The sequence below is a fragment of the Eschrichtius robustus genome, chromosome 1, assembly GCF_028021215.1.
Source record: "Eschrichtius robustus isolate mEscRob2 chromosome 1, mEscRob2.pri, whole genome shotgun sequence".
Classification (NCBI taxonomy): domain Eukaryota; kingdom Metazoa; phylum Chordata; class Mammalia; order Artiodactyla; family Eschrichtiidae; genus Eschrichtius; species Eschrichtius robustus.
In genome coordinates this window covers 41,648,490-41,792,668 of record NC_090824.1, presented here as the reverse complement: position 1 = coordinate 41,792,668, position 144,179 = coordinate 41,648,490, and the positions used below count along the sequence as shown (strand labels likewise).

General features: G+C 38.7%; 4 protein-coding genes across 7 annotated transcripts; 1 reads left to right on the top strand and 3 right to left on the bottom strand.

The window, feature by feature from the left end:
* Positions 1-31,168: 31,168 nt before the first annotated feature.
* On the bottom strand, positions 31,169-32,638 carry GPR135 (G protein-coupled receptor 135). Its single transcript, XM_068531405.1, is given in 3 exon segments — positions 31,169-31,225; positions 31,227-31,408; positions 31,411-32,638. Coding segments are annotated over 3 exon segments (1,467 nt in total).
* Positions 32,639-38,009: 5,371 nt separating this feature from the next.
* L3HYPDH (trans-L-3-hydroxyproline dehydratase) lies at positions 38,010-50,686 on the bottom strand. The gene is made up of 5 exons (XM_068525541.1): positions 50,083-50,686; positions 46,888-47,057; positions 44,264-44,386; positions 44,037-44,174; positions 38,010-38,990 (listed from the first exon to the last, which is right to left on the bottom strand). The coding sequence occupies exons 1-5, from the start codon at positions 50,588-50,590 to the stop codon at positions 38,865-38,867; spliced, it is 1,065 nt and encodes a 354-aa protein (XP_068381642.1). The 5' UTR covers positions 50,591-50,686; the 3' UTR covers positions 38,010-38,864.
* Positions 50,687-50,776: 90 nt separating this feature from the next.
* Positions 50,777-73,935, top strand: JKAMP (JNK1/MAPK8 associated membrane protein). Of its 4 annotated transcripts, none has more exons than XM_068544642.1 (7): positions 50,777-50,873; positions 52,871-52,944; positions 53,515-53,669; positions 59,138-59,344; positions 66,333-66,514; positions 70,018-70,094; positions 71,957-73,935. In XM_068544642.1, the coding sequence occupies exons 1-7, from the start codon at positions 50,870-50,872 to the stop codon at positions 72,173-72,175; spliced, it is 918 nt and encodes a 305-aa protein (XP_068400743.1). In that variant the 5' UTR covers positions 50,777-50,869; the 3' UTR covers positions 72,176-73,935. The 4 variants fall into 4 exon arrangements, with proteins under 4 accessions (XP_068400743.1, XP_068400735.1, XP_068400753.1 ...); XM_068544634.1 differs by having other exon boundaries at positions 52,853-52,944; XM_068544652.1 differs by having other exon boundaries at positions 50,802-50,873; positions 52,821-52,944.
* Positions 73,936-78,789: 4,854 nt separating this feature from the next.
* CCDC175 (coiled-coil domain containing 175) lies at positions 78,790-143,350 on the bottom strand. Its single transcript, XM_068530311.1, has 19 exons — positions 143,179-143,350; positions 141,356-141,441; positions 139,239-139,350; positions 135,616-135,751; positions 132,416-132,644; positions 125,815-125,937; positions 122,117-122,226; positions 118,534-118,615; positions 110,253-110,389; positions 107,983-108,093; positions 107,076-107,147; positions 99,980-100,115; positions 99,290-99,421; positions 93,245-93,383; positions 88,614-88,693; positions 86,971-87,123; positions 84,003-84,105; positions 80,604-80,647; positions 78,790-78,960 (listed from the first exon to the last, which is right to left on the bottom strand). Exons 1-19 carry the CDS (start codon positions 143,336-143,338, stop codon positions 78,790-78,792), a joined length of 2,316 nt encoding a protein of 771 aa, XP_068386412.1. The 5' UTR covers positions 143,339-143,350.
* Between the last annotated feature and the right edge of the window lie 829 nt (positions 143,351-144,179).

Here is a 144,179-nt window from a genome sequence, read left to right as displayed (position 1 = left end):
CAATACGTTACTAAATAACCAAGAGATCACTGAAGAAATCAAAGAGGAAATAAAAAAATACATAGAAACAAATGACAATGAAAACACGATGACCCAAAACCTATGGGATGCAGCAAAAGCAGTTCTAAGAGGGAAGTTTATAGCAATACAATCCTACCTCAAGAAACAAGGAACATCTCAAATAAACAACCTAACCTTACATCTAAAGCAAATAGAGAAAGAACAAAAATCCCCAAAGTTAGCAGAAGGAAAGAAATCATAAAGATCAGATCAGAAATAAATGAAAAAGAAATGAAGGAAACGATACCAAAGATCAATAAAACTAAAAGCTGGTTCTTTGAGATGATAAACAAAATTGATACACCATAAGCCAGACTCATCAAGAAAAAAAGGGAGAAGACTCAAATCAATAGAATTAGAAATGAAAAAGGAGAAGTAACAACTGACACTGAAGAAGTACAAAGGATCATGAGAGATTACTTTAAGCAACTATATGCCAATAATATGGACAGCCTGGAAGAAATGGACAAATTCTTAGAAAAGCACAACCTACCGAGTCTGAACCAGGAAGAAAGAGAAAATATTAACAGACCAATCACAAGCACTGAAAATAACACTGTAATAAAAATCTTCCAACAAACAAAATCCCAGGACCAGATGGATTCACAGGCGAATTCTATCAAACATTTAGAGTAGAGCTAACACCTATCCTTCTCTAACTCTTCCAAAATATAGCAGAGGGAGGAACACTCCCAAACTCATTCTACAAGGCCACCATCACCCTGATACCAAAACCAGACAAAGATGTCACAAAGAAAGAAAACTACAGGCCAATATCACTGATGAACAGAGATGCAAAAATCCTCAACAAAACACTAGCAAACAGAATCCAACAGCACATTAAAAGGATCATACACCATGATCAAATGGGGTTTATCCCAGGAATGGAAGGATTCTTCAATATACGTAAATCAATCAATGTGATACACCAAATTAACAAATTGAAGGATAAAAACCATGTGATCATCTCAAAAGATGCAGAAAAAGCTTTCAATGAAATTCAACACTGATTTATGATAAAAAATAAAAACCTCCAGAAAGTAGGCATAGAGGGAACTTACCTCAACATACTAAAGCCCATATATGACATTGTTCTCAATGGTGAAAAAATGAAACCATTTCCCCTAACATCAGGAACAAGACAAAGTTGTCCATTCTCACTACTGTTAGTCAACATAGTTTTGGAAATTCTAGCCACAGCAATCAGAGAAGAAAAAGAAATAAAAGGAATCCAAATCGGAAAAGAAGTAAAGCTGTCACTGTTTGCAGATGACATGATCCCATATATAGAGAACCCTAAAGATGTTACCAGAAGACTACTAGAGCTAATCAATGAATTTGGTAGAGTAGTGGGATACAAAATTAATGCACAGAAATCTCTTGCATTCCTATACATTAATGATGAAAAAACTGAAAGAGAAATTAAGGAAACACTCCCATTTACCATTGCAACAAAAATAATAAAATACCTAGGAATAAACCTACCTAAGGAGACAAAAGAGCTGTATGCAGAAAACTATAAGACACTGATGAAAGAATTAAAGATGATACAAACAGATGGAGAGATATACCATGCTCTTGGATTGGAAGAATCAACATTGTGAAAATGACTCTACTACCCAAAGCAATCTACAGATTCAGTGCAATCCCTATCAAAATACCAAGGGCATTTTTCACAGAATTAGGACAAAAAATTTCACAATTGTATGGAAACACAAAAGACCCCGAATAGCCAAAGCAATCTTGAGAAAGAAAAACAGAGCTGGGGGAATCGGGCTCCCTGAATTCAGACTATACTATAAAGCTATAGTAATCAACACAGTATGGCACTGGCACAAAGACAGAAATATAGGTCAATGGAATAGGATAGAAAGCCCAGAGATAAACCCACACACATATGGTCACCTTATCTTTGATAAAGGAGGCAAGAATATACAGTGGAGAAAAGACAGCCTCTTCAATAAGTGGTGCTGGGAAAACTGGACAGCTACATGTAAAAGAATGAAATTAGAACATTCCCTGACACCATACACAAAAATAAACTCAAAATGGATTAAAGACCTAAATATAAGGCTAGACACTATAAAACTCTTAGAGGAAAACATAGGCAGAACACTCTATGACATAAATCACAGCAAGATCCCTTTTGATCCACCTCTTAGAGAAATGGAAATAAAAACAAAAATAAACAAATGGGACCTAATGAAACTTAAAAGCTTTTGCACAGAAAAGGAAACCATAAACAAGATGAAAAGACAACCCTCAGAATGGGAGAAAATATTTGCAAATGAAGCAACTGACAAAGGATTATTCTCCAAAATTTACAAGCAGCTTATGCAGCTTAATATCCAAAAAACAAACAACGCAATCCAAAAATGGGCACAAGACCTAAAGAGACATTTCTCCAAAGAAGATATACAGATTGCTAACAAACATATGAAAGGAAGCTCAACAACACTAATCATTAGAGAAATGCAAATCAAAACTACAATGAGGTATCACCTCACACCAGTGAGAATGGCCATCATCAAAAAATCTACAAACAATAAATGCTGGAGAGGGCATGGAGAAAAGGGAACCCTCTTGCACTGTTGGTGGGAATGTAAATTGATACAGTCACTATGGAGAACAGTATAGAAGTTTCTTAAAAAACTAAAAATAGAACTACCATATGCCCCAGCAACCCCACTACTGGGCATATACCCTGAGAAAACCATAATTCAAAAAGAGTCATGTACCACAATGTTCATTGCAGCTCTATTTACAATAGCCAGGACATGGAAGCAACTTAAGTGTCCATTGACAGATGAATGGATAAAGAAGATGTGGCACATATATACAATGGAATATTACTCAGCCATAAAACGAAATGAAATTGAGTTATTTGTAGTGAGGTGGATGGACCTAGAGTCTGTCATACAGAGTGAAGTAAGTCAGAAAGAGAAAAACAAATACCGTATGCTAACACATAGATATGGAATCCAAAAAAAAAATGGTTCTGAACAACCTAGGGGCAGGACAGGAACAAAGATGCAGACGTAGAGAATGGACTTGAAGACACAGGGAGAGGGAAGGGTAAGCTGAGATGAAGTGAGAGTGGCATTGACATATATACACTACCGAATGTAAAATAGATAGCTAGTGGGAAGCAGCTGCATAGCACAGGGAGATCAGTTCTGTGCTTTGTGACCACCCAGAGGGGTGGGATAGGGAGGGAGGGTGGGACGGAGATGCAAGAGGGAAGAGATATGGGGATATATGTATACGTATAGCTGCTCACTTTGTTATACAGCAGCAACTAACACAACAATGTAAAGCAATTATACTCCAATAAAGATGTTAAAAAAACAAAACCTTTTAGAAATAAATAAATAAATAAAAATAACATCATGGCCCTAGGTGCTACCAAACAGGTAATATAAAGGGAAAGAATTTTAGCCAAAGGTTAATAATCTTTCTTATTTGACTTAGAAAGAGAAAGCTGAACCTTTGTGACAACTGCTGGATGAAATGTAATAACTGAAGCATGAGGAAATTGTTTTTAAATTTTTTATTATTACCACCCTTTAACTTTCTCTGTCCCACAAAAAGACTGTCTTATTCTATGCACTCACCTCAATTTAAATTATGGATCTAACACATGATACATTTGCCTTAAATTTGCATAGCACCAAGATGATACATTATTTTTATGAGAACCAAACCATAATCAACAAGAATGTTAAAGCATTTAAATGCACTGTGATGTGCCGCTTTTAAAATGGTTGATATTTTCCTCTTTGAAAATTGTTGTACTTAATAATGGAGCCTCCTTGTGGGGAGTTTATAGTACTTCAGTCTTTCAAATCACAGGTAAAATACTATTTTAATTTTTTCCTCACTCGTAGTGGAAGCATATACAGTAGTGCTCCCAAGAAAATATGCATTTGCCTGTGAACCCCTGACATGCAGAGATCCACAGGCACTGAATGACTACTAGGGAATGGTGAACTCTGCCATCTCTCCTTTGGTTTGTCTTGTCCTTGTAGCTAAAGGTAAAGCAGGGTTAACAGTATTTTTTTTTTAGTTAAATTGATTGTTAGGTTCTTTGGAGAGAAAACAACAAGGTGACTGACAATTGTTGACTTTTAAACTAGCCCACATAGTGGGATCCTTGAGAACGTACTAGATTAGTCAGGTGTGTGTTTTGCCTTAATCTAGTAGAGATATTTCTCTGCTTTTGACTAGACAGCATATTCCTCTGAAAGGAAAGGCAGCCTTATTTAACAAAGCCCAATGTTTTGGGAGAGAGATGCTAGCCACCTAGATCAGCCAGCTAAACTTCGTGAATAAACATGATAACAATTGTTAGATTCTGGTGGCTTCTGCTTTCTTGACCAATGATACAGGGATATCCAGCTGAAGGAGGAACACCCAGGGACAAGGGTGTAAAGATATACAATTATCCTCTATTCCTTTACTCATGTGGAGAGGATAAAACAGGGTATTGACATAAAAAAATTATCTGAATCCAAGTGAGTACTAACAGTATGATTAAAAGATAAGACTGGCTTACAGTTAAAAAAAAAAACTGGGAAAAATTCAGTTAAACTACTCAAACACACTATTTAGAAGTACTCCTATGGTGGTATATTTTCAGGAGCCCAGGCCTAACTCAGAGGCTACTGGGCAGAGAAGACAGTACTTCCAGCCAATAGTCCCAAAAACTCGAGGGTCCACTGCAATGAAAAATAGGTAAATGATTTTACTCCATCCAAGGCCAAGTGGAAGGACCTGCCCCCTCTCTTCGCAGACCAGTAAGAGTGCTCTTTTGTGTTTTTTTTTAATCATTTATTTAAAAAATACATTATAATAATTTATCCCATTATGTCTTTACCTGAAGACCACTATAATCATAGTTTGCTAAAAAATTTTAGTAGTATTATTTAATAAATATCTTTTCAGCTATCAATGCAAGTTCGTTTTCCAAAAATGAGATCACTTGAAGTATTTTTTATTATTTATTTATTTATTTATTTATTGTTTCTGGCTGCGTTGGGTCTTCATTGCTGCACGCGGGCTTTTCTCTGGTTGTGGCTAGTGGGGGCTACTCTTCATTGCAGTTCGCGGGCTTCTCATTGTGGTGGCTTCTCTTGTTGCAGAGCATGGGCTCTAGGCACGTGGGCTTCAGTAGTTGTGGCACGTGGGATCCGTAGTTGTGGCTCGTAGGCTCAGTAGTTGTGGCTCATGGGCTCTAGAGTACAGGATCAGTAGTTGTGGCGTATGGGCTTAGCTGCTCTGCAGCATGCAGGATCCTCGCAGATCAGGGATCGAAACCATGGCCCCTGCACTGGCAGGCAGATTCTCAACCATTGCACCACCAAGGAAGCCCTCAAAATATTTTAATAACAGATTTTTTCTAAAATGAAATTTGTAGCTATATTTTACTAAATATAGATTTCATAATAAAAATAGCATTTATTGACCGTTTTCTCTGGGCAGGCATCATGCTAAGTGCCCTATATGCATAGGTATTATATAAAGTATTCAGAGCAACAGTCAGCTCTACCCACCACCAGAGCCTCCCATCAAGCCTCTTAGATAGCCTCAACCACCAGAGGGCAGACAGCAGAAGCAAGAAAAACTACAATCCTGCAGCCTGTGGAACAAAAACCACATTCACAGAAAGATAGACAAGATGAAAAGGCAGAGGGCTATATACCAGATGAAGGAACAAGAAAAAACCCCAGAAAAACAACTAAATGAAGTGGAGACAGGCAACCTTCCAGAAAAAGAATTCAGAATAATGATAGTGAAGATGATCCAGGACCTCGGAATAAGAATGGAGGCAAAGATCGAGAAGATGCCAGAAATGTTTAACAAAGACCTAGAAGAATTAAAGAACAAACAAACAGAGATGACCAGTACAAATAACTGAAATGAAAACTACACTAGAAGGAATCAATAGCAGAATAACTGAGGCAGAAGAATGGATAAGTGACCTGGAAGACAGAATGGTGGAATTCACTGCTGTGGAACAGAATAAAGGAAAAAGAATGAAAAGAAATGAAGACAGCCTAAGAGACCTCTGGGACAACATTAAACGCAACAACATTCGCATTATAGGGGTCCCAGAAGGAGAAGAGAGAGAGAAAGGACCAGAGAAAATATTTGAAGAGATTATAGTCGAAAACTTCCCTAACATGGGAAAGGAAATAGCCACCCAAGTCCAGGAAGCGCAGAGAGTCCCATACAGAATAAACCCAAGGAGAAACACGCCGAGACACATAGTAATCAAAGTGGCAAAAATTAAAGACAAAGAAAAATTATTGAAAGCAGCAAGGGAAAAATGACAAATAACATACAAGGGAACTCCCATAAGGTTAACAGCTGATTTCTCAGCAGAAACTCTACAAGCCAGAAGGGAGTGGCATGATATACTTAAAGTGATGAAAGGGAAGAACCTACAACCAAGATTACTCTACCCGGCAAGGATCTCATTTAGATTTGCTGGAGAAATCAAAAGCTTTACAGACAAGCAAAAGCTAAGAGAATTCAGCACCACCAAACCAGCTCTACAACAAATGCTAAAGGAACTTCTCTAAGTGGGAAACACAAGAGAAGAAAAGGACCTACAAAAACAACCCAAAACAATTAAAATGGTCATAGGAACATACATATCGATAATTACCTTAAACGTAAATGGATTAAATGCTCCAACCAAAAGACACAGACTGGCTGAATGGATACAAAAACAAGACCCATATATATGCTGTCTACCAGAGACCCACTTTAGACCTAGTGACACATACAGACTGAAAGTGAGGGGATGGGAAAAGATATTCCATGCAAATGGAAATCAAAAGAAAGCTGGAGTAGCTATACTCATATCAGATAAAATAGACTTTAAAATAAAGAATGTTACAAGAGACAAGGAAGGACACTTCATAATGATCAAGGGATCGATCCAAGAAGATATAACAATTATAAATATATATGCACCCAACATAGGAGCACCTCAATACATAAGGCAAATGCTAACAGCTATAAAAGAGGAGATCGACAGTAACAAAATAATAGTGGGGGACTTTAACACCTCACTTACACCAATGGACAGATCATCCAAAATGAAAATAAATAAGGAAACAGAAGCATTAAATGACACAATAGACCAGATAGATTTAATTGATATTTATAGGACATTCCATCCAAAAACAGCAGATTACACTTTCTTCTCAAGTGCGCACGGAACATTCTCCAGGATAGATCACATCTAGGGTCACAAATCAAGCCTCAGTAAATTTAAGAAAATTGAAATCATATCAACCATCTTTTCTGACCACAACACTATGAGATTAGAAATCAATTACAGGGAAAAAAACATAAAAAACACAAACACATGGAGGCTAAACAATACGTTACTAAATAACCAAGAGATCACTGAAGAAATCAAAGAGGAAATCAAAAAATACCTAGAGACAAATGACAATGAAAACACGATGATCCAAAACCTATGGGATGCAGCAAAAGCAGTTCTAACAGGGAAGTTTATAGCTATACAAGCCTACCTCAAGAAAGAAGAAAAATCTCAAGTAAACAATCTAACCTTACACCTAAAGCAACTAGAGAAAGAAGAACAAACAAAACCCAAAGTTAGCAGAAGGAAAGAAATCATAAAGATCAGAGCGGAAATAAATGAAATAGAAACAAAGAAAACAATAGCAAAGATCAATAAAGCTAAAAGCTGGTTCTTTGAGAAGATAAACAAAGTTGATAAGCCATTAGCCAGACTCATCAAGAAAATGAGGGAGAGGACTCAAATCAATAATATCAGAAATGAAAAAGGAGAAGTTACAACAGACACCACAGAAATACAAAGCATCCTAAGAGACTACTACAAGCAACTCTATGCCAATAAAATGGACAACGTGGAAGAAATGGACAAATTCTTAGAAAGGTATAACCTTCCAAGACTGAACCAGGAAGAAACAGAAAATATGAACAGACCAATCACAAGTAATGAAATTGAAACTGTGATTAAAAATCTTCCAACAAACAAAAGTGCAGGACCAGATGGCTTCACAGGTGAATTCTAGCAAACATTCAGAGAAGAGCTAACACCCATCCTTCTCAAACTCTTCCAAAAAATTGCAGAGGAAGGAACACTCCCAAACTCATTCTATGAGGCCACCATCACCCTGATACCAAAACCAGACAAAGATACTACAAAAAAAGAAAATTACAGGCCAATATCACTGATGAATATAGATGCAAAAATCCTCAACAAAATACTAGCAAACAGAATCCAACAACACATTAAAAGGTCATACACCAGCCATCTTGAACTGCAGTGTCGGGCGCAGCCGTTTCGCAAGAGGAACTCTGGTCTGAACCGCTGGAGGCCAGGGCTCTGCACGTGGCACCCTATGAGCAAGTGAAACTAGACGAAGCATTAAGGAAAGAGAAAAAGGGTGATGGTGGCCTCATAGAATGAGTTTGGAAGTGTTCGTCCTCTGAAACTTTTTGGAATAGTTTCCGAAGGCTGCCCCCTGCCTCCCCAGGAGACTCTCCAAGACCAGCAGATACAGTAGAAATACATCTACACGTGGAACTGCTCCTATAGAACACCCACTGAACGCTGGCAGAAGACGTCAGACCTCCCAAAAGGCAAGAGACTCCCCACGTACTTGGGTAGGGCAAAAGAAAAAAGAAAAAACAGAGACAAAAGAATAGGGACAGGACCTGCACCAGTGGGAGGGAGCTGTGAAGGAGGAAAGGTTTCCACACACTAGGAAGCCCCTTCATGGGCAGAGACTGTGGGTGGCAGAGGGGGGAAGCTTCGGAGCCACGAAGGAGAGCGCAGCCACAAGGGTGCAGAGGGCAAAGCGGAGAGATTCCCGCACGGAGGATCGGTGCTGAGTGACACTCACCAGCCCGAGAGGCTTGTCTGCTCAGCCGCCGGGGCGGGCGGGGGCTGGGAGCTGAGGCTCGGGCTTCGGTGCTAGCCGGAAGGGAGTCCGGGAAAAAGTCTGCAGCTGCCGAAGAGGCAAGAGACTTTTTCTTGCCTCTTTGTTTCGCGGCGTGCAAGGAGAGGGGATTCAGAGCGCCGCCTAAACGAACTCCAGAGGCGGGCGCGAGCCGTGGCTATCAGCACAGATCCCACAGCAACAGGGGCGCAGAGGGAAAAACGGAGAGATTCCCGCACAGAGGCTCAGCGCCGAGGAGCGCTCACCAGACCGAGAGGCTTGTCTGCTCAGCCGCCGGGGCAGGCGGGGGCTGGGAGCTGAGGCTCGGACATCGGTGCTAGCCGGGAGGGAGTCCGGGAAAAAGTCTGCAGCTGCTGAAGAGGCAAGAGACTTTTTCTTGCCTCTTTGTTTCGCGGTGCGCAAGGAGAGGGGATTCAGAGCGCCGCCTAAACGAGCTCCAGAGACGGGCGCGAGCCGCGGCGATCAGCGCGGGCCCCAGAGACGGGCGCGAGCCACGGCTAACAGCGCGGATCACAGAGATGGGTGGGAGATGCTAAGGCTGCTGCTGCCTCCACCAAGAAGCCTGTGTGCGAGCACAGGTCACTCTCCACACCGCCCCTCCCGGGAGCCTGTGCAGCTCACCACTGCCAGGGTCCTGTGATCCAGGGACAACTTCGCCAGGAGAACGCACGGGCGCGCCTCAGGCTGGTGCAACATCACGCCGGCCTCTGCTGCTGCAGGCTCGCCCCGCCTCCTCCGTACCGCTCCCTCCCCCCGGCCTGAGTGAGCCAGAGCCCCCGAAGCAGCTGCTCCTTTAACCCCGTTCTGTCTGGGCGGGGAACAGACGCCCTCAGGCGACCTACACGCAGAGGCGGGTCCAAATCCAAAGCTGAACCCCAGGAGCTGTACGAACAAAGAAGAGAAAGGGAAATCTCTCCCAGCAGCCTCAGAAGCAGCGGATTAAAGCTCCACAAACAACTTGATGTGCCTGCATCTGTTGAATACCTGAATAGACAACGAATCATCCCAAATTCAAGAGGTGGACTTTGGGAGCAGAATATATTAATTTTTCCCCTTTTCCTTTTTTTGTGAGTGTATATGTGTATGCTTCTGGGTGAGATTTTGTCTGTATACCTCTGCTTTCACCATTAGTCCTAGGGTTAGGTATGTCCGTGTTTTTTTGTTTTGTTTTGTTTTGTTTTGTTTTGTTTTTTACTCAAAAAAATTTTTTTTCCTAATAAATGTTTTCTTAATTTTTTCCTTATTTTCTATTTTTAGAAATTAAAATTTTTAATAAGTTTTTTCATATTTTTTATTTTAAAAAATTAAACATTTTTTTCTTAATAAATTTTTTTCTTAATAATTTTTTTCTTATTTTTTACTACAAAAAATTAATAAATCTATTTTTAAAAATTAAAAAAAATTTTTTCTGAATATATTTATTCTTAATATTTTTTCTTATTTTTTATTATAATAGCTTTATTTTATTTTATTTTATCCTCTTTCTTTCTTTCTTTCTATTTTTTTCTCCCTTTTATTCTGAGCAGTGAGGACAAAAGGCTCTTGGTGCTCCAGCCAGGCATCAGGGCTGTGCCTCTGAGGTGGGAGAGCCAACTTCAGGACACTGGTCCACAAGAGACCTCCCAGCTCCACGTAACACCAAATGGCAAAAATCTCTCAGAGATCTCCATCTCAACATCAAGACCCAGCTTCACTCAACGACCAGCAAGCTACAGTGCTGGACACCCTATGCCAAACAACTAGCAAGACAGGAATACAGTCCCATCCATTAGCAGAGAGGCTGCCTAAAATCATAATAAGGCCACAGACACCCCAAAACACACCACCAGACGTGGACGTGCCCACCAGAAAGACAAGATCCAACCTCATCCACCAGAACACAGGCACTAGTCCCCTCCACCAGGAAGCCTACACAACCCACTGAACCAACCTTAGCCACTGGGGACAGATACCAAAAACAACGGGAACTACGAACCTGCAGCCTGTGAAAAGGAGACCCCCAAACACAGTAAGATAAGCAAAATTAGAAGACAAAAAACCACACAGCAGGTGAAGGAGCAGGGTCAAAACACACCAGACCTAACAAATGAAGAGGAAATAGGCAGTCTACCTGAAAAAGAATTCAGAATAATGATAGTAAAGATGATCCAAAATCTTGGAAATAGAATAGACAAAATGCAAGAAACATTTAACAAGGATGTAGAAGAACTAAAGAGGAACCAAGCAACGATGAAAAACACAATAAATGAAATTAAAAATACTCTAGGGGCTTCCCAGGTGGCACAGTGGTTGAGAGTCTGCCTGCCAATGCAGGGGACACGGGTTCGAGCCCTGGTCTGGGAAGATCCCACATGCCACGGAGCAACTGGGCCCGTGAGCCACAATTACTGAGCCTGCGCGTCTGGAGCTTGTGCTCCGCAGCAGGAGAGGCCGCGACAGTGAGAGGCCCGCGCACTGCGATGAAGATGAAGAGTGGCCCCCACTTGCCATAACTGGAGAAAGCCCTCGCACAGAAACGAAGACCCAACACAGCCATAAATAAACTAATTAATTAATTAAAAAAAAATACTCTAGACGGGATCAATAGCAGAATAACTGAGGCAGAAGAACGCATAAGTGACCTGGAAGATAAAATAGTGGAAATAACTACTGCAGAGCAGAATAAAGAAAAAAGAATGAAAAGAACTGAGGACAGTCTCAGAGACCTCTGGGACAACATTAAACGCACCAACATTCGAATTATAGGGGTCCCAGAAGAAGAAGAGAAAAAGAAAGGGACTGAGAAAATATTTGAAGAGATTATAGTTGAAAACTTCCCTAATATGGGAAAGGAAATAGTTAATCAAGTCCTGGAAGCACAGAGAGTCCCATACAGGAGAAATCCAAGGAGAAACACGCCAAGACACATATTAATCAAACTATCAAAAATTAAATATAAAGAAAACATATTAAAAGCAGCAAGGGAAAAACAACAAATAACACACAAGGGAATCCCCATAAGGTTAACAGCTGATCTTTCAGCAGAAACTCTGCAAGCCAGAAGGGAGTGGCAGGATATACTTAAAGTCATGAAGGAGAAAAACCTACAACCAAGGTTACTCTACCCAGCAATGATCTCATTCAGATTTGATGGAGAAATTAAAACCTTACAGACAAGCAAAAGCTGAGAGAGTTCAGCACCACCAAACCAGCTTTACAACAAATGCTAAAGGAACTTCTCTAGGCAAGAAACACAAGAGAAGGAAAACACCTACAATAACAAACATAAACTATTTAAGAAAATGGGAATAGGAACATACATATTGATAATTACCTTAAATGTAAATGGATTAAATGCTCCAACCAAAAGACATAGACTTGCTGAATGGATACAAAAGCAAGACCCGTATATATGCTGTCTACAAGAGACCCACTTCAGACCTAGAGACACATACAGACTGAAAGTGAGGGGATGGAAAAAGATATTCCATGCAAATGGAAATCAAAAGAAAGCTGGAGTAGCAATTCTCATATCAGACAAAATAGACTTTAAAATAAAGACTATTACAAGAGACAAAGAAGGACACTATATAATGATCAAGGGATCGATCCAAGAAGAAGATATAACAATTGTAAATATTTATGCACCCAACATAGGAGCACCTCAATACATAAGGCAAATACTAACAGCCATAAAAGGGGAAATCGAGAGTAACACAATCATAGTAGGGGACTTAAACACCCCACTTTCACCAATGGACAGATCATCCAAAATGAAAATAAATAAGGAAACACAAGCTTTAAATGATACATTAAACAAGATGGACTTAATTGATATTTATAGGACATTCCACCCAAAAACAACAGAATACACATTTTTCTCAAGTGCTCATGGAACATTCTCCAGGATAGATCATATCTTGGGTCACAAATCAAGCCTTGGTAAATTTAAGAAAATTGAAATCATATCAAGTATCTTTTCTGACCACAACGCTATGAGACTAGATATCAATTACAGGAAAAGGTCTGTAAAAAATACAAACACATGGAGGCTACACAATACACTACTTAATAACGAAGTGATCACTGAAGAAATCAAAGGGGAAATCAAAAAATACCTAGAAACAAATGACAATGGAGACACGACGACCCAAAACCTATGGGATGCAGCAAAAGCAGTTCTAACAGGGAAGTTTATAGCAATACAAGCCTACATCAAGAAACAGGAAACATCTCGAATAAACAACCTAACCTTGCACCTAAAGCAATTAGAGAAAGAAGAGCAAAAAAACCCCAAAGCTAGCAGAAGGAAAGAAATCATAAAGATCAGGTCAGAAATAAATGAAAAAGAAATGAAGGAAACAATAGCAAAAATCAATGAAACTAAAAGCTGGTTCTTCGAGAAGATAAACAAAATTGATAAACCATTAGCCAAACTCATCAAGAGAAAAAGGGAGAAGACTCAAATCAATAGAATTAGAAATGAAAAAGGAGAAGTAACCACTGACACTGCAGAAATACAAACGATCATGAGAGATTACTACAAGCAACTCTATGCCAATAAAATGGACAACCTGGATGAAATGGACAGATTCTTAGAAATGCACAACCTACCGAGTCTGAACCAGGAAGAAATAGAAAATATGAACAGACCAATCACAAGCACTGAAATTGAAACTGTGATTAAAAATCTTCCAACAAACAAAAGCCCAGGACCAGATGGCTTCACAGGCAAATTCTATCAAACATTTAGAGAAGAGCTAACACCTATCCTTCTCAAACTCTTCCAAAATATTGCAGAGGGAGGAACACTCCCAAACTCATTCTACAAGGCCACCATCACCCTGATACCAAAACCAGACAAAGATGTCACAAAGAAAGAAAACTACAGGCCAATATCACTGATGAACATAGATGCAAAAATCCTCAACAAAATACTAGCAAACAGAATCCAACAGCACATTAAAAGGATTATACACCATGATCAAGTGGGGTTTATTCCAGGAATGCAAGGATTCTTCAATATATGCAAATCAATCAACGTGATACATCATATTAACAAATTGAAGGAGAAAAACCATATGATCATCTCAATAGATGCAGAGAAAGCTTTTGACAAAATTCAACACCCATTTATGATAAAAGCCCTGCAGAAAGTAGGCATAGAGGGAACTTTCCTCAACATAATAAAGGCCATATATGACAAACCCACAGCCAACATTGTCCTCAATGGTGAAAAACTGAAACCATTTCCACTAAGATCAGGAACAAGACAAGGTTGCCCACTCTCATCACTATTATTCAACATAGTTTTGGAAGTGTTAGCCACAGCAATCAGAGAAGACAAAGAAATAAAAGGAATCCAAATCGGAAAAGAAGAAGTAAAGCTGTCACTGTTTTGCAGATGACATGATACTATACATAGAGAATCCTAAAACTGGCACCAGAAAACTACTAGAGCTAATCAATGAATTTGGTAAAGTAGCAGGATACAAAATTAATGCACAGAAATCTCTTGCATTCCTATATACTAATGATGAAAAATCTGAAAGTGAAATTAAGAGAACACTCCCGTTTACCATTGCAACAAAAAGAATAAAATATCTAGGAATACACCTACCTAAGGAGACAAAAGACCTGTATGCAGAAAATTATAGGACACTGATGAAAGAAATTAAAGATGATACAAATAGATGGAGAGATATACCATGTTCTTGGATTGGAAGAATCAACATTGTGAAAATGACTCTACTACCCAAAGCAATCTACAGATTCAATGCAATCCCTATCAAACTACCACTGGCATTTTTCACAGAACTAGAACAAAAAATTTCACAATTTGTATGGAGACACAAAAGACCCCGAATAGCCAAAGCAACCTTGAGAACGAAAAATGGAGCTGGAGGAATCAGGCTCCCTGACTTCAGACTATATTACAAAGCTACAGTAATCAAGACAGTTTGGTACTGGCACAAAAACAGAAATATAGATCAATGGAACAGGATAGAAAGCCCAGAGATAAACCCACGCACATATGGTCACCTTATCTTTGATAAAGGAGGCAAGCTTATACAGTGGAGAAAAGACAGCCTCTTTAATAAGTGGTGCTGGGAAAATTGGACAGATACATGTAAAAGTATGAAATTAGAACACTCCCTGACACCATACACAAAAATAAACTCAAAATGGATTAAAGACCTAAGTGTAAGGCCAGACACTATAAAACTCTTAGAGGAAAACATAGGCAGAACACTCTATGACATAAATCACAGCAAGATCCTTTTTGACCCAGCTCCTAGAGAAATGGAAATAAGAACACAAATAAACAAATGGGACCTAATGAAACTTAAAAGCTTTTGCACAGCAAAGGAAACCATAAACAAGACCAAAAGACAACCCTCAGAATGGGAGAAAATATTTGCAAATGAAGCAACTGACAAAGGATTAATCTCCAAGATTTACAAGCAGCTCATGCAGCTCAATAACAAAAAAACAAACAACCCAATCCAAAAATGGGCAGAAGACCTAAATAGACATTTCTCCAAAGAAGATATACAGATTCCCAACAGACACATGAAAGAATGCTCAACATCATTAATCATTAGAGAAATGCAAATCAAAACTACAATGAGGTATCATCTCACACCGGTCAGAATGGCCATCATCAAAAAATCTACAAACAATAAATGCTGGAGAGGGTGTGGAGAAAAGGGAACACTCTTGCACTGTCGGTGGGAATGTAAATTGATACAGCCACTATGGAGAACAGTATGGAGGTTCCTTAAAAAACTAAAAATAGAACTACCATACGACCCAGCAATCCCACTACTGGGCATATACCCTGAGAAAACCATAATTCAAAAAGAGTCATGTACCAAAATGTTCATTGCAGCTCTATTTACAATCGCCAGGACATGGAAGCAACCTAAGTGTCCATCATCGGATGAATGGATAAAGAAGATGTGGCACATATATACAATGGAATATTACTTAGCCATAAAAAGAAATGAAATGGAGGTATTTGTAATGAGGTGGATGGAGTTAGAGTCTGTCATACAGAGTGAAGTAAGTCAGAAAGAGAAAAACAAATACAGTATGCTAACACATATATATGGAATCTAAGGGAAAAAAAAAAAAGCCATGAAGAACCTAGTGGCAAGATGGGAATAAAGACACAGACCTACTAAAGAATGGACTTGAGGATATGGGGAGGGGGAGGGGTGAGATGTGACAGGATGAGAGAGTGTCATGGACATATACACACTACCAAATGTAAAATAGATAGCTAGTGGGAAGCAGCCGCATAGCACAGGGAGATCAGCACGGTGCTTTGTGACCGCCTGGGGGGGTGGGATGGGGAGGGTGGGAGGGAGGGATATGCGGGAGGGAGGAGATATGGGAACGTGTGTATATCTGTAGCTGATTCACTTTGTTATAAAGCAGAAACTAACACACCATTGTGAAGCAATTATACTTCAATAAAGATGTTTAAAAAAAAAAAAAAAAGGTCATACACCACTATCAAGTGGGATTTATCCCAGGGATGCAAGGATTCTTCAATACATGCAAATCAATCAATGTGATACACCATATTAACAAATTGAAGAATAAAAACCATATGATCATCTCAATAGATGCAGAAAAAGCTTTTGACAAAATTCAACACCCATTTATGATAAAAACTCTCCAGAAAGTGGGCATAGAGGGAACCTACCTCAACATAATAAAGGCCATATACGACAAACCCACAGCAAACATCATTCTCAACAGCGAAAAACTGAAAGCATTTCCTCTAAGATCAGGAATGAGACAAGGATGCCCACTCTCACCACTATTATTCAACACAGTTTTGGAAGTCCTAGCCACAGCAATCAGAGAAGAAAAAGAAATAAAAGGAATACAAATTGGAAAAGAAGAAGTAAAACTGTCACTGTTTGCAGATGACATGATACTATACATAGAGAATCCTAAAACTGCCACCAGAAAACTACTAGAGCTAATTAATGAATTTGGTAAAGTTGCAGGATACAAAATTAATGCACAGAAATCTCTTGCATTCCTATACACTGATGATGAAAAATCTGAAAGGGAAATTATGAAAACACTCCCATTTACCATTGCAACAAAAAGAATAAAATACCTAGGAATAAACCTACCTAGGGAGACAAAAGACCTGTATGCAGAAAACTATAAGACACTGATGAAAGAAATTAAAGATGATACCAACAGATGGAGAGATATTCCATGTTCTTCGATTGGAAGAATCAATATTGTGCAAATGACTATACTACCCAAAGCAATCTACAGATTCAATGCAATCCCTATCAAATTACCAATGGCATTTTTTACGGAACTAGAACAAATCATCTTAAAATTTGTATGGAGACACAAAAGACCCCAAATAGCCAAAGCAGTCTTGAGGGAAAGAAACGGAGCTGGAGGAATCAGACTCCCTGACTTCAGACTATACTACAAAGCTACAGTAATCAAGACAATATGGTACTGGCACAAAAACAGAAACATAGATCAATGGAACAAGATAGAAAGCCCAGAGATAAACCCACGCACCTATGGTCAACTAATCTATGACAAAGGAGGCAAAGATATACAATGGAGAAAAGACAGTCTCTTCAATAAGTGGTGCTGGGAAAACTGGACAGCTACATGTAAAAGAATGAAATTAGAATACTCCCTAACACCATACACAAAAATAAACTCAAAATGGATTAGAGACCTAAATGTAAGACTGGACACTATAAAACTCTTAGAGGAAAACATAGGTAGAACACTCTTTGACATAAATCACAGCAAGATCTTTTTTGATCCACCTCCTAGAGTAATGGAAATAAAAAAAAAAATAAACAAATGGGACCTAATGAAACTTAAAAGCTTTTGCACAGCAAAGGAAACCATAAACAAGATGAAAAGACAACCCTCAGAATGGGAGAAAATATTTGCAAACGAATCAATGGACAAAGGATTAATCTCCAAAATATATAAGCAGCTCATGCAGGTCAATATTAAAGAAACAAACAACCCAATCCAAAAATGGGCAGAAGACCTAAATAGACATTTCTCCAAAGAAGACATACAGATGGCCACGAAGCACATGAAAAGATGCTCAACATCACTAATTATTAGAGAAATGCAAATCAAAACTACAATGCGGTATCACCTCACACCAGTTAGAATGGGCATCATCAGAAAATCTACAAACAACAAATGCTGGAGAGGATGTGGAGAAAAGGGAACCCTCTTGCACTTTTGGTGGGAATGTAAATTGATACAGCCACTATGGAGAACAATATGGAGGTTCTTTAAAAAACTAAAAATAGATTTACCATATGACCCAGCAATCCCACTACTGGGCATATACCCAGAGAAAACCGTAATTCAAAAAGACACATGCACCCGAATGTTCATTGCAGCACTATTTACAATAGCCAGGTCATGGAAGCAACCTAAATGCCCATCAGCAGACGAATGGATAAAGAAGTTGTGGTACATATATACAATGGAATATTACTCAGCCATAAAAAGGAACGAAATTGAGTCACTTGTAGAGACGTGGATGGATCTAGAGACTGTCATACAGAGTGAAGTAAGTCAGAAAGAGAAAAACAAATATCGTATATTAACGCATGTATGTGGAACCTAGAAAAATGGTACAGATGAACCAGGTTGCAGGGCAGAAGTTGAGACACAGATGTAGAGAACAAACGTATGGACACCAAGGGGGGAAAACTGCGGTGGGGTGGGGATGGCGGTGTGCTGAATTGGGCGATTGGGATTGACATGTATACAGTGATGTGTATAAAATTGATGACTGATTTTAAAAAATAAATAAATAAAATAAAGTATTCAATCTTTCTGCCTAGGGCTATTTTTCAGACTTTAGCACTGGGACATGGAGCCCAGGTAGAGAATGGTGGTCTTCCCAAGCTGAGATAGTAGAGATCAGAGTTCAAGGCAGCTGAACAAACTGGAATTTGCAGGCCAGAGAACTAGAGAAAAAGGAGTTATGTGATGGAGGGAGACAGAAATCTGCCTGGGGGTTCTCCCATAGATCTTTGTTACAGAACTGGGATGTAAATATATAGAAAAAAAATTGCCATGAGCCCTAGGAGAGGGTGACTATGGTAAAACTGAGAGATGAATGAATACAGATACCTGAAATCATACTGGACTGGGTGATGGAGTTATAGTTCAACCAGAGTGGAGAGACTTCATGGAGAACATTGGGCATTCATTTAAGACAATAGAGAGACTATAACTTGGCAATGAAAATCATGCCCTCAAACAAGAGTCATATCCTGGCACTAAGGCCAAAACTAAAGTAGAGTGGCTCAAAGATTAAAAACCAAGTCTGAAAGGATCTAAAGGACCCACTGGTAATTTAAGTAAAATGTCCTTTAAAGGAAAACACAAAATCCATTGTCTACAATGCACTGTCTCAATGTAAAATATATAATCTAAGATAACTAGACCAGGAAAAAAAAAAAAGGAAATACCAACCATAATCCAGGAGAAGCAGTACTTTGTATAGCCCAGATGTTTGAAATACCAGATAAGAACTTTAAAAACACCTGTTATAAATATGATTCAGGGCTTAAAGGAAAAGGTGGACATAGTGAATGAACATGTGGGAACTCTCAGAACTAGAAATTCTATTTCTTTCTACTCTATATTTTTCCTATTTTAGAACTTCATATGGGGTCATATAGTATGTACCCTTTTGTACCAGATTTTTCTCTTGGCAAGTTGTCAAGCATTCATCTATTATTGTGTGGCAAGTAGTTTATTGCAAAGTAAACAGTGAAGTAGTTAGATGCTTACACCTAAATGTAGAATCAGTGATTACAATAGCTACAAGTATAGACAGATACGAAAGTGCTTTCTTCATGACCCATTATCTCAAGAAATGTAGCAAATTGTGATGAAACTTTTCAAAATGGTGAATACTGGTTAATAAAAATCTAAAACAAATACACATTTTTTTTAATTTATAAAAGAGTTGTATTTAAATAAACGTTTCAGGGTATATAAAACCATGTTTAAAAACTATTTCTATGAAGAATGGATTAAAGTTCTAAAATTACATAATGATTCATAGATGTCAGCTATTTCAATGTTTGGTGGGATATTTGATAATTGTATGGGATGTGGGACAACTCTGCTTCAGGCAGTATTCTTATATGTTTTGTAGGACATTTAGCATTCTTAGATACCACTCAATAAATGCCAGTGACATTATGACACCAAAAATCCCCCCACACAATTTCCAAAATGTCCCTTAGGGAAGGGTAATATTCCTAATGATAATAGCAACTCTGTCTTTTCATCATAGCCTTAAAACTGTTAGATTAATGCGTTTTTAAAATGTTGAAAAGATCAAGAGACGAACCACAAACTAGGAGAAAATATTTGCAAAGACACATCTGATTAAAGACTGTTATCCAAAATATATAAATAACTTTTAAAAATCAATAAGAAAATGAACAACTCATTTCAGAAAATGGGTCAAAGACCTGAACAGACACAAAGGAGATATCCAAATGGCAAATAAGCATATGAAAAGATGCTATTCATCATTGGTCATCAGGGAAAAGCAAATTAAAACAATGAGATATAAGTACCTACCTATTAGAACGGCCAAAACCCCAAACACTGACAACACCAAATGCTGACACTGACGAGGATGTGGAGCAACAGGAACTCTCGTTCATTGCTGGTGGGAATACAAAATGAAACATCCTTTTTGGAAGAGAGTTTGGCAGTTTGTCACTAAACTAAATGTACTCTAACCATACAATTCAGCAGTCATGCTCCTTGGTATTTACCCAAATGAGTTGGAAACTTATGTGCACATAAAAAAACTGCTCATGGATGTTTATAGCAGCTTTATTCATTATTTACAAAATATAGAAGCAACCAAGATGTCTTCCAGTAGGTGAATGGAAAAATAAACCATGGTACATCCAGACAATGGAATATTATTCAGTGCGAAAAATAAATGAGCATATAAAGCCATGAAAAGACGTGGAGGAACCCTAAACGCATATTGCTAAGTGAAAGAAGTTAATCTGAAAAAGCTACATACTGTATGATTCCAACTATATGACATTCTTGAAAAGACAAAAGCACAGGGACAGTAAAAAGGCACTGCTTGCCAGAGGTTGGTGGTTGGGGGATGAATAGGTGGAGCACAGGATTTTTAGGGCAGTGAAACTACTCTGTAGGATACTATAATGATGAATACATGTCAAGATATACTTGTCCAAACCCACAGAACGTACAACACCAAGAGTGAACCCTAATATAAACTGTGGACTTTGAATGACAATGATGTATGAATGTAGGTTCATCGATTGTAACAAATCTGGTGGAGGATACAGATAGATAATGGAGGAGGCTCCAAACATGTGGCGATAAGGGGTATACAGGAAATCTGTCTACCTGTCTCTCAATTTTACTGTGAACATAAAACTGCTCTAAAATAGTTAAATCTTTTTTTTTTAAGGGTGGTAAGCTTTCAAAGAGTTTAAAAAATGATAAGACAAAAATATGCCTTAAAAATCCTTAATAGATACTCAAATTTCTGGATAGTATATTACTTATATTTTCCAGAAGATTGACTACCTACCCCTCTCAATGCCTGACTTCAACTTTCACTGCTATTTTATCTTCATTTTCTCTTTATTCATATATTGGGTTGGCCACAAAGTGCCTTCAGTTTTTAAGTAAAAATAAAAGACATCTTTAACTTTGTTCAATAAAGTATTCACCATTTTGTTCCACTACCTTCTGCCATTTTTCAGGCAACTTCATCATAATTCCATCTTCCCAAAACTTTTTATCTTTTTGAGAAAAGAACTGTTCCAGGTACCTTTTACAGTCTTCCAGGGAATTAAATTTTTTCCATTAAGAGAATTTTGTAAAGACCGAAATAAATGGAAATCCAAAGGTGCAATGTCTGGTGAATACGGTGGATGAGTCGGAACTTCCCAGCCAAGCTGTAACAGCTTTTGCCTGGTCATCAAAGAAACATGCTGGTCTTGCGTTATCCTGATGGAAGATTATGCGTTTTCTGTTGACTAATTCTGGACACTTTTCATCAAGTGCTGCTTTCAGTTGGTCTAATTGGGAGCAGTATTTGTTGGAATTAATCATTTGGTTTTCCGGAAGGAGCTCATAATAGAGGATTTCCTTCCAATCCCACCATATACACAACATCACTTTCTTTGGATAAAGACCAGCCTTTGGTGTGGTTGCTGGTGGTTCATTTCGCTTGCCCCACAATCTCTTCCGTCCCACATTATTGTACAATATCCACTTTTCATCGCCCATCTCGATTTGTTTTAAAAACGGAACATTTTCATTACGTTTCAGTAGAGAATCGCATGCGGAAATACGGTCAAGGTTTTTTTTTCACTTAACTTATGTGGAACCCAAACATCAAAGCGATGAACATAACCAAGCTGGTGCAAATGATTTTCAATGCTTGATTTGGCTATTTTGAGTATGTCTGCTGTCTCCTGTGTGGTATAACGCTGATTGTTCTTAATTAATGTCTCGATTTGATCGCTATCAACTTCAACTGCTCTACCCGACCGTACAGCATTATCCAGCAAGAAATCTCCAGCACGAAATTTGGCAAACCACTTTTGACACATTCGATCAGTCAGCACCTTCTCCATACATTGCACAAATCTTTTTTTGCATTTCAGTTGCGTTTTTAACCTCTCTTGAAATAATAAAGCATAATGTGCCGAAAATGTTGCTTTTCTTCCATCTTCAATATTAAAACAGCTACACAAAAATTCACCAATTTTGGTAAGTTTTTTTTAATGCACACTGATATGACAGCTGTCACAACACAATCTAACAGAACTGTTTTGAATGAAGTTAAAGACAACTGAGGCTACTAGAGCCATCTACGGAAAAAAGACAAACAAACTTTTTGGCCAACCCCAATACTTCCCTTTATTTTAAAATACGTGCTAGTTATCCCTAGTGATATAAAACAAACTTAATTCCATTGTTTCCTCTAGTTGTCTTCCTCTGCTCTCTACAGCCCAAGTCTGTAAGAGACTGGCCTCTATTTGCTACCTTCAATTTCTCACTTCCTAACCACTAAGGTATCTGGTGTCTGTTACAGACTGGCTCCTAAAACAACTCATTACAGCCACTAATTACCTTCTAATTGCTTCTTTTCAATCTTCATTCTATTTCTCTCTGTGTAGCATTCGTCTATTATTTTTCTTTCAGCCATAATAGTAAATATTCACAGTAAATTCCTGGCTAAGGATGAGGCACAATGTTAAGTGCATCACATATACTATCCTCTAAGGTAGGTATTATTATTCTCCTTCTTTTACACATGGGGAAACGGAAATATTGTGAGGGTAACTTGCTCACTGTCAAACAGCTGTTAAGTGGTGGAGGTTAGCTTTACATCAGGTTAGTATGACCCCTAAGGTGGATCCCTTAGCTACTCCTGATAATGAGTATGTAATTATTGCAGAAGATTTGGAAAATGTAATACAGTACTGTTATGGGTTGAATTGTGTCCTCCTAAAAAGATGTGTTGAAGACCTAACCCTTGGTACCTGTAAACATCACCTTATTTGGAAACAGAGTCTTTTCAGATGTAATCATATTAAGATTAGGTCATTTGGGTGGGCACTAATGTAATACGATTGGTGTTCTTTTAAGAGGGTAGCTTGAGCACATAGATAAACACGGTGGGAAGATGATGTTATATCAGACATACAAGTAGAATGCCATTTGCAAATAGGATTAGAGTGATGCAGCTGCAAGCCAAAGAATGCCAGAGTGCCAGCAAACCACCAGAAGCTAGAAAGAGGCTCCTCTACAGGTGTCAGAGGGCACACAGCCCTGCCAACACCTTGGTTTCAGGCTTCTAGCTTCCAGGAACTAGGAGACAATAAGTCTCTGTTGTTTTAAGCCACCTAGCTTGTGGTACTTTGTTTAATGGCATCCCTATGAAACTAGTACAAGTATAACCAGAAACATGGAACAATGATATCACCACTGTTAACACTGATATATTTATGTCTAGTCTTTTTCTATGTGTGTGCATTCATTAAAAAAGGAGGTGTTACACTGAACATTCAGTTCAGAATTTTGCTTAAGTTAAAATTATGAGGATTTTGCCAACTTATTAAAATGTGTACAAAGCAATTCACAATGACTACATAAAATTTCTTTGTATAAACGTTTCATTTATTTAACCATTTATCATTGGGTGTTTTGATTATTCTCAGTGATAACACAGTGATAATCATCTCTAAATCTCTGCCCATATTTGGGAATATTTTTATAAACTAGTTTGGAAGAAGTGAAATTGCTCAACAAATGATATATTTTTTACATGTCTTTCCCTGATTCTCTCTGGTAAACTAGCTGACCTACGGTTTAGTTTGTATCTCTCAAGAAGATATCAGGCCCCCAAATTTTGTTTACACAAAAATGTACTGTTTCTAAGAATGCCCTTAGACTTGAAATTCCCCACACTCTGTTTCAAATATAGTTAGTTCCCTACGGAGAACCTTCAGGACTCTCTGTTTAAAGGCCTGTCCACACCACTGATCAAAACACCTGACCACTGCTCTGAAGCTGGGGGAAGAGAGTGGTCTTCTTCTTTGGGGTGCCTGCCTCTGTTGGAGTAATACCCCACTTTAGGAGCAAGGCAGTGGTGGGGACAGTAGCCTCTAATCTTCTCAGCTTCTTAGTCTTTCCTAGCATGGAGCCTCTGCCCTACAACAAGCTGGGTGAGGGCAATCACAGTCGCAGTATTCCCAGCATACTGCACTGAGGTTAAGCACCCACCCTGTGAATGGGGACCAGGCGGAAAAAGAGAACTCCCAATCTCTATGGCCGCAATCGCCTGGGATTTAGTCTCTGCAACTTGTAGCTCTAAAGATGAGAAGTTCTCGGTAGCTGCTCCTCCCAGGAAGCACCACAGTGCTGGACTGGGAACTGGGGAAAGAGGGAGCCCTGGGTTCTTGGCTGTACTCACCTGAAGTGGAGTTTCTGTCACAATGAGCTGGGAGAAGGAGCTGGTTATAATTCAGATTCTACACACTCTTGCTGTTCTTACTGAGTTATAGCAGACTTTCTTGCCTAACTATTTCTTCACTTGCTGTATGCTCTTGTTACTGAACCAGGTTCATCTTGCCCAGCGCACAGCAAGCGAAACGCTGAGACACTGAGCTCCGTAGCAAAGAGAGGGTTTATTCGCATGGCAGTCAAGCAAGGATACGGAAGAACAAATCCCAAACCCACCTCCCCAAAGGCAAGGGCACGAGTATTTATGGGATAACGAATAAAGAAGCAGGGCGGCCTGAGGCGTGGGGAGTGTAGGGAAAGGTGATTGGAAAAAGGTGCCGTAATTGTCCTTCTGCGCAGGTGTAACTAACTACAGGCCTCTGCAGTTCAAACGTGGAGGCGCTTAGCACCATCTGAGGGTGGAGTTTTCAGCCCTCTGACGTCAAAAGGTCACAGAGAGGACATTCATGCCTGCCCAGTTGGAGGGCTGGCGATACTATCCAGTCTTAATCAGCCCAGCTCAAACTAGATGCAGCTGACTGCAAGTGCTTGGAAAATAACTCAGGCAGACATCTTACTGTTTAGGCCATGTGCTGCTTGGAGGACCCGTAAGTCTTAAAATGACCTTGATTAGTGAAGACAGATGAAATGAATTTGACCAACCATTATGCATGGTTTTACTCTTACAATTTCCAGACACTTCAAATGGTTGCTTTTTAAATAATTTTCACCAGCTACACTTGTTTCACTGGGGAGCAGGTCACAGAGCTCCTCATTGCCATTCCATAAGTAGAACCCCCAACATATACTTTATGTATTATTTTGATTTACTGACCCAACAATACTAAAAATTTTCAAGTAATCAAAAATATTAAAAACTAATTTTAAAAAACAGCCTGAGACAGCATTATAGGGGTGCTGAGATGGAGTAATAATCTTTCTGTGTCCAAAGAAGGGCTCTAAAGCTGTCTAAGTTAGACCTGGGTCCTCTCAGACTGAGTGGGGATAATTCATACAGCCCGCTGTGGATGTGACCAGAGACAGAGCGATGGGTGCCTCAGTACAGACAGATGACTACTGAAGACTGACGCTCACCTGGGCCTTGGAGCTAAATAAGCCCATAGAGCCTGGGCTTATTTAAGCCCATCTTAAGTTTCTGCCATCTGGCAGAATAGGGGATTGGGAAAAAATTGAGTTGCATAAGTGACTTTCTTACACCATGAACATTATGGACCAGGATCTAGATCTGATAAAGTGTAGGCAATTCTTTTGACAAGTTTAGTGGAAGGGCGGGAGCTCAGGGAGAGAAAAGGGATGAATAAATCTGAGAGGTTTTGTTTTCTCCTTTTAAGTAAGAATGCTTAAGAGCTCATGGGAAGGATTTGGTTCAGCAGGAAAGGCTAAGGATACCACAGGAAGGAGATCATTGACAGCATGAGGGTCCTGAGGCTGGTGAGGGGACCAGCTTCTTTACTATTGAAAAGACAGAGCTGATAACTGGTATAAATTCAGTTTAGTTTGTTACATTTGATGGCTAAAATATGAGGGTATATGTATCTGATGGCTTCTATTTTCTTTGTGAAGTAGGAGCAAAAGTGATCTTCCAAAAGGGGAGAATTGGTTAAAAGTTTGAGCAGAGAAAGTTTGAAGGTTCACTAAAATGGGCAGAAAGAGTGAGCTGACAAGAGGTTCAGACTGCCGGGCAGGGTGGAAGGGTAGCGCGAGGCTACGGATTCCAGGTGTAGAGGCTACTAACTGATCTGACTCTCATTTTCTCCGGCTGTGCTCGGCCACCCTGGAGCAGGAACGGAGAAGGCCAATGATTGGAGTCATCCAGGGCTGGGATTTATATGAGAAAATAACTGCTCAAAATCTCTCTTCATATATTTTTAAAACACACATCTTATATAGCTGTTCTCCAAATTAAACAGATCCTTTCTTTTAAATTTTATGATGTCTATTTCCCATCCCTTTGATAGTTGTTTTTATCTTCCCAGGCTCTTTTCCAGGTTTCCCATTGTCTTTCACAAATTAGAGGAGCAGTACTGTGCAGTGGTTAAGATGAGACTTCTGGCACCAGTCTGCTAGGGACAAATCTTACATCTAGAACTTACTTCCTGTGTGATCTTAGACAAATCACATCGTCCCTGTGTGCTTCAGTTTTTTCATCTGTAAAATGGGTGGTGTGATAATAATAACATCCCCCCACCCACCCAGTACTTAGAGGGTTGCTTTGAGGATTAAATGAGCTAATGTATGTACTATGCTGAGTATGACTTGTTATTGTAATTTAAATGAAATACTCAAGCTGGGAGCAGAATGAGATATGAAGGATTACATTCTGGCCTTTATGTCTAAGCAATATTTAATACATCCCAATATTGCACAGCTTCTCTTTCTCCTTTTCCCACAAAGTCATGAGGAAAGGTCTAAGTCTTACATTTATTTGAGTCATTCTTTCACATCTTCTATTCAAGGCACTAATTTTTGTCTCTAAGTATTTACAACTGGACCAGATTGGTTCCTAGCCTTTATCTGCATGTCCTTTGCTTCCAAATCCATCTCTTCTTGGCTAACCGCTTCTGAAAATGCTGTACCTTTTCTTCCTTACAGGTAAACTAAACAGTCCTGATTATGGCCCATTTTTATAAAGCACAAAGTCTTCAATTAGTCTGTATGCCCTCTTAAGGCAGGTAATGTGATTTCTACCCGTTAGTAGCCTTAGCACCCAGGAAGTTGTTCTACATAAAGTATGAAATAAAACCAGTAGATGGTGATGATGTTGATGGTGGTGGTGATGATGATGATGATAGTACCACAACTTCTCATCCTTAGTTTCTCTATTCATTGATCTTTATGGCGGCAACAGAGGGTAGAGAAGGGAATATGGGGCTCTGAGGTTCAAGTCCTAGTTCTATCACTGACGGGTTGTATAGCCTCAAATTTAAAGACAAACACAACACTGTAAATTGTTCAGTAACTTATTAGCTACTTTCTCTCTCTCCCCTCACATTCTTACCCACCATTACTCTTAGAACCACTAACAGAACAATCTCCTTCCCAAGCCACCCCCTTCCTAAAACTTCCTACGCCTGCTTACCAAGAGTCAGGGTGGGGATACATTTTTCTGCCTACATTCCTTCATGCCACCACCTTGTCACTCCCAATCTCATGGATTTCCCCCTCATTCACGAAGCAGGTTTATTTCATGTTACGTTTATTTTTAAATGTCTTCCTTCAATTCTTCTTCTCAGGCAATACCCTATTTTGCAACATGCTTGCCTCCTTCCCCTAAGATCCCTAACTCTTTTTCTGCCTCTATTCACAGTTGCTGAATTTCTGTGCTATGATACCTTTCATAATTGGAAGACTTTATCATTTTCCCCTAAATATTAGACATGACTTCCATTTTCTCACAATGTGAAAAATACACAACTTTTTTGCCTTTAACAGGATATCTGTTCAACGTGAGTTCAGCTGCACTGTCTGTAAATGTTTTATAATAAGTGCTAAAGAGGAGAGATGATCTCATCTACTCAGTATAGGAAGATATATAAAGATAATTCATAAACTTCTGATTGTGTGATGCCTTGAGAAAGGGAAAAAATTAAAACATCTTTGGCTCTGACAAGAATCATATATATACAGATGGCCAAGAAGCACATGAAAAGCTGCTCAACATCACTAATTATTAGAGAAATGCAAATCAAAACTACAATGAGGTATCACCTCACACCAGTTAGAATGGGCATCATCAGAAAATCTACAAACAACAAATGCTGGAGAGGGTGTGGAGAAAAGGGAACCCTCTTGCACTGCTGGTGGGAATGTAAATTGATACAGCCACTATGGAGAACAGTATAGAGGTTCTTTTAAAAACTAAAAATAGAACTACCATATGACCCAGCAATCCCACTACTGGGCATATACCCAGAGAAAACCATAATTCAAAAAGACACAGGCACCCCAATGTTCATTGCAGCACTATTTACAATAGCCAGGACATGGAAGCAACCTAAATGCCCATTGACAGACGAATGGATAAGGAAGATGTGGTACATATATACAATGGACTATTACTCAGCCATAAAAAGGAACAAAACTGGGTCATTTGTTGAGATGTGGATGGATCTAGAGACTGTCATACAGAGTGAAGTAAGTCAGAAAGAGAAAAACAAATATCGTATATTAACACATATATGTGGAACCTAGAAAAATGGTACACATGGACCGGTTTGCAGGGCAGAAATTGAGACACAGATGTAGAGAACAAACGTATGGACACCAAAGCGGGGAAAGTGGGGGTGGTGGTGGTGTGATGAATTGGGAGATTGGGATTGACATGTACACACTGATGTGTATAAAATGGATGACTAATAAGAACCTGCAGTATAAAAAAAAAAAAGAATCATATATTTCCATCTTTGATTACAAAATAATGACATACACCCTTCTGTCACACACAAAATATTAAATACTAATGAAGATCTTTAAATACTTTACAAGAAAAAAAGGTGGCCATTTCACATTAAAATCTTTATATGAGAGCGGAGGTTTCATATCTAGTTTAAAGTACTTATTCAATTAAGGCTGTGAAATACTGAAGAAAAGAGGGGCGAGATGGAAGAAAGGAAAGAAAGAGGGAGAAAACACAAAAACATCTGGTAAATTCTGAGTAAATGATTCTATGTACAGTGGCATTTAATGTGAGAAATTTCACCCACACAAATCCCAAACTGTGCTTTCGAATATTTTTAAACAGCATCTTTGTTTTGCACCTTTCTCAAGGTATTTCCGGCTTGATTAAAGTACCTCTCTGACTTTACCCCTAAGTTATGAGTACTCTATTACATATAATAATCCCACAGCCATTCTCCTTTCAAATAAAGACCACATTATTTTAGATGTCATGTCCATTAAGCAACTATTTTTTTTAAACAAATGTACCCAAACTTCCAAATGTAGAAGAACATGATTTTCCTGGAGAGCTTTATGCTTATTCCAAGAATGCATCCATTTCTCAAAATATTGTTTGAATTCCTCTTTGGAATCACCTTCGGTTAGATGAAAGCTACCTAGGATAGCCAAGCTTATTACTTTTATAGAGCTCTCATATATGTATATATGCATTACTCACAAAATTCAATCAACTTGACTTCAAATTACATTTTTGGCTGCATCCAAAACTCAAATTTACCTCAAATGCAAAGATTTTCTACTATGAAAATTATTTTTTAAGAATGTGAAAGCTTTCTGAGAGCGGCACCCCTAAATCATTAGAAACAAAAGGAGCAGGTTAGAGTAAGGTTTAAGTCTCAAAGCTTCCAAGGCACATAATTTTGGGTGTTAGATGGGGGACATTAATTTCTAAGTATAATCTTGAAATACTTTAAAAAATAGTCACATTTCTTTATGTTCATACTTCTCTTTGCCGCTCAAATGGTTGGATTTTATAGTAATAAACCACTTTTAGTAATAAACCATTTTTTCAAAATCCTAAAATGGTTTTAAATGGAATATGAATTTAAAATTTCCCACAAAGATTATGGGGGTGGGGATGGGGAGGAAATGCACCAAAGTGTGTAAGGATAAAAATTTTCGACTCCTAACCTAAGCACCCAAGGCATGTGTCGGAGGTGCAAGTTCTAGAAATCTGAAGTTCTTTCTGTTGAATGCTGGTGATTTAGAGGGGCCTTTGAGCAATTCTTAAGGTCTTCATTCTTTCCTCAAAGTCTATGTATATGAACCAGTTGCATTCAATGAATTTTTTTGTTTGTTTCACAGTGTGATTCCTGTAATATGAGCTTTTCAGTAATTGTGAATTTTATTTTTGTCATTTTTGGCACTTACAGTTCACAATGCTTGGTTGTGTGGTTAAACATCGTTTTAATTTTTGCACTTTACATTCCTTTCAGCACTTCTGAAGGAAAGGACATTGTCTTGTATGTTGTTTGGGGGAAGTGGTAAGCCTCCCCCTCTGTCTCTTTTCTAAATGTTTGGCTTTATGAAACACACGATTCTCCCCGGAATCCTGTATTGTTCATCGAAGCGGGTGAAGATTTGCCTTCACAAGCTGTGCATCCCAACCCTTCTTAGAGGCTGGTATCCCCGGCTTCAGATTTAGGCTGTTTAGCTGCTGCTGTCACACACAGGATCTGGTGGCCCCTCCGGGCAGAAAAGCACAACTGGATTTTTGCGAGCCCACGTGGCCACGTCCGCTCCCACCACGCTGGTCGGGTTGGAAGAGGACATCTTGCTGCAGGCCCCCAGGCCGTTGCTATAGCGGTTTCGAAGGGGATTGCGGCTTCTAGCCGGCAGAGCCGGGCCCTGGTTGGCAGGAAAACGTCCATGTTCCTAGTCCGGTAGCCCTCTTCCCGGTTGCGCCCTAGGAGCATCGAAATGTTTGGGTTGCGAATGGCATAGATGACAGGGTTGATGACCCCACTGGCCCAGGTCAGCCAGACGGCCACCACGTTGAGGAGCGAGGGAGCCTGCGTGGCTTGGGCCTGCCGGGCCGCGGTCAGCAGCACCAGGAAGCAGTAGGGCCCCCAGCAGCAGATGACGAAGACAAGCATGATGAGCACTGCGGTGGCCGTGCGCACGCCGCTGAAGAAGCGCAGCACGCGCGCGTAGGTGGTCAGGGGCCGCACGTGCAAGTCCGACAGGCGCACGGTCCTGCAGACGTGGTAGTGGCAGAAGCACATGAGCAGGAAGGGCAGCAGGTAGCAGGCCACCACCAACCCCACGCTGTAGGCCGCTCCCAGTTGCGCGGGGTCCGGGGACGTCCGGTACAGGTAGCCGTTGAAGCTCTGCGCCGCCGGGGACTCCCAGGTAGCACGGAGCAGCTCCCAGGGCAAGGAGAAGCCCAGCGCCGCCAGCCAGGCGCCGGCCAGCAGCTGCAGCGCGCGGCGGCGCCCGATCTTCTCCCGCGGCGGCCGCACGATGGCGCAGTAGCGGTCCAGTGAGATGAGGGCCACGCTGAGCGTGGACACGATGCCGAAGCACGAGCTGAAGAAGCGGCTGGCGGCGCAAAAGCCGCGCCAGGGCCCCGGGGCGGCGGCGGGCGCCGGGCCCTCGGGCGGCGTGAAGAGGTCCAGGAAGGCGGCTGGCAGGCAGAGCAGCGCCGTGAGCAGATCCGACAGAGACAGGGACAGGATGAACGCGTTGGTGACGGTGCGGAGCTGCCGGTGCTTCACGATCACCCCCATCACCGCGCAGTTGCCCAGGCTAGACAACAGGAAGATGAGCAGGAGGACGAGCGCCTGGGACGCCACCGCCGTCCCCTGAGATAGCAGCGGCGCCGCCGCGGGGCCCGGCGGTGGCCTCCCCGCCGCGCCGCGCCCGCCGCCAGCCGAGGCGCCAGTGCTGTCGCCCCCGCTCCCGCCTCTCTGGTTCCCCAGCGCCGCGGCAGACGCGGTGCTGAAGGAGAGCACGGCCGCCGCCGTCGCCGCAGAGGAAGTCCCGCCAGGCGTGCCGGCCGCGGAGGGGGCGCCGGGGTGTGGGCTGCCCGACAAGGCTGTGTTCACTGGCGGGCGCACCGGCGGCGGCGGCTGCTTCTCCATGGGGGCCCGCGGCGGCCGCGGGTCTGCTCATCCCGCACCGGGGGAGGCGGCCGCAAGCCCGAGGTGGCTTGGGGCTGGGGTCAGGGGCCTCTGCCGGGAGTTGCGCTCGGCCGCAGGGTTGACCGTCGCCCGGGACCCGCGGAGCCTTTGACCTGCGTTCCAGGCGTTGCCAAGGGAACCGCGTGTTTACGCAGGAGCGCGGGGTGGGACGCCGGCCGAGTACCCTCAGAAGAGCCGGTCCAGGACATCACCTCTCCCCGAGGTTATGCGGCCAGGGAGGTGGGCTTCAGAGAGTGCCAGGTCGACCTCCTCAGGGACCACTGCCCAGCCAGATCAGATAAAGCGGGACTGGTCCTCACACAGACGGCCAAATTCAACAAGGGTTCACTCTCAAGCTCTCTTGTTGGATACACATGTCCTACAGAGAGGCGGGGGGGACGGGGAGGGGGTTGCTTTGCTTCCTGTGGGTGTTTCTGGCATCTACAGGTAGGAAAGGAATCTAGAACCTGAAGTGGAAAACAATCTAAATTCGGAAATCTTAAACCTGAGGGAGCAGAAAAACTTAAACCAGGTGTTCTCAAACTTGAGCATGCAACAGAATCACCTAGGGCTTGTTAAAACACAGTTGACTGGGCCCAACCCCAGATGTTCAGATTCAGTAGATCTGGGGTCTTGTCCGAGAATTTGCATTTCTAACAAGTTGCTGGGTGGTGATGATATTGCTGGTCCAAGGACCACACTTTGAGAACCACTGATGTAGTAAGCTTATTAAAATGCACATTGGCTGGCTGACTCCCAGGAGTACTGAGGATGGGCCCATGAATCTAAACCCCAAAGGTGATTCTGATACAGGTGCTTTGAGGAGCTAGGATATGGATCCTGGAGGCAGGATGTCACCTTGTTTTCAAGGACCTGGACCTCAGGACCATTACTCTCTCACACGTGTCAGGGAAGAGGGGAGAGTCACTGGTTCCTTGCCCTGCTGGCAGCCTTCATCAGTTCTCTGGAATGTGGTATGTTTTGAGTTTAAGGTGCTGCCAGCCAAGCAGTCGCCACAGATGCAGCTCCAGGTATCTGGCGGGAAGATACAGGAACAGGAAGGGCCTGCCTGCCCAGGGAAGCTGCATCTCAAGTTTCTCGGCATGGCCTCTAATGAGGGAAAGTGTGATAAACCCTTAGGTTCTCTAAAGCAGTGGTCTGCAAAGTGTGGACCCTGGACCAGCAGCATGAGCATGACCTGGGAACTTGTTAGAAATGCAGATTCTCAGGCCGCACCCCAAATCTACTGAATCTGAAACTCTGGGGATGGAGCCCAGCCACGAGCCCTGCAAGTGATTCTGATGCTCGTTTGAGAAACACTGATCTCAAGAATGACTAGTATACTTTCAGGTCTTAGAATCAACAATATTAGTGTTTTGGGCACTTATTTTAGTGAGGAAAAATATCCGACTGGAAACTTACAGTATAAGTAAAGTTCATTTAAGGTGGTAACATAAGACTGGGTTTCTCGGTCTCAGCATTATTGACATTTTGAGCCAGATAATTCTTTGTTGTGGAGGCTATCCTAGGCACTGTAGGATGTTTAACAGTAACCCTAGCCTGTACCCACGAGATGGCAGTAGTGACAACTAAAAAATGTCTTCAGACATTGCCAAATATTCAGGGGGAGAGGGGAGCCAACCTCAGCTGAAAACCACTGAACTAAGCCAAAAATATATAACAGATTAGTTTATTTAGGTTTTCAGAAACAACAAATAAGGATCCTAGCCCAAAGACCTTACAGTTTTAGGCAAACACAAATATATTACAATGTCATAAATGTTGTTTAAAAATATAAGGACTGTAGGAAGAGAATCTGGCAACTGGGAGACCAGTTAAGAAAAGGCATTGTGGGACTTCCCTGGTGGCGCAGTGGTTGGGAGTCCGCCTGCCAATGCAGGGGACACGGGTTCGAGCCCTCGTCCGGGAGGATCCCACATGCTGTGGAGCAACTAAGCCCGTGTACCACAACTACTGAGCCTGTGCTCTGGAGCCCGCGAGCCACAGCTGCTGAGCCCACGTGTCACAACTGCTGAGGCCCGTGCACCTAGAGGCCGTGCTCTGCAACGAGAAGCCACCGCAACGAGAAGCCTGCGCACCACAACGAAGAGTGGCCCCCCTCCTCGCAGTTAGAGAAAGCCCACGTGCAGCGGTGAAGACCCAACGCAGCCAAAAATAGATGAATAAAAATAAATGAATAAATTGATTTGGAAAAAAAAAAAAAAAGGCATTGTAATAGCCCAGGGCAGAAATGAAAGAGTCTGAACTAAGGCATTTACAGTGAAGAAGGAGGCAGTATATGGATTAGAGACTTTGGATATAAACAATACATTGAGGGCACTGTCTCATTTAAGCAAAAGCAGAATTTACTGGAAGGATAGGGTGAGTTCAAAAGGATAGTCTAACAGCCAACCCCAAGAACAAGAGAAGTCAGGGCAGCTCTACAGGTAGAGATAGCAGAAAGGAACTGAGGGTGATCTCTTTAGGGCTCTATAGGAATAAGTCTGCTTCAACCATTTTTCAGACCTTATGTCATTTCTCTCAAGATCCCAGGTCTTAGAGGAGAGAGTCTGATTGGAGTACCCCTTGTCTGGCAGCCCCATCAACGCTATGTGCAGGGGATGGATGGTTTCCCAAAGGAAAAGGAGAGTTTTGTTGATAAAAGAAGGGGAAAGGAATGATGCCGGCCAAATCCACGGACATCCACCTCACAGCATCAACAGACAGGACAAAAGGGCATGAAAAAGGAGCCAAGGATAGATCCCAAGTTCCTGGCTCGAGGGACTGTGGTACCATTGATCAAGTTAGGGAATACGGGAGGAGGGGCACATTCTAGGGGCAGATGAATCTGGTTTGTCCACCAAGTAGTGAATCTGCAGTATGGCTCTGGAGCTTAGGATTTAGAGACTTGGGAGATGTCAGCCTCTCTACAAGACAGAAAAACGCGGGCATGAATATGATGACTTAGGAACAGAGTATTGAGTGAAGAGAGAAAGGAACCATGGGTGGAATGCTAGGGAGTAGCAAAAATTAAGAAGCAGGTAAAGGGAGAAAAGCTAAGCAGGTGAGTGATGTATTTAATGAGGCATATTTGGCCAACTGAGAAATCAGCCGTCTTGTGTTTCGGGGTGCTTTGTTTTACTTTTGCTTTTCAGAAAAGAGGAGAATGTAAGTTTCTCAGCCTCTTCTCAGAAAAGTTGCTGTGATGATGAGGTCAGCTCTATTCTTTACCTCCAGGTAGGGAGGTAGCAGGCTTCTTATGTATTTCAGAGCTAAGAGAAGTTTCCAGGTAGGGGAGGCTCACCTGTAAAGCCTGGGCCCAAATAGGGAATTAAAATCGATTGGTTAAAACTGCAGTGCTCCTACCAGCAGCAGCAGCAGCAGCTGGGAGCTTGTCAGAAATGCCCCACCCCACGCCTAGGAAATGAGAATCTGCATTCTAAGATCCCTGGGTAATTCACACCTACACTGAAGTATGAGAGGCATTGTCCTAAGGAGGGATGGTATGGAAATTGTGGAATCTGAGGGACGAAGAGGAGGGTTCCCCAACTCTTACAGAGTCTAGAGGATCTGGAGCAAAAAGGATTTGCAAGTGCATGGTGAAGAAGAGATGGACCTGGGCCCACACAACTGCAGCACCCGATGGGTACTAATGGGGCCTGAGTACTAACCTATGGTCTTGAGAACCTCAGTGGATGGCTCTGTGTCCGAGCTCTGCACCAAGGGAGTAGAGGTTGCTGCTCTAAAATGTACCACACTTGCCTGCAAGAAGCAAGAAGCAGCATCCACCATGGATCGCATAAACCCCTGGGTGACCGTTAAATCTGGCCGTTAGATCAAGCATAGTTTCCAATGAGTAATGAGGTCGAAAGCAGATTGCAATAGTTGAGTAGCAAGTGGAAGATGAGAAAATGTACCCAATGAGAAGAGAGTAAGGAATCTAGGAGCTTGACTGCAAAGGGAAGGAAATAGGGGCGACAGACAGCAGGCTGAAGAGGGAAGGTGGACAAGGGGTGGTTGTTTCATTTTGTTTATGATGATACTCGATAAGACCTTAGAGGAAGGAACCAGTGAGGGGAAGGAGGTTGCTTGCAAGAGGTTAGTGATGAGACAAGACCCTTAGCAAGGACGGGAAGGGATAGATGTGAGCAGTATTCAGAAGGTAGAATCAACAGGGCTTTGTGACTGATTAGACACTTGGAGGTGAGAGGAACAGCAGTTGATTTCCCTAGTGGTTTTGACTCTGCAGGAGACATGGTGAAATACAGAAGGAATGAATATTATTGCAAGGGCTTGGCTCTGGTTTGGATTAGAATTTAGGAAGATTTAGGTAGTATTTATTTTTCAATGTTCAAGAAACATACATTTTTGTTAAAGTATTATCATAGAACAAGTTCTGGCTGTCCTGTCTTAGAGGCAGAGGAAGTGTAGCAGGAAAATACTGGACTTGGGGTCAGAAGCCCTAGACTGACAGCCTTAAATGTGACCTGAGGGAGTTAGTTGACATTTCTGGCTTGCATTTCTCTCAAATTCATGAATGAGATAAAAGCAGTGGCATACCATGGGTGGGCGGAGGGAGTGCCGGCCTGGGTGCAGTTGATCAGGGGGTGCACTGTCTGTGGAGAATTTTGAAACAATAATAAAACTGACTAAATGTCAGTCCGCATTTTTGTTATCACCACGTGCTAACAATTCTAAAGAAAGTCAGTGATAAAATACTCCCCACCCGCGGTAGCCATAGAATAATAAATTTCACAGTGTACCTCGTTAGATCAGGGGAGTTGTGTGTGCACATTACAAAATGCTATAAACTTCTAAACAATGTATGTGTCTTTTTTTCTTCAAATTAATGTGACTTGTGAAATTTAGAGAGCAAATAGTGGTTCTATTTCTATTAAAATAAAGTACAGCAAATCTCCCTGATCTGTAGAAAATTTCTTGGTAATATTTAGTGTTATTTTTTGGAAGTAAGTGAATTTTTTACCACAGATTTTAAGAGATAATGAATGGAAAACAGTAGTTTTTGTGTATTTAATAGGGAAATCAAGAACATTAACTTTATAGCCTTCCTTTTGGTCAGGTAATTCAATCAGAGACCTAATAACTGGGTCTACACAGACTTGCTGGATGACACAGCCAGTTGAAATGAATTAATTACTTCATTGTATGCTCAAAAAAAGAAATACTATTACTTACCTCAAAAAAGAGTCTACTGATTCAAGGCTGACAGAGTTCAGAGCACAAATTAAGGTCAAAACAATGAATCTAAAATAAACTGAGAAAATACCCCCCACCCACCAGAAAAAAAAGTCTACTGAATATTGAGAAAATCACATGGTGAATAATTTTTAATACTTCATTTTATAATGACTGATAATGATCAAATTTTATTTTCTAACAGGTTCACAATTAACTAGCAAGAATGCCAATAGTTAACATTTCCTTCATGTTTTAAATTACCTGGCATGTAGTTGGTAGAGTATGAGACTTGCCCCGCTGTAGGGATTTATTGATTGACTCCTACTGTGTACCTATACTTCAGTAATGCAATAAACAACCCCTTTTATAAGAGCCTTAAAGATATATCAAAAGCCTGTTTCTTGATCATCTCTCACGAGTTTACGGGTATAGGAGCTGGGCTCTGCAGCACAGAGGACATCCCTGCAGCAGCTACAACAACTCTCACCCAAAGAAGCTGACCACCCCATTCCTTCCCAGTTTATGACTGCTAAGTGTTGAGGACTTTATAATAAGCTGTCTCCCTTGCATGCTGCTTAGAGAGAGGGCATTATTTTACTCAAAAACTGGAAGACGAAAATAATGAACTTGTAAGACTCATTGCTGTGAGGGCTACAATTGAAGCTATTATTCAAAGAGCATTTAAAACAGAATATTATAGTAATTACCACAGAGGAATATTTAAAAGTAACAAGAACTAAGGTTTTAATTTTACCTGATATGTTAATAATTAGAAAAGTATTCTGCATTTTGTATTCTATAAGCAATATTTATACCAATACACATGTATAAATATGAGGAATAATGACTTTATATTTAACCACAGTGTATTATTTTAAGAAGAATGTTAGTTGGCTTACATGTACAATTTGGATACAGTTTTCCACGTAATTCAGAGAAAAATTACTTATGATAACAATTTAAAGAAAGCCCTTAAAAGTCATATAAGTCATTTGAGAAGAAATCCATCCCTCAGTGGGTCATCATCTTCTACTATAAAGCTTGCTGTACCTGTGTAATGGGCTTGTCCAGATACTTCCACTATAACAGCTTTAAAATCACCACATTTTACTTCCTGAAAAAAGAAGGTGAAAGGAGAATATCAAGATACTGCCCTCATAGTTTATCTAGCCTAAAAGTTGTATTCTCAATTTTTATCATTTTAAAGAGAACCCAAGAGCTAATCATATAGGCAATGGGAGGTTTTTAAGGTAAGTGACTGGATTTGTGTTTTTGATTTAGTTTAGCTGTAAAGTGGGGAACAAATTGGAGAGGAGAGAGACTAGAAACCCAGCAATCTGTTAAGACGTAACCTTAATTCATCAATTAAATCTAGAGACAGGAGGGCAGTTTTCAGAGAATGGAGAACAAAATATAGAGATACTTTGGAGGCAGAATTGATAGACCTGGGGACTGATGTACGTAGGAGGTGAGGAATAGAGATGAGTTAAATATGACCATATTTCTAGCTTGGAAGTGAAGCTGGCGCCACCATTAACTGAGATGGGGAATGAGACAGGAAGAACACATTTAGGAAGGAAGAACTTGTAAACAAGTTGAGTTTGCGATATCTCTAGGACAATCATCTTGAGATGAGTTTAGTGGACAGTGTCACACTCAGGAGAGAGGCACAGGTATGCATGGTAGGGATGAAGCTTTGGGAGTCATCATTAGTGGGTGGTTGAGAGTTGAGTTCACTCTCACGTGGGTGAAACTGCCCATCTGCATCAAACGTTTGCCTAAGAGCAAGAAAATATGGTGGTTAACAGTACAGGCTCTGCTCAGAGGGACCCACATGCATAGCCTGGCTCTGTTACCTGTCTGTTTGACCTCTGGCAAGTTATCTAAACTCTAATTCTCCATTTTATCACTTGTGAAAAAAGGATGATAACATCACTGACCTCAGAGGATTCTTGGGAGAATTAAAAGAGACGGTATATGTGAAGTGCTTAGCTTGGAAACTGACACATAGTGAAGCACCCAATAAATGTTGTCAATTATTATTTTGTCTTGAGTCTCAGACTTGAAGATAACGTATTCCAAGTTTTTGCATATAACATAAATGGTTTGGTATCCCATAAGTTCAGCGTATTATATACAAATCCCTAACTTAAAGCAAATTCCATATTCAGAAAAGAACAAACTTTAAAAACAGCTACATTAGGATATAAAAGTCTTTATTAGGATAAGTTATCTGCTATATTAAAGGACTCTTTGTGAGTAGATTCATTTATTAGATGCAATTTAATCATACTACAGTAGATTTTACTTACTACTATGAGTAAGTTCATTAATTAGCTGTTAGCTCACTTATAATTTGATTCCGTTACAAAAATAATACTTTCCACAACTTTTCAGGACTTTCACATCTTATTATATAAAATGGAACATTCCTATAGAATAAAAACAAAAAAAATCCAAACCCTAATTTAATGGTTCTCAAACATTTTGGTCTCAGGATCCCTTTATACCCTAAGATTTGAGGACCTCACCCACCATTACCCTGATACCAAAACCAGACAAAGACACTTAAAAAAGAAAATTACAGGCCAATATCTTTGATGAATATAGATGCAAAAATCCTCAACAAAATATTAGCAAACCAAATCCAAGAATACATAAAAAGGATCATACACCATGATCAAGCTGGATTTATACCAGGGTCACAAGGATGGTTCAACATATACAAATTGATCAATGTGATATACTACATTAACAAAAGGAAAGACAAAAACCACATAATCATCTCAACAGATGCAGAAAAAGCATTCAACAAAATTCAACATCCATTCATGATTAAAAACTCTCATCAAAGTGGGTATAGCAAGAACATATCTCAACATAATAAGGGCCATTTATGACAAACCCACAGCTAGTATAATACTCAATGGTGACAAGCTGAAAGCCTTCCCACTAAATTCAGGAACTAGACAAGGATGCCCACTTTCACCACTTCTATTTAACCTAGTATTGGAAATCCTAGCCATAGCAATCAGACAAGAAAAAGAAATAAAAGTTATCCATATTGGAAAGGAAGAGGTAAAACTGTCACTATTTGCAGATGACATGATACTCTATATAGTGAACCCTAAAGTCTCCACTCTAAAACTATTAGAACTAATAAATAAATTCACCAAGGTTGCAGGATACAAGATTAATATACAAAAATCGGTCACGTTTCCATACACCAATAATGAAATATCAGAAAGTAAAAAACAATCCCATTTAAAATCAGGTCAAAAAAATAATACCTAGGAATAAACTTAACCAAGGAGGTGAAAGACCTATATGCTGAAAACTATAAAACACTGATGAAGGAAACTGAAGATGATTTAAACAAATGAAAAGATATTCCATGCTCTTGGATTGGAAGAAATAATATTATTAAAATGGCCATACTACCCAAAGCAATCTACAGATTTAATGCAACCTCTATCAAAATACCCAGGCCATTTTTCACAGAACCAGAACAAAGAATCCTAAAATATATATGGAACCATAAAAGCCCCCAAATTGCCAAAGCAATCCTGAGAAAAAAGAATGAAGCTGGAGGTATAACCCTCCCAGACTTTGGATTATACTACAAAGCTATAGTAATCAAAACAGCATGGTATTGGTGCAAAAACAGACAAATAAATCAATGGAACAGAATAGAGAGCCCAGAAACAAAGCCACGCACCTATAGTCAATACACGACAAAGGAGGCAAGAATATACAATGGAGAAACGACAGTCTCTTCAATAAGTAGTGCTGTGAAATCTGGAAGAAGAGAACATAGGCACTCTTTGACATAAGTAGTAGCAATATTTTCTTGGATCTGTCTTCTAAGGCAAAAGAAATAAAAGCAAAAATAAACAAATGGGGCCTAATTAAACTTAGTCTTTTGCACAGCAAAGGAAACCATCAATAAAACAAATAGACAACCTATGGAATGGGAGAAAATACTTGCAAATGATGTGACCAACAAGGGCTTAATTTCCAAAATGTACAAATAGCTCATACAATTCAATATCAAGAAAACCAAACAATCCAATCAAAAAATGGGCAGAAGGGACTTCCCTGGTCATCCAGTGGTTAAGACTTTGCTTTCCAATGCAGGGGGTGTGGGTTTGATCCCTGGTTGGGGAGCTAAGATCCCACATGCCTCAGGGCCAAAAAACCAAAACATAAAACAGAAGCAATATTGTTACAAACTCAATAAAGACTTAAAAAATGATCCACATCAAAAAATCTTTAAAAAAAAATGGGCAGAAGACTTGAATAGACATTTTTCCAAAGAAGACATACAAATGGCTAACAGGCACATGAAATTGTTAGAGAATTGCAAATCTAAACCACAATGAGGTACCACCTCACACCAATCAAAATGGCTATCATCAAAAAGTCTACAAATAACAAATGTTGGTGAGGATGTGGAGAAAAGGGAACCCTCCTATACTGTTGGTAGGTATGTAAATTGGTGCAGCCACTATGGAAGACAATATGGAGGTTCCTCAAAAAATTAAAAATAGAACTACCATATGATCCAGCAATTCTACTTCTGGGTATATATCTGGAAAAAATGAAAACACTAGTGCAAAAACATGCATGCACCCCAATGTTCATAGCAGCACTATTTTTACAAGAGCCAAGATGGGAAAGCAACCCAAGTGTCCATCAACAGATGATTGGATTAAAAATATGTGGTACACACACACACACACACGCACACACAATGGAATATTACTCCGCCATAAAAAACAGTGAAATAATGCCATTATTATGGATGCCATTATTATTATTAACGTGGATGGAGAGAATATCGTGCTTAGTGAAAGTCAGAGAAACACAAATACTATATGATATCACTTATTTGTAGAATCTAAAAAATAATACAAATAAATGTATATGCGAAACAGAAACATACTCACAGATATAGAAAACAAACTTGTGCTTACCAAGGGGAAAGGAAAGAGGGTAGGGACAAATTAGGGGTATGGGATTAACAGATACAAACTACTACCTATAAAATAGATAAGCAACAAGGATATACTATATAGCACAGGGAATTATACCCAACATCTCATAATAACCTACCATGGAATATAATCTGCAAAAATACTGAATCACTATGTTGTATACCTGAAACTAACACAATATTGTAAATCAACTATACTTCAATTTAAAAAGATTTTAGGACCTCAAAGAGTTTTTGTTTATTTCAGTTATATCAATTAATATCTGCTATATTGGGAATTAAAGATATTTGTTAAGAACCTGCTGTATAAAAATAGTAAATAGGGCTTCCCTGGTGGCGCAGTGGTTGAGAATCTGCCTGCCAATGCAGGGCACACGGGTTCGAGCCCTGGTCTGGGAAGATCCTACATGCCGCGGAGCAACTGGGCCCGTGAGCCACAATTACTGAGCCTGCGCGCCTGGAGCCTGTGCTCCGCAACAAGAGAGGCCGCGATAGTGAGAGGCCCGCGCACCGCGATGAAGAGTGGCCCCCGCTTGCCACAACTAGAAGAAAGCCCTCGCACAGAAATGAAGACCCAACACAGCCATAAATAAATAAATAAATAAATAAAAATTTTAAAAAAAGTAAATAAAATTCTAAAATTCAAAAAAAAATTTGTTCATTAATGCATTTAAAAATAATAAACCGATTACATTTTGTCATAAACAACAAATTTTTGTGAAAATAACTGTATCTGCCAAAACAAAAAAAAATTAATGAGAAATATGGCATTTTTTACATTTTTGCAAATCTCTTTAATGTCTGGCTTAACAAAAGGCAGCTAGATTCTCGTATTTGTTTCTGAATTCAATCAGTTGGGATATCACCCATCATGTAGCTCCTGGAGAACTCCACTGTACATTTGTGAGAGAATGAAAGTGAAAAGGAAGCAACATCTCAGTATTATTATGAATATAACTTTGACTTTGTGGACCCATGGATAGGACCCCAAGGTCCTTTCCACACTTTGAAAACCAATATCCTAGCTGAACAGAAGTTTTTTAAGGCCTGTCTTAAAATTCTCTTCTAAGAGCTAAGTGAAGAAACTTATCTAACACCCAACTTAGGTCTCCACAGTCTCAAAAGTAACATGCTTACAAATGAGAAGCTAAGGGTGCCACTCACCCTCACAGCCTTCCCTGTGAATACTGAGCCGGTTGCACTGCTTTTAAAGGCTCTGGTCTGGTTCAGTTCTAGAAGCCCTTTGTGATACTGTAGGGCAATTCGGGCTGTCACTCCTGAGCCGGTAGGACTTCTGTCAACCTGTTGCAGAATAAATGAAGATGAGAGTGCTCACAGTGTTCCAGTTCCATATTACCTGGCTGTGTGCCTAAAAATTCCAGTTTTAATACCTGTTCATCTGCAAACACACAGATGTTGGTGGTTGGTTCCTCGCTATAAGCATCTTTTCCATCTGTTAATATAGTTCCATATAGAAAGGCAAGGTCTTCGCTGTCCGGATGATTAATTTTAAACTGTAAATAAAATAATTATCAACCACACATAAAATAAACATTTTCATTCAAACTTATCTTTTAAATAACATATATGGGGTATTCTTAGACACAATTTTTCCATCTTTATCATTTAAAAAGTATTTTTTGGGTCACAGCACTAAATATTAGAAATTACATCTTTCTCTAGATGAATAAAGATAGTTTTGTTGGAAGTTATGATTCTTATACTTTGAGCCCTTTCTAAGGAAGTTGGCCTGCACATAGCCTCTACTAAAGGAACAGTCCTATTTTATACACATACCTCCCAAAACACATATTCTTTGAAGCACTGACCCCAGCATTGACCCTAGGATGGTCAATTCACAGGCCAGCCATGGCTGCTCAAGCAGGAGGAGCTAAGGCAATCCTACTCTCACCCTCAGGAACTTGAAGGGGATAATGTAGAAAACTCAAGCAATGAGTATCTAGAGCTGAAATTAATACTGATAGATACAAGGACTGTCAGAGGCCATGAGCAAGCAAAATGTATAAGGATGCAGAAGCTGTTAGGTAAGAGAAACAACTGGATGGGTAAAAAAAGACTTATAAAGGATGAAGTCAGTATCATAAAAAGCAGCAGGTACACACAGAGAGAAGCAGGCACTGGCAGGGTAGCTAGGTCACGTCAGTGGTAAAGCTTGGTCAGGTCCAAATGTGCAATGCTTCCTGGACTTGGGAGGTCTGGTTGTTTAACTACTGGATTCCTGTAATGCCTGGTAGCTTGGCTGAGATTACTATAACCTTACTTCCATTGTATCCTTACAGTTAATATCTTCCACTACCACTTACCTGTCATTTAAAGCAGCTGAAGCGATCTGGATTCTTAAAATCCAAAGAGTCCATCTATAACCCAGTTAAAGAGGCCCGTATATTGGATCTTTGTTCTCTGACCTCTTAAAGCCCCTATGCCCCACCTCCACAATAGCACCAGTACATCACACTGCCCACAGGGATGCTTCCCCCACTAGACTGAGCTCCTTGAAGGTCGTGGGGTTTGTTCTTCCTCTGGGTCTCCAGCATCTAGCATGGTGTCCAACATACAATAAGCCCTTGGTAAATGTTTGCTAAAAGGACAAAGATGAATTTATTTTATATTTACTTTAGCTCCCTCCCCCTGGCAAATGGCCTTTGCCTAAATCTGCATTTGCAGTATGAATAATCAGCAATTCACAAAGTAGTCCTACTGCCTGCTTCATCACTGACAGAACTACTCATATTTTTTTCAGAATCCTTCCTCCCTCAAAGTCCACCCCTTGCCACCTTGGTGAGAAGTTCTAGCTTTGAGAACTTCAAAATCACTCCTTTTATTAAGAAAACGATGCCTTTTTCTCTTGATTTTATTAAAAATAAGGTAAAATTATTTTGTGTCAAATTGTTAACTCAAACTATTAGCTGTCTGCTTACTAGAACAGAAAATGGATATAAATTCAGAGTTTCAGAAGTTACTATGATAAAATAATTCTACCTATTGGTATTGACAGTCCTAGAAAAATGATAATTTAGAACAGGGATATGGTATATATTCATTTTGTTATTTAAGTTATAAAGTTATAAGTTATCGTGTTAAAATAAAGCCTCAGATATGTTAAATAGGCCCATAAATAATTAGAAGTATATTAGATTCTATCTTTCCTAAGTTATTTTTTACTTAGAATGATAAATTCTCATACACTAAAACATTTAAATGTGTATATGAGTTTTATATATAGATCCCAATTAGGTAAAATTGAGTTTTATATATAGGTCCCAATTAGGTAAAAAGGCACACTTGTGCTAGAAAGGAAAGAATATTCTGGAATTATTTATTATCTAAACTGATTTTATAACAATAGTTTTCCCAAGCCACACTAGAGTTACTTGAGTGGTTATTTAAGTAACTTCTTAGCAATATAGGAAAAATTCACTAACTAGGAATTAACGTTCTCTGTGCAATAAGAGAAAGTCTGATCAGATTTAATGAAATCTATTTTGTAAGCTATATTTTACATTCATTATTTTCAAGTTTTGCAGAATGACCACATACATCAAAGCATTTCAAATTAGTGGAATATTATATAATACATTTTCTATGTTTAAGTAACCACAAATTATATTATTATTATGTATTATTAAAGTTAGTAATAGTTATCATTTATTGAACATTTACTATGGCTAGGCACTATTCTAAGTCCTTTACACATATTGACTTATTCTTACAACTCCCTATGAAGCAGGTATTTCATAATTTCCATTTACAGCTAGGAAAACTGAGGCACATGGAAGTTACGTAACTTGTTCAAGGTTATAAAAGCTACAAGTAGCAAAACTACAACTCTCAGGTAGTCTTGCTCTAGAGTCTAAGATTATAACCAGTACCCTATTCTTAGTACTACTGATAATTTGAACTCAGAGACATTTAATTTTCTGTATAGACATGTCATTTATATTCCCTCCATGTCACAGAGGAGGGTATCTGCTATGATAGCAGCATCTGTACTGACCTGAGCTTTCACTGCTTCTGTCACAGCACTTGCTGCATCCATGAGGTCCCTTGTCTTTGTGGAACAAACATCAAGTCCTAACTTTTCAGCACTAACAAACGCATAAAACGCGCCACCATATGCAATGTCCACCATCACCTTTCCACGACCGGGAACATCCACTAGGAGATCTAAAAAAGATATGTTTGAAAATAAGTTTGTTTTAGTATTTCAGCAATAAAATTCACAGCATTTTAAATATATGTGTATTTCTGGGGTTTGGGATGGGGGTATTTTTTCCTATCATAAAAAGGAATGGAGCAAAAATCCATTTTCAAAATGAGTATGCATCACGTAATTAATAATAGACCTTTAGCTCAGTACATCTTTCTATTTTTAAGTTAATGAGGTTTGCATAAGTTTTAGAACATGGGGACTTCCCTGGTGGCACAGAGGTTAAGAATCTGCCTGCCAAGGCAGGGGACATGGGTTCGTGCCCCAGTCCGGGAAGATCCCACATGCCACGGAGCAACTAAGCCCGTGCGCCACAACTACTGAGCCTGCTCACCTAGAGCCCGTGCTCCGTAACAAGAGAAGCCACCGCAATGAGAAGCCTGCACACCAAAACGAAGAGTAGCCCCTGCTTGCCGCAACCAGAGAAAGCACGTGCGCAGCAACAAAGACCCAATGCAGCCAAAAATAAATAAATAAATAATTTAGAACATGAATGCCATGTTTTTCCTAAATCATACGTACATATTTTGTTAACTATTCTGAAGATCTTTTCTACAAAACATCATAGAGGCAGAGAGAGAGGAAATTCTGGTCCATGAATGTGTGAAAACTATGAAGGAAAATGTAGATGCCTCTCATGCAGATATCAGAAAAGGGGCCAGCCCGTGTAAGGATGAGGGCAGAGAGGGGTCTCAAATTCAGAAATTAAGTTGTGAAAAATAAAATAGTTCTTGTAGTCCTGAGTTTGCACAGTGAGTCATACAAAGATACCAGGGGGCTACCAGTTAGAGTAGAACCACAGGACCCTTTTAACACATGATGTGTCAAAACAGAGCAAGTTTATAATCAAAAGAATAAAACACACCTGTGCAACTTAAGAGCAAAAGTGAATCAAAAATGTCTTTATCTTGATGCTGATGCAACATGAAAAGCAGGTTTAATGAAAGGAGACTCAGGAAATAGATGGAAATGTGGGACTGCCAGAATGGGGAAAGCTAAGTGTGGCTTTCAAGTCCTCATGCGTAAAATGGAATTGCTGTTTCCCTCCTAAAGGGACTGTTTTGAGAATTCCATGTGATAATGTGTGGGGAACGGTGGGCACAGATTAGGAATACAATAAATGTTAATATTAAAGCCAAAAGTTTAACTTCCAACTGGAATAGGGCTCTTAAGAGGACAGATATTTACATTTGCCAATCAGCATATTCTTCTCTGAATTTCATTTATTTACACAACAAATATTCATTGACTGGGTACTGTTCTAGCACTTAAATACAGTGAATAAAACTAAACAGTCTTCATTTTAGCTGGGTGGAGTGGAGATGAACTCAGCAATCCTGAGGTAGGGACTGTTGTCATCCTCATTTTATAGATGACATTGAGGCATGGAATCCCTTCCACAAGGTCACAGAGATGGGGAGGGGCAGAGCCGTGATCTTGGACACTATCCATCTGCCTTTTATGCAATTTTCAAAGTAGAGAATTTAAGGATTTCGTTTTCTTAATGGCTCAAAGTGACCATTAATGCCCACTGATTATATTATGGTCACACAGTGATGTTTTCAGGAACTACTGTGCTCGTGGGGTTGGCTGCCCCTGCCCTAACCAACCCCAAACTATGATGTACATTGTTGGTGATCCTGCTGCCAGCTGTCATTTCCCACAAAATCTAGAGTGCTTCTAATCTGCTGCTGGGGTGGCCTAAGGGGAAATCAGGTAGCCAAGCTAGTTAACTGCTGAGGTTTTTAAAGATGCAATCCTAACATAAATTCCTGTCTCCCTCAAGTTCCCTCCCAATCCGGACGTGACACCATTCTTTCCGGGAAAGTGGCATCAGTCTGCCCAGTGGCATTCTTTAGCAACTTGTGTGTTTCAGCTGCCTGAGGTATTCTAAGACTCTTAAACACCTGGGCTATTACTGCATCATTCATAACATTTATAATCAGGCTAAACTGGAACCCAAATCCACGAGGAGGATCAAGATCAAATTAACAGAATGATTGGCACGGCTTGAAGACTTTGAAGAAAAGGAGTGATTAACCCTATTGCTGGATTGACTAAATTAGCTCCCAGCTCACTTCCAGTCAGACTACTAAAGCATCCTGATAGAATTCAGCCTCCGCTGATAGAATTTGTAGCAATCTCCCTCTTTGCAAGGATGAATAGTTACAGACACTGTTTTACATGACATACAGGCTCTGTACTAGAGAACCCACCAAAGCTTTTTAAAGGCTCTGCACACCTAGAGAACTATAACTAGCAACCCTATATATTCTGCAGTCTTTCTATATCTAGGAAGATTTTTTTTTTAACTCTAATACCTTGCATACTCTCATTAAATCCTCAAGAAAAACCTCAATGAGATAACAAATTAAGATACAATGGACACGGAGGGCGTCAGTAGTTTGACTAAGTTTCCATAGCTGTAAGGGGGTGTCAGGATTTGGACCCAGGCAATGTCTGTACCTGTTCTTAAAGAATTAGACCAGTAACATCTGTATCTTCTCGAAAATACTTAATTCTTCCCCCAAGAAGTGGGGAAGGCAATTTTTACAGATGACTTTTAGTAACGTGTTTACTAATAATGTGTCCAGCAATCATATTCTGAGCCAGCCTGGAGCTCCGGTTCTTTGCACTTTCCTTGACCCTAGTGGACCTTGCCTTATCCAACTGTGAAATCTCTAGGAATGCCTGACGAGTAGAGAACGAGGCGCTGAGTAAGGGAAACACGGAATTCTGTACCCCTCAAGACTCTCCCCAAACCACAGACAGATAGATCTGCGGGATAATCAAATTGCACACACTGAACAAATTCGCAAGGGCAAGGTGCTGCCACACACTTGCAGTTATTTAGAATTACGTTTTTACTGATTGTAAAGGCTTTGTGGGGTGGGTTAGTTGCGCTGCGTGGGTTCCAGCCCAGAGGGACAGTGTAATTAGTTGGGTCCTGGGCTGCAGGGCCGGAAGGGTCCCGCCGGTTACCTGTGGCCAGCGCGAAGGCCGGGACGCTGTGGAAGCGCACCGGGCCGCCACTGCGGCCGCCCTCGCACTCCACGAAGGCGGCCACCAGGCCGCACGGGCAGTGGATGTTGACCAGGGCCTCGCGGGCGCCGGCGGGGGGCGCTGGCACCAGCCCGAAGTCGAGCGCGAACCGGCCCAGAGCCAGCACCGCGTGGCCGCACATGGAACTGTAGCCCTCGTTGTGCAGGAACAGGACGCCCAGGTGCGCGTCAGGCAGCTCGCTCGGCACCAGCACAGCCCCGTACATGTCCCGGTGCCCCCGGGGCTCGAACATGAGCCGTCGCCGCACGTGGTCGAGGTGCTGGCGCATGTAGCGCCGCTTGGCCAGCAGCGTGGGGCCGACCACCTCCGGACACCCCACCAGCACGATGCGCAGGGGCTCGCCGCCCGTGTGCATGTCCACCACCGACAGAGCCGGCGTCCTCGGGTCGTGCGGAGGCAGCCGGGGCACAGCCGGCGGGCTCGCCATCGTCTGCGTCCAGATGGGAATCGACCACCGCACGGCCGCTAGCGCTTCCAGCCGCCTGTCGACCCGCCTCCTCCGCGCCAGAGGGCCAGGCCGCAGCGCCAGCTCAAGGGCGGGGCCTTCGAGCCGAGACCGGGGAGCGCGAGGCGAGGCGGGGCTTCGGAGCGGTTGCCCGGGTTACCAGGAGGCGGAGCCGTCGAGGCGGCTTTGGCCCGGATGTCCGGGCGCTGCGGCCGGGTCGGCTGATCCACGAACCTCTCCAAGGAAACCTACAAGCTGCCGATGGGTGAGTGGTTGCCGAGGTCCCGGGAAGCATTTATCCTAGTCTCTGCTTCTTCCCTACGCTCCCAGCTCTGGGCTCGGCCACAGCGGGTGGCCTCCGGATAGCGGCGAATCCTTGTCCCTTGCTCCCAGCCGCTCTTGGCCGGGCCGAGGTGGGATAGGGATAGTCTCTGCTCCAGACAAGCTGCAGCGGGGAGACCGACTGCAGAGGGGACGCCGGCTGCGTACTGGGGGAAAAGGCCAGGCCTTTGCTGTTTGTTCAAAATGTCACCTCAGTCCCTTTGCTTCGGTCCCTTTGTTTAACATTCCTGAGGGTTGACTTGACAATTTAAAGCGCGGGCGTAAGTGCAGGAAAACAGGAAAGGAAGCAGAAACTAATTGCAGCTTAACTGTTGTGTCCTGCTTCAGCATCAAACGTTAAGTTTGGGGGGCCCTTCACAAAGGGGCATGACGGTTGCAAAAAAGTAAAAAATCTAGACCTCCGTTACTAAAGGAAATGAAAGGGGAAAGTGAGCGTACAGTGGGAGCTAGGGTTATTTTGGTCGACGGTAAGCTGTTGCGTTCAGTTTATCATACCGGTTTTCAGGCCTTGGATTTTGAGAAATTTTAGATTATTTACACTCAAATGTATTTATTATGCATCTGCTAGATGCAAAACCGGTATAGAAGGTTTCCAATTCTTTACCTTCTGCCTTCTCAAAAAATCTGAAACAACTCGTTTCCATCTCTTAGTTTAGAACATTGTGATTACAACTGGTTTAAAAATAAGTGCCAAGTAAGGTAAAGAAGCCCATGGGTTTTTTTAAAAGTCAGAAATTTTATTAAAGTGAACATATTAAACTTGAGGCATTTTAGTCAGCGCCATTTCTATTTTTCTCTTCAGCACAAGGAGAAAGAAAAAAAGTCTACTTGAATTTGAAAGAAGAAAGTATTGTGGATCAGGCAGTCTCTAGATTGAATTCATGAAGAATTTGGGAAATGATTGTTCAAGAATAGCCATAAAATGCATAATTTCCCAAGTTAATTCACATCTGACCACAGTTGTTTTGGATTTATTCCACACTAGGCTGTAGGTTCTTTGAGGGTAGGGACGCTGTCATGTTCCTCTGTGGATCTTTAGGGGCCCTTCACCAGTGGAATCAGACACTTAATGCATGTTTACTGAATGAATGAGTCAATGATTGAAGGGAATCAGCTGTCACTGATGAAAAAAACTCCTTCAATAGTTTCTCCCTGTAGAGGAGGTCAAAGACAATCTGTAGGCCCTGAGTTTTTTGGTTAAACAAAGCTGCTTTTTATGTTGTCCAAGCCTTGAGATCAGAGGGTTGATTCTAATGCAGTGGTTCCTAAGTATTGGTCAGAGGCCCAGTGACAGCCTTGATGAAATCTTCACTTGTCCTCTACAAAAATGACCAAAGTTAGGATAATTTTACAAGCTTCTTGTAAGGTGAATGTATTTACTTTAAAGGCCTTCCCTTTATTCTGAACTTATGTCCTTTCTGCTTTTCTGGTATTAAAGGGTGTTCTGTCATGAAGGAAGGTGATAATAGATTTCGTGTGTATGCTCGCACTTAATGTCCTGACTGGGCAAAATAAAAAGTATCGATCCTCTTTTAGTCCTCTAGTTAAAAAAAAAAAAAAAAAAGGAAATTCAAAAGTCTAGACCATCTAATCAAGGGGAATGGCTGGCTGGAGCCATTGGAGATGTACCAAGTTAGGCTTTGAGTTGTGGGCATAAAGTCCGCTCTGCTGGTTGAGGACCTTAATCTTAAGGAACAGTATTAGCAATAAGGTTCCATGTAACCTTCAGTAGTGTCACAGTGTAAAAGGAAAACTTTAAATAAATGCATCAAGACTTTTGTCTAATACATATTTTTTAATTGAAAGTGTGTTGAGATATTTCTGCCAAACGTTTCAGCTCTTATTACCTTATTTTTTATAATCACAAAAGATGTTACTATACTGGCATTTGTTTTTAAAAAGCTGTCGATATTCAACCAGCATGCCTTGGACTTTATTGTGGGAAGACCCTGTTATTTAAAAATGGCTCAACTGAAATATATGGAGAATGTGGGGTAAGTCTTAACATTTGTATGTTATTTCATTTGTAAAATCTTTTTGCTTCTGAAATATTGTCACATGTAGAATAACTTTTTTCTTCAATGTATTCAACTTGTAAAAGAATATGGAGGCATTAATAAAATCCTTATTTGTGTTGTCATATTGATTATATACCTATAATACATCTTGACGGTCACAGTTATTAAGTTTTTTAATTTGATAGTTTTATAATTTCTAATTACTTTTTATTAATATAGAAAAGTGACTTGAACAATAATTTAGCATTACAACGCCAGAGCATTTCTCTGCAATTTTTATATGGTGTTAATAACTAGGTTTTTCATGTAATATTAGTCAACTATTTTAGTAACTTAATAAAGAGTCTTTTAATAACATTATACAGGTATAGCAAATACAGTGTAGATTGCTTTTTATTTTACTTATGCTTTCTCTTTTATTTTTAAAAGATGCACATGTAAACAGATGTTTAAACTGAAATGTGATGTCTTATTGAATGATTTTTGGGGGTTGTTAATGTTCTAGGATAATATATGTACATAAAATACTGTTCTTATATATCATAGGTGTGTCCAAGAGGACAGAGAACAAATGCACAGAAATATTGTCAGCCTTGCACAGAATCTCCAGAACTTTATGATTGGCTCTATCTTGGATTTATGGCTATGCTTCCTCTTGTTTTACATTGGTTCTTCATTGAATGGTACTCAGGGAAAAAGAGGTTAGTACTTTCTATGAATGTACCTGGGTGGACTGATGTTGGAATAGCTATCATTTAGAAGACCTTATCAAGTAATTATACTTATGTTTTTGTAAAAGTGGCAAACCTGTTTTTCCTTTATCTTCTGATTACTTTTGACTGTGGCAAGGAAACTTAATTCTAGGGCATGCCTCAGTAAATATTAAGGGAAATATCCTTTGTCTGTTTTACTCTGAGTGATGCTGAGGGAGTATTTTATTTATATTTTTATTTCTTAATTATCTTTATTGGTTTTCTACAAAGACTTGGCTATGATTACAAACTGTTTATTGTTCTAAAACAAATACTTTGCAACTTAATACTAGTAATCTAGTATAATGTAGTTAAAATGTTATAGCTGCAACCTAATTATGAAAATTCATACTAAAACAAATCCAAAAAATTTACTGAGCATTGTGTTTTATGTTGAAAAGATCAGGGAAGGAGATACAAAAATAACTGATGTGGTTTAAAGTCATACTCTTGTAGAGAAGACAAATGTATACATAACTAATTATAATACAAATCAGTCTTAAAAGTATATAAACAAAAAGTATATAAAAGCTTTATAAACAAAATGCTCTGGAATCACAAAGAATGGAAGAGATAAATTGTGCCTGGTGGCACCTGAAACACTTCAAAAAAGGAACATTTTAGGCAGAGACAACAGCATGAACACTGGCAGGGAGACATGAAACGTGATCTCTTGTGGGTGGGAATGGAAGTAGTTGGGTGTTCAAAGTGTGGATTGCATATGAGAGAAAGGTAGTAAAAAGGAGGGTGGGAAAGGGGGTTGAGGCCAGAATGTGAAAGTTCTTGGTGATGATGTGAACCTTATCCCACTGGGAATGAGGAACCAGATTCTACTGTAGTACATTTCAGCCATCCTGGCTGTTGGTTCCTCTGACATCTCAGCATCTTTCCTGCTTTAAGTCCTGTCCCTTTCCCCAAACTCTTCTCTGCCTGAAATACTCTCTTCTCCCTGCAACTTTTTGCCTAGCTGCCTTTTCTTCCTTCAGATCTCAGGTTAAATTACACCTACTCGGAGAGGCGTCCCCTGACCCAATCTAATGTAGGTCTGTCCCCGTTAATTTTCTTTTTCAATAGCACTCTCATTTTGTTGTTGTTTTTGCTTTGTATTTAGCAGTCAACACAATTTGTAGTTATGTTTGCCTCCTCATTTAATGTTCTTTCCCACCCCTGACCATAGGCTCCATGAGGGCAGTGGCCATCACTGGTGTTCTCTATGAAATCTCCAGAGACGAGCACAGCCGCTGGCGCATGGTAGATACTCACTTAGTATTTGCCGAGTGAATGATTTATTGGTGAAGGTTTTGGTTTAGAGAAACAGCATCTTGGATGTATGTTTTAGGAAGATAACTTATGTGGAGGGCAGATGAGTGGTGAGACATATTAGAAAGCTGTTGTCCAAGAAATAGTGATGGCCAGTGGTAGGAACGGAAGTGAAGAGAAGGTCAGGTGGAAGTAGAATCAGTACTTTTCTGGATCTACCTAATAAGTCCACAGTGATTATTTACATTGGAAGAGCATTCATTATTTTTCAGACGACTCTATTAAAAAAATTTTTTTAAAGCAGCTCTCATCCTGCTTTTAATTTCTGTTATAGAATGATGAGAGGTGAGGGCTAGAAAAGAGATGTGATTAACAGAGCTAAAATAGAATAATTGCTCATTTGGAACTTCTCAGCCCAGAGTGGAGAAGGGGTGGGTTTAATGGATGTACCTCACCAAATGCATTTGAACTAAAACATCAGATATGTTTTGAGACAGAATTTTAGAGCAGAGGGTAGAGCCTTGGTTTGGGGGTAAAGCAGAGGTGTGATCAGTGCTTAGGCAGGAAAGGAGGTAGGTTTAAAAAGGAGGTTGCATATCTATGCTTTGCCTAGGAAATTGGTAGCAAGAAAGACAAGGACTATCTCTTGCATTTTCCTGAGACATTGCACTTAAAATCAAGGAAGCAGGGGCCTAGCTGTCTGAGGCTAGACTCATGTTTCTCGACCTTTTTTTCATTCTTTCCTCCTTAAAGAAGCTTTTTAGATACCTTTTTTCCCCCAATTCCACCTACCCCGTAAAATTTTAATATCGCAGATATATTGTTTATTGGTTTATATAGTTTATGTATACATGTGCTTTATATATAAAAAGTGTAGTATTATTTTATACCCAAGGATCCATTCTTGTCCCCTTCGGAGTGCTGGTGCCCATTGAGAATGCATGGGCTAGACACTAATCAAAACTTCCCTTTCTGGCCTGCTTGCTTTCCCCAAAGTTTAGTATTAAATTTGTTTTTCTTTGAGGCCAGGGCAGAGATAGGCAGAAATTGCATGTTTTTATGTAATGAAGCCAGAAGCTGTGCCTCTTCTGTAATTTGTTTTTATGTAATTTATAGCTTTCCAAATGTACTCATGCAACAATCTTTAGGGACGTTTGCAATGTGCCAGGTGCTCTGCTAGGTTGTGGGATTCAGAGGTGATGAAAACGTGGATGCTCACAGTCGCGGTGGATGAGGCAGACAGACCATCACTGTGTACGTGAGGGGCGGTAGTAGAGGTATGCACAGAGTTTTCAGGCTAGCTTGAAGAGGGAAGAAGTCAATTCTGTCCTCTCAAAATAGGGTGGTGTCACAGGAGAAAACACTGACTTTAAGTTGAACTTTGAAAAATGAGTAGTTTTTGAGAGAGGAACTGAAGAAAGAGTCAGACAGTAGGAAAAAGATGTGCAGAAGTCAAGAGCCAAGGAAGAGCACAGCATAACCAAGAAGTGAGAGCTGAGGGTGCCATGAGAAATAGGGACTAAATGAGACCAAGACATAAAGAGGTTTGGGGCTGGGGGAGTCTTAGGAAATACTCCTAAGACCTGGGGACAACCCCAGAGCCGATCTTGAAGGATACACCATTTGCCAGATAGGTGACGTGTTTTGAGGTGGCGCATGAAGCATGCTGGGATGAAGGGAGCAGCGACGAAACAAAGTAATTTCGTAAGGGCAGGAGGTGTGGGAGATAAGGCTGGTAGGAAGTATTTTTCCTGAAAGGCAGATGGGATCCACTGAAGTCGTTTAATAAGGGGAGTTTTAAAAGCAGACTCCATTTTGTAAAGATTACATAGTTGACTGCAGATGGATTGAAAGGGAGCATTATGAGAAGAGGAAGCCAGTAAGAAGGTTGCGAAAGTCATGGCAAGAAATAATGAGGTGGGGATTTTGCCTCTAAAAATATGAATTCTGTAAGGAAGCAAAAGATTGGATTATATAATATGAAAGTGTACACGTTTACTTACATATTTAGTGTCTTCATCTGTGTAAAATGGCACAGGAGTTCTGCTTCCAACACCATGGGCTAATCAGGAGCTCCAGGTCACCCTTCTGCATGAAATAACTAACGTCTGGAAGAGACATACTGTTTAAGACATTGCTGGTCTCACAGGAATAAGGGGGGATCTCCGAGAACTCTTCTTTTTCAGAAAACAAGCAAACCCACCCTGAGCTGGGGCCAGAGTGACAAACCAGGCAGTAGGGTTGGGAGGGTAGCCGGAGGTTAACTGCCGATAGCAACTGGGTAGTCCTTTCTGTTCCACGTGATGTTGAGTTGGGATGCACCCATCTAGAGGCTGGACTGGGCTGTGGTGTTCAAAATGAGTAACTCATATGCTGGAGTAGGTGCTGGCTGTCAGCTGTGAGCACACGGGGGCTGCTGACCAGCTGCTCTTTTATCTTTGGTATTCTGCAGCTTAATTATAATGTGAATTTCTTTTTAATTTATTCTGCTTGGGATGTGTTTTGCTTCCTAGGAAGCAATTCGGTGAATTTGTTTTTCATTCTTTCAGATGAGCCCAGTCAAACCACAGAACAGTGAGAAATAATCAGTGGTGGTTGTTTCAAGCCACTGAGTTTTAGGGTAGTTTGCTGTGCAGTGATAGGTAACTGAAACATTGTTCAAATAGAAAACTCAAAAGCATCTATAGAGAAGCAATCATAAATAATGAGAGTTTAGTGAAGATGCTGGCTGTAAGCTAAGTATATAAAATCAATTACCTCCCTATATTTCATTTACAGAATCACAGTACTGTGAGGTAGCCAAGACCAAGGTAGCTAGCTACATTGGATTTATACTGTGGAACTTGACAAGCTAATTCTCTAATTTATATGGAAGTTCAAAGGCCCAAGAATGACCAAGACCACTGAAAAAGTAAAAGAATGTATGTAATATCAAGAATTATTGTCATATTCTGTTGTCTCAGGGATAGATAAATGGACCCCAGGAACAAAATAGAGAACCTAGAAACAGGCCGGTTATATAGGAGACTTTATATGGCAGAAGTGGCATGGCAGCTTAGTGGGGAGAACAGAGTAACTATTCAATAAAATGCTGCTGCTGGGACAGTTGGATATCCAAATGGGAAAAGCTGAAGTTATATCCTAACTTAGGCACAGAAATCTCTTCTGAGTTAAAGATTGAAACATGAAAAGCAAAACCTTAAAACTTTTAGAAGAAAATATAGGATAATATTTTTCTTAGAGTGAGAATCTGCTAACCAGAAATTTAAAAATTGATAAAGGCAACTATATTAAAATTTAGAACATCTGTTCATAAAAAGACATCAGAAAGAAAATGAAAATTCAACCCACAAACTGAGAGGAAGACATTTGCAACACATTTTACTAACAAAGCAGAATGGATAAATAATGGAAAGATCACACAATGGAATATTATACAGCAGTGAAAACGACTGAACTTCAGGTATAAGCAAAACCATGAATGAATCTTGGAAATGTAATTTTGAGTGGAAAGAAAAATCTCAGAAAGCTTACCTCACTTTATCATGTTGAAAAATAAGCAAAACTAAATAGTGGTTTTGAAGTATAAATACAGTTGGAATAAAAACTGTTTAGAAAAACTGATAAAGAACATTTAGTATAATGGTTATTTCTAGGGGAGAGACAGGAATGTGGAATGGGGAGGAACAGGTAGATGTAAGTGGTTAATGTTTTAGTTATTGGGTTAGGTGGTGAGCTTACAATGTTTATTATATTTTATAACTAATATGTATTACATATAATCTTTTATGTACTTTTAATGTTTAAGATAATTTAAAATGATGCATAGATAACTTTAAGACATTTTTAATAATTTGGCGAGTTACTGAAGATAAAGGTAGATCTAATTTCTGCTCTTCTACACATTTAGACAATATTGGCACAGTGTTACCTGGGATGAGTATTTATCTCTTTTTAGTAAACAAGGTTAAATCCTTCTCAAGTAGTTTTCATATGTGCTTGGCTTTTCTTACCTATTTAGAAGATTTTTTTGTTTCAGGATTTATCAGTTAAAACTCCTTTTTAGAATACATATTTTGAAGCATACACAGGTTTTATTAAAAGCCACTTAACATGCTGAGAATTTTCTGGTGATTGTGCCTCCTTTGTTTTACTAGTTCCAGTGCCCTTTTCCAACACATCACTGCATTATTTGAATGCACTATGGCAGCTATCATCACCTTACTTGTGACCGATCCAGTCGGTGTGCTTTATATCCATTCATGTCGAGTATTGATGCTTTCTGATTGGTACACCATGCTTTACAATCCAAGTCCAGATTATGTTACCACAGTGCACTGTACTCATGAAGCTGTCTACCCACTGTAAGTATTTATTTAGACGTAAGATCATTTTTTAAAAAATGATGATTATAGATTTCATTCATTTAAGCAGATTGAGCCTTGTGAAATGGCTCCTAGGCACTGGGGGAGATATACAGAAATGATTTTCTTCTTTTAAGTGATACATAGTCTGAGAAGAGGAAATAGAAATACATCTTAGTATAATAGAAGTGAAAGTATTTTTGTGTTGATGTTGACGTTATGTCTGAGCAGTTCTAAAATAAGCTATATCTGTTTCTTAAAAAGGGAATTATAAGGAAAACCTTTTTCTTATACAACAGAGAAGCAATATCTGACATACAGGAAGTAGTATAGGCTTTGGAGCTAAAAACAGGCTTGAGTTTCAATCCCGGGTCTGTCAGCTGTTAACTTGAACATGTTAAGAGCCTCTTATAACCTTGGCTTTCCTGTTGGTAAAAATGGGAATAATGATACCTTATAAGGTGACTTAAATAAATGCCTTACATACAGGAAGCACTTACAAGTAGCTGGCATTATTATTAGAGGGCTTGGCTTAATGTTCTTTCTTTTTGTTTTTGTTTTTTCCAAATAAATGTTTGTGATTTTCACCAGGATGTTTTGTTTTAAAAATATCAAATTCATAAGATTCTGTATAATATTACCCAGGCCTACATTTTTAGAATTTCTGTGAATTAGTGTTCATTCTGATGTGTTTTTCTCAGTAAATGTATAATAGAAGAGTCTGGTATTTATATTCTCATAGTTGTAGCAAGTTACCATTATGTAATATGCTCAACAAAATAGTACTTTTTGTGCATTTCTTAATAGTACTAAGTGTCAAAAACAAATATGCCTGTATGTAAAAAGATACTTTGCAAAAAACGAGATCCAAAAAAAAGTAGAAAAAAAAAGCAACAACAAAACAAAAAACGAGATCCAGATATAGAGCTATAAAAATCTTTTCCACCTGCCTACCTTTTAAGTCCTGCAAATTATTTATATATATATACAGAGACAACCAGACATATTTATATATATAAATTGTATCTAAAAGACTGATACTATCTTCTTTGTTGATTTCATAGAGCTATAACCCTCAGCTTTGATTATTCTCTTGTCACATACTGTCCTGGGGACTTGGCAGAACTTAACCTGGTCCTATTTAGAGAAGTTAATTACTGAATCAGATATTATATTTAAATAAGATGTATAACCATCTTATTTAGAACAAAATCAGACTCATTTACTGCTATTCACATCTATAGTGTTTTTTATAATATCTGTAAATCCTGTAGTAGGAGAGTCAAAAAATATGAGAACAGAGATGGCAAATAGGTACTCACAGCCCTCATTCTGCAGTCATAACAGCCACTTCTAATTTATCACAGCACTTGTCCTGCTGAGTTGGGTATGGCCTCAGAGCCTTGTCACAGCACTCAGTCAGACTCATCACACAACTTCATTGATTAGGACATTTTCCATCTGTTCACCATCTTTGAATTAAGTAGGTATTTTTTTTTTTTCCTAGCAGCTTCACCAATAGTCACTGTGGAATGGACTGTCTGCCTTGTTTTATTAATTATACAAAACAATGTTTTATTAAAAGTATGAGAAGATTTTATAATACTAGCATTTGAATTCATACATGTTACTTTACATAACCATTTAAACTTACATATATGGCTAGACTGGGGCTAAACATTTCTGCAAGCTGTAGGACTACCAAAGTCGTAATGATTTTTTTCTTTTGTAAGTCAACAAAAAGTAATGGCTCAGTATTAACAGAAACCTTTGGAACACTATTACATTGACTAGTGGAGGATATCTTCTCCATTGGTATATATAAATTCCTTACAAATTGAAAAATATCAGAATACTTTTACTGATAATGATAGTTTTGAGGGGAAATTAATTAGATAAGATATGGAAAAACATGCAAGCTTCTATCATTGGAAACTTACTGCAAAAGGTAATGTTTACTAAAACTTTGAGTTATTGACAATGAGCAGTAATTACTGTTGTAACAAAACTTAGCTTTAGCTTGTCAGATTTATCCTATGTGCATATGAGGGGCATGGATGGTGGGGGGAGGTAGAGGATGAGGTCTTCTGGTGGAGAGCAGGGGCGGGAAACAGGTATCTGCTTCCAAAAGCTAGTTTCCCAGGTCTTTAGGACAGGTAGCACATGATGGTTTCCTTCTGATTAAAATAATAGTCTTTTTGGAGCTCTTAAGGAACTACAAGCTGAAGAAATAGACAGCTATTATTTTGTTTTGATATTGGTAAGAGGTAGCCTAAGAAGACAAAACTCATCATCCAAGAAGTGAGGCTTGAAATAATGCAGTATGGTACAGGGCTGGACCTAAAAGCATCATGAGAGCACAGCGACCCGGTATCATTAAGCTGTGTGGAGAAGAGGCATGTGGTCAGTTATTTGAAACAACTCCCGTGCTTCCCTTGACTCTCCCCTGCAAGCGAGAGGGTTTGCGTATAAGATAGTAAAAAATAATTTGAAAATCCTCATGAAAAGGAAGTTAGAACTACGTGCATAGAAATGTAATTATTCAAAACAAGGAGCTAGAAACTGTAGTCTGCTGATACAGAGATCTTTTTGCAACTTTTTTTCTGATTGTAAAAATTACATTATAGAATATTTGGAAAACAGAAAAGGCATACCCCAAATAAAATAATCTGTAATTCCATTTCTTAAGATGATCACTGCTAAAAATGTCTTTCCAGCTGTACTTTTTATTTTTATTATTTTTAAGTTTTATTCTTTTTTAAAGAACATTAAGGTTATTCTATGCACATGCCATTTTGTAGCCTGTTCTTGTCATAATGTATGAGGCACAGTTGCTTTTGTTGTTAACATTTCTTTCATAACTGGATTTTTAATGTCTGCATAGTATTCCAGCATAAATATACTCTAAAATTTAACCAACTTCCTATTGTTGAATATTTATTTTCTTCCTGAGTTGTCTTTATTGTGTGATTCAGTAAAAATGCTTGTTCATCAGGTTTCTTGTGTATACCCGATTGTTTCCCTTTGATAAATTTCTACAAGTTAAATTTTTGAATTAAAGGATATAAACATTTTAGGATTTTTGATACACATTTCCAAACTGCCTACCGGAAAGGACTCAGCATCCACTGTGCAGTGGTATTATGAGAGTCCTTTTGGTGAACCCTCCACCAGTCTGAATGTTCGATGGATAGACTTCTTAAACCTTTTCCAGGATCTTTGATTTTAAAATGATTGATAGATGATAAAAATACATTTTAAAACATATCTTTGATGTTATAATTTTTTATTTCAGGATCTTTGATTTTAAAATGATAGATAGATGATAAAAATACATTTTAAAACATTTTTGATGTTATAATTTTTTATTTCAGGATCTTTGATTTTAAAATGATTGATAGATGATAAAAATACATTTTAAAATATATCTTTGATGTTACAATTTTTTATTTCAAGATCTTTGATTTTAAAATGATAGATGATAAAAATACATTTTAAAACATATCTTTGATGTTATAATTTTTTATTTCAGGATCTTTGATTTTAAAATGATTGATAGATGATAAAAATACATTTTAAAACATATTTTTGATGTTATAATTTTTTATTTCAGGATCTTTGATTTTAAAATGATAGATGATAAAAATACATTTTAAAACATATCTTTGATGTTATAATTTTTTATTTCAGGATCTTTGATTTTAAAATGATTGATAGATGATAAAAATACATTGTAAAACATATTTTTGATGTTATAATTTTTTATTTCAGGATCTTTGATTTTAAAATGATTGATAGATGATAAAAATACATTTTAAAACATATCTTTGATGTTACAATTTTTTATTTCAGGATCTTTGATTTTAAAATGATAGATGATAAAAATACATTTTAAAACATATCTTTGATGTTATAATTTTTTATTTCAGGATCTTTGATTTTAAAATGATTGATAGATGATAAAAATACATTGTAAAACATATCTTTGATGTTATAATTTTTTATTTCAGGATCTTTGATTTTAAAATGATAGATGATAAAAATACATTGTAAAACATATCTTTGATGTTATAATTTTTTATTTCAGGATCTTTGATTTTAAAATGATAGATGATAAAAATACATTTTAAAACATATCTTTGATGTTATAATTTTTTATTTCAGGATCTTTGATTTTAAAATGATAGATAGATGATAAAAATACATTTTAAAACATATCTTTGATGTTACAATTTTTTATTTCAGGATCTTTGATTTTAAAATGATTGATAGATGATAAAAATACATTTTAAAACATATCTTTGATGTTACAATTTTTTATTTCAGGATCTTTGATTTTAAAATGATTGATAGATGATAAAAATACATTTTAAAACATATCTTTGATGTTACAATTTTTTATTTCAGGATCTTTGATTTTAAAATGATTGATAGATGATAAAAATACATTTTAAAACATATCTTTGATGTTACAATTTTTTATTTCAGGATCTTTGATTTTAAAATGATAGATGATAAAAATACATTTTAAAACATTTTTGATGTTATAATTTTTTATTTCAGGATCTTTGATTTTAAAATGATTGATAGATGATAAAAATACATTTTAAAACATATCTTTGATGTTACAATTTTTTATTTCAGGATCTTTGATTTTAAAATGATTGATAGATGATAAAAATACATTTTAAAACATATCTTTGATGTTACAATTTTTTATTTCAGGATCTTTGATTTTAAAATGATAGATGATAAAAATACATTTTAAAACATTTTTGATGTTATAATTTTTTATTTCAGGATCTTTGATTTTAAAATGATTGATAGATGATAAAAATACATTTTAAAACATATCTTTGATGTTACAATTTTTTATTTCAGGATCTTTGATTTTAAAATGATAGATGATAAAAATACATTTTAAAACATTTTTGATGTTATAATTTTTTATTTCAGGATCTTTGATTTTAAAATGATAGATGATAAAAATACATTTTAAAACATATCTTTGATGTTATAATTTTTTATTTCAGGATCTTTGATTTTAAAATGATTGATAGATGATAAAAATACATTTTAAAACATATCTTTGATGTTACAATTTTTTATTTCAGGATCTTTGATTTTAAAATGATAGATGATAAAAATACATTTTAAAACATTTTTGATGTTATAATTTTTTATTTCAGGATCTTTGATTTTAAAAGGATTGATAGATGATAAAAATACATTTTAAAACATATCTTTGATGTTACAATTTTTTATTTCAGGATCTTTGATTTTAAAATGATTGATAGATGATAAAAATACATTTTAAAACATATCTTTGATGTTACAATTTTTTATTTCAGGATCTTTGATTTTAAAATGATAGATGATAAAAATACATTTTAAAACATTTTTGATGTTATAATTTTTTATTTCAGGATCTTTGATTTTAAAATGATAGATGATAAAAATACATTTTAAAACATATTTTTGATGTTATAATTTTTTATTTCAGGATCTTTGATTTTAAAATGATAGATGATAAAAATACATTTTGAAACATTTTTGATGTTATAATTTTTTATTTCAGGATCTTTGATTTTAAAATGATTGATAGATGATAAAAATACATTTTAAAACATATCTTTGATGTTACAATTTTTTATTTCAGGATCTTTGATTTTAAAATGATAGATGATAAAAATACATTTTAAAACATTTTTGATGTTATAATTTTTTATTTCAGGATCTTTGATTTTAAAATGATAGATGATAAAAATACATTTTAAAACATTTTTGATGTTATAATTTTTTATTTCAGGATCTTTGATTTTAAAAGGATTGATAGATGATAAAAATACATTTTAAAACATATCTTTGATGTTACAATTTTTTATTTCAGGATCTTTGATTTTAAAATGATAGATGATAAAAATACATTTTAAAACATTTTTGATGTTATAATTTTTTATTTCAGGATCTTTGATTTTAAAATGATTGATAGATGATAAAAATACATTTTAAAACATATCTTTGATGTTACAATTTTTTATTTCAGGATCTTTGATTTTAAAATGATTGATAGATGATAAAAATACATTTTAAAACATATCTTTGATGTTACAATTTTTTATTTCAGGATCTTTGATTTTAAAATGATAGATGATAAAAATACATTTTAAAACATTTTTGATGTTATAATTTTTTATTTCAGGATCTTTGATTTTAAAATGATTGATAGATGATAAAAATACATTTTAAAACATATCTTTGATGTTACAATTTTTTATTTCAGGATCTTTGATTTTAAAATGATAGATGATAAAAATACATTTTAAAACATTTTTGATGTTACAATTTTTTATTTCAGGATCTTTGATTTTAAAATGATTGATAGATGATAAAAATACATTTTAAAACATATCTTTGATGTTACAATTTTTTATTTCAGGATCTTTGATTTTAAAATGATAGATGATAAAAATACATTTTAAAACATTTTTGATGTTATAATTTTTTATTTCAGGATCTTTGATTTTAAAATGATAGATGATAAAAATACATTTTAAAACATATTTTTGATGTTATAATTTTTTATTTCAGGATCTTTGATTTTAAAATGATAGATGATAAAAATACATTTTAAAACATTTTTGATGTTATAATTTTTTATTTCAGGATCTTTGATTTTAAAATGATAGATGATAAAAATACATTTTAAAACATTTTTGATGTTATAATTTTTTATTTCAGGATCTTTGATTTTAAAATGATTGATAGATGATAAAAATACATTTTAAAACATATCTTTGATGTTACAATTTTTTATTTCAGGATCTTTGATTTTAAAATGATAGATGATAAAAATACATTTTAAAACATTTTTGATGTTACAATTTTTTATTTCAGGATCTTTGATTTTAAAATGATTGATAGATGATAAAAATACATTGTAAAACATATCTTTGATGTTATAATTATTTTTTATTTCATTTCCCAGATACACCATTGTATTTATCTACTACGCATTCTGCTTGGTATTAATGATGCTGCTGCGGCCTCTTCTGGTAAAGAAGATTGCCTGCGGGTTAGGGAAGTCTGATCGATTTAAAAGTATTTATGCTGCACTTTACTTCTTCCCAATTTTAACCGTGCTTCAGGCAGTTGGTGGAGGCCTTTTATGTAAGTTTGTTGGGTAAAGTCAATGGAATATATTTACTATATGTGATAAACAATATTTTCTCTGAGTATAATTTTGGACCTTCTTCTGTAGTCTGGTGTTTGTGTTTTATTCGTGAAAATAAACCATAGCATATATATTTGCTAAAACATATCATCATTCTTTATCAAAACTGATTTCTGTTTAGAGAATACTTTGCATTTGAAGCTCACAACGTCAATAGGAAGATTTTTAAAACCTGAGTATAAATTAAAAAACATGGAATAGATGGAAATTACTCTTGCTCTAATAGATGGTTTTTACATATAATAGATGGAAATTACTCGTGATAATATATACTGTTTTCCATTAAGTCTTAGTTTTCTAAATTCCTTTATGAAAGACTTTTAGGTATAGTAAAAAAAATCCTCAATATATTTTTTTAACATATCCATTCATCTATTCAGCAATCATTTAGACTGATCTGTGACTCGAAAGAAGAATGAGAGAAAGTTGGTGTTAAAGAGCTCATATACTACTAGGAAAGCTATAAGTAGCTGAGAGAACATAGTGAGGGACTTTTTGAACATGTGACGTTGAACATTGCAAGGATGTTGGATACCATCTTTGTATGGAGCCTGCCTGGGTACAGAGGGCAAGCTTCTGGCCTGAAGGAACTGGGCAAGATGGCATCACTGTGCAAATAGTGTAGCTTAGTAATGAATTTGATTCCAAGTTAGGAGGGTGGAGCTGAGGATAAGGCCACGGGAAGAAGAAATTGGAGACTAGTCAGGGGTCTGTTATCCCTCATATTCTGGTTTTACAGATGTATTGTTTCTTTTGGCCTGCATAGTGTTTGAAAATCTATAGTTTTTCCTAGCTCCTACCATTTCCTATTTTCTTGGATTTGGCCCACTTCAGTCATTCTCCTGGATGACCTCTGTAGGCATTTGAGGTTGCTATTCTTGCTCTAGGGACTAGAGACCTGCTCTTAACAGGATTTCAGGAGGAAGAGTGACATGACTAGATTTGCATTTTAGAAAGATAACTTGGTAGCAGTGTGGAAGATGGATTGGCAGGGAAGAGAACCTGGGGGATCAGTTAAGAGATGACTGCTGTAAGCCGGGCCTGACTGTCTGACCTAAAGCAGAGAAACACTGGGAAAGAAGAACTATTTCAAAGACAGAGTTAACTAAGCTAGGTAACTAATTAAATATAGGGGTTGAGGAAATGGGAGGAGAATACGATAAAGGAGCTTTCTGACTTAGTAACTAGTGAATGTATGAATAATGAATGTTAGAATAAGCAAATAGGTTGGTGAGAAGTGAATTCAGTTTTAGGTATTCATGGAATATTCAAAAGAGCACAGGTAGTCATTTATCCTAGACAAGCTTGGGAGAGCTGACTAGGCCTAAAGATTTAAGAATTGCCAGCCCTCAAATCCCTGTGTCCTAGACTGCCGCTGGTGCTATTATATAGAACCTCTTGGTTATGAAATGGAGAAAAGGGAAAAGCTGTGGAAAGCAGGGAAAGGTTTGGAAAGTTAACCTAAGGAGACTGCCAGACAGCATTGCTTCCTATGTTGTAGCTGCCTATATGGAAAATGCCTTTTCCCACACTGAACGTCTTTGGATCATTTTGTTAACAAGCCTCCACTCAAAGCACATTCATAGGAGGATCAAGGAGTTATTGTTTATTTGCACTAAGTATAAACTTGTGCAGTCTGCTGAGATTAGTCACAGAGGGTATCGTACCAACTCATAATTTTATGGTGTTGAAAAAAGGCACCAGCAGATTTGGAGTCTGGTGAGGACTCGTGTCTTGGTTCATTGATGGCTGTCTTCCTTCAGTGTCCTCACATAGCAGAAGAGGGAAGAGGTCTTTGAGGTCTCTTTTATAAGGACACGAATCCCATTCATGAGGGCTCCACCCTCATGACCTAATCACCCCAAAGGCCCCCCCCCCCCACCTACTAATAACATCACATTGGGGGTTAGGATTTCAACATAAGAATTTGGGGGGTGGGGTCGCAAACATTTAGTCCATGACAGGGGAATATAGCAAGTCTGAGCAAAGTAGAGCACCAAGAGGCTTCTGGTAGCTCAAGATACCAGGGTCTAGGGAGAGAGACACTGGGGTAATTAGGAAGATGTCAATGACAAACTTTTACTTGCTTGGAAGTATTACTGAAGCCAGTTTTTAAGTGTGATCTTCCTCTGAACCACCAGCAGAACTAAAATGAAGATTTCCAGGCACTACCCCCAGACCTAGTTGCTCAAAATATTACATTGTTTTAGACCCTAGAGTAAGAACCACTCTAAATCCTGCTTTGAGCCCAGAACCTCCCTCTACTCCCCACAAGTTTGGGGCTTGTTGGAAATTTCCTCTTTCTCCTTTTTACTACCAGCTCATTCTCTACCAGTTCTTACTATCATTAGCAACATTGTTTAGCTATTTATAAGTTAATTGGGATTCTTTTGAATGGCTGGTTAGGACCTAATCATTGTCAGTTATTTAGTAATTGGAATCAGGCCTGTATAGATAATTCAGAGATTCTGGCTGCCAGATCCTTAATTAACATTTGAAAATGTTCCAGATGGGTTCCACTGCATTGTATTGTAGAATGATTAATAGTTTTAGTAACTGAGGTTAATTGTTTTAAGATAATTGTATAAAAAATAATTCAAGGTATCTTTCTCAATTTGTCCATTTGTTTTAGTGAGCTATAAATTTAAAACATTTTAAGAGGTGGTATTTTTAAGAAAAAATTTCACAAAGTATTATTTTACTGTACTGTATTTGAAGTAGAACTGTCTAGAAATTTGACATTAAGAGACTGAATGATCCATTTAGCCTTTGAGGTTTATTGGTATATGACCTTTTAATTAAAGCTGAATTACTCTTATATATAGCCTTTCTCAACTGAAGTTCCCCATCTGGACCTCAAAACACAGAAAACTGAGTAATTATTTTCCCAATTCTCCCAAGTTTGATACATAACTAGTATCATGCCAGATGCATAGGAGATAAGTTAATTCTTTACAGCAGTGGAAGCCTTCAGGCAGGGGTCTTCAAAGCTGGGCCAATGATAGTTTTACATTTTTTAACTGTTGGGGAAAAAAATCAAAAGAAGAGTAGTATTTCTTGACATGTGACAATTATATGAAATTTAAATTTTATTGTCTGAATAACTTATAAATAAGTTATAACTTACAAACTTACAAAGTAAGTTTTACTGGAACACAGACACATCCATTTTCTGTATGATCTGGCTGCTTTCCCACTACAACTGTGGACTTAGGTGACCGAGACATAAACTGCGTGGCCCACGAAGCCAAAAGTATTCACTATCTGGCCCTTTACAGAAAAAGTTTGCTGACCCCTGCCTTAGAGCATTAGGGCTTCACTCTCTCCCAAGACTGGTTGAGAAGGTTTTTGTCTATGGAAAGAATTATACTGTTTGAATTTTTTGATGGTTTATTCAGAAAATTTAATTTTCAGCATAATCCCAATGTTTGTCTTTCAGACTATGCCTTCCCATACATTATATTAGTATTATCTTTGGTTACTCTGGCTGTGTACATGTCGGCTTCCGAAATAGAGGTAGGACATCTTTTTTCCTTTGTTAAAGACTTTTTTTTTTTATAGATTTGACAACTGAATAGGAGAATAGTGCATATGATATGATATGTTACAACTGATTGTTTTAGTAATCCTTGGCTAAACGATGCCACTCAGTAGCTTTTGGCTCATTAGTTAATGAAAAGTTGTATACTAGACAATATTTGCTTGGGAAATTAGTGAAGCAGTCAGGCTTAAACTCCAGCATGTTAGAGAAAAAACTCATTTCACATCATTTATCCACATAGAAAATGTATAATTATTGAAATGTTGAACCTTATTAACACTATTTTGAAGGAAACATAAAAATGCTTTATTTTATATAGAACTAATTCTAGGCTTTTTTTTTTTTGCAGTGAACACTAACAGTCATCAATAATTACAGTGTACATTCCATACCCTTCTATGTTTTGTCCCTAGTTTTATTTTCTTGATTACGGATGTCTACTTTTGCCCTCTAATATCTGTAATACTTTGGTGATTTGGAAATATCATTAACACTCACATTAGTTCCGATGCTGTTCCTATCTTGAGATATCCTTTTTGTGCGTGGAAGGCCACTGTTAGAACTCTTAGAGAGTGAACTCTAAAGGAATAAAAGTGTAACATGTCTTAGTACTCTTCCATCCTTTGCTTGCTAATCTAGTGCCTATGCACTGTTTTCAACCACCCACTACAGTTGATATGTGCTTTCTTATAATTCTTAATATAAAAAAGTTCACCCCAGAGAAAGTTGTTAACTATTTTGGAGTGGTTGCTCTTGAAGCTCCTGTTTCTATTACATTAGTGAAAAAGTGAGAGGGGGGAACAAACCACCTAGAAATCATAGTGACTTCTAGGTAGACTAGCAGTAGAGGAACTAGACAGTATTTTTATGGTGATTTTTCAGATGCTTCCGTTTGTATTCTACTCCCATTTCTCCTTGGTAATCTTTAATCAGCTTTGCAGTATGATTAAAGATAAGCAAATTCGTTTTGGCACTTTTATCAACTCTAGGGAAATGTGGGGGGGAAATGATTGGATATTTGAATAGAACGAAGTTTTTGAATTTTTGTTTATTATCCATAGTTACTATGGAAAGTTCGATTAGCTTGAATCATATTTGTTTTTCTGCTGCTGGGAATCCCCCATATATAAAACATTCATGTGCTTCAGTTAGCACTCTATACATGAATCAGAAATAGGGATTCAAGTCAGGAAAAGACAGTCAAGCTCTAGGTGAGCTGATGAGCCATTTAATGAGGGAAAGTTGTTTAGTAACCAGTTACAAATTACATTTTAGCGTGTTCATTAGCACATTTAGATATTACTTTTATAATAATTTGGTCCTTCCAATTTCTGTATATTGTAGAGCAGTATTAAAGATAAAAGGGAAATCAGAGTAGTCACATGTCATTTCTGCTCCCTTCTAAGTATCCAGGCAGCAGACTCTAGGAATGCTGGGGGTAAGGAAGTTGGGTGTATGTACCTCCTCCTTCCCACCAGTAGACTCAGCTGCTGTGGATCAGGGCAGGAAGAAGGCACATAATGCGGCGTTCCCCTTCCAGTTCCGATCTTTCAGAAGAAGCTGTAGTGTTTCCAGGGTCGAATGGTGGCATAGACCGGAACTGAGAGACGTGGGCTCCCGTCTTGGTGCTGCCGCTGAGTGCTGAATGTAGGAAGCCTCAGTTTCCTCATCTGTGAAGTGTAGTAGCAAGACTGGGTGATTTCTTAGGTCCCTATGATTCTGAGGTTATGATTTTGTGTGACAATAATATGTTTTAAAGTAACATGTAATAAAGTATCTAGCCAATTCAGCCCAATAATCTGTATTTCTCTTTTCTTTCTTTTATAAAATTATGTAGAACTGCTATGATCTTCTGGTCAGAAAGAAAAGACTCATTGTTCTCTTCAGCCACTGGTTACTTCATGCCTATGGAATAATCTCCATTTCCAGAGTGGATAAACTCGAGCAAGATTTACCCCTTTTGGCATTGGTACCCACACCGGCCCTTTTTTACTTGTTCACCGCAAAATTTACCGAACCTTCACGGATACTCTCAGAAGGAGCCAATGGACACTGAATGCAAAATTCCAAAAAAACCTAAGAAGTGTTCTTAATAAAAAGAAGTAAAGAAATAAAAAAATGTATTAGTACTCTTCTGTCATACATGGGAATATGATTGTCAGTACACCTAATGTTGTTATGGGGGGTTTGTTGTTTGTTTTCTTTTTTTGACTTAACAGATTTTGTGGTTTGATGGAAAATACAAAATACCATAATTCTCCATTACATAGTATATAACACACCATACACTTAGAGCACACGGTTATATTACACTAGAAGCCTATTAGGAAGCACTTGCCTCTTGCAACAATTTAGCTGTCCTTCTTTTGTGCAAAATCATGTTTCTGTGTACCTAGCAATGTGTTGTTCCCATTTTTATTAAGAAAAACTGTAACAAGTATAATCTGAAATCCTTAGCATTGGCATAATTGTGCATGCCTGTTGTGTTTCAGTTTGTTTTTCAAGTATACTGAATTATAAAGTCAAATGTATTTGTGGGGTCTGATAGCAAACATGGAAATCAAGTATGTTGTTTTTTGTTATCTATTTATTTTCACCAATACAGTATTTTGATCTATTACAAAAATAGAGCATAATTTATATAACAGGTCTTTTGTTTTAGGTAGTTTGGTTGAAGACATCTTCAGGTTATTCCTGTTCCTGTAAAGAAGAATGATAATAAAACGCTTAACTACATAAAAATCTCAAATATCTGGCATTTAATTGTATTTGCCACACTAATTGTGGAAATAATTCAAAATGTTAAGTAGTAAGATTAGTGTCTCTTTCCCAAATGAATAAATGTACTTCCTTCCCCCATATCTCATTTTTGAGGATATATGCATGTGCCATATTTTATGAATCCTGAGACATAGTTTTTGTCATATTGTGATATCTCAATTGATGGCTTCTTAGATTTAACAAAATACAGAATATATACAGTATATAAAGTTTTCCTGTGGTTGGTTGTTAATACTTGTGCTGTGATTTTTATGCTCTGAAGTCTTCAGGAGACTCATTATTGGGAGCAAAATAAGATTTTTGCACTTAATAATCTGACCCTGTTTATCCATTTGTATTTTTAGAAGGTTATTTCCCTTTTCTGCTCATTGGTGAGGGTTGCATGAGTTTGTTAAATCTCAAACCTTTAAGGCTTCCATTGACAGTTGCAAAATGTAAAAGAAAATGCACTCACTTTTTCTGTAGTTTTGTACCTTTTAAATTCACAGCAGTTGTATCCTTTATTTTGTTAGTTTTTCTTCGTTGATGTTTTTTTCATAGTACATTCAACCACTGGGAAACGGATTCTTTTGATAGGACTCTTGTTTCTTCTTATTTTCTGTAGGAATAAGTAAAATGTAAAAATTCTATATGTATCTTATATAGGTTTATGTAGTTACAATTTTAAATTGCCCCAAGAATCCTCAACTGGACAATTGTCTAATGGGCGGGGGTGGGGGGAGGATGGTGCTGAGGGATCATGCATCTGATTACCAGGACTATCTTTTTGTTGCAGTACATTTGGAGTCATTTTAATAGTTATTTTCCCCTCCAATGTCCTCTTCTAGCAGAAAAACATGTATGCAAAAGGAGAAATCGTGCAAGTAATATGATTACAAGTCCTCAAATGCAAGGAATTTCAGGAATACTTAATACATATTTGCATTTTTAATTTGCTTCCTTAAGAACAAGACTAGAACAATTCGTAGCAACTGTGGTTGCTAATGTTACTAAATAATTTGTTAAAATGGTCATTAAAAATACACAAAAACAACACGTTTTCTAGCTCGGCTTTGTTTTGTCTTAGATCCTTGTACTGTATTACTACTCTGGCTGCTACAGTGTATAGTAATTACTTTGCTAACTAGCACTGGATAGGTAATATAAAAGTTAAAATATTTTCTTAATTTGGGTCAATTGATAAATATAACAATCACATTGTTATATATTTGTCTAAAACATATAGTTTTCAAGACTTGGCTGCACAAGGGAGCCAGCTGGAGAGAGTTCTAAAAACACGCCAGGGTCTCACCCCCAGAGGTTCAGGGTGAATTGGTCGGGCTGAGCAGAGGTATTTTTAAAACTTCCTCCAGGTGACTCTAATGTTTGAAAACCGTGGTCTAAACTCTCTTCCTAGTTCAGATCTTAATTTTTCGAAGAGATCTTTTGAAAATTTCTGAGCAAATGATTTTTTAAAGTATTTCTTACTGAAATTTTTATTCTGCTTCAATAACTAGGTTCTTTTCCAGAATTAAATGATCAAAATAAATTATATCAAGTCCTTTTCATCACAATAACAAAAAGATAGCTTTAAAAGTGTTTTACACGAATTTTTTGATCTTTCTCTAAAAATATCTCTTGGCCTAAAAAAGTCTTCTGTAGAGCACATATCAAGTTAAAATATTTGATTAGCACACAAATTATCTGTAACCTAAGTTATAATACATGGTATAATAGGGATTTTTGGAATTTTAAAACAAAATTATTTTTAATACTTGTTTAAAAATAATCTGTACACAGTTACTATTTGGTTTAGGTATACACCAAGAATTAACTTATTTACCTTTAATTTACAAGAAAGAATGTTAAAGCAAAAAGTAACAATTTTAGTTTTCAGGATGAAGTCCGGCATTTCACATTCGGCCAAGCCTATCCCCCACTCTTGCCAACTGGTACCCCCAGCAGATCTCCACTCAGCCACGCTATTACTGTTCCTGGCCAGCTTATGTCAGCTGCTCCTTCAGGAAGATATCCCTATATATTCCCAACACCCCACAAGATTGAGAGGTGCCTCTTTACCCTCCATAGCCACTCACTAGAAGGAATCCACCATATTCTAATCATCTCTTCACTTGTCTGCTTCTCACAGTGTATGACCAGTTTCAGGGACTGGTCTTGTTCGACTCAGTAACTGGGCATGTGCTCTAGTACCGGGCTCAAAGGTATTCAATATGCTAATACAGCTAGTGCAGTGACCCTGAAGGAGAGCACCAGGACCTGCAGGGCCACAGTGACACATTGTGTCCACAAGAGGGCAGGAGAGGGCTGTTAAGCTGGAAGAGATCAAGGGCTTCTCTAGAAGTCCGTCAGTAACAGAAGACTTTCAACGCGAAATATCCAAGAGCTGAGAGGTGCCTCAGAGATGTTCAAGTAATTCAAAGGGCCAGGGTGACTATTATCTCCTCAGGAAGGCAGAAGATTTCAGGGATCTCAGTGCCTAATTTGTGTCTGAGGCATTATTTATTATTCCTGTTAGTTAGCATTCATATTTAACCAGGGCAACAGAAGAGTGGAAGTTAAATAACATGTAAGAAGCAGAGCTGAGATTTGACCCCAGGTCCACCTTCCTCCAAAGCCCATGTGGTGCCAGTGCTCCAGGAGCAGAAACAAGTGGAGTAAGGGAATCCAGAAATCCTCCCTTACATCTCAGCTCCATCTCCAGTTCTCCAGAGACCTCTCCCAGTTCCTTCACTAGCTCAAGTCTCTCTCCCTCTTAGGTTCTCTTATAGCTCTCATGCCCCACCTGTAAAATTCCTATGGCAAGAGGTTTTACATACATTTGCATAATACTTGGTTCTCCCACTGTGTCAGGGGTGGGCAAACTACAGGGGCAATTCTGCTACAATGGCAGACCTGAGTAGTTGCTACAGAGACCTTATGGGTGACAAAGCCAAAAAATATTATGGCCCTTTAACATTTGCCGGCTTCTGTACTAGACTGTGAATTCCATTTGGGCAGGGATTATATCTGTTTTCATTCACCACTGTAACCCCAGAGCCTAACATGATACTTGGCACAGACTAGGCATTCAGTTAATACTTGTGGAATTCAGTTTAGTGTTAATAGTGAAACATGGATGAAACCTTAAAAACAGGAGGAATTTCAAGTATCAGTATGTCCAATTAGGAACATTTCAGTGGCTGCAAACAGTACTGACTTTTTAAATTGAAATTCCTCCAATCAGTAATCTATTGACTGAAAATATTTTCAGTAGAAATATGTGTTTTTTCTTATAAAATTAAGTGATATTCTTTTCATTTCCAACAACAAAAAGAGAATATTTTAATTTTTTCCAGAATTGGTCACTGTGTAACAGAGCATGTTCATCATTGCATGGCCTAGAACAAAGAAATCATCCCTTCTCTTTATTTGTCTCAGCCTATGTGATCCTTAGCGTTTGCCACATTGCCAAAAAAAATCTCACCCACTCCATGAGTGATCAAAGGAGAAGATGCAATACTCTATCTCAGGGTTTGGCAAACCTTTTCCGTAATAGATAATTTCGGTGTGGCGAGCCACGTGGTCCCTGTCAGTGTCTGCCGTTGTAGCACAAAAGCAGCCGTATGTAACGTGTGACTGTATGAGCATGGCTGGGGTTCAATTAAACTTTATCTACAAATATAGGAATTTGAATTTCATATAATTTCCTGGCACCAGGAAATATTATCCTTTTGATTTTTTTCCAACTATTTGAAAATATAAAAACCATTCTTAGCTCTGAGCCCTATAAAAACAGGAGGGGGCAGCTTTACAGAAAAACCCGAATGAAATTTTTGGCCAACTCAATACTTTTCATACTGGCAATATTTCATAATAAATATTAACTGGAACTTGTTCCAGTTGTCTAGAATAAGAATGGTTTAATTAAGAGTCATATATACTGATTGCCTATCAAATGAACTTAAATTTTAATTCAATGATTGTACCATTTGGATGAAATAAAAATGAATGGCACATGCTGAATTGGCCTATTTTTTTATATTTTATTTGGGTTGGTTTTCACTCAAAGCAACTATTACTCTTTTCTGAACAGGATACTTTAAGTTGAAAATGGAAGTAAAAATTAAGATCCATGCTGAGACTGAATATACAAACCAACAATGGTCACACCATACATGACAATAGACCCATGCAATGACCATATATGTAATGAGCCCAGAACAGTCATAACTTGACCAATGACCACCAACTTCCCTCTTTTATGACCCTTCTTCTAACTTGGGACCAATTAGAGAAAAGCCAAGTATGCTTACTAATCAATCACATAGGCTGTCCTCCTTCCACTCAGCCTGTTACCAGCCTCCCCATCCTAACAACCTCCAATCAGAACACACCTGAGGCCTTCCTTTTTTTTTTTCCACACTAAACCTCTCTCACTCCTGCACCTGCCTCTGAATCTCTGGCAAAAACAAGTGACGGTGACTCTGACTCCCTTGTTCTACCAAGCTTTATGCCTCAGCTTGCTCTCGTTTGGGTGGCCTGCAATTTTTTCCATGCTGCAATCCTCCACTTTCCGTAGGTTATCAATAAGACAGTACTCAAAATACATGAAAAAGGGAATATGGTATTAGTTATTCCGTGGGTTTAGCTTTTCAATATAGTCTATGTTTTTGCTCCAATGCAAAGATTCCATCAGGTTTCAGACAAAACAGGAAGATCTGCTCGTGTGAAAACAGTGCAATCGACACCTAGAGATGATTTAGCTCTTAAAATTCTGCTTGCTCTACAGTTGCTAGGGATGGCCTGACCTAGCAAAGAAAATGCAGAGTTAAGCAACATTCACCAGGGACCCTTATGCACTAAGACATAATAAGTATCACCAACCTGGAGCAGGACCACCAAGACAGCTTTTAGGTTGATAAGAAGGTTCACCCACAAAATTCCTTATTGGCTGCTAAAACATTATTTCTTTTGTCGAGCAATACCCTCAGAATATTGGTTTTTACCAAATATTGAGATGTTTTTAATTGTACCACTCTCTCTCATTTTACTTTTATTTCATCTTAGTTTTAAATTTTCTACAACCCACCTATAATATTGCTTATCTAATGATGATGCTCTTAAACCTTAATAGCCTCTAATCATAGATCTGTACACTTGCCAGATGACATTATTTTCATTTCACCACTCCATCTCTCCCCTACGCTCTATTCTCCTTCCTTCTCACCAGCCCCTTCTACCTCCACCATCCCACCTTCCCAAGGGATTCCAGCCCTGGGACCTCTGGGCTGTACTGTGCGAGGATTCACCTTCACTTCTAGCTGCAGCCCTGATCTGGAAGGAGTTCTGTAGCCCTTGTGTCTAACATGACACTAGAGTAGGGATTGAGGATGAAGGTTGATATTCCTCTGGAGAGCCCAGGTTGCTTGCTCATGAGTCAATCGTGTTGCATAGGATGTGTTATCATCTCAGAAGCCCCAGAAGGCATCACTAGAAAACAGCAACTATTGCTGTCTTTAATGCTGTTGCTGTTTTTAATGCTAAACTCAGCTCAGGAAGAAAAGGGAAAATGATGTTCAATATCTTCTGTTTAAGAAGACAAGGAAGTATGTAAAAGAGTTTTAAAAGATTTTGGGAGGAAAATGTTTAAAAAAGTCAGAAAGAAGTTGAGATTCAGTTATTTAGGAGATTCACTCAGATGGAAGGGAGACTTGCCCAACACTGCTGCATTACCATATTCAACCCCACAAATGAGAATCAACATTCATTGAACATATGTGACATTATTGAGAATGGATTATTGGGGATAACTAAATTATTGGTTGGCATTCTTTTTTCTTTGCTATTTTAGATGTCACCAGCTACAGTAAAATAGCAGAAAGGTCTTTGTTACCCAAAGCTCTTGAGGTGTTACTTACTGACAAGGTCTGTCTGCGATTCTTGTTCCATAAGAAAACGCATCTCTTCAATGTCCTCTTGAAGCCAAATACTGATTTGCTCAATTTTTTCATCTCTTTCATACAGCTTCTCTATCAGATTTTTTATTTCTTGCAAGGTCTCATTACCACTCTCTACCAATTCCTTTAAAAAGTAGCATTTGGGGGTATGTGAATATAAATTGCAACAAAATAAATAAAAACATATTTTGTATGAGTGAGTCATGTACAAGACAAAAATACATAGGCAAAATTGGTACTAGTCATGTAAAATAAGTGTCTGTAGACAGCAAATTCACAAGGTTCTGTAAAGGATCTCAGAAAAGCGGATTAGCAAATGAGAAGATTTAGTGGAGTACTCACTGAACTCCAAATTTTAACTGGGTAGGGTAGTGGTGGTGGTATAAAAAAGCCAGCCCATCTTAAGAGCGGCACAGAATTGCAGGGGAGATTCAGCACGGCTTAAAGCTTAAGAGAAAGAACTTTGGAATCAGGCTGGATCTGAGCTTTAAATCCCCATAAGTTCATCAAGTGTTCGGTCTCAGGCAAGTCACTTAACTCTCTGAGCCTCAGCAGCTTCATCTAAAAAAGGCACTACTAACACTTCCCTTGTCCACTGTTTTAAGGGTTAAACAAGGATCACATGTAAACTTTATTTTTTATTTTATTTTTTTTTAAACATCTTTATTGAAGTATAATTGCCTTACAATGGTGTGTTAGCTTCTGCTTTATAACAAAGTGAATCAGTTATACATATACAATATGTTCCCATATCTCTTCCCTCTTGCATCTCCCTCCCTCCCACCCTCCTCATCCCATCCCTCTAGGTGGTCACAAAGCACCGAGCTGATCTCCCTGTGCTATGCGGCTGCTTCCCACTAGCTATCTATTTTACATTTGGTAGTGTATATATGTCCATGACACTCTCTTACCCTGTCACATCTCACCCCACCCCCTCCCCATATCCTCAAGTCCATGTAAACTTTAAATGCTTAGAAAGTAGCAGAACCAGGATTTTAAACTACAGCCTACCTCCCTCTAAAGGGGGGGAGGGTTGGAGATGGTGAATGGCTGGTAAAACATGGAGGAGAGATGGAGTTCAGAACTGACAACTTTGTCCTAAAATGATCTGTGTTCAGTTTGCGCTTGAAAAAAAAAATGTCATTTCCCCATTCCCACTTTAACTGAAGTGGTAGAGTGGGAAGACAGCTTCCCAAAGGATTAAGATTTCATAGTGATGTTTGGTACTCTTAAAAATAAGACAACAGGCCCAAAATGGAGTCACTTACACTAAACCCCATGTCACCAAACTGCGAGACTTAATTACAGTTTCAGCTCTCTCAGAAATGGAATCTTAAACCAGTCAATCAGGAATCTACCTGATCAGTACTAGTCAGGTAATTTGCCTAGCAGACCCCTGCCATCCCTGAGAGGAAAGTGACCTTGCAACAGCCAACCTGCCTTTTTTGCCTGGAATAACTTCCTTGTTCCTGCTCCCTTCTGACTATAAAAGTCTTTCATTTGTACAGCTCCTCAGAGCTCCTTCCCGTCTGCTAGCTGAAATGATGCCTGATTCACGAAGTGTTGAATAAAGCCAGTAAGATCTTTAAAATTTACTCAGTTGAAATTTGTTTTTTAACAGCACAAAGGATACATTTTAGGATATGATGATCACACCAGCTCTGTCACTCCCCGCAAATCCTGACCTCTTTCCTTATACACACACGTATTAGGTAGGTGAATATCTTAGAAATATGATACTTATGGAGGCAACACAAAAAAGCTCACCTTAAGTGTAGTCCAAAATTCAGTCCACAAATCCGAATATTGTGCTAAATTAAAGATTTTTAAAATGCAGAAGTTACTGAAATAATTTGAACATTTGTATTCAAGTAACGCTATTTGTTTTTCAAAAATTATTTTTATCTAAAAATACTCCCAAAATGTCAGAACAACACTTGCCTTCCCACTTTAAACAAGGAGAAAATGGGACTAAATGTATTAAACAAGTATATTTGTTTCAATATCCAGTTTTCAAATACTGGCGAGTGCACAGCACAGAACTGTGACACCTGAAAGAAGGGAGAGAAGCGTGAGCTCTATGCTCACTGGGCTCTCTGCTGGGGGTGTGAGCAGAGCAAGGCAGTCTCACACAGATACAAAAATCTGCTCAAAGATTAGCAAATCAAATCCAGCAATATATGAAAACAATAATAGCTTTTGAACAAGTGGGTTTTATCCCTGGAGGGGAAGATTGGTTTGACATTCCAAAATCAATCAATGCAATTTCCCATACTAACGTCGTAAAGGAGAAATACCACCTGAGCATCTCGGTAGCTGCTTGAGTCACTGAGGTCGTTCACACAGGCACTGCATGCCTACGTGACTGACCCCCTCCAATAAATACCCTGGACATCCAAGCCCCTGTGAGCTCCCCTGCCTAGCACCACTTTGCATGTGTCACACATCATTGCTGGGGGAATTAAATGCATCTTTGCAACTCCACTGGGAGAGGGTGCCTGCAAGTTTGTACCTGGTTTCCTCCAAGCCCTTTTGCCCTTTGCTGATTTTACTCAGTACCCTTCACTGTAATAGACAATAACCATAAAGTATAACAACTTCTGAGTCCTGTGAATCCTTCCAGCTAATCATCAAGAATGGGGACGGTCTTGAGGACCTCTAAAACAATACGAAGAGCTGCAGAATCTTGCTGAGAAAAATTAAAGAAGTTCTAAATAAATGGAAATATATACTGTGTTCTTGGATTGGCAGTCTTCATTTTGTTAAGATGTCAAATCTCCCCAAATTGATTTACAGATTCAACACAAACCCAATTAAGATCCCAGCAGGGGTATGTGTGTGGGGTGTGTATAGATTAACAAGCTGATTCTAAAACTTATATGGAAATCAAAAGATCTAAAATAGCCAAAATAATTCTAACAGAGAAGCACAAATGTGGAGAACTTGCATTACGTGATTTCCAGACTGAATATGAAGCTATAGTAACCAGGACAGTGCGACACTGGTGTAAAGTTAGATATTTAGAATAAAGGAACAGACTCATAAAACTGATTTTTTGAAAATGTCGTTTAAGTAATACAGCACTAAAAGGAGAGTCTTTTCAAAAATTGTGCTGGCACAACTGAATATGCATAAGAGAAAACCATGACATTTCAACCCTTACCTCATACCATATGAAAAAGTTAACTTGAAATGAATCAGGGATCTAGACATAAAAGCTAAACTAAAAACTCGTAGAGATAACATAGGAAAAAATCTTTGAGAACTTGGCTTAGACAAAAATGTATTAGACAGGACAGAAAATACTAACCCTAAAAGGCAAACTAGATAAAGCAGTCTTTGTTCAAAAGAAAATTTTTAACTTCTTTTCTAAGACACCATTAAGAAAATGAAAAGTCAAGCCTCAGACTGAAAAAGGACTCATTTCCAAACTATATAACGATTTTAACTCAAAAAGAAACACAAAGAGGGACTTCCCTGGTGGTGCAGTGGTTAAGAATCCGCCTGCCAATGCAGGGAACACGGGTTCGAGCCCTGGTCTGGGAAGATCCCACATGCTGCGGAGCAACTAAGTCCGTGTGCCACAACTACTGAGCCTGCGCTCTAGAGCCCACGAGCCACAACTACTGAGCCCACGTGCCACAACTACTGAAGCCCACGTGCCTAGAGCCTGTGCTCCGCAACAAGAGAAGCCACCGCAATGAGAAGCCCGCACACCGCAACGAAGACCCAACGCAGCCAAAAATAAATAAATATAAGACCTTAAAAAAAAAAGAAACACAAAGAACACAAAGCAATGTGCAAAAGATTTGGACAGACATGTGGCAGATTGTATTTTCCAGAGATGGCCCCACAATATATTTCATCTCCCATGCTCTTCCCCCAACATGATGCTGACACTCTTCCCATTAGTAGTGATGTCTCTGTCCCCTCCCCTTTTGCCTGGTGACTGCCTCAACCATTAGGATATTGTGGAAGTGGCACTCTGACTACCAAGGTCAAGTCACAACAATGCCGTGAACTTCCACTTTGTTTTCTTGGGATGCTAACTTTTGGAACACAGCAGGCCAAGCAGCTACATGCATGGAGTGGCCACGTGGAGGTGTTCTGGTTAACAGTCTCCCCTGGATTCATCTGAGAGCCAGCATCGACACCAGAAGTGTGAGTGGGTCTTCAGATGATTCCAGTCCCCAGCTGCTGAATTACCCCCCCAGCCGTCAAGTTGCCCCAACCGATGTCATGTAGAACAGACAGGAGTTGCCTCCACTAAGTTCTAACAAATTGACAATTTGTGAGCAAAGTAATTTGTAACGTCATGCTGTAATAGATAATTTGTTCACGACACTTCACAAAAAATGATATACAAGCGGCCAAAAAGCATATGAAAAGATACTTAACAACCTTAGTCAACAGGAAAACTTAGTCAAGAGGAAATACCATTACATGCCTAGTAAATGGCTAAAATGTTAACAATTTTAAGTGTTTTGACAATTTTAATTGTTGGTGAGGATGTGGAGTATCCCATTGAGAGTGGGATGATAAATTTGTACAACTACTTTGGCAAACTGGCCATTTCTTATAAAGTTAAACCTGTTACGCTAACGGTGTAACCCAGCGATTCCCCTCCTTTGTATTTACCCAAGAGAAATGAAAACAAATATTCTCAAAAACACTTATAAACAAATAGCAACCCCAAACTGGAAACAATCCAAATGTCCTTCATCTAGCGAATGGATAAACAAAATATGGTATATCCATTTAATGGAACACTACTAAACAGCTGTAAAAAAGAGCCAACGATGATACATGCAACAACATGGATGGATCTTAAAAAACAGTTTGCTGACCAAAAGGAGCCAGGTACAAAAGAGTGCATGCTCTATCACTCCATTTATATCTAATCCTTAGGGACAGAAGGCACATCAATGGTTTCTAGGGACTGGAGGTAGGGTGGGAAATCAACCACAAAGGGACACAAGGGACGTTTTTCAATGATGAAAATGTTCTATATCTTTCTTGTGGTACTAGTGGTTCTAGTGGTATGTACATTTGTCAAAACACATTGAACTTAAGATGGGTGCATTTTATTATATGCAAACCAGTAAAATTGATTTAAACAAAACTTTATTTTTTATATGTAAAGGTCATTCATGACACATTACTTACTCTGAAGAGCCGTCAGCTGAGACGACAGGTCACTTGAGGTGCACATGAGGTCTTCTCCTCCCTTTTTGTGTTGCTCTGTGCTGCTCTTTATGTATGCAATATGCTGGAAATTAAAGGCATGTGCTTGCTTTAAGCCGTTTAGTTATAGAAGGTTAATTACCCGTGCAGTCACTTAGCAAACATTTATTGATTCCTCCTCTGTGCGACCTACCATTCTAGGTGCAAGGGTAACAGTGGTGAACATAGCCCTTGTTAAGCTTACATTCTGGTGAGGGAGGTAAAGGACATTACTTCCTAGTAAGCATGTCAACACCCAAGTAAACACGGTATTCTGAATTTGCCACGAAAATGAATTAAAAGGTATTCTGCCTAAACACACTGTCTTCACAGGAAAAAAAATGATTTTTTTTTTGGCAAAATGTGTGTTCAGTACATGTTACAAGGCAGCACTGATGCCTCACTGGAGGCGTTCGTAAGACCTCACAGAGATCAAGCCAGGAGAGCCTATGGAATTGCTCACTCTAGTCGGATGTTTCATTGCGTTGGGTGGCAGTGGTAGCAGTGGTTTGCATGTTAAAGTCATGGCTTTCTGTTCTGACCACCCAATGCTCAGGACCCCTAAAGTCTCTGGGAACTCTGAAAGTATGGGCTTTGGGATATAATGTTGGCACTGGCCCAGTGTCAAGAGAGAAATAGTCAAATACTAGAAACTACCGATAAAAATCTTAGAAATAGTGTCTGGTACCGTAGGAGAAGTAGACATGGAACTGTTCCACAGGACTGTTTATAAGCATGTGTTAGAGGGTCTCTCACGCAGCCTTGATCTTGTGGCAGTCTTTGCATGGCTTGCTGGCAGGTTTTGCAGTAAACCAAAGTGAAAGTCACCTTAAGCCAAGTCCAAGTCATCATTCTTGCTCTCTTTGAACGTGGATCACTGTTCGTAGACTTGCCTAGTTCAGCTGGCCTCTCGTAACTCTCCAACTTTCCTCTCTTAGTCCCCCTTTTCGGTCTCCTCTTCTGTTTACTCTTTAAAAGTTGTCTTTCTCCAGAACTCTGTTCACACCTCACTGTTCTCATTCACTATCCCTGAGGAATTTCACCATCAGGTGTAAATCCTACCTCTATGCTAATGACACCCTGTCAGACTTTTCCCTGGAGCTCCTCACACGGTGTGATTAGGTGCTCTTGCTCTGGGTGACTCTGTATATGCGCCCTGGGTAGATTGTCACACTTAACAACCAAATTGTAATTATCCATTTGTATACCCATCTCCCCAGTTAGACTGTGAGCTTCCTAAGGGCTTGGGACAGCGTCTTACTCATATTTGTATTCACTGTGCCTTCCCTAGAGTTTGGGACTCACTGATGCTTAAAATGTTTGTTGAATGAAGGGATGCGATCATTAAAACAAAGAGTGGTAAGTGAATAAGATAAACGCATAGGGTCATCCAGGGGCTAGTAGGTGGACCTTGAATCCGAAAACAGAACTTTTAGAATCAGTCTTTAACATAGTCAGTCAAAGAGATTTTCCCCTTACTTAGAGTCTTACTGCTGTAGGACTGTTTTTATTTTTCCAGTTATTAAAAATTCAAAAAAAAATCCCAAAGAGACTCAGTTTCCTAATCTATAAAAGGGACATAATGTAATATCCACATATATTATCCAGGTTATTGTGAGCATCGAATGGGACTGAACTCCTCTTACATGTGAGGCATTGTGCAAAACTCTTGAAACACATTGATACAGATCCTGACCTTTGAGGTCAATAAGGTTTACCAGAAAAAAATATTTTTTAAATTGCATTTCTTTTGCACTTTCAGTTTACAAAGAAGTCACCTTCACGCTATGAATTTAGGAGTTATTCCCATTTTAAGGGGAGAAAAATGAAGCTCACAGTTAAGTGATCTGCCCAAAGTCACACAGGGTTACTAGTGAGTGACAGATTCAAATAAGTAACTCAAGTATAAATAAGTAAAATGTAATCATTTGAGATTGAGACCTTAATTTTAGGGGTTGGATGAACAAATTCCTTTGCTTTAAAAAAAAGCTGCAATCAATATGAAACAGACAACCCAACTTTTTAAATGGGCACAAGACCTGGACAGGTACTTCACAAAGAGGGTATCCAAGTGGCCAACAACCTATGAATAGGTGCTTCATTAATCATCAGGAAAATGCAAATTAAAACCACCAAGGGACACCTCTATACACCCTCCAGAATGATTAAATTGAAAAAGGCCGAGTTTCATAGAGAATGAGGAACAACTGTGCTCTCATACACTACTGGGGGAGTGGCAGTTAGTGCAACGTCTTTGGGAGACTGGCACTGAGCACTAAAGTGGACCATATGCCTCCCTATGGCTCCAGAATTACACTTGAGATGTTTACCCAAAAGAAATATGCAATTTTATTCACTAAAAAACATGTAGTAGAATGTTCATAGCAACACTCTTTGTAATAGTCCAAATTAGAAACTCTCTAAACCCCCATCAACAGTAGACTGTATAAATAAACTGTAGTATAGTCATACAATGGAATACAATACATACATACAATACAATACAGAACTAAGGAATGAATGAATCATACCTTCACTCAGTAATAAGAATGAACCTCAAAAACATAATGTTGGGCAAAAGAGGGCATATTGTATCATTTCATACATATAATGTTCAAAAACAGGCAAAACTCGTCTATGGTATTAGAAGTCAGTATAGCATTACCCTTGTTAGGAGGTTAGTGGCAGGAAGGCACAATAGAAGATATCTGGATTCTGTTGATGCTTTGTTTCTTGATCTAAGTGTTGGTTACCCAGTGTATTCATTAAGCTGTGCACTTATGATTTGGGCACTTTTCTGTGTACTTTAAGTTTCACTTAAAAAGTTTTAAGAGTTTTTCCTCTCGTAACTAGTGCAGGTGTAGACAATCAACTAAGACCATTGTACAAAGTGAAGTGCGCTTGAACTTACCTCTTTTAATCTTTTATTTTCCAGGAGCAAATCATCTGTTTTTAGATCATGTACATAGATTTCATTTTCTAAGTGCTTTAGAACTTCAAAATGAGCTTTGATTTTATGGCTTTCATGATCTCTTAATTGTTTTAATTCTTGCTTCTCTTTATTCTGCTCAAACATAAAACCCACAATTATTGCATAGAGTTCAACTAGCAGGGCCCCAGTGTATTAGTTTGCCTGGACCACATTCAGAGAGGGGTTCTAATTACAACTGACCCTTGAACAATGCAGGGGTGAGGGGTACAAACCCCCTCTACTCAAAAATCTGCGTGTAACTTTACAGTTGGTCCTCTGTATCCCCAGTTTCACATCCGCTGATTGAACCAACCACAGACTGCCTAGTACTGTAGTACTCATTCATTGAAAAAAAAATCCGCATATAAATGGACCCACAGAATTCAAACCTATGTTGTTAAGAGTGTCAACTGTAACTCCTTGACCATCAGCAGAGGTTATGGACACCTTCCCTTGAAAAACTTTATATAAACTCCAAAGCTAATGGACGCTGGGAAATGAGTCTATGGATCCCAAGTTAAGAGCCAAAGTTAAGTTGTTGAGACAATTTCACAAAATAGAATATACTTTGACATATGAACAACTACCTGGCAAAAATGGGGAAGCAGGGAGTGGAATTTATTGAGGCTCTTTCAGTGAGGACTTAATATTTCTCAAAAGAAGAAGAATATTACTTTATGGATTTTTCAGAGTTCTCTACACTTTTCCCTACTGAATTCTCTAGGCAGTTTTCTATTATTATACTGCTATAAATCACACAATCTTTGTACATTGTATAATCATCCCTAGCAGCATCTTATAAAGAATATGGAATTATATATATAATATACTTACTTGGAATTTTCCCCTTCATATGTTTCTATTTCCATAATGCACTGAAAGTTATTTTTGAGGTCAGTGACTCTCAAAGAATATGTTTTATTTTTAATTAACCAACTCTACATACATATGTTTATCATTAAGTATTGATTATAAAATTTGAAAAGGTATTAAGCATCTATTCACCTGCTCCCATTTCATTCACCCCCTCCACACCCACAACTTTGGCCCACTTATCCTTGTCTTCATAGGAATTTACCAGAATAACAGATCTGAAAAGAACCTTAGGAAGCATACTCCAATCTCTACCTTTTAAATAAGGAAACTGAATCCTCCCCAGTGATTTTCCAGTTTTTTGTTTTGTTTTGTTTTTTTAAATTTTGGCCACGTGGCACGGCATTGGGGATCTTATTCCCTGACCAGGGGTCAAACCTGCACCCCTGGCATTGGAAGGTGGATTCTTAACCACTGGACTACCGGGGAAGTCCCAGGTTACATGTTCATTGCTTCTGAAGTTGCTCTCTCTCTACATACACACACATACACACGCACACACACACAGACGTATATATATGTGTGTGTATATATATATCTATATACATATGTGTATGTTGTGATTAAAAATTTCAAAACATTGATATTAACAGGGTAAGTTTAAAAAAACGTGAATTTCTTGAAAACTCTAATGTGCTCGGTAAATATCACTGTCTGTATATACCAATATTCTAATAAAAGAAAAAAGAATGAATACAGTGACTCTTTACCGTGTTGTTAAGGTATCTTAAAAAGTCTCTTGACAATTGAGAAATGTGATCATTCAGTAAATTCTGCTCCTGCTTTTGTGCTATAAAAGAGAGAGAGAGAGAGAAAGAAATAACCACCTACAATGTTCTTTAATTAAAAGACAATAATCAAAATAAGACACATGCCTGGTTTTAGAAGCCAAACACTATTATAAGGCTTAAAACAAAAACTGGAAGTCAGGTGCTCCCCAATGCTGCATCCACCCCTATGTTTGACTCCTCAGAATCAACCATCTTTAACTCATCTTAACTTTTTCCTCTTACATTTTCTTAAAAATTTTTTTTCTTAAAATTTTTTAAGAAACTTTTTAATTTTCTTTCTTAACTACTTCTGCTCGCTTCCTAACATAGTAGAGGAGGACACAGCCCACTTACCCCCATCCCTACACCTCCCGCCCACACCCGCAGCCTCCATGTCCCCTCCCTCAACCTCCTCGTGAAGTTGTGGATTTTATTTAAATGAATTTTGTTTGGATCATTATGACAATGTAAATACTATTCACTGATGAGACAACCAGTGTAGTATGATTACACTTCCTTTCTTATATAGTTTCTTGTTTTTCCTGGAGGTAAAAATTACCTCACTTTTAAAAAAAATTGCTTAGTTTTCCATGTACATGTCATTAATTCATATCAAAATCTATAACAGAATTGTAAAATCTTTCTGAACATTACTTCCCATGTGGTCAAACACGTTAGGTAATCCATCAGTTCCCTTTCTCTGCCCTCTCCCACTACCTTCTGTACATTTTTCTTTAATCCTGCCGCAAAGCTGACCTCCTGGGACTTCCCTCTGCATCTCTCTCATGTTGGACCTCCTGCTTTCTGAATCTCATACCTTCTTCTTTCTCTTGATTTATTTCCTCTGTTTGTTGAAGCAAATTTTATGTAGCTTCCTGAGACAGAGTAAATGAGATCTTGTATATCTAAATATATCTCTATTCTAAATCTATACTTGACTGGTAGTTTGGATGGGTATCTAATGTTGGAAATTATTTTCTCTCAAAATTTTGAGGGCAATGTCTTCTAAATTCTATTATGATATTGATGTTAAGAAGTCTGAGACCTGGGGCAACAAATTCCCAGTTGGTTAGCTGAGGCTTTTTGCATCTACATCTCAGTCTACTTCTCCTTCTATTAATAATTCTATTAGCTATTATGAGATGGGCCAACATCTTTATGAGAATGGCCATAATAACCTACTCATAGAGTGATTCATCCTAACAATACTTGCTGAGCAATTCTGCTACTTTCCCCCTCCTTTTCCCACATGACAATTCCTAATAAATGTCTTATACTCTAAATTCCATCTCAATCTCTTTCTCTGGAGAACTCAACCTGCAGCAAATTTAATTGGAATAGTGCCAAACTTATCAATTTATTGTGAAAAACTGACTTTCTTTTAATTCAGTTTTCTCATTTAGGAATAGGAGATGTCTCTAAATTTATTCAAGTCTTCTTATATATTTCTTAGCAAACCTCTCTTCATATAGAGTTTACAGATTTCTTTTTAAGGTTTTTCATGGTTTTCTTATATTTGTGGCTATTATTGATTTCTCTATTGAATAAAGCTCTTTCATTATAAAAAAAAAAAAGAAGTCTGAGACCATTCTGATACTAATCTTTTGTGTGAGATCTGCTTTTTCTCTCTAGAAGCTTTTAGGATCTTCTCTTTTTTTTTTTCTCCTGAGATCCATTAGTGATGTAGCTTAATGTCTTTTCTTTCATATATTGTACTGGGGATTGACAGGCCCTTTAAGGCCCTTTCAGGCCCTTTAAAATAGGAAGTTCATATTCTCCAGTTCTGAGAAATATGTTTGTAATATTTCATTGATAACTTTATACTTCCCATTTTTTTTCTGGTCTCTTTTTCTGGCCTTCCTGTTAGTCAGATATTTGACACCTCAGAACAGTTTTATAATTTCCTTACCATTTTATCCTGTTATCTCCTTATTTTTTGTTCTATTTTTGGAGAGGTTTCCTTAACTTTTCTTATAATCCTCTTACTGAATTCTAAAATTTTAGTTGCTATATTTTTTATTTTTAAGAGCTCTTTTTTGTTCTTTGTTCTTTCTTTTAAGCATCTTGTTCTTTTTTCATAAATGCAATATCTTATTTTATTTCTCTAAGAATATACTTTAAGATATATTCTCTATAGTAGAGAGAACATATATTCTGAACAATATACAGAGAATATATACGTATTATATATAATAATATAGAGAGAATATATACTCCCTGAGAATTTATCTTTAAAAGTATTCTTATGTTATTTGTGTTTATGTTTCCACCAAGTTCTGTTTTTCTATCTGCTTTAGTTTATGTCATTCATGCTGGAGTTTTTCCTGAGATGTCTGGTGATCTTTGACTATCTAATCCTACTTAAGGGTGAGGGACTAAAAGGTTTGGTTCCTCGGTGGACTTCACTGTACAGTGATCAGGAAGTGATCACCCATTTTGTTGGGGGGCTCTCAAATGTTAGATTCTGTGGAGCTCTTTGAAACTGTTCAGTGTCCTTGGGGAAGAATCCAACCATCTTCAGGGTGGGGAAGGGATCACAGAAGAGTTATAACACAACTGGCTGGCAGCCTTCATCAAGCTGAGCAGTAGAAGGGGGTCTCAGAACAGCACCTGTCTTCTGCCCTCAGCCATATCTGATATCCTGAAGTTTAGAACCCTCTTGCCCAATTTCTCTTCTGGCATTGTGGAGGAGTAGTCAGTCAGTGGCATAGAAGAGGACATTTGACCTGGGGGTCCAACTGCTCACTATAAAGACTTTCAGCTAATCTTCAGCCCCATGACTCATCTCAGGCTTCACAGTATCCCTGTCCTCCAATGTCCAAGACTTCCCTGGTCCTAAGGAGAGAACTTCTTGTCCTCATGCTATGCTTCTCTGTGAGCACTTGCTAGTTAAACTTCATCTTCTGCTAATACCTCTATCCAATTACACCTTCCAACAATTTGCTGTTATTTATTATCTGTTGATGTCTTCTCTGCCAGTCTCTTTGTACTTGTGGGTTTATATCTTTAAATAAATCTTTTGCACATATTTTATGAAGTTCTATTAGGGAGCAAAGATAGATGCATGTGTTTTATCCATCATATTTAATCACAAGTCACAACATTATTCTTTATGTGTACTGAGCCTTTATATTCTACCCTCTGTAAGTCTCACTCCTGGCAGGTGAAGTATATTTTCCTACTCTCTGAAGTACATTGCTCTTATGTCCCCTTTCCTTCTTTTCTCCTGCCTTCCTCTCTTTTCTCTACTTTCTTCAGTATTTTATCCCTTTTCTTTGACTTAAGAGAATCAGTTCTTGCAATATACTGCAATATACTGCAATATATTTCTTATTTTTATACTCATAGTGTTTCTTATATCCTCCACCCAGTGCAAGAAGGGATGAAGGCAGGGTGGGGGAGTAGAAAATTGGGAACGGAGTACATATATGTTGCAAGTCTTGGTAAAAGTGGTAAAAAAAACAAGAAAACCTAACTGAGTTGACTAAATGAAAATGTGGCAAAAGTGGAAAATCAACTGAGGAATGGGAACCAGACCCAGGTACTTTTTCTTATAATATTCTTATATTCTTAAAAATCCACCTTCCTTGAAAATTATCACTATTCACTTTGAATATTTATTATCTGTTTATTTCACATTTGACCATATTGGGTTTCCATATGACTACCCTGTTTTGACACACTGCTTTAATTCCTATCCCCATATTCATCTTTACCAGCTGGTCAGTCCCACCACAGTGCACATTTTTTACTCCCATTCCAGTAAAAAATGTGCACATTTTCTGTAATTTTGGTCCTGGCCTGATTCCAATGGCACTTCTTCCATCATCTAGAAGACAGAAGTTCTAGAAGTTGTCCTGCTTAATAACCTAAATCCTTGGATAATGATCCTTTACTCCCCAAATTCAAAACAAGACTCACACCTCTAGGGATGGATCTGGATCTGTGAAATTTGGGGTTCAGGGTTAGATGACCACATCCAATTTTTGTGGAGAAAATAATTATTTTTTATATTAAACACACACATGGTGTGCCATGTAATGAAACACAAAATATGCATACTTTCAGACACATTTCATCTTCTCTATGAAGCCCCCAGATCTGAGACAAGCTGTTATTTATCCCTGCCTTAGGGGCAGATTAGTGAAAAAAATCTAAGGAGTACATACCTTATAAATGATTAAAGTCATAGCTGGAAAATGATTAAAGTCAAGCTGTAAATTCATGTTAAGAAACAAAAAATTTTTCACATGGCAGGAGATAAAGGAGTTGGTTCTACCTTTGCCAAGTACAGAGAGAAATGATATAATATAGTTGCTACTAATTCTTAATGTTAAACAGTTTTAAAAGAGAAAAGGAGAAATTTGACAAGAGTTAACAGTAAGATTGTGGTGCAGAGAAGAGGAAATTAGTAGAAGAGGCAAAGACTAGAGAATAGAGAGTTAAAGGTGATGGGAGAAGTTGGGAGAATTTCACCATTGGCTTGTGATGAATGATCCACTTTGTGTTAGCAGACAACAGTGAAATCCTTACCTGGGCTGGAGTTCAATTACTAAGTGCTTCATATGTACCTGTAAGAATATCAACGAGATTTTCAAATTGTCTGTTTTTGTCCATGTATTCTTCTTCTGCCACCTGAAGCTGTGGAAGACACTCGACTAGTTCACCTTCCTTTTCTTTGTTAATTTGTGTTTCCTCAGCGAATCTTTGCTTTAAAGACAGTAAAGCTGATTGTGAGGTATGATTTTGGAGAATTCACACAGCATTCTAGAGTAGAGGGTAAGTTCTTTGGTGGGGAAAGTTCTGTCTGTCTTGGACTCCTCTTATCCTAAGGTGCATAGCAAGGTATCTGGGGCTTCCCTGGTGGCGCAGTGGTTGAGAATCTGCCTGCCAATGCAGGGGACACGGGTTCGAGCCCTGGTCTGGGAAGATCCCACGTGCCGCGGAGCAACTAGGCCCGTGAGCCACAATTACTGAGCCTGCGCGTCTGGAGCCTGTGCTCCGCCAACAAGAGAGGCCGCGATAATGAGAGGCCCGCGCACCGCGATGGAGAGTGGCCCCCACTTGCCGCAACTAGAGAAAGCCCTCGCACAGAAACGAAGACCCAACACAGCCATAAATAAATAAATAAATAAACAAACAAACAAACAAACAAACAAACCCAAAAGTTAAAAAAAAAAAAGTTACTAATCGCTGCATATTACAGGGAAACAAAGACTGGCCAGATGTTTCAAACACAGGGTTTATTTAAAAAAAAAAAAAAAAAGAAAGGTATCTGGCACATACTAGATATTTAATAAATATTTGTTGGCTCACTCACTGACTCTCTGGCAATCTATACTGTTAGGAGATTAAATTCACTGGGCTCTCCAAAGATCCTTTCAGTTCTATAGCTGTACTGCTATGGTTCTATTACTGCTACCTAATGTGTACCCCAAAAACATATTTGAGAAACTTTCTCTTGATTGATATTTTATGAAAAAAACAAAACAAAACCAGGCAGCAAAATAAAATATACACCAGCTCTAAGAAATGTGGATGTAAGTAAGAAATGGGAAGGGGGTAGAAATAAATGGATATGATACTACAATAAATGGGTTAAAAGTGCCGAAAGCAAAACATGAAAATGCCTGCTTATTTATTCCAACTCAGGTTTTATTTAGTTTCAAGTGGAATATAGTTGAGTCTCTCTTGGAAAGTCAGGGTGGATTTAAAATAGTGACTAAGGCAAAGACAGCCAACTGACATTTACTATCCACTCTCCTGTCCTTCGATATCAGGACTCTTTGAGTTTTAGCTGAGCATATGGCTGCCAACTAGAGTGATGTCTCAGCTTCCCTTGCAGGTGGGTGTGACCAATGAGTTTGTGAGCGGAAGTGGGGTGTGCCATTTCTGGGTCCTGACCCTGCAACAGGAAGGGGTATGTGCCCCCTGGGTCCTTCCTCCTTCCCCTGGCTGGAAGAGGATGAGAATGGAAGCTGCCACTTGGACCCACAGATGTTAGTCTCATGCTGAGGGTGGCAGAGCTACCCTTCCAGCCCTCCACCCCTTCCCTTCAGCCTATACTGGGAAAGAGAAATCAACATCTCTCTTCTGTAATGACCATGTCAGAAGTATCTGAGTATCTGTCTTAAATAGATACTCAGACTCAAAGATTTAAACTGGCCATAATTGACCCAGTTTACTCTTAAAAACTTTTATTTTTATTTTTTATTTTTATCTAAGTTGCATACACACATAATTTAAAGGAAACCCTGAGGGCCAGCAGAGCAATGCCAGACATGCTTCCCCAGCGGGAGATGCCCTCACAACATAGCCTACCAGAGGCTAGTTTCCATTGACCCCACCAAAGCGGTAACTTAGTGCAAGAGAAGGAGATCCACAGCGGTAGATGTGAAGGACTCCCTGGCCTAGAAGCCCCATGTTTAAATTGGAACCAACATCTCTTGGGCATACCTTCTAGGTCCATACAAGGGACGTGCCCATTTAAAAGAGGCACCAAATCCAGGAAAGCCCAATGCTCTGGTTTCCCGCTAGTTATTCTCCTGGTCAAGATGCAGCATACTAATAAAGGGTTGTTCTATATAAGCAATGTTGCCTGATAATACAACTGATAATCCACCTTTATCAGGCTACTAGGGGAAGAGCCAGAAAGTTACGCCAAGGTCAATTTCCCAGTAAAAGATAGAGGATTGTTAACCCTTTAGTACACATCTTGCTTATGTTCACTGCATTTTGGCATCTCTTTGATGGAGCACCTTGCTCGCGCCCTAATTAATACAGTGATATGCTGTCCCATTCCAAATTACCATTAGAACCCTTATGAATAATACAGAAAGACAAAAACATATATAAAACACCGTAATATAAAAATATTACTGTGCAGAATCAGGAGTAAATTCTCCAGACTGCAGTATTAAGAAACCCATATCTATACTATATTCTGTTAAAAAAAAAAAAAAAAAGAATGGCCTGGGGGGATAAGGAGGCATGTGAATGCATTCATTCATTCCCATTGCCTGCACAAGGCTGAGGCTGCCAGCACCACCCTGACAAGAAACGACGCTCTTGTTTTATGCTTGGAGTGAGGGTTTGGGTATCAGATGCTGCTGCAGCTCAGGCAAGGTGGTGTTTGCTGGCTCAGCTTCTTGGAGTTGGGTGACCTGTCAGGCCCACAGCTTCCTCAGATCATTCAAATCTTCCCTCAGCTTCCCTGAGTCCTGAGCCACGTGCATACATAGCCCAGTGATGAAAGGCTCCGGCTTCTGCTGCAATTTCTGGGGGTTGAAGCCTTGGAAAGGAGAGAGGCCAATGCAGGTACCAGTCCAAGCTCACGAGTTCCGCTCATCCTGCGACTTCCAGTTTGACCTTGCTTTCTCCACTTCCTGCCCATCTTTCCTTCCCAACTGCCTACCCTGCTGCCTTTGGGCCCCGGCTCCAGATGTAAAGCTGAAGGACTCACTAGACTACATAACGAACTCCCACAATGGCAGAACGTCAACTCCTCTAATAAACCCCTTTCCTGGTAGCTCTGTTTCTCTGACTGAACCTTGCCAGATACGGGGCTGAAGGACCCAGCAGATCCAACTGTGATCAATGTGTCAGTGCTAGATCCGAGTGATGCAGAAGGCTTTGCAAGCTCTGATAGGAACATTGTAGCGGAGGCCCCTGGGTATCAGAGCCAAGTCTATAGAAGACTTAGTCACAGCACCGCCTAGAAGAAAACACCTCTCAAGATTTGGAAGTTTACATTCTGAACCAGTGACTAATATTCAGGGCTGTTTTCCCTGGGAATTTTGGGTCAGGGGCCCAAGTAGCAGTGGGCTTTCTCACTATTAAACCTAATGATTTTGCTTTCCCTCCCTGTGAATTTGGGCTCTGTCAGTCCGGAGATCTTACTACTGGTGAGAAGAATGATTCTATCAAGGGTACAATACTGGTTCCATAAACCAAAATCTGAGGGTGTTTCCTCTCCATTTTGGGCTCCTCATGCCACTGAACTAAAGGTAGAAATGGGATTCCAATGTGCCCAGGGTTGTTGATGATGATTTTCAAGGGGAAAAGGGATTTATAATAATGTCGCACAGGCTTCCATCTGTCCATGACTTTGTGTAAATGAGGCACAGGTGGACGGAGTCCTGCAGGGAGCACACAGCCTGGAACGCAGGCTGTCTGCAGAAATTTTCTCATCTGCAGTCTTATACTTCTAATTTACTTATTTTGCCTAATTTCATTGTACAAGCTTGAATGCAATGTTAAATGGTGTCCTTGTCTTATTCCTGACTCTTAAGAGGATTGCCCTCATTCGTTTACCATGAAGTACGACTGGTAAACTCCATCAGCTCTATTTCAAAAAACGTCTGAGATGCTGACTACTTCCAACCGCCTCCTCAGTTATCGTTCTGGTTCAAGCTACTTGAACCACTTGGCGTATTGCTCTAGCTTGCTAATTGGTCTTTCTGCATCCACCAGTGCTTTCCTAAATTCTGCTCAACATAGCAGCTAGAGTGATCCTATTTAAATGAAAATCAGATTATTTCAGAATAAATAATCTTCACTCAGAACCTTCTATTGGCTTCCCAGCCCATGCAGAGTGAAAGACAAAGTTCTCACAAGGTGTGGCAAGCCTGGGGATGCCCCTTTTAGATCTACCCTCAAGGAAGAATTCACTGTCCTGTGGCAAGGAGTGTGGTTAGCTGACAGCCTCCAGTGTGGTTGGCTCCTTCAGAGTGGCCTTGGCTATCTAGCCAAGACCATGCTCTTTCAGGGGCGGCCTCCAACTAACTATGTGAGCAAAGAGATGGTACAAGGGTAGAGCCCTTTCTGCCCAAGGCGGGCCTCTTCTAATGGACGATCCTTGCTCTGGAGTTTCCCAGAGAGTTTGCAGTTTACATAATGGTCCCTGCCCAGTCCTTTCATAGGCATTACACCCTAATAAACCTTTGCACTCCTAATTCCATGTCAGCATCTGCTTCTAGAAGATGAGTCCCTAGAACCTCCAGCACTCTCCCCCATCTCTGCTGCAGCCACACTGCCTCCTTGTCATTCCTCAAATAGGACAGTCCTGCCTCAGAACCTGCATGCTCAGCGTGTCCTCTGCCTGCAGCCACCTTCTCCAGATATCTGCATATCACACTTCCTCATAGCCTTTGGGGCTGTACCCTTCTCTGATTCCCTGTTTAAAATGGCACACAGACCACATTACATACACTCACCCTATCCCACTTCCCTGTTTTATTTTCTCTAGAGCATTTATCACCACTGAATATATTACATGTTCTACTGTTTATCTTGTTATTTTCAATCTCTCCCACCCCACTGGAATGTAAGCTTCATAAGGCTTCTGTTTCTTCCCCCCTTTTTAAAAATTTCTGTTTTTCAGCATCTAGAAAAATACTGGGTACCCACACATGCTACAACCAATGGAGAAATGCTTTCCGCCTTGCTTCTTCCTTCTATTCCTTCTAATTTTGTATAGGTTTGTGCAATGCTTTCTTTCCCTGGTTTGTTCCCTGAGTTGTGCCAGTTCCCATTTCCCCTCTTCCTATTTCTGGCCATCCCCTTCTGACGTCTCTTCCCTGAGTTCCTATATTTCCATATTGCTAATCTTCCTTGGCACTTCTACGAAATTATTTTTTTCTGAATTCATGGAGGGATGTTGAGTCACAGTTTTCATCTGTTCCAGCACCATTTTTCTGAGCGTTCTTCATTTGATGGAAAGTTTCATTGCCCCTTCACTGGTTTTTCTCATAGTATTTTTGTATGGAAGACATATCTGCTTCTTTTTTGCTATTTACATTAGAAAGAATTGGCTTTTTCTGGGACCAGTTATCTGCAGAGGGTTTCTGCAGGACGTGGCAGGGAGTGTGTGGTGGGAGGAAGAGTGGGCTTGGACCAGGGTAAGATCTAAACTTTGAAATGTAAGGACTCCCTACTCCCTTGCCTTCAAATAAAGCTTCTCTTTGGGGTAGTCAGGCCTTTTTTTCCCCTCTTCAAACTGAATCAAGTTCAGGAAGCCTTCTGCTACCATCTCTTTTCTCCTCAGCTACTCTTCCAATGGTGGTCTCCAAGAAACATGCCCTTGTCTATCAAGGTAACACCATCACCTTGAAAAGGTTTGTTTTCTGCTGTGTTTCCAGAGACCTAGCCACTCTGGGCCTCCTGGGTCCTTGCAGTGACTTTTCTCTCCACTTCCCCCATCATCCATGCTCTATTCTACCTCAGGTCAGCCCTTGGCAGTTCCCAGGTCAGTGCCATGCCCTGTCTTTAAGGAGGACTTCTGAGATTGGCCTTCTTGGTCTCCCTCACCCTTCATTACTCTCTCCAGCCTCTCCTGTTCCGGCTCTGCATGGTTTTACCCAACACTCCACCTGTCTCCATGGATTTTGCCAGCACTTCCACAAAACTTGGAGTGTGTGATTTTTTTTTTTAACTGAAAGCATATTTCTTGTTGTTCTATTTCTTTTTTAGAAAAAGAAGAAAGATTCAGAATTTAATTGTAGTCTTGTTTATACTAGAAGATTTACTTTACTTCTAACTGATTAAAATAGCATGAAATACACCCTCCCCTGCATATCACCATCTAAAATTATTCTTAGACGTAAAATAAAATTTACCTCATACTTGCTCAACTCTCGAATTAACTTTTTTTCTTTGGCAACAAATTCCTCTTCCTCTTGTTTTAATTCTAATGTAAGTTGTTCAATCTGTGCCAAAAACTCATTGATTTCATTTTCTCTGAAACTGGTCTAATTAGGGAAAATAAATGAGGATTTATCATTTGTTTTGTAGCAGTCAGTATTACATTTTCAAACAGCCAGGTAAATTAATATTTCTGTGCATGAGACTTGGCTCTGATTTCAGGTTATATTATTTCTCAGTAACCACTGAGGGGGATCTTTTTTTCCCTCCAGAGATTAATTTCTTCACCAAACAATAGCTATAAATGACATGAGGAAATGGGGAATGGGAGTAGTAGGGGATGGAGGGTAGGCAGAGGATAAATATAGGAGCTAAATAAATGATGTTTAGTCTCCTTATTTTTAGATAGTTTCCCTAAACACTATCTTCAAGTTTCAGTTACTTGCTTCAAAAGCATATTCTGGAGAGAATTGCTACTTTGCTAAATTCCTATAGTTAATACACAGCAATTGGTTACATTTCTCAAGAAAGTTACATAATTCACTCTAAACATGAAATCAGCAGAAAGCAAAATACCTTTTAATAAGGTAAGGTTTAATGAAATACTGAAGAATTACTGACATGCAATATAGGGAGTAAATACTAAGTTCCTTGAGTTCTTTTACCTCTTGTAATAATTCACTGCGTCTAAGTTCAGCATCCTGAATTTTATCTATAATTTCTTGTGTTTCAGCCCTTATCATGTTGGTCCAACGTGCATGTTTTTTTAGCAAACAAGCTATTTTCCACTGAATTATAATACTAGAGATTAGAACAAAAAAAAATTATCATCAAATTGACATCACAGTTTACTGAAAAGATGAAGGAATTCAAAACAAAACAAATCCTACTATGATTATATAAAATTGTTTGTGCCATTGACGATGTAGACTAGACATGTTAGCTGAAAAAATAAGACAAAACATTAACTGCCTCAATGCCATCTCTGCAAGTTGCTTCACATTAAGTTGTGTCAGTACATCCAACAGGACAGTGGACAAACCACACTTTACCTAGAGCTTGCCTCCTCTAGGTAAAGGAGAGAAATGGGGAAGGCTCAGGGGTGTTTGAAAAAGAAGAGTGCCAGACAGAAATAGTAAAAGAATTACCTAAACTACTCAAAGTGCTAGTAAGAAATTTCAAGCTTCTAGGTTCTCAAATTTTTCTCTCCACTACAACATAAAAAAGCTATATAACTAGAGAAGAGTAAAAATGTGCAATTGGAGTCTTAAAAATAATATTATAATAATGACAACAATAATAAAATATAGCTGTGTTTCTGCAAGTGCTTTCTAGGTGCCAGGCACTGAGCTACATACTGTACATTGATCATCTCATTTACCATTCACAGCAACCTTACGAGGTGGGTGCTACTATCATTCCTCACTTTATAGGGATGGGAGCGGAGAGATTATTAAATAACTTAGCCCTGGTCACAGAGCCAATAAGAGGCAGAGCAAACAAAGTAGTCCATCTGTAGAGCCTGTGTACTTAACCACTCTCCTCTGTCCCTGCACATCACCTTCCTTACTGGTACACATAGGAGCATGGATGAGCAAAGAGGCATTGCACATCTTGGCAATTTTACTCTTTGGTGACTTCACATGATTGGAATGAAAAACTTTGTTTCTGTTCAATGCCAAAAAAATCAAACTAACAAACACATCTAGAGCCAAGAAAACTCACACAATTTAATTTGGGAAAATAATTTCCTTGGACTCTAGCAAGCAACAAGCACTCTGACATCCTTCCAACTTTGGGGCACTGTTAATTAAGATAACATATACTGAGGTTGGTTCAAGATGGCAGAGTAGAAGGACATGCACTCACTCCCTCTTGTGAGAGCACCGGAATCACAATTAACTGCTAAACAATCATCAACAGGAAGACACTGGAACTCAACAAAAAAGATACCCCACATCAAAGACAAAGGAGAAGCCACAATGAGATGGTAGGAGGGGCGTAATCAAATAAAATCAAATCCCATAACCATTGGGTGGGTGACTCACAAACTGGAGAACAATTATACTACAGAAGTCCACCCACTGGAGTGAAGGTTCTGAGCCCCACATCAGGCTTCCCAACCTGGGGATATGGCAATGGGAGGAGGCATTCCCAGAGAATCCAACTTTGAAGGCTAGCAGGATTTGATTGCAGGACTTCAAAAGGACTGGGGGAAACAGAGACTCCACTGTTGAAGGGCACACACAAAGAAGTGTGCACATCAGGACTCAGGGGAAAGGAGCAGTGACCCCATAGGAGACTGAACCAGACCCACCTGCTAGTGTTGGAGGGTCTCCTCCAGATGTGGGGGGGGGATGTGGCTCACTGCAGGGACAAGGACAATGGCAGCAGAAGTTCTAGGAAGTACTCCTTGGTGTGAGCGCTCCCAGAGTCCACCATTAGCTCAACCAAAGAGCCTGCAGGCTCACGTGCTGGGTTACCTCAGGCCAAACAACCAACAGGGAGGGAACTCAGCCCCACCCATCAGCAGACAAGGGGATTAAAGTTTTTCTGAGCTCTGCCCATCAGAGCAACAACCAGCTCTACCCACCACCAGTCATTCCCATCAGGAAGTTTGCACAAGCCTCTTAGAAAGCCTCATCCACCAGACAGCAGAAACAAGAAGAACGACAATCTTGAAGCCTGTGGAACGAAAACCACATTCACAGAAAGATAGACAAAATGAAAAGGCAGAGGACAATGCACCAGATGAAGGAACAAGATAAAACCCCAGAAAAACAACTAAACAAAGTGGAGATAGGCAGCCTTCCAGAAAAAGAATTCAGAATAATGATAGTGAAGGTGATCCAGAACCTCAGAAAAAGAACGGAGGCAAAGATCGAGAAGATGCAAGAAATGTTTAACAAAGACTTATAAGAATTAAACAACAAACACCTAGAAGAATTAAAGAACAAACAAACAGAGATGAACAACACAATAACTGAAATGAAAAATACACTAAAAGGAATCAATAGCAGAATAACTGAGGCAGGAGAACAGATAAGTGACCTGGATGACAGAATGGTGGAATTCACTGCCACGGAACAGAATAGAGAAAAAAGAATGAAAAGAAATAAAGACAGCCTAAGAAACCTCTGGGACAACATTAAATGCAACATTCACATTACAGGGGTCCCAGAAAGAGAAGAGAGACAGAAAGGACCCAAGAAAATATGTGAAGAGATTATAGTCAAAAACTTCCCTAACGTGGGAAAGGAAATAGTCACCCAAGTCCAGGAAGCACAGAGTCCCAGGCAGGATAAACCCAAGGAGAAACACACTGAGACACATAGTAATCAAATTGACAGAAATTAAAGACAAAGAAAAACTATTAAAAGCAACAAGGGAAAAAGGACAAATAACATACAAGGGAAGTCCCATAAGGTTAACAGCTAATTTCTCAGCAGAAACTCTACAAGCCAGAAGGGAGTGGCATGATATATTTAAAGTGATGAAAGGGAAGAACGTACAACCAAGATTAATCTACTTGGCAAGGATCACATTCAGATTCAATAGAGAAATCAAAAGCTTTACAGACAAGCAAAAGCTAAGAGAATTCAGCACCACAAAACCAGCTCTACAACAAACGCTAAAGGAACTTCTCTAAGTAGGAGAAGAAAAAGACCTACAAAAACAAACCAAAAACAATTAAGAAAATGGTAATAGGAACATACATATCAATAATTACCTTAAATGTGAACGGATTAAATGCTCCAACCAAAAGACACAGGCTCACTGAATGGATACAAAAACAAGACCCATATATATGCTGTCTACAAGAGGCCCATTTCAGACCTAGGGACACATACAGACTGAAAGTGAGGGGATGGAAAAAGATATTCCATGCAAATGGAAATCAAAAGAAAGCTGGAGAAACAATACTCATATCAGATAAAATAGACTTTAAACTAAAGAATGTTACAAGAGACAAGGAAGGACACTACATAGTGATCAAGGGATCAATCCAAGAAGAAAATATAACAATTAAAAATATATATGCACCAACATAGAAGCACCTCAATACATAAGGCAAATGCTAACAGCTATAAAAGAGGAAATTGACAATAACACAGTAATAGTGGGGGACTTTAACACCTCACTTACACCAATGGACAGATCATCCAGACAGAAAATTAATAAGGAAACACAAGCTTTAAATGATACAATAGACCAGAGAGATTTCATTGATATTTATAGAACATTCCATCCAAAAACAGCAGATTACACTTTCTTCTCAAGCGCACACAGAACATTCTCCAGGATAGATCACATCTTGGGTCACAAATCAAGCCTCGGTAAATTTAATAAAACTGAAATCATATCAAGCATCTTTTCTGACCACAATTCTATGAGATTAAAAATCAATTACAGGGAAAAAAACATAAAAAACACAAACACATGGAGGCTAAACAATACGTTACTAAATAACTAAGAGATCACTGAAGAAATCAAAGAGGAAATCAAAAAATACCTAGAGATAAATGACAATGAAAACACGATGATCCAAAACCTATGGGATGCAGCAAAAGCAGTTCTAAGAGGGAAGTTTATAGCAATACAATCCTACCTCAAGAAACAAGAAACATCTCAAATAAACAAACTAACCTTACAACTAAAGGAACTAGAGAATGCAGAACAAACAAAACCCAAAGTTAGTAGAAGGAAAGAAATCATAAAGATCAGAGCAGAAATAAATGAAATAGAAACAAAGAAAACAATAGCACAGATCAATAAAACTAAAAGCTGGTTCTGTGAGAAGATAAACAAAATAGATAAACATTTAGCCAGACCCATCAAGAAAAAGAAGGAGCAGACTCAAATCAATAAAATTAGAAATGAAAAAGGAGAAGTTACAATGGACATCGCAGAAATACAAAGCATCCTAAGAGACTACTACAAGCAACTCTATGCCAATAAAATGGACGACCTGGAAGAAATGCTTAGAAAGGTATAACCTTCCAAGACTGAACCAGGAAGAAACAGAAAATATGAACAGACCAAGTAATGAAATTGAAACTGTGATTTAAAATCTTCCAACAAACAAAAGCCCAGGACCAGATGGCTTCACAGGTGAATTCTATAAAGCATTTAGAGAAGAGCTAACACCCATCCTTCTCAAACTCTTCCAAAAAACTGCAGAGGAAGGAACACTCCCAAACTCATTCTACAAGGCCACTATCACCCTGATACCAAAACCAGACAAAGATACTACAAAAAAAGAAAATTAAAGACCAATATCACTGATGAATATAGATGCAAAAATCCTCAACAAAACACTAGCAAACAGAATCCAACAACACATTAAAAGGATCATACACCATGGTCAAGTGGGAATTATCCCAGGGATGCAAGGATTCTTCAGTATATGCAAATCAATCAATGTGATACACCATATTAGCAAATTGAAGAATAAAAACCATATGATCATCTCAATAGATGCAGAAAAAGCTTCTGACAAAATTCATCACCCATTTATGATAAGAACTCCCCAGAAAGTGGGCATAGAGGGAACCTACCTCAACATAATAAAGGCCATATACAACAAACCCACAGCAAACATCATTCTCAATGGTGAAAAACTGAAAGCATTTCCTCTAAGATCAGGGACAAGACAAGGATGTCCCTCTCGTCACTATTATTCAACATAGTTTTGGAAGTCCTAGCCACGGCAATCAGAGAAGAAAAAGAAATCAAAGGAATACAAATTGGAAAAGAAGAAGTAAAACTGTCACTGTTTGCAGATGACATGGTACTACACTTAGAGAATCCCAAAGATGCCACAAGAAAACTACTAGAGCTAATCAATGAATTTGGTAAAGTTGCAGGACACAGAATTAATGCACAGAAATCTCTTGCATTCCTATATGCTAACAACAAAGTATCAGAAAGAGAAAGTAAGGAAGCAATACCATTCACCATTGCAACAAAAAGAATAAAATACTTAGGAATGAACCTACCTAAGGAGGTAAAATACCTGTACTCAGAAAACTATGAGATACTGATGAAAGAAATCAAAGATGACACAAACAGATGGAGAGATACACCGTGATCTTGGATTGGAAGAATCAATATTGTGAAAATGACTATACTACCCAAAGCAATCTACAGATTCAATGCAATCCCTATCAATTAGCAATGGCATTTTTTTACAGAACTAGAACAAAATATCTTAAAATTTGTATGGCAACACAAAAGACCCTGAATAGCCAAAGCGATCTTGAGGGAAAAAAACGGAGCTGGAGGAACCAGACTCCCTGTCTTCAGACTATACTACAAAGCTACAGTAATCAAGACAATATTGTACTGGCACAAAAACAGAAATACAGATCAATGCAACAGGATAGAAAACCCAGAGATAAACCCAAATACCTGGTCAACTAATCTATGACAAAGGAGGCAAGGATATACAATGGAGAAAAGACAGTCTCTTCAATAAGTGGTGCTGGGAAAACTGGACAGCTACATGTGAAAGAATGAAATTATAACACTCCCTAACACCATACACAATAATAAACTCAAAATGGCTTAAAGACCTAAATGGAAGACCGGACACGATAAAACTCTTAGAGGAAAACATAGTAAGAACACTCTTTGACATAAATCACAGCAAGATCTTTTTTGACCCACCTCCAGAGTAATGGAAATAAAAACAAAAATAAACAAATGGGACCTAATGAAACTTAAAAGCTTTTGCACAGCAAAGGAAACTATAAATAAGACAAAAAGACAACTCTCAGAATGGGACAAAATATTTGCAAATGAATCAATGGACAAAACATTAATCTCCAAACTATATAAACAGCTCATGCAGCTCAATATTAAAGAAAGAAACAACCCAATCCAAAAATGGGCAGAAGACTTAAATAGACATTTCTCCAAAGAAGACATACAGATGGCCAAGAGGCACATGAAAAGCTGCTCAACATCACTAACTATTAGAGAAATGCAAATCAAAACTACAATGAGGTATCACCTGACACCAGTTAGAATGGGCATCATCAGAAAATCTACAAACAACAAATGCTGGAGAGGGTGTGGAGAAAAGGGAACCCTCTTGGTCTGTTGGTGGGAATGTAAATTGAAACAGCCACTATGGAGAATAGTATGCAGGTTCCTTAAAAAACTGAAAATAGAATTACCATATGACCCAGCAATCCCACTACTGGGCATATACTGACAGAAAACCATAATTCAAAAAGACACATGCACCCCAATGTTCATTGCAGCACTATTTACAATAGCCAGGTCATGGAAGCGACCTAAATGCCCATCAACAGACAAATGGATAAAGAAGATGTGGTACATATATACAATGGAATATTACTCAGCCATAAAAAGGAATGAAACTGGGTCATTTGTAGAGATGTGGATGGACCTAGAGACTGTCATACAGAGTAAAGTAAGTCAGAAAGAGAAAAACAAATATTGAATATTAACATGTATATGTGAAATCTAGAGAAATGGTACAGATGAACTGGTTTGCAAGGCAGAAATAGGGACACAAATGTAAAGAACAAATGTATGGACACCAAGGGGGGAAAGCTGAGGGGGCGTGGGGGGGGTGGGATGAATTGGGAGATTGGGATTGAAATACATACACTAATATGTATAAAATAGATAACTAATAAGAACCTGCTGTATAAAAAATAAATAAATAAAATTAAATTTTAAAAAGATAACATATACTACTTATAATATAAATGAGGTTTTTTTTTTTACCATCTCTGATTTTTTCTTTCCAGGTTATCGTTCAGGACTTTTATTTGTTTCCGATATACTTCCTTTGTTGCACTAAAAACAAGAAAAATATATTGGATTTCGCATTTGTGGGAGCTGTTAAAATGTATAGTAGACTTTATGTATAATTCACATGCACAATAAGGCTACCATCTAACTGGGAGACAAAACAAACCTTGTGAAACAACTAAAGATTTTAGTGGCAGACTAATGGAAAGACAATTACAAGTTTTGCAAGTGCAAACTGATTTTGCAAGTATTGAAGCCAAGGATAGGGAAGAACGGATTTTGGCGAGGCAGTTGAGGAAAGGTTATTAGAGGATAATATTTAATAGAGGGAGGAACATGGATTGCCAGAATGGAGGTGCAATCTCACCAAGGAAAGGACATCATCATATGCAAAGAAACAGAGGAAAGGAGCAGCAAGTCAGGACTCTTGTGACTAAGGCAAACTTGCTGCATACAGAGGACATGAAGGGAAATAACACTGTGACATAGGAAGGGTTAAGGTCAACAAATTGGTGAGGAACTCTGGGTTCTAGACTGAGTTCTGATTTGCTGCCATGTATAATTTAGAAAGCCAATAAAGATTCTTGAATTAGGGATAAGCGGTAATTAAGGATGGAAGATGTGCTTGTGAATCTGGGATGGAGGGGAATGTGAAGGCTGTAACAGAGGTATTAGATGCAGCTTATGTACAACTCAGTGCCTGTCTATCCTTTCAGTGAAAGATTCGATGATCATGACTTTTCTGGACTGTAAAAGAGAGAGAGTCAATTATGAACCTCCTTTTCTATAGTATATTAGAAATTGGCATAGATTTGTTGTTACTATTAAAAAATAAATGTAGAGGAATAAAGATTAAAATTTTCAAAGGCAACAAACATACCGATGAAGCTCATTGAGTGTGATAAGTCCTTCTTCCATATTTTTGATGTCTACTTTTCTTTTTGATAGGAAGTTTTCTTTCTGAGCTATAAATGCCAGTTGTTTCTGATTTCTACCATGAAAAAACAGAGTAATCATATATTTAAGGTTGAAATAATCATTTTAAACTCCTTAGCATACGAAAATATGCAACCACAAACAAGAATTTAAAAAGTAGTTTGGAAAGTTCAGTTCATGAACTGTTTATCAAATAAATTAGTAAAAATAGAAACAAAGTCTTCTTGCTAGTGGTGGCTAAATATAAATTTATGAAAATCTCTAAGCTATGAAAGGAACATTAACTGCAACAGTAACCATAAAACCACAAGAACAATTCTATAGTACTTTATCCTGCTGAGTGGGTGTGTCTCTTTTAATGAATTTATCAGTTCTGTTATGTTATTTTGTAAAAGGTGGAGGAATCAATCAGACCGACTTTGGATAGTGGTCTACCTCTTCCTAGTAGTGTGACCTTGAAAAGAGACTTTACCTGTGGATGAGCCTCAGTTTCCCCATCCATAAAGTGGGGATGACAATACCTATCTCACTGGTTTTAAGGATTAACCGAGATGTAAAGTGCCAAAGCCAGTGGGTGGCACCCATGAGGCATTTTGTAGAGTGGTTATTTTTCGTCTCTAACTTACAGAGAGAATAACGGGAAGTTTATGATTTTGTTCAAATTTCTAGACATTGCTAGGAATGTGCCTGTAACAGGAAGTACTTTATCTAAGTGTCTCATCTTCTTCAAAACTGCTATGGACTGAATTGTGTCCCCCCACAAATTCATATGTTGAAGCCCTAGGCCCCAGTGAGATAGTATTTGAAGATGGGGCCTTTGGGAGGTGAATAGATTTATATGAGGTCATGAGGATGGAGTCCTCATGGTGAGATTAGTGCCCTCATAAGCAGAGACACCAGACAGCTCTCTCTCTCTCTCTTTCCCCTCTGTGAGGACACAGCAAGAAGGTGGTTGGCCATCTGCAAGTCAGGAAGAGAGCTCTCACCAGAACCTGACCATGCTGGCACCCTGATCTCAGATGTCCAGCCTCCAGAACTATGAGAAATCAATTTCTGTTGTTTAAACCTCCCGGTCTATGGTAATTTGTTATGGTAGCCAATCTGAAGAAGACAAAAACCAACAACAGTAGTAAATGTTTTATTGTTACAATTATTGGTCATCAGCACATTTTGTGACTCAAACTGATAACTTAGTATGGATCTGAGGAAAGTTTTTGCATGAAGAATACTATTAGTAGGCTATTCAATTGGATGAGACAAAATGATTGCAATAACTCTCTGCATCCTAAATGCTACAACTGTGACCATAAATTCAGCTTCACATAAGTGGGCCTGGACACCATAATTACACTTCCATGTGATTTAACTTTGAGTGTAGTAATGTATTACTACTTACATAACTCATACTTGCAAGATGTTATTCTGTAATACTCATTAGGAAAACACTGGTGAAAGTGTTAAGCAATGGACAAGATCCTGAAGATACAGTGCTGAGTAAGACAGAGCAACTGCTCTGATCTGTTCATAGTTCAGTGGGACAAAGGGATTTGTACCCAGTTGACAACAATGCAGTGACTGATAAAAAGGAATGACCTCAGAGGGATGTTCCAGAAGGATCATTGTGGTGAGAGGGAAGTGGATAAGTTAGGGGTGGTAAAACAGAAAGTGGGAAGAACTTATGAGAGGCAAGCCAAACCAAAGAAGCTAAAAGGGGTGAAAAGAGTGGAGTTGGAGAGGAGGATAGGATATATTTGAGAAATATTTGGGAGGTGGAATTTACAAGCCTTGGTGCTTGAATGGAGTCCTAGTAAAAGATAGGGGTTTCCTTGAATAATTTCCCAGTCTCTGGGTTAGGGGATTGTGTCAATGACAAAACCTTTTTCTGAGAAAGGAAATGTAGGTGCAAAGCCAGTTTCTGATGAAGGTAGATCTCATAGTTTCTCTAGGCAGTCTCATGGGGTAAAAGCATGATTATTCTTTCAAGAATCTGATTTAGAAGTAAAAATAATAGATTTGGAGTTTATGGATTTGATCTGACCCATATGAGGAAAGCATTATTCAGTATATATAGAGGCGCATTAGGAGTGTATTTACAATTGGGTAAAGAACATTTCATTGTTATCAGTAGATTTTAAACTAGGATAAGCTTAAGTGGAGAAGCAACCCATAACTAAAGCATGTTGAGTCATGTATGGATTATGGATAGAAACATACTCAGAATAAATTTTCTGTTTCTGCATAAAAACTTTATCCTCCTCATTTAAGACAATCTTATATTGTCTTGTAACAGTATGCAGTTTCTCTCGTAGATCTTTGTTCTTGAAATGACATTTGTGTAGCTTTTCAGCCATCTAGAAAAAAAAGGAATTGAAGTAGAGGATTTGTTTCACTGCTCTTTTGGTGGGCAACTCTCTAGAGCACTGGGTATATTACTTAACATACAATGACTATGCCTTAAATGTTGAGTGATCTAATTCTATATCAAATATGTAATTGTACATTTTGGGGCCTCTTCTATAAATTATGACAAATGTGTAGAAAGGTAGTAAACACTGATGCCATAAAGTAAAGTAATAAACCATAGTAAAGTAGTAAACCATAAAGTAATAATTGATATTGAAATAAGAATTGGGATTAATAAACTGGGATCATTCAACAAGATCTGTATGTCCTTTACCCAGAAGATAAACTACACCAGGGAAAAGAAAATGTAACATCCATAGGAACTCTTGATCAAAACCTCTTTGACTGGATATCATGCTTAACTTTTGTTAAATATTTCTATTCAAGGACAAAAGATAGTACCCATTAGTGTTGTGAATGAGGTAAGAACTTTGTGCTTGGATGTCTCTACTGAATTGCTTCAAATGAGGTAAGAAAGTTAGGTTAGGTAGGAATGGTGGGCTAAGGATCACTAAAATAGATGGATGAAAAGAGTTCTTAAATGTGTTGCAGAGGGGTTTCCCTGGTGGCGCAGTGGTTAAGAATCCGCCTGCCAATGCAGGGGACAGGGGTTTGAGCCCTGGTCCGGGAAGATCCCACACGCCGCAGAGCAACCAAGCCCTTGTGCCACAACTACTGAGCCCACCTGCCACAACTACTGAAGTCTGTGCACCTAGAGCCCGTGCTCTGCAACAAGAGAAGCCACTGCAATGAGAAGCCCGCACACCACAACGAAGAGTAGCCTCCGCTCGCCACAACTAGAGAAAGCCCGTGCATAGCAACAAAGACCCAACGCAGCCAAAAATAAATAAATAAAATAAATAAATTTATTAAAAAAAAAGTGTTGCAGAACTAACAAGATAATGAGGAATTAGTAAGCCTAATTCTACAAGAAAGCAAGAATCCAGACTGGTAAACCTAGCACTGAAAACTCCTTTTACTCTGAGAACATTTACTGATATAGAAGAAGCCACTTGGAATCTGAGATTTGGTTCTCTTACATGACAAGGGGGACAAAAGTCAACACTTAGAGCTCATCCAGGTGTTACGCCTGATAAACCTCCTGCCACATTAGTCTGGGATTCCAAAGAGCTTCACCCTCTGCAGAAGAGTGAATTAGAAGCTAACAAGCCATGGTCCAGCCTGACTTAGATCACCAGGGAACCTAAAGGTGGATTAAGGAGCTTTGGGACTGTTAACATCCCAGGTATCTGACAGAAGTGAATGAAATCTGTTCCTGAGAAATACACTATCATCCTAGACCTCCAATTGTTTCTACAAACACCTTTTTTGAAGTACAATGTCCAGTGTACAGTTTTCCAGCAGAAAGAAACAAGACAGCATGAACAAAAATTGGCAGAAACAATAGATGACAGAACCAGTCCTACAAAAATACCAGGTATTGGAAATAGACACTGAAATATAAAAATACTGTATTTATTATGATCAAAGAATACTAGTCATGCTTGAAAAATATGGCAAGGAATTGGAAACAATAAAGAGCAACAAAGCAGATTTGAAAATTACCAGTTGAAAAATACAATAACCAAAATTAAGAATTGAAATAAGACCATTCTGCCTAGAATGCAGCAAGGGTAGACAAAAAGTAGAAAATAGAGAAGAGTGAGTAAGATACAGACAGGATATTTTACTAGCACACATAATTGTGTTCATATAATTGGAGTCTCAGAAAAAGAGGAAAAAGCATGGGACAAAAGACATATGTGAACAGATAATGGCTAAGAATTTTGCAGAACTTACAAAATACAGCAACTCACAGATTTAAGATGCCCAATAAATCCCAAGCAGGATAAATAAAAAGAAAAACTTGGACATATCATAGTGAAATTGAATAACTAGGTCAAAGGGAACAAAAAAGACCTAAGATAAATGAAAGACATGCTGTGTTCATGGATTGGAAACTTCAATATTGTTAAAACACAAAATTCTCCCCAAATTGATCTATAGATTTAATTTCAACCCCAATCAAAATCCAAACAGGCTTTTGGGCAGGACTTGACAGACTGAAATTCAAAGGGCCAAGAATAATGGAAGCAATCTTGTAGAAGAACAAAGTTGAAGGATTTTTACTACTAACTATAAAGGCTTATTTTAAAGCTACTAATTAAGAGTGTATGGGGCTTCCCTGGTGGCGCAGTGGTTGAGAATCCGCCTGCCAGTGCAGGGGACGGGGGTTCGGGCCCTGGTCTGGGAGGATCCCGCATGCCGCGGAGCAACTGGGCCCGTGAGCCACAATGACTGAGCCTGCGCGTCTGGAGCCTGTGCTCCACAAGAGGGGCCACGACAGTGAGAGGCCCGCGCACCGCGATGAAGAGTGGCCCCCGCTTGCCGCAGCTAGAGAAAGCCCTCGCACAGAAACGAAGACCCAACACAGGCATGCATAAATAAATAAATAAATAAATAAATAAATAAATAAATAAATAAATAAATAAATAAATAAATAAAATAAAAATAAAGGAATCCCTTAAAAAAACAAGAGTGTATGGTTTTAATGTGAGAAGAGATTAAGTTCAAATGAATAAAATAGATGCTACAGATTCACACACATATTTATGATGTATTTATGATCCACAGTTGATTTATGACAAAAATGCCACTGAAATATAGTGGAGGAAAGTACTATCTTTTCATTTAACAGTGCTAGTTAATTGGACAATCTTATGTCAAAGTATGAATCTGGACTACCATTTCACAGAACACACACACACACACACACACACACACACACACACACACACATTCCAGACAGCTTGCAGTCCTTAACATGAAAAAGCAAACACTAAAGCTTCTACAAGATCATGTAGGAGAATATCCTCAAGACATAGGACACGAAAAGCATAAGTCAAAAAGGAAAAGATTGATAAACTATACTTCATTAAAAGTAATAAACTACATTTATCGAAAGATACATATGTACATGAAGACTGTACACCTACAGTAAATATTCTGTTCTGTATATGTGTAATATTTCATAATAAAAGTTAAAGTTAGAATAGAATTTTGTGTCATTGTTGAACTTGCTTCCTATAACTCATGAGAATTAAGATTGGATGTCAGGAAGAGTTCAGTTTTTATCCAACACTTATTTGTGGTCTTTTCAACGATAGCCATTCTGACAGATGTGAGGTGATATCTCATTGTGGTTTTGATTTGCATTTCCTTGATGATTGGTGATGTTGAGCATCTTTTCATGTGCTTGTTTGCCATCTGTATGTCTTTGGAAATATGTGTATTCAGATCCTCTGCCCATTGTTTAATCAGGTTGTTTTTTAGATGTTGAGTTGTATGAGTTCTTTGCATATTTTGAATATTAACCCCATGTCAGATATATTGTTTGCCAATATCTTCTCCCATTCAGTAGGCTGTCTTTTTGTTTTGTTAATAGTTTTCTTTGCTGTGCAAAAGGCTTTTAGTTTGATGTAGTCCCATTTGTTTATTTTTGCTTTTGTTTCTATTGCCTGAGGAGACATACCCAATAAAAATCACTAAGACTGTTGTCAAAGAGGGTACTGCCTATGTTTTCTTCTAGGAGTTTTATGATTTCAGGTTTTACATCTAAGTCTTTAACCCATTTTGAGTTGATTTTTGTATATGATGAGAGGAAGTAGTCCAATTTGATTCTTTTGCATGTAGCTATCCAGTTTTCCCAACATTATTTATTAGAAAGGCTATCTTTTCCCCACTGTATATTCTTGCCTTCTTTGTCATAGATTAATAAACTATATATGCAGGTTTAGTTCTGTGCTCTCTATTCTGTTCCATGATCTATGTGTCTGTTTCTGTGCCAGTACCATATCATTTTGATTACTGTAGCTTTGTAGTATAGTTTGAAATCAGAAAGTGTAATACCTCCAGCTTTGTTCTTCTTCCTCAAGATTGTTTTGGCTATTCAGGGTCTTTTGTGTTTCCATAAAAATTTTAGAATTATTTGTTCCAATTTTGTGAAAACTATCACTGGAATTTTAATAGGGATTGGATTGAATCTGTAGATTGTCTTGGGGAGTATGGTTATTTTAACAATTTTAATTCTCCCAATGGTAAAATATATATCTTTCCATTTGTTTGTGTCATATTCAATTTTTTCATTAATGTCTTATAGTTTTCCAAGTACAGGTCTTTTACCTCCTTAGTTAGATTTATTCTTAGATATTTTATTCTTTTGAATCAATTATAAATGGAATTGTTTCCTTAATTTCTCTTTCTGATACTTTGTCATTAGTGTATAGAAATGCAACAGATTTCTGTATATTAATTTTGTATCCTGCAACTTTACTGAATTCACTGATGAGCTCTAGTTGTTTTTTTTTTTTTGGTGGTGGCTTTGGGATTTTCTATGTATAGTATCATGTCATCTGTAAACATTGACAGTTTTACTTCTTCCTTTTCACTTGGATTCTTTTTCTTGTCTGAAAAAGACTGTGGCTAGGATTTCTAATACTATGTTGAATAAAAGGGGTGACAGTGGGCAGCCTTATCCTGTTCTTGATTGTAGAAGAAATACTTTCAACTTTTGACCTTTGAGTATGATTTTAGCTATGAGCTTGTTGTATATGGCCTTTATTATGTTGAGGTATGTTCCCTCTACACCCACTTTATTGAGTTTTTTTTCATAAATGGGTGCTGAATTTTGTCAAATGCTTTTCTGATCTATCAAAATAATCATATGATTAAAAAAATTGTTTTTTGTTTATTTATTTATTTTTGGCTGCATTGGGTCTTTGTTGCTGTGTGTGGGCTTTCTCCAGTTGCGGCGAGCGGGGGCTACTCTTCATTGCAGTGCACAGGCTTCTCATTGCACTGGCTTCTCTTGTTGTGGAGCACAGGCTCTAGGCACTCAGGCTTCAGTAGTTGTGGCACATGGGCTTAGTAGTTGTGGCTCGCGGGCTCTAGAGCGCAGGCTCAGTAGTTGTGGCGCATGGGCTTAGTTGCTCCGTGGCATGTGGGATTTTCCCAGACCAGGCCTCGAACCCATGTCCCCTGCATTGGCAGGCGGATTCTTAACCACTGCACCACCCGGGAAGTCCCAATCATATGATTTTTATTTTCAATTTATTAAAGTGGTATATCACATTGATTGATTTGCAGATACTGAACTATCCTTGCCTCCCTGGGATAAATCTCGCTTGAGCATAGTGTATGATCCTGTTAATGTATTATTGAATTCAGTGTGCTAATATTTGTTGAGGATTTTTGCAACTATGCTCATCAGTAATTTTGGCCTGTAATATTCTTTTTTGTGGTGTCTTTGTCCGGTTTTGGTATCAGGGTGATGCTGGACTCATAAAACGGGTTCTTAAATTTTGGGGGGAGAGTTTAAGAAGGATAGGCATTAACTCTTCTTTAAATATTTGGTAGAATTTACCTGTGAACCTGTCCAATCCTGGACTTTTTTCATTGAAAGTTTTTTTTTTTTTCTGATTCATTTTCATTACTGATAATTGGTCTGTTCATATTTTCTATTTCTTCCTGATTCAGTCTTGGGAAATTGTACATTTCTAGGAATTTATTCACTTCTTCTAGGTTTTCCATTTTATTGACATATTATTGTTTGTAGTAATCTCTTATGATCCTTTGTATTCCTGTGGTGTAGGTTGGAACTTCTCTTCACTTCTGATTTTATTGATTTGGGCCCTCTCTCTTTTTCTCTTGATTAGTCTAACTAAAAGTTTATCAATTTTGCTTATCTTTTCAAAGAACCATCTCTTAGTTTCATTGATCTTTTCTATTGTTTTATTTTTAAGTCTCTATTTCATTTATTTCTGCCCTGGTCCTTATTATTTTTTTCCTCTTACTTTGTTTTGTTTGTTCTTATTTTTCTAGTTCCTTTAGATGTAAGGTTAGGTTGTTTGTTTGAGATCTTCCTTCTCTCTGAAGTAGGCCTGTATCACTATAAACTTCCCTCTTAGAACTGTTTTTGCTGTGTCCCATAGATTTTGAATCATTGTGTTTCCATTTTCATGTGTCTCCAGGTATTTTTTAATTTCCTCTCTGATTTCTTCAGTGACCCATTGGTTTAGTAGAATATTGTTTAGCTTCCACATGTTTGTGTTTTTTGCAGGGTTTTGCTTTGGTTTTGGTTTTGGTAGTTGATTTCTAGTCTTATACACTGTGGTCAGAAAAGATGCTTGATATGATTTCAATTTCTTAAACTTGTAGACTCTTTTGTGTCCTAGCATATGATCTATCTTAGAGAATGTTCCATGTGCACTTGAAAAGAATGTGTATTCTGCTGCTTTCAGAAGGAATGCTCTCTCTATATATATCTGCTGATTCCATTGGTCTAATGTGTCACTTAAGGCCATTGTTTCCTTATTGGTACTCTGTCTGGATGATCTGTCCATTGATGTAAGTGAGGTGTTAAAATCCCCTACTATTATTATGTTACTGTCAATTTCACCCTTTTATGTTTGTTAATATTTGCTTTATGTATTTAGGTGCTTCTATGTTGGGTGCATATATGTATACAATTGTTATTTCTTGTTGGATTGATCCATTTATCAGTCTATAATATCCTTGTCTCTCGTTACAGTCTTTGGTCTAAAGTCTATTTGTCTGATATAAGTATTGCTACCTCAGCTTTCTTTTTGTTTCCATTTGCACTGAACACCTGTTTCATGCCCTCACTCTCAGTCTGTGTGTGTCTTAGATCTGAAGCTAGTCTCTTATAGACAGCATATATAGAGAGTTTTTTGTTTTTTTTTAATCTGTCAGCCACTCTGTGTCTTTTGATTGGAGTATTTAGTCCAATTACATTTAAAGCAATTATTAATAGATATGTACTTATTAACATTTTGTTGGCTGTTTTCTGGTTGTTTTGGTAGTTCTTTTTTGTTCATTTCTTCTTCTTTTGTTCTCTTCCTCTGTGATTTGATTACTATCTTTGATTACTATCTTACTACTGTTATGTTTGGATTCATTTCTCTCTTATTTGTGTGCATCTACTATAAATTTTTGGTCTGTGGTTACCATGAAGTATATATATAACAACTTTTATATATATGTGATTAAAGTGATGATCTTAAGTTTGAACACATTCTAACAACCCTGTATTTTTATGCGCCCCCACCACATTTAATGTTTTTGACATCATATTGTCCATCTTTTTGTTTTTTGTATCCCTTAACTACTTATTGTGGATATAGATGATTTTACTACTTTTGTCTTTTGACATTCCCACTAGCTTTTATAAGTGGTTGACCTTTACTCTATGTTTGCCTTTACCAATGAGATTTTTCCTTTCATAATTTTCATATTTCTAGTTGTGGTCTTTTCTTTTCCATTTAGAGAAGTCCCCTTTATGTTTCTTGTAAAGTAGGTTTAGTGCTACTGAACTCTTTTAGCTTTTTCTTGTCTGTAAAACTCTTTATCTCTCATTGAAATCTGAATGATAGCCTTGCCAGGTAGAGTATTGGTTGTAGGTTTTTTTCTTTTCATCACTTTAAATATATCATGCCACTTTTTTCTGACCTAAAAAGTTTCTGCTAAAAAGTCAGCTGATAGTTTTATTGGAGTTCCCTTGTACACAGCCAGTCACCTTTCCTTTGCTGCTTTTAAGATTCTTTATCTTTAATTTTTGCCATTTTAATTACAATGGGTCTTGGTGTGGTCCTCTTTGGGTTCATCTTGTTTGGGAATCTCTATGCTTCTTGGACTTAGATACCTGTTTTCTTTCTCAGGTTAGGGAAGTTTTCAGCTACTATTTCTTCAATTATATTCTCTGTCCCTTTCTCTCTCTCTTCTTTCTGGGACCCCTATAATGTGAATATTAATACACTGATGTTGTCCCAGAGGTCTCTTAAACTATCCTCATTTTTTAAAAATTCTTTTTTCTTTTTTCTGCTCAGCTTAGGTGATTTTCACTATTCTCTTCCAGTTTTCTGATCAAATCTTTAAATCAATTACTGTGAATGATCATGATTATTATTAGTTAATGAAAATGCTACTTTTGGAAAATTTCACATTTTTCACATATACTTAAAATGTTAACTAAAAATTAATTATAATCTTAAAGCCATCATTTCTGTCTTCCTACCTGTTTTATCTTCAGCAATAATTCATTTTTTTCAAAATTAGATGCATCATCCAGTTTTTCCTTGTTATTCCTAAAGAAAAGCCTATGAACAAAGGAAGCCAAATAAATTCCTATTAGGACATGTTTTCCAGCAAAGCCACATTTACCTATGACATCAGAAACTTCCAGTCCCCACCTCCCTATGCAATATATTTATTTACAATTCATTAAAATAAACAAAATGTTTACTCTTTTGAATTGATGTATTAATACTTCATTTATTTATATATTAATTTAACAAGCAATTTTTGAACACCTACACTCTGGGAGATACAGCACAAAGTCTCTACCCTCATGGAAATTACACTCTAGTGGAGTAGACACAATATAAGAAAGTTATCAAAAAATATACATATATTTCAGATAGTGTTAAATGCTCCAAAGATCACAAAGTAGGGTAAAGGATAGAGAAATCCTGAGAGTGAGGATGGTACTGTAGACAGGTGATTAGGGAACACCTCTTGGGATAACTTGTGAAAGACCTGAAGGATGAGAAGGAGCCAGATATGTGAAGATCTTAAGGAACAGCTTTTCATATAGAAGGAACAGCAGGTGATAATACCCTGAGATAGGAACAAGCTTGGTGTATTGAATATTTGATGAAGACAGGAGTGTGAGAAGGCTGGAGAGTTAGACACAGCCCAGATCATGTAGAGTCTTGAGGACAAGGTAGAAGTTCAGATTTTATTTTGAAGGGAACCAGGGGAGGATTTTTTAAGGAAAGGAGTGACATGAACTGATTCACATCTTGTAAAAATGACTCTGGGTACTTAGTGGAGAAAGACAATAGTATAGGAAGATAGACTATGTAGAAGTCTATCTACAGATTAAGGTTGTAGTGGTGGAGCTGGTGAGAAATAGTTGGACTCAGGATATATTTTAAAGATGAAGGCAACAGGACATGCTTTGGATTTGGCTGGAGTTAGAGTTGTGTTAGGGTTAGGTTAGTTGGTTAGCTGGGTTAGGGTTAGGTAGTGAGGAAAACAGGAATGGTGGATGACTCCTGGTTTTTTGGCTGGAGTAACTAGGTAAATAGTGATATGGAAGACTAAAGAAAGAGCTTTTTCAAGGAGATGGGAAATTAAGAATTCTGTTTAGGACATGTATATTTGAGATATCCTCCAAGTGGAAAAGTCAAATAAGCTGTAGACTATATGCAGTTAGAGGTCAGGGCTGTATGTATATATATATATATATATATATGGAAGTCATTGGGGTACAGAAAGTATGAGACTGAATGAAATCACATATGGAGAGTACGAGTAGAGAATAGAGAACAGTGAAGGGCTGAGAACTCCAAAATTTACAGACAGAAAGAAGAACTGGAACAAGTAAAGGGTCCTGAGACGGAGCAGTGTAGTAAATGAAATAAGAGAATGTGATGTTTGGAAAGCCAAGTGAAGAAAGTATATCAAGAAGATGGAAGTGAGCATCTGTGTCAAATTCTATTAAGAATTAAAAAACTTTGAGGAATAGATCAGATCGCTAAAATTTGGCAGGATGAAAGTCATTGGCAACCTTGACAATTTTGAAACCATGTCAGCCCTTTTAAAAAAGCATCTATACTTTTTATAGCCTCTTGCACTATAATGGCAAGTATATACTTTGGGTCACAAATTGGATGTCATTTATATACAATATTTAGCTTCCAATTCCCCACTTCCCATGTGTTGATAACCAGCTGAATGACAAGAAAAGTCATAGCAATTTAGAAAGATAGGCACTGATTTGCCTTTATTATGCAAATACATCATGCTGGATATCAATAATAGCAAAGAAGAAGGATTAAACTAGCAATGCCTCCTGTGGACCTGTGAAGAATCTGAGGTACCCTTAACTGTCCACATATAGAATTTAAACTTGGAGTTGAGTAATTTTTGTTTTCCCTCAATATTTTGACCTCAAAATAGATAATGAGCTTGCAAGTTAACGATTTCATGGTGGGTGGGAAGGGGGAAATTAAGACTAATAGATTAATAGGAAGATGAGTTATATAAATTATTTTAGTTTCTTGTATAATTTATTCTTAAAGAATCTTATAGAATATTATAAAACAACACTGATTCTTCAAATCCACCAAACAAGAACTGAGCTGCCTCTCCCTACCTCCAAAGATAGAGAAAAGGAACTAAGTGAGAAAATAAAAATGCAGAGAATTTTCTTTTAATTTGCCAAGTTATAAAGAGGAAAAAGTAAATTTTTATTAATAAAAAGGGGGGGAAACTTATATCCTCAATCACCAAATTAATCAAAAGCACTTTTCCTCAGTGAGATTCCACATGAAAACTCTTGAAAAGCTGGGATTGAAAAAAAAAAGCTGAGCCATTCAAAATGAAAGATCAATGAATCCCCATTGTTATCTTGAGCATACATTTAAAACTAGTTAGCTAACATGAAGACTGCTTATAAATAAAACTTTATCAGTGTTGCAAGGCTTTTAATCATAATTCCTAGAAATAAGTTAAGAGCTAATCTATATTTTCCACTATGATTCTTTGCCTAGTTTTTAAAAAATAGATATCAACTAAAATTATCGAATCACTTTCAAAGAAAAAGATTTTTTATTCTGATTTTTAATTGTTGTAATACCTGAGCTTTCCAATTTTAAATCTGGTACTGAGTATAAGGATTATTGCATATTTTATGGACTGTTGATGGTAGAGTAGAATTGTGCTGTGCAGTTGTTATTTTAGAAGACATAATTTTAATCACAATACATTCAAATCTATGTAGAAATGAGCCATATTGTAACAGGATCCCACATGTGAAATTACTTGTCTTTTGGGGAATCTGCTCAGACCACAATTTGTCTTTTAAACTGTCAGTAAACCCTGCGGGTAAGCCCAGAAGCCATATTTATATTAAAAGACCCCACCTTCCTGTCCAGAGCTGAGCCAAACAGCTTTTGATTGGAAATCTGGGAATTCTCCTGGGAGAGAATCTGTTGGTCAATCTCTAAAGATAGATGGATCTGTGACAGGTAAACTCGGAGCGTTTGGAATGGCCATGCTTAGCCACGGACTCACCAGGAAGAGAACACAGCATGTAGATAAAGAGAGAATCGCAGAAGGAAGCAAACACTGGGCCTTGAGACAGATGGAATATTTCCTTATGTTTCTGGTTTCAGTTCCATGGTAAAAGTTTTTGCCTTGAGGCTTCCCTGTATTTTCTCAATAAGTTCTGCAAGTCCCCCTTGACTAAGAACAACAACTGTAGCAGCATGGTTAGGTGAGTTGTAGCCCTATGGCAGTGCCTTCCTCCAGGAGCGTATTTGTAGGGAGTAAGGAACTGAAATAAGGATAGTGCACACCCAAAATTCCCTCCCTTTTCCTAAACTAACCACATCATCCTCAATTTTTTCTCTTGATCATCTGAAAGACTGGTTAATTTCAAAATGAAGAGGTGATTCTATAAAGCTGACAATCACACAAATTTTAGTAAAATAAGAGAATAATTTTCATCTAATATTAAATAAAAAAATTTTTTAGATGAAAGGAACATAACATCTAGAAATTCTTCCGTAAAGATAAAGTATTATACTTACATTTTATCCTCCAGGATCTTACAGGATTTCTTCATGTCTTCAACCTGTTGTTCCCAATGTCTTACTGATTCTTGTAGTCGTGATATCTCTAAATTGTGATCACTAAGAACCTGTTGAAAATTCAATAAAATTGGGGCATTCAATCATCACCAAATGATTCATGACAGAAGTCCAATTCACTAAATATTCATGTATCATCCATTCAGCTTTTAAACTGGGGGTGTCCTTTAGTTAAAATAAAAAGCAATCATTATACTGCTTGTTTCTTTATAAAACAAACTGAGATAGAAATAATCCTGAAATCATCAGAAAAGAAAACAAAATTTGGGAGGGAGAGAAACCAATTATAGCAATAGAAATGTGAAAACTATAAAAACAGCTTTCAAGACATGAATTCATCTTGACTACCATTTAAAAAAATTAAATATACATTTTCATAATTATTTTCAAAATGTTATTCCAGGATACTAGAATGAGTATTATAAAAAGAAAAGTCAAAACAAATTGGGTAAAGACACAGACCTACTGGAGAATGGACTTGAGGATATGGGGAGGGGAAAGGGTAAGCTGTGACAAAGTGAGAGAGTGGCATGGACATATATATACTACCAAACGTAAAATAGATAGCTAGTGGGAGGCAACCGCATAGCACAGGGAGATCAGCTCTGTGCTTTGTGACCACCTAGAGGGGTGGGATAGGGAGGGTGGGAGGGAGGGAGATGCAACAGGGAAGAGATATGGGAACATATGTATATGTATAACTGATTCACTTTGTTATAAAGCAGAAACGAACACAGCATTGTAAAGCAATTATACTCCAATAAAGATGTTAAAAAAAAAAATTGGGTCTTTCGCCTTAGTTGATAGCTATGTCCATGTTGCAAAGATTTTTTTCTTAATACTTAATCAGTAATTTGGAAATGGAAAAGTTGGGTACTATGAAAAAATGTTAGCATGATTAAAAAGGAAATATGGATGGAGAAAATTCATAGTGAACATATTTTTACAACACAGTTTTGGAATGAAGAAAAGGGAAAGCAAACTTATCAGAGCTTGGGTCTGCATTTCAGCTGGTGAGGGAAAGTGGAGCTGAGAGAAAGGCTGATCAAACAAATTCCTTTGCTCTCTGGCATAGAGCTACCATGGACAGATTATTTAGAGCCACCTAACCCTGCACATCAGTGTGGGGTCAGAAAAACACCTGTCGGGGGTATAGAGGTGCTCTCAGTCATGCCAGGTGAGACAGGTGGGTGAAAGCTCCCCAAACTATTTTTTTTCCTCCAAAGCATTCATATGACTGAACTTGTGGGCTATAAGTAGTTCCAGAGTTAACAGGAGTCTGAAATCCTAGATATGCCATCAAAAATTAGCAGAATGTCCAAAGAACTCTGACCAATAATCAGGATTAGTGACGATACGCTGAAGGCCCGTCCTGCCTGACATCCGTAACCTCTAGCCCTCGGTCCTCCCCACCCTGGACATGTAGGGCACCTTGAGAATCACACATCGTTATTCTTTTCTGCCAGCATCACACCAGCTTGACCTGGCTGCAGAGTTTTCTAAACTAAAAGCACCGCATGAAGATGAACCTGAAATTCCCTGTAGTCTCAAGTCCATAGCCAAAATGTTGTTTTCTAATCTCAGGCAATAACGACAACAACAAACTTTACCAAATACAAAACACTCAGCTAAAAGCCTTGTGGGCATGACCTCATTCCATCTCCACAAAAGCCCTTTGAAATAGGCAATATTATTACCCCCATATTATAGGTGAGGAAACTTCGGGTTGGTAAAGCCAAGATTCGAACCCAGGTCTCTGTGATACTGAAGGTTGTGCTTTAAACACAATTCTCCACTGGTAAGGTGGGGTGGGGCGCTGGATTGGGGGGAGGTAGAGAATGACACTGGAGCTGAGTTTACCCCTGCCACCTCAAGCCTTGACTTATTTGTCTTTAGAGATCTTTGAAGAACAGGTTAAGGAACATATACGTCATTTTTCCAAACTAGGTGGTACGCTTGACATAATTTATGAGGCCCCAACTGGGGATATGAGCTTAGGCGTGCAGATAAGATCTGTTTTATACAATCCCTGTGTTCTCCTTTGAGCCTAGCCTGACTCATGCTTCTTTACTATGTTGATATATGCAAAAACAGATAATCATCTTTTTAAACGCACATATTTGGGGGAAATTTTTGATTTTACTAATGTTTTGTAATTGGATGTCATAATAGATATATTGTAACTATAATGGTCAGAATCACACTATAAATAGTATTGATATAATGGAATTAACTGAAGACCCTGATAAGAAATGCGATGTTTTAGTATTACTGTTGCCCCATATAGTTTTTTTTTTTAAATTAATTTATTTATGGCTGTGTTGGGTCTTCGTTTCTGTGCGAGGGCTTTCTCTAGTTGTGGCAAGCAGGGGCCCCTCCTCATCGCGGTGCGCGGGCCTCTCACTATCGCGGCCTCTGTTGTTGCGGAGCACAGGCTCCAGACGCGCAGGCTCAGTAATTATGGCTCATGGGCCTAGTTGCTCTGCGGCATGTGGGATCTTCCCAGACCAGGGCTTGAACCCGTGTCCCCTGCATTGGCAGGCAGACTCTCAACCACTGCGCCACCAGGGAAGCCCTGCCCCATATAGTTTTACATGTAATTCTCAACACAAATAGAAGAAATACACTAAAGACTCATTAATTCAACTGTGATAGATTAACAGGTGTTTCTGTTTTAATTAACAGAAGTAGTATTAACATTAACCTCTTCAAATATAGTCACTGCATAAGCTTCAGTTTTCTTATCTTTAAAATGAGGATAATCCTCACAAAATATTTATCACAATACTGGCTTTCAATCAATGTTATTAATTTTTAAAAACAGAAGTGCAGGGCTTCCCTGGTGGCACAGTGGTTGAGAATCTGCCTGCCAATGCAGGGGACACGGGTTCGAGCTCTAGTCTGGGAAGATCCCACATGCCACGGAGCAACTGGGCCCGTGAGCCACAACTACTGAGCCTGCGCGTCTGGAGCCTGTGCTCCGCAACAAGAGAGGCCACGATAGTGAGAGGCCCGCGCACCGCGATGAAGAGTGGCCCCCGCTCGCCACAACTAGAGAAAGCCCTCGCACAGAAACGAAGACCCAACACAGCCAAAAATAAATTAATTAATTAATTTTAAAAAAAAATAGAAGTGCAGAGCTCTGAAGTATTTTCTAACTCGAAGAGACAAATAGTCTCCTTTCCATATTAATGTACTCAATATAAATGGAGAGCCTAAATTCTGTTTTATTATCACACATTCAGAATTAAGGAATCTGCCCATGTTTATTCACTTTGTTATGTAAAATAAAGCAATCTCACACAAACATTACATATGATTCTATATCCATTTGGTCAGTTCTGTATGTATTATTTTAAAAACATTTTTACAGTATTTTGGCCCATCAAATGCAATGTGTACCTAAGCATTCCAAACTTCCTTCTTTCCATCATATTCCTAAAGAAGAAAACACAATTGCCCTATAACACTTTAAATGTCAGAAAACATTAACATGACAAAAACATTCTCCCCTGAATGGCATGAAGATTAATTAAAATCAGCTCCTTTTTTAAACCACCTGCTATTAGTTGTATTCAAGGCAGTGTATATTGAGGTGCTTGGGGTTGGGCTTGAAGAAACAGTTTATTCTTTCTTACCACTCTGCTGGTAGTAACGGTTTCTCTAATTTTTGTCATTTTAAGCCTTAATCTATCCAATTCTTTCTTCTTTTTGTAAGTCTCCTTTCTCTTAAGTTCACAGAGTTTTTTATATTCATCAATCTGTAGTGACAAACATAATAAACAAATCAAAAAACTTGAGGACAACACAGTTTAGGAAATCTTTTTTTTAATTTTGTCAGCCTAATTCATATTCAAGTATACCATATTCAATCTAAGTATATTATCAAATTTAAAAAAAAACAGGTTTGCTTAGTTTGAAGCATCAGAGGAAAAATAACAAATCACAAGGACCAAACTGTAATTATAAAATGTTGAACTAGTAAATTTAGAGGAACAATGAAACAATGATCATTAATAGCAAATTATAAAAGCAACTGCCATTGTAAAATTTACTAGTAAAACATCACAGCAATTGTTACCAGATTTACTGTGAGCTAAGCACATCAGGAGAGTCAAAGGAAGGAATTAAGAACTGTTTGGAAATCTAAATTCACATTATTTCATGAGAAGTAAAACAGACCAAAAACAAAATCATTGAAGATAGGGCAGCTCACAATCCTAAACAACTTACCATTTTGTCACCCATACCAGCCCCTGAGAGCTAAAGGATCCTTATCTCCATTTATCTGTGCTTGTTTCAAAAGCACCAAGTATTTGGTAGAAATGTTTTGCAGCTGTGTCGTAAGAGATATTCAGTGGTCAAATGCCCTGAACTGACTGTGACTTGACCACAGGAGTGCTCTGCCTGCGCAGATGAGGCCTAGAGGTGTCAGAAAGTTACCTTTGCTTCATTACCACGTTAAGATCTCTGCCCAAAGGGGGCATTTGTACTCTGCTAGGCACAATTCATGCCCTGTGCAGGGAAGCATGGAAGACTGTGCATGCCCCAGCTGCTCTGGCTGCCTGTGTAAACCTCTGCCCCTTTCCTAGAGCCCTGATGACCACTGCCTCCTACTCCTTAAAATTCCCTTGTTCCCCTCCCTTCAGGGAGATGGTGCTTTTAGAGCACAAGCTCTCCCTTCTCCACTCCCTTGTCAATGACTCGAGTTTCTGATCTCGAACCCGGTTTCGTTTGATTGGCATTTGCAACACTGGGCAAAGGACCCACTGAGGGGGTCACTGACCTGTTGGGGATTGATAAAAGAAATTTTCACATATTGAGATACAGGGAAGTCATTCTGGCTTATACATGAGTTAACTTGAATTTTATGCTAACTAAAATAGCCTGTTCGTGGCCTATCATGCATACATTGTACGTTGGCTTTAATTATTTAAGAAAAGGGCACATTGACCAGAAGTAAAGAATGTCCATGTTAAAAATATAGATTAAATGTCCCTCTTCCTGGGACGCTAATGCTGGTACTCCTTTGATGATAAGACTCCCTTCCCAGGTACCAAGGCCATACTGACTCACTGTGTACATGCTGGTCTGTTCTTTTTTTCGAAACATTGAAGAAATGTAACCCTGACTTGTTTAATGTTCTTTGTTCTGACAAGATATAAAACTATACTGAAAACCCTGCTTCTCTGGAGCAGCTACTCAGAGTAATCTGGGAAGATGGCTTCTGAGCTAGTCCTTAGTTTGGCTCAAATAAAAAACTCTTTTCTATTCTTATTACAGATTGTTTATTGATTCTTTTCACTAACAGGATAAATAAGAGTTTTACTAAGATTAAACATATTGTGATTACCTGTCAGATCCTATTGAAATGAGTCACCTTCTTATCAAAATCAGACACATCATGGATTTGTCTGGCAAAGTGAATTATCAAGAACAAGGTAACTGAATAGTAAGGCCCGAGAAAGTGCATTTAACTCTGTATTAAAGAGTTATGAATACATATGTTTGTGTGGCTTTCCATCAAAGCCACCAGCCAATTCACCCAAAGTGGTTACTCTGAATGAATGTGATCATTATCAGTTATCTCTGCACTAGGGCACAGGTGCATTAAAATGAAACTTGGTGATAATAAATTTTGTTGAAAATTGAAATTCTGTGCTCATACTTTGGCCTAAGCCTTCTCCCAAGGTCTTGGGTCTTGAAATTATAGAAATAATATTAGCAAAAACTCTTTTGTGTTAGAAGAGAACTTACGGGTTTGAAGACTCTGACAGCTGTAAACAGCTTTTCCTTTCTCAATGGAAATAAAGGGAATTAACAGGCTGTTACTATGGCATATGATGTGCATTTAGTGAGCACTGGTGGTTGAGTCCTTAATATCCACCCCCAGTTGGTCTAGCCCACTAGTACACGTATTCCCTTAGGATCCACTATTGTTCTGGGGTGGGCACTGTCCTAACCTGGCCGGATCAGACATAGCAAGAAACTTATGTCCTTGGTTGGGAAAGGTTTTCTTCTTTCTACTTGAGTAAGGAAACATAGTCCAGTTGTCACTGGCAGCCATCTTGTGATGAAGAGGGAAACCAGCCTTAAGATGAAAGATGGAGGAGGGATGAGCCACTGAATTAGCTAGTCCTGCAGTCTGCCCTACCATGGGAATTCCTACTGTGTAAGATAATAAATGTCCTTGCTATTTAAGTCAGTTTGGTCAGGGCTTCTGCCATTTGCATCTGAAAGTACCCTAACCCTTTTCTAGGGAGATAGACCAGGGGTAGGCAAACTACTACCTGTGGGCCAAATCCAGCCTCCACCTGTTTTTGTGAAGCCACATTCATTTATTTAGTCAGTGCTTTTGGCTTCTCTGTGCTAAAACGGCAGAGTTGAGTAGTTGTGACAGAGACTGTATATGGTCCACAAAGCCCTATTACTCTCTGGCCCCTTTCAGAAAAAGTTTGTGGATCCCTGAGAAACACTATTCACAGAAGGAAGGAGAACCTATCATGTTCTCAAATTCCCAATTTGAAGCCCCTCTGGGCTTCCTTTCTTTTAACATTTATATTAAAGAATAGGAAGGGGTTGGGGAGGGTAGAAACTTCCCTTTAGGGCTTAAAATGAAGTTAGAAACTCAATCATTCAATACAGTAATATTATAGAGTGCCTACAACTTGCGAGAGGCACTGATCCTGATGCTAGAATTCAGCAATGAAAAAAACCAGACAAAATCCCTGCCTGGTGGAGCCTTCCTTTTGGTGGGCAAAGCTCAGATCCCATGCCACTACTGACCATTGTTTCAGCCCCTGGGGAAGTAAAGAAAAGGGACAAGGCTCTCCCCACTCCTAACCTACACTGCCCTGCACATCGTCCCTCCACTGTGTCCATGCAGACACATCCCACTTTTTGCCCCTATAACTTCAGTGAACCCCTCCAGTGTGGGGCTTCCAGACTGCTCAGAGAGAAAGTCCAGCAGAGGGCTGGAAACAGTGGGTGAAATGAAGTCCTCTCATCGTTGTTGTGGGTAGAGAATGAAAACAGGAAAACCCCTTTTGGTCCTTGTTGTCCTGACTCTATTTCATTGCAATAACAAAAAATCCAAGCAAGGTCTAGTCCAATGATAGGAGTCAGGAATTTCAGTTGACTCCACTACTGCAGTGCAGGCTAACAGCTGGCTTCATCCCCGGAAAAGGTCCAGGGAACTCGGCTTTTACAAATTCTGTTTAGTAGCTGCAGACTGCCCAAGGGACTCTTTGCCAGCGACTTCACAAAGTGCCTGTTCTGAGGATGACTAGGGCTGAGCTGTCTATACTTAAGAAAAATAATCCATGGTTTTAGTGTAAAACTGCTTCTGAAGACAGGGGCACTTTAAAGGATAGAGACTCTCAGACCTGACTGGAACTTATGAATAGTCTTATCATGAAACCAATCATCCCAAGAGGCAAATTGAGACGAAGGAAGAGGGCAGGGCAAAACCATTAAAACAATGAGGAAGGGGACAAAGCCTTTGGAGAAAAACAGGATACTCTAAAAACTGGTTAGGGGCTTCCCTGGTGGCGCAGTGGTTAAGAGTCCACCTGCCAACACAGGGGACACCAGTTCAAGCCTTGGTCCGGGAAGATCCCACATGCCGCGGAGCAACTAAACCCGTGCACCACAACTACTGAGCCCACATGCCATCACTACTGAAGCCCAAGCGCTTAGAGCCCGTGCTCCACAACAAGAGAAGCCACCACAATGAGAAGTACACACACCGCAACGAAGAGTAGCCCCTGCTCGCCACAACTAGAGAAAGCCCGAGCGTAGCAACGAAGACCCAATGCAGCCAAAAATTTTAAAAAAAACTGGTTAGAATCAAATAGGCCCAGGATGGTGGAAGATTTGACTTCCAGTAGACCTTAAGCCTCATTATACACTCATTGTAATACATTAACATATGCTAAATGACATACCCACAGGCACCGTGACAGTTCCCAGGCTGACCATAAAAGGCCAGAAAGAGGGCAGTGGCCCAATTCCTGGAAATCCTCACCCCCTTCCCCAAAATATTGCAATAGAATATTCCTCCCACTTGTTATCGTATAAAATTACGCAGCCCGTAAAAACTAACCACCCGCACACCCTGAGGCCACTCTTGCTTTCTGAGACAGGTCGGCATTCTGCCTAAGGAATGTGTATCTTGCTAAATAAACTTGCTTTCCCTTTACTTTGTCTCACTCTTGAACTCTTTCCTTTGCGAAGCCAAGCACCCTCACTTGGCAGTCTGTCCCAGGGGCTTGCACTTCCCAGGGAGTGATATTTCTCTCTCTTGCATCAAAATGTTGATCACTGCCTGATTGTATTCTACTAAATTTTAATTAAGACTCAAGAAGTGCAACTTAATAAATGTTCTTTTCTTTCTTTCTTTCTTTATACATATATATATATATCTTTATGCATATTTAATATAGCAGGGTTGCAAGCCCAGGTCCAATTTCCTGCATTATAGTTATGCCAGTTGCCATGATGCAGAGGGCAGCACCAGGAGCTCAACAGCAAGTTCCATCCTGGGCTAGGCCCTCACTGCATGGAGGAAAAGAAGGTTGCCACTAGGAACACCTAGCACGGAGACAGCCCTGCTTCCCCCGGGGCAACCGGAAGCAGAGCAAAGAGGACTCAATCAGAAGCCATCCTGAGGGTGAATTATTTAGAATTCAGGATGCAGTAGCTGTCTCCACTGACCCTCACAAAATTGCTGGTCTCAAAATACCCTTCTCTGTTGGGGCTGTGGACAAAAAAATGTGGCCTGCCATTTCAGTAAACAACGAATGCTGCTCGCCATCAAGCCATCAGCCACTGTGCAGCCTCAGCCTGACGGTGTGCCCCGAGGGGCTTCAGGATGGAGAAAAACAGGATACTGACCCTAGGTAGTTAAGATGCATATCAAAGGAATGATTTCAATGAGCCCAGACTCTTGCATCTTCCCACACATAGAAAAGCACTAAAATCATTACCTTGAGATGTCTGTCTTTTTGTGATTAGCAATAATCTTTTGATGTTGGACTATCTGGTTTTTCCCGGCAAAAATTTCTACATATCCTGGCTCCTCCATTACCTCTTTGGAACACTTCCTCAGAACTATCTGAGAGGCTGCCTTCCCAGGCTACAGTCCTCAGTAAGGTCCTCAAAGACAACGTAATTCACAACTTCTAGGTTGCGCTTTTTTCTTTTTCCAGTCGACAGGGCCCTTGGCTCTGCCTAGACCCTCTGCAGGCCTCTCCTCTTGGATTCATTCAGTAAGAGGCACAAGTTCTGAAACCAAGCAGTACACTCTGGGGCTCCTGGGCACAAAAGTCTTTCCCTGTCCCCTGTTTCTTGTTTGTAGGAAATACGCTTTAATCAGCCTCCATGACCTTCCCTGAGTTCCCAAGAGCAGGTGTAAACAGTTGCTAATCAGGGAAGGGAGGGGATCCAGAGACAAGGGAGGAGCAGTGAGGAAACAATAGTGCAGCCTTGGGGCAGGGTCCTGGTTCCTCCTCAAGGGATACACACAACAGTATCTCTGAGCTCTTCTATAGCACTAAAACCCGCACCAAATGGAAGACACTACCTGTTGAAGCGCTCTTCATTCCGGAGAGAAGGTCACAGTTCGGGAACCTTGAGAACCGCAGAAGCCATCACCAGACCACCAGACTCCAGATGACCTCTGGGTTGAAGGGATGCAGGCCCCACACGCGCCCTGATCCTTATCAGCAACCCTTCCCCTCACAACCCACCCACCCACCCAGGCTGGGGACACACAGTTTTGAGGGCATTAACCCGCTGTGGCCCCCTGTCTCGGCAAAGCAATAAAGCTATTCTTTTCTACTTCACCCAAAACTCTGTCTCTGACTCAACGTGGTGACAGTGCACAGAGGTCGGGTTTCGGCATCAGTTCCGGCAGAGCTGAACTCGCTGATCCTGTCTGCAGAGACAACCAAGTGACACAGAAGCAAATTCCTAGTCCCTGCATTGCTGCATATAAGCAAGGGGCCACCCCAGTGTTACCACTCCTGTCATTTGTATTCTTTCCCATGAACTCAGATGCTGTTACACAATCAAACGTCTTCCCCACGGGCTCCAGTGTCCTTGAGCCTCTGCTCTATTCCTGCAGAAGATACCACGGGAATGCTTGCTAGCTTCAAGGACAAATAAGTTATTTCTCATTTCCTGCCCTCAATTCTGTACAATTCTGTATTTTTTAAAAAAATAAATCATGCCACTTACCTCTTGACTCAAGTTTTGTTTTTTTCCCAAATATTCTGCTTTTTCTCTTTCCATTTGCTCCTCTACTTCTTGAATATATCTTTTTTGCAATTCTAGTTCTTTCTTCTCTGAGTTAATTTTGGTATAAGTCTCATTGATGTAAACAGTGGTAGTGGCTTTTTCTTTCATCACATGGTTGAGTGACAGGACAACATTTTCATAATGCCTCGCTAGTTCCTCTTGCTGTTCACTAGGAGAAAAAGAATCGTTCTTGGCATGAAAAGGATGGCTTTCCAGGAAGAAATTTAAAGTCTGTTTGATGAGATGAACCACCATATAGAGGGAAATTTAACGAATACTTATTTTAGAGTTGAATTTGTGATTGTCTAAAGTTGGTTGAGATGAAGGGCAGAAGGAAACACAAGTGTCAACTTCGCAACTCTTTATCACTGCATAAGTGTCTTGTGGTCCTGCCTCACCCCACCCATTCTCACACACCAGGTAGTAACTATGGGATATTTTGGTTTAAAACATACAATGATTCAAAAACAGTTTTGAACAGGTGAATGGAATCTGGCCGGACAAATGGTTTGATATGTAGCATTGCCATAGCTACCGTATCATCCTGAGATATGTAGTTTAAGCCAAGGAAAGATAAACATCCCACCACTCTTCCAGCCACCTTCTGATGCCATTGCCCTGCAGAGAAGGCCCAGGAGAAGAAAGCTAATCCTCCTCTGATGGAAAGGAGTTGGGGAGGAGGGATCTGAGTCTGTCTTCACTGCTCAGAGGGTGCTTGAAATCTAATTTGAACCCACTTATCTTCTCACAGCTGTAGCCAAATCTGAGTTCAACAGGAGACATTAACCTCACATATCCATTGCTGGCCACACCCACCTTAAGACTGTGAGAAACATCTACCCCAGGGCTAACAATAAAAGCTTTGGAGGAAGGACAATTGGTGACATTTCTCTATTTTCCTTTTTTCAAAGCTCCTGCAATGTAATGCCTTTTTCCTTTTTCTAATCTCCAAGGCTAAACACCCTAGTTCAGGCGGATTGTGTGAAAGGCTCAGGAAAATGGAAACAGGTTGTCGGTCAGTTTATTTTCCATAAGTCAGCTGTACCACAGAAAGGCAATTAAGAGAAGCTCAGGCTAGATGGGGCCAGATAATGGGTGCTTTGTAGGTTTAGCGGAGGAAGCCTTCTAAGAATGAAGCAAACTAAGGATTGAGTAGCCTTAAGGAAGCAAAGCAAAACAAAACAAGTCAAATCAATACACCTGACTAGGTGTATTGTGCTGGGTTGGGAGAGCTCTCAGAAGCGGAATGTAGGACCCAAGGAAATCCCCCTCCCCAGTTTCTGAGGACTGTGTCCAGTTTTTTTTTGTTTTTTTTTTTTAATTAATTAATTAATTTATTTATTTTTGGCTGTGTTGGGTCTTCGCTTCTGGGCGAGGGCTTTCTCTAGTTGTGGCAAGTGGGGGCCACTCTTCATCGCGGTGCGCGGGCCTCTCACCATCGCAGCCTCTCTTGTTGCGGAGCACAGGCTCCAGACGCGCAGGCTCAGTAGTTGTGTCTCACGGGCCCAGGGCCCAGTCACTCCGCGGCATGTGGGATCTTCCCAGACCAGGGCTCGAACCCGTGTTCCCTGCATTGGCAGGCGGATTCTCAACCACTGCGCCACCAGGGAAGCCCTGTGTCCTGTTTTTGAGGAGTGTCCAGGAGAGGATCACTTGTCAGAGAGTGTGGGCACCTTGATATACATCTTTCTTTGAAAAATGGATACAATAAGTGATTGTAGCTTGATGATGCTAGCTCATCAGGCAACCCACGTTATGTTCATTTGTAATTTGACTTTCCATAAAGATTTCTCTAGAGCAGTGATTCTCAAAGTGTGGTCAGGACCAGCAGCATCTAGGAACTTGTTAGAAATGCAAATTCTTACCCCCATTCCCCAGACCTACTAAATCAGAAATCTGGTGTGGAGGTCCCAGGAATTTAACAAGCATTCCAGGTGATTCTGATGTACACTCAAGTTTAAGAATCACTGGTCTATAGGGGTGTGATGGTGCTGGTCAGTTGATATGAGTATTCCAGCCTGGATATTATCTTCCTTGTTATTAGTTTAGAAATTGATAGTCTAGTTTTGATAGTGGTCTCTGGTGACTGTGGCTAGCATGCACCATGCACAAATCTGCACTGTGCATCCCTAAGAGGAGTTAGACTATGCGGTCTTTCTCAAACTTACGTGATCATGAACTTTCGTTTTCATGGAGCATCTCCCAGAATAGGTGTTCTGAGGGCCTACTTTTGGGAACCTGTCCCTGGGCCTTGAGGTCCCCACCTAATTCCTGACGCTTTGATACCTTGTGCACCAAGCAACCTTCTGATTCTTTTAGCTTCCCAAGAAGATTCTTTCACTATAATGAGGGCTCTTTGAGTATTTCTTACTCCAACAAACTGAAAGTCTGACATCTATATATTACTTTTGAGAATTTACTTGTAGTACTGAGTTATTCTTCAGGGTTTTATTGTTTTTTTCTTTCAGAATATCTCTTCCTCCGTGGGCTGGGTAAGTCAAGATTTGTATCCCCCATTTTACAGATGGAGAAAACGAGGCCCACAGAGGGGGAAGTGCTAACAACACAGCTGAGGAATAAAGAAAAGAAACTAACAGGTGTCAGCTCGCATTTAATTGAAGATGAAATCTAGAGCCAATCCCATTTTCAACCCTCCAGTAGAATATAACTGAATGTCTTTAAGGAACTAAGCTAGCTACAATATATCTGGTTTGATATTATATTTGCAACACAATACCCAGCAAGATTTCTTGCTTCGGTGGTTGAGGTTTGTAAACTTAATTTTACTAAAAATGAAATGAAAACCACTGTGTGTTTCTACCTTTGGAGGTGGGGTGCGAGGCAGTGTGTGATTGACACACAGTAGTTGCTGCTGGGAAGCTGAATTCCCTCTGAAATTTTACAGGTCTCCTGGCTGTGGTGGTAGAAGGGTTTCTGCTCTCTTCCCAGCTCTCCGCAGCCATCACACACCCCTCATCAGCCCAGTCATCTTCTATAAGTGATCTGACCTCTTAACTTGCCCTGCACCAGTTCAGACCAGAGGACAAATCCCTTAGGAAAGATTTCCCACTTTAGCTCCAGCCCCTGACTCCCTCAAATACTAAAAAAACAAAAAACAAAAAAAACTAAAAAAAACCTACCCCAGAGCTTTATTAATTATTTTCAGATCAAGTATTTTCTTCTTCAGAAACTCTATTTCATCATTTATCCTCGTAATTTTCATGTGTAATTGATTTATCTCAACAAGATTTAATCTTCGGGCATCCCCTACACATTCTTAAAAGTAAGTGGAAGAAATGTTACTCAGTTATTTGAGAAACTGCACAACTGTAGATACTGACTTTTCAAATAATAAACAAATTATGTCTTTCTTTGAAATATTCTTCTAATTATGTTCCTAGATCAGACACCTCTTAATCACCTCTTTGGACCCTCTCAATCTTACCTATCAATTATTTCCCTTATTTCAGCTGCTGCTATGGTCGATGACCAGCTTCCTATGAGCTCTGCACAATTTCAGACAGGAGCCACTGCCTAGGTGTTCCTGAGAAGAGGTAACACTGTGTCTGGAGGGTGTATTCTCATACTCAACTAGTTGCTGTCAGCGGCAGTCAACATCAATCATATTGCATGCCATATTAGCTCTCCCTTCTCCCTGCTTTGGTTCCTTATCCCACCCTCCTCCTCTTTGGATTGTATGTCCTAATAAAATAATAGTGCAAAAGCCATTGCTTCTGGCTGTGCTTTCAAGGGAACCCAGTGTGTTAAAGAACTAATTACTCATTAATAAATAACAAATCAGTGTAATCACATGAGACTTCAAAGGATTACCTCAGCGCTTGATAGACAGATGGCTAAAATGCATGGATTTTTGAACACTGCTGTTTAGAAATGGATACTGGGCCATCCATTTCTATGCAACAAATTCCCTAGAAACTGGCTGGTAGCTCCCCTGAGAGAGTTAGATTATTTTTTTGTAGGCTACAAGTTAAATTGCTCATTGTAGCAGGGCTTTTCAAACTTTATGTCTCGAATATGCATATGTATCACCTGGGGATATTGTTGAAACACAGATTTTGATGTAGTAGGTCAGAGGTGGACCTAGAGATTCTGCATTTTGTAACAAGCTCCCAGCTGATGCTGATGCTACTGACCCAAGGACCATCCTTCAAGTTGAAAAGCTTTAAAACACAAGGCCAATTAAATTCACTTGGCTAAGTATTCCGTGTGTATCAAGGACCTTACAAGCTAGCATGGGATTTCTTTTTCCTTCTAAAATATTTTTCCTGCTTATAAAAGTAACCCAATCTGGACAGTAAAAAAAAAAAAAAGGCAACCAAAGAAAATAAAACAAAAACATTCTTAATTCTGCCTTGAGCACAGATTAAGTCTTATTTTTTATCTGCATGTAGGAGGAGTTTGTTGTATTTTCCCTGCCAAACTAGACTAACACTGTGCAAATTGTTTTATAACTAATTATGTCCCTCGGGGTCTAATCGGGAGATAGAAATCTTATATTGAATAGGGAAATTTTAATATAAAGAATTATTAACTGTAGCAGAGAATTAGAGTAATGAGGGAACGAATACTAAGAAAGTAAAGAGAACTGTAAAGACTTTAGGAATACTAGGCACAAGGAGCAGCCCTACAGGGGCTGTAGGAAGCAGCACCTCCAGACCTGAGATCTAGACCTCACTGAAGAGGTCTGTGGCTCACTGGATGGCAAAGAAGTTCGTGAAATGTTCCGCTGGCAGAACTTACTAGAAATATGGCTTCTGGGGGCACTGGGGGGACTGGTCCACAGGGAATTGCTGTACTTCAGAACTCACAGCAAAACCACCTAAACGGTGCCAGGGTACCTGTTCACAGGGAGGTGCCTCACTGGTAGCAATCTACCATGAAGCCACTCAGGGGATACTGGAGGGGGCTTCTGGGCACCAAGGACTGTTGCACGCCGCTGGCAGAAGCCACCTGCACTGCAAGAGTCGGCCAAGCTGAGCACACTGGAACAGGAAGACAACCCCTTTTTCCTCCAGTAACCCTTCAGTGGTCTGTACTGACAAAGCTTAACATTGCGCCAGCTGGCAAAAGGGGAAATTTACAGCGCCCCAGCTCCCTTATGACAGAGCAGACAATGAACGTAGACTTGGAGCTGCAAGGGAACATCTACTTTAAAAATCTTTTTTTTTTTTTTTTTTTTTTAATTTAGACAACTGTTTTAGGTTGGGCTCCCTGGGAAACAAATCTTAAAATTTGTGTGTAGAGCTCTGAGGAACATCTCCTCTGAGGACATAAGGGTTGGGCAAGGGTGGAGCGTTTAAATGATGATGAGCTTTGGAGCTGTGATGGCACTTCAGAGTTATTCCACATGGAGCGAGGGAGGCAGACCTTTGTACTGTCTTGGTGACCAATCACTGAATGTGGGCAGCAGTTGGGGAGGGAGTCTGACCTGAAGTGAAGCTTTTCTCTTTGTCTAGGGCAATTCCTGTAGAGGAACTGAGCTGTGAGCCTCAGCCAACACTCCTGGCAGCTGGAAAAATAAAGTTGGAGCCTGACCTTACACCAAATACAAAATTTAACTCAAAATGGATCAAAGACCTAAATGTCAGAGCTAAAACTATAAAACTCTTAGAAGAAAACATAGGGGACATCTTCATAATGTTGGATTTAGCCATGATTTCTTGGATATGACACAAAAAGCACAGACAACAAATGAAAATATAGATAAACTGGACTATGTCAAAATTAAAAACTTCTGTGCAACAAAAGTCATTATTAACAAGAGTGATAAGGTAACCCATGGAATGGGAAAAAATGCTTGCAAATCATATATCTGATAAGGGGTTAACATCCAGAATATATAAAGAATTCCCACAATGAAACAAACAACCTGATTAAAAGATGGGCAAAGGGCCTGAGCAGACATTTCTCCAAAGAAGATATACCAATGGCCAATAAGCACATGAAAAATGCTCAACATCACTAATTATTAGGGAAGTGCAAACCACAATGAGATATCAATTCTTATCCATTAGGATGGCTGTTATTTAAAACAAAACAAAAACAGAAAATAGCAAGTGCTGGCAAGAATGTAGAGAAATTGGAATGCTTGTGCATTGTGCAAGGGACGGTAAAATGGTGCAGCCACTGTGGAAAACAGTATGGGAGCTTCTCAAAAAATTAAACATAAAATTACTATATTACCATACAATCCAGCAATTCCCTTCTGCATTTATACCCAAAAGAATTGGAAGCAGAGCCTTGAATAGATATTTCCGCACCCATGTTTGTAATAGCATTATTAGTTATTATTTCATTGTTATTATTATTATTTTGTAACAGCATTATTTACAACAGCCAAAAGGTGGAAACAATGCAAGGGTCCATTGATGGATGAATGGATAAACAAAACATGGTATATACATACAATGGAATATTGTTCAGCCTTAAAAGGAAAGGAAATTCTGGCACATGCTACAACATGGATTAACCCCAAAGACATGCCAGGTGAAATAAGCCAGTCACAAAAGGATAAATATTGTCTTCAGTCTATTTATAATAATTATATAAATTCAAGTCATACATATTACTTCCACTTAAAAAGTAAGGGAAACTTATTATGGATCTCGCTATATTTGTGTTGTATACTCTTTCTGGCTATTTTTTGATATGAAATAACTATTAAACTCATCTTGTTACAAGTACTAGGCTCTATTCTCTTATAAGATAAACTAAACTTCTACAGTTGATAACCTCACAGTACCTTTCAATTCTCTGCTAACACTAGTGGGAAGAGTTTCCAGTAGAAAATATAGTCTGCTGAGTTCCATGCTTTCAATTTCCAGAAGATCAATTGTGGATTTTCTCATTTCTTCCTGAAAATGTAAATTACATAGTTAAAAAGTTAAGACATTAAAATAATAAGATTGATTTCCTAAACAAGGCCTTGTAAATGTTTTCAGAGATCAAAATTTGCTTTTCAGTAAGTAACTTTTGCCATTATTTTTATTTGGAATAGAAAGTGGGAAAAATAACTGTTCTTCAATGAGTTTTTAATGTGTCATTGTTAATTTATCTTTTAATTTCTGCTGATTTTCTTCTACTCAGAAATTATCTTTCGCTATGTGTGTGTGTTCCTTGTATGCAGTTTCAATAAATTTAAAAGGAAAGACTCCAACAAAAGGATGACATTGAGAAAGGAACCTTCTTGGGACTTCCCTGGTGATCCAGTGGTTAAGATACTGTGCATCCAATGCAGGGGGTGAGGGTTTGATCCCCGGTCAGAGAACTAAGATCCCACATGCCAAAAGGCCAAAAAAAAAAAAAAAAGAGAGAAGGAAAGGAAGCTACTTAATTAAAAAATGGAAAATGCCTATAAAAGTATGCTTAGGTATAAAAAGAACAGTGGTTTTCTTATACCTACCTAAAAATATCTCCCCACCTATTTGTTTGGATATGTGTATATATATACATATATATATGTGGGGCTAGTTTCAAACAGGAAAAAACATTCAAAAATCTGCTAGTGGAAAGAACAGATAAATCACCTCTTAAATAAACGGTCATAATGGCTATAGTTACTTTGTGACCTGAGAAATTGCCATTATATTTTATGAATAATAAAAAAGCAGGTTGCATAATTGTATACTTAGTAAGACCACTTTTCTGTAAAAAATAAAATTCAATACAGGAATCATCTATATCCTGAAAGTAGTCAAGACATTCAACAAAGAGTTACTCATGATTGTTTTAGGGTGGGATCATGGTGGTTTTTACATTCTTCCTTTTGCTTGTCTATTTTTTTCTAAATTTTCCAGAATAAACACGCAATGCTTCTATAACAGTGAAAATGTGTTACTTTAAAAAATGGGAGGATTTATCTCTATTTAAGAGATTTCACAGCTCAGATATTAAATGGAGATATACTAGATACTTTAATAAGCCACAATAATTACTCTGAACACTTCAAATCCTGGAGAAAGACATAACTAAAAGAACGAAACAGAGGAAAGGGTTTCCACAGGACCACAGTGTAGTACAACACACACAAACTCTCAGTGTTTACATATATGTACTTAACTGGGATTATAAACTATAATTCTGTAGTATACCTACAGAACTATATATAATTACATAAAAATATAATTATAAAGTAATAAGATTAACTTTTCTCAGCAGTCTGTAGACTCAAGCTCATTAACTTTATAGCCATATTTCTACATTTTTAGATATTTGATAGGTAGTAGATTCTTATTCAATATTTTTAAATCAAATGAGGAGACACTGCCGTTCTGAAACATCACTCAGGACCAGGGCCAAACAGACACGTTTGTGACACTTCAAAAGGAAATTCTTTAAATATTTCTTTGATGGGGCCAAGTTAGTATAACTGAAAGAGAACCTGTTTCTTTTCACTGAAAAGCACTGTGTCAATGGAGTAGGTGCCAAATAATCTTTCACCAGTTTTGTGAGGAACTGCTTATAGAGACCTGAGAAAATTGGCACTATGCATGCAGTTTATCCCAGAGGTTGTTTGCTGGTTTTAAGTAATGCTCACATACTGATGTCACAAGCATTTGCCCATGTGGCCCACCCCTTAACTGAGCTCTGTTATCAGCAGGGACTCTTCTCTCGAGCTGTCTTGCCCTCATCCATAGCACAGGTCCTTAATTCGGTGCTCTGCATGGGAAATCGGGCAGCAATCCACTACTGATCCATACTGGTGCAAGTGCTTACGAAACTGAGAGAAATTTTCATTCAGGGCAAATATTTTCCCTATTCATCTACTGAAGTACGTTGAACAGAGCTGGTGCTAAATTAAAGTTTGATGAAGAAATAAGTGAAAGATTGAAAAAGTAACTCTTATAGATAATACAATACCAATTTCTTAACAGCGATTGCAACGTCCTTAAGAAAGGTCTTAGCATCTTCACTGCATTTAAAGTAGTCACTTTGCAGTGATTGTTCTAAAAAAAAATTAGAAAATTAAGATCTCTTATTTATCTATCCAAATCCTGTTTAACCCTTTAAGATCTAGCTCAAATGCTTACTCAGCTGAAAATTACATCTTCTATCTTTGAATTTCTATAGTACATCATACGAATCTCTTTTGTACTTGTTATTTCTTATTTTACAGAGTACTAATTTAGGTATATACTTTGTTTCTTGAGGACAAACTCCTCTTAAGATTCTATTTTTGTATCACTCATGGTAGAAAGAAGGAATCTGTATAGGATAAGACAAAAAAATTCCATATATATTTATAAAAGGGATAAATATAACACTCCCATAGTGTAGGTTTAAGAATGTCTTCATATATATATAAATTTGTATATGTATATCCTAAACGTAATATTTTACAACACTTAATTCTTTAAAAATCCATTATGTCATTTTCACTTCCATGCCAATATTTTAGTCATGGGATGAGAGTAAATATTTGTAAAACTGGTAGGTGTGAGGTAGATAGAGTTTCTAACCCTTTTCGTTCATTGATATATGAAAGATAGCGCCTTTTCTCTCACACTGTAAGTTGAAATCACATGGGAAGAGAGGCTTGGAAAATGTTAGCAAAGGAAGCAAGATACATGCAGAATGGGAAGAAGGAAGGAAAAAGAAAATATAAAAGGAAGAGGAGAGAGAACAGAGGAAGCTCTACTCACCTTGGCCCTGTCACCATTCCATTATACAGATTCTGTCTAAATGGATTCCAGGCCTGTATCCACATGTGTGGGATGAGTTTGATGTGTTTAATGTTTCACCACATGTATGTATAATCTAAGTTGATTCTTATAACTTCATGATGATTCCCATCTCAGAGGTGAGAAATCTAAGACTTTTGAGGTCATGTCATGTGCACAAGGTCACAGAGCCCATCACTTATAGAGTCTGGATTCAGACACGAGTGGTGTGACTCGAGTCCATGCCCTGAGTGGCCATCCTCAACTCTCAGAAGAGTAAATAGCAATTTCTGCCCTCAGTTCCTGAAAACGTGGATTCTCTTAATGAACTAAGCTCTCAAACCAAGTGAAAAATCAGTTACTGAGTTTCCAAGCAAGTGTGTGTTAGGGAGGGACAGGTATTGCCTGCTGTCTCTTTTCCTTTTTTCTATGGAATGAATAAGCACAAGCGTACTCCCACTTGCAAATGGGCTGGAGAGCTACATACTTTATAACTCACACTCAGGGCAAGAAAGCATGATGAATTTTTTTCCTATGACAAACTTTCTGAGCGTCAAGAAATTATTAGCAGAAAAAGTATTTGTGCCTAATGCACAATTGCTTGCCTAATGCAACAGGAGTTTCTTCCTTTCTCATTTACCTGTTAAATCCTCCAGTTTGCCATGCCAAAGTGTTGGAGGAAATTAACTTGCAAAGAAAAGGCAAGAAGGGACAAGATGAAATTAAATACATAATCTAAATGCAGGTGGGCACTCCAGTCACAGGCAAATGTCAGTGGCCTGGGAGTCCAGGGATTTGTCCGCGATTTGTCACCAGCTACTAGTGTGAGTTGGGCCAAGTCACAGAGCTGAGCCCTGGGTCCCACTCCTTCGCCCCCCTCTCCCCCAAGGAGCTAGAGAAGGTTCTGCCCTACCAGGGATGCCCTGAGTTCTGGGAGGAGGTTCCCCACGAAGGTTCCCGCTTAATGCCGCCTAGGCGCCACCTCCGAGATGACGTCCCTCCGGGAGCCCACGGGCCTCTCACCGACAACAAAGAGCTGCTCCAGGGCGGCAGCCGCGACCGAGGAGCCCAGGGTGGAGGGGAAGGTGCATAATTCCAGGGAGGGGCCAGTGGAGACAGCGGCCGCCTGCAGCGCCTTCTCGCTGCCGAACCCCAGCTGTGGGGACCAGGAGCTCACAGCCATCTTGCTGCCCCTGCGCAGCGCCTACCAGGCCAGAGTTAGGGACTGCCGGTTGCCACGGGCAACGAGGACGCCGAGGCAGAGCGCCAGCGCGCCACCTGGGGTGGGTGCCTCGCCAGTTTCGCTAACTTTATACACAATAATTAAGCGAACCTATAAGGATGAGTCCCTCTTTAGCCGTCCTTTCCTCCTTCCATTTCCATTTCTTTAGTTCAGGACTTGTGCCTGAACACTTGTACACTTCTCGTGGACCGTGGGAATCATAATAATGATCACTTTTGAACGCATTTCTGTGCTAGGTACTACAGCTGTCTGTACAGCTCCCTTAATGTTCATAATGGCTTAGTGAGGGAAGTTCTTTCATTATCTCCACTTTTACAGACAGGGAAACTGAGGCAGGGCTGACTAAGTGAATTGCCCAGGGTTACAAGAGAATAATTTTGGGTTTAAACTGGAGTCTGTATAAATCTTTCCATTATGCTACAATACCCATCTCTGTACTTCTTCTAGACCTTTCCCTGTATACATTCTAGCACTGTACACATTTTACCTTGAATCAGTGATTTTCTTCTGCCTTCTCATCAAACAGTGAGCTCTTTGAAGGCAGGGATATTATTTTTCTCTGCGTCTCCAAAATCCAGCCCTGCATCAGGATCAGATTGAGTGTAACTATTAGTTCCCCGTTCCTCTGGTTGGTTAGAGAGCAGCGAAGATGATTTAAACCCCTCCTTCTTAAGTTTTCTTTACAGATGGCAAAATTGAAATCAGAGTGAAAGTTAACATGACAATAGCTATCCTTTAGTGAATGGAACTATACTCCAGGCACTGTCCTAAATACTTTACC

What these genes read in the sequence shown, in the direction of transcription:
- L3HYPDH (XM_068525541.1), bottom strand. Translation starts at nt 50,590, where the DNA reads ATGGCGAGCCCGCCGGCTGTGCCCCGGCTGCCTCCGCACGACCCGAGG. An exon ending in GGCCTTCGCGCTGGCCACAG is followed by an intron (nt 47,058 to 50,082) that starts GTAACCGGCGGG and finishes TATCTTTTTTAG; the next exon opens with ATCTCCTAGTGGATGTTCCC. An exon ending in CAGAAGCAGTGAAAGCTCAG is followed by an intron (nt 44,387 to 46,887) that starts GTCAGTACAGAT and finishes TTTTATTTACAG; the next exon opens with TTTAAAATTAATCATCCGGA.
- JKAMP (XM_068544662.1), top strand. Translation starts at nt 51,366, where the DNA reads ATGAAAGGGGAAAGTGAGCGTACAGTGGGAGCTAGGGTTATTTTGGTC. An exon ending in TAGGGTTATTTTGGTCGACG is followed by an intron (nt 51,418 to 52,852) that starts GTAAGCTGTTGC and finishes GTTTTTAAAAAG; the next exon opens with CTGTCGATATTCAACCAGCA. An exon ending in TGGTACTCAGGGAAAAAGAG is followed by an intron (nt 53,670 to 59,137) that starts GTTAGTACTTTC and finishes TTGTTTTACTAG; the next exon opens with TTCCAGTGCCCTTTTCCAAC.
- CCDC175 (XM_068530311.1), bottom strand. Translation starts at nt 143,338, where the DNA reads ATGGCTGTGAGCTCCTGGTCCCCACAGCTGGGGTTCGGCAGCGAGAAG. An exon ending in GGAGCAGCTCTTTGTTGTCG is followed by an intron (nt 141,442 to 143,178) that starts GTGAGAGGCCCG and finishes ATTTTTTTTTAG; the next exon opens with AACAATCACTGCAAAGTGAC. An exon ending in TGTTAGCAGAGAATTGAAAG is followed by an intron (nt 135,752 to 139,238) that starts GTACTGTGAGGT and finishes CTTACTTTTAAG; the next exon opens with AATGTGTAGGGGATGCCCGA.